The sequence below is a fragment of the Diceros bicornis genome, chromosome 34 (assembly GCF_020826845.1).
Source record: "Diceros bicornis minor isolate mBicDic1 chromosome 34, mDicBic1.mat.cur, whole genome shotgun sequence".
Taxonomy (NCBI): Eukaryota; Metazoa; Chordata; class Mammalia; order Perissodactyla; family Rhinocerotidae; genus Diceros; species Diceros bicornis.
Window position 1 is genome coordinate 36,860,280 of NC_080773.1, and position 102,298 is coordinate 36,962,577.

The 102,298-nt window shown below is 40.0% G+C and overlaps 2 protein-coding genes and 1 pseudogene across 7 annotated transcripts; all 3 read right to left on the bottom strand.

Moving 5' to 3' along the window:
* Nucleotides 1-8,941: 8,941 nt before the first annotated feature.
* On the bottom strand, nucleotides 8,942-91,396 carry LOC131397526 (zinc finger protein 211-like). Of its 6 annotated transcripts, none has more exons than XM_058530561.1 (5): nucleotides 91,358-91,396; nucleotides 21,457-21,495; nucleotides 20,641-20,767; nucleotides 11,896-12,018; nucleotides 8,942-10,907 (listed from the first exon to the last, which is right to left on the bottom strand). In XM_058530561.1, exons 1-5 carry the CDS (start codon nucleotides 91,388-91,390, stop codon nucleotides 9,439-9,441), a joined length of 1,791 nt encoding a protein of 596 aa, XP_058386544.1. In that variant the 5' UTR covers nucleotides 91,391-91,396; the 3' UTR covers nucleotides 8,942-9,438. The 6 variants fall into 6 exon arrangements, with proteins under 6 accessions (XP_058386544.1, XP_058386547.1, XP_058386548.1 ...); XM_058530564.1 differs by lacking the exon at nucleotides 91,358-91,396 and adding an exon at nucleotides 22,112-22,342; XM_058530566.1 differs by lacking the exon at nucleotides 8,942-10,907 and adding an exon at nucleotides 11,162-11,246.
* Nucleotides 30,671-77,760, bottom strand: LOC131397943 (vomeronasal type-1 receptor 1-like; annotated as a pseudogene).
* LOC131397530 (zinc finger protein 211-like) lies at nucleotides 79,300-91,380 on the bottom strand. The gene is given in 5 exon segments (XM_058530576.1): nucleotides 79,300-82,174; nucleotides 82,177-83,198; nucleotides 89,932-90,058; nucleotides 90,433-91,055; nucleotides 91,358-91,380. Coding segments are annotated over 2 exon segments (1,428 nt in total). The 5' UTR covers nucleotides 82,481-83,198; nucleotides 89,932-90,058; nucleotides 90,433-91,055; nucleotides 91,358-91,380; the 3' UTR covers nucleotides 79,300-81,050.
* Nucleotides 91,397-102,298: the final 10,902 nt, after the last annotated feature.

The window sequence follows — 102,298 nt, forward strand, 5'->3', positions numbered from 1 at the left end:
AGAAACAGGAACACTCATACACAGCTGATGGGAATGCGAACTGGTGCAGCCTCTACGGAAAATGGTATGGAGATTCCTCAAAAAATTAAAAATAGAAATACCCTATGATCTAGCTATCCCACTACTGGGAATCTATACAGCGAACCTGAAATCAACAATCCAAAGAGGCTTATGAACCCCTATGTTCATTGCAGCATTATTCACTATAGCCAAGAAGTGGAAGCAACTTAAATGTCCCTCAACTGATGATTGGATCAAGAAAATGTGGTATATATATACAATGGAACACTACTCAGCCATAAAAAATGACAAAATCGTCCCACTGGCAACAACATGGATGGGTCTGGAGGGTATTATGTTAAGTGAAATAAGCCAGAAAGAGAAAGACAAACACCACATGTTTTCTCTCATATGTGGAATATAAACCAACACATGGTCAGAAAGAACAGTATTGTGGTTACCAGGGGCAAAGGGGGTGGGGGGTGGGTGCAAGGGGTGAAGGGAGACATGTATATGGTGACTGACAAACAAAAATGTACAACCAAAATTTCACAATGTTGTAAACTATTAAGACATCAATAAAAAATTAATTAATTAATTAAAAAAAAAGAATACTCTACCCAGCAAGGTTATCATTCAGAATGGAAGGACAGATAAAGAGTTTCCCAGACAAGCAAAAATGAAAGGAGTTTATCATCAAGAAGCCAGTCCTATAAGAAATACCAAAGGGACTTATTTAAGGGGGAAAAAGAAGACCACAAATAGGAAAAATTATCTATTTTCATAATAAGAGGGTAACAGCTACAGACATACAAACAAGAGCTTAGATATGATATCAAAAACATAAAATGTGGGAGGAGGGGAGTAAGAGTAGAGCTTTTAGAAAGAGGTCAAACTAAAGAGACCATCAACTTAATATAGATTGCCATATACATAGGGCATTATAAATGAACCTCACAGTAATCACACACCAGAAACCTATAACAAATACACAAAACACTATGAGAAAGGAACCCAAACATAATACTAAAGAAAGCCACCAAACCACAAGGGAAGAGAGCAAGAGAAGAAGAAAGGAACAGAAAAAAACTACTAAAACACCCAGAAAAAAACTAGCAAAATGGCAAGAACTACATACTTATCAATAGCTACTTTATTTATTTTATTATTTGTTTTTCTTTTGCAAGGAAGATCAGCCCTGAGCTAACATCCAATGCCAATTCTTCTCTTTTTTGCTGAGGAAGATTGGCCCTGGGCTAACATCTGTGCCCATCTTCCTCTACTTTATATGTGACGCCTCCACAGCATGGCTTGACAAGTGGTGCATCGGTGTGCGCCCCGGATCCGAAACTGCGAACAGGCTGCTGAAGTGGAGTGCGTGCACTTAACTGCTGTGCCACTGGGCCGGCCCCATTAATAGCTATTTTAAATGTCAGTGGACTAAATGCTCCAATCAAAAGGCATAGGGTAGCTTATTGGATAAAAAAATAAAACCCATATATACGCTGCATACAAGAGACACACATCAGACCTAAAGACACTCACAAACTGAAAGTGAAGGTATGGAAAAAGATACTCCACATAAATGTCAATGAAAAGAAAGCTGAAGTAGCAATACTTATATCAGACAAAATAGACTTTAAAACAAAAAGGGTAACAAGAGATAAAGAAGAGTACTACATAATGATCAAGGGAACGATCCAACAAGAGAATATAACACCTGTAAATATCTATGCACTCATCATAGGAACACCTAAATATATAAAGCAATTATTAACAGACATAAGAGGAGAACTAGACAGTAACACAATAATAGTAGGGGACTTTAACACTCCACTTACACCAATTGATAGATCATCCAAACAGAAGATCAGAGAGGAAACACTGGCCATAAATGACACACTAGACCGGGTGGACTTAGTTGATATATACAGAACATTCTATCCATTCTATCCAAAATACTCATTCTTTTCAAATGCACATGGAACATTCTCCAGGATTGATCACATATTAGGCCACAAAACAAGTCTCAATAAATTTCAGGAGATTGAAATAATACCAAGCATCTCTTCTGACCACAATGGTATGAAACTAGAAGTCAACTACAGAAACAAAATCAGAAAAGCCACAAATATGTGGAGATTAAACAAAATGCTACTGAACAACAATTGGGTCAATGAAGAAACCAAAGAAGAAATCAAAAAAATACCTGGCAACAAATGAAAATGAAAATACAACATGCCAGAATTTATGGGATACAGCAAAAGCAGTTCTAAGAGGAAAGTTTATAGCAATACAGGCCTACCTCAAGAAACAAGAAAAATCTCAAATAATCTAATGGTGCACCTAAAGGAACTGGAAAAAGAAGAACAAAGCACAAAATCAGTAGAAGGAGTGAAATAATAAAAATCAGAGCAGAAATAGATGAAATAGAGACTTAAAAAACAATAGAAAAAATCAATGAAACAAAGAGCTGCTTCTTTGAAAAGATAAACAAAATTGACAAACATTTAGCTAAACTCACCAAGAAAAACATTAGAAGACTCAAGTAAATAAAATCAGAAATGAAAGAGGAGAAATTACAATTGACACCACAGAAATACAAAAGATTATAAGAGAATACTAAGAAAAGCTATATGCCAACAAATTGGATAATCTAGAAGAATTGGATGAATTCTTAGAATCATACAACCTTCCAAAACTGAATTAAGAAGAAATAGAGAATTTGAATAGACCAATCACCAAAGTAAGGAGATCAAAACAGTAATCAAAAATCTCCCAAAAAATAAAAGTCCAGGGCCAGATGGCTTCCCTGGTGAATTCTACCAAACAGTCAAAGAAAACTTAATGCCTATCCTTCTCAAATTATTCCAAAAAATTGAAGAGGAGGGGAAGCTTCCTAACTCATTCTACGAAGCCAACACTACCCTGATACCAAAACCAGACAAGGACACCACAGAAAAAGAAAACTACAGGCCAATATCACTGATGAACATTGATGCAAAAATCCTCAACAAAATAGTAGCACATCTAATACATCAATACATTAAAAAAATCATACGCCATGATCAAGTGGGATTTATTCCAGGGATGCAGGGATAGTTCAACATCTGCAAATCAATCAACATGATACACTACATTAACAAAATGAAGAATAAAAATCACATGATCATCTCAATAGATGCAGAGAAAGTATTTGACAAGATGCAGCATCCATTTATGATAAAAACTCTGAATAAAATGGGTATAGAAGGAAAGTACCTCAACATAATAAAGGCCATATATAACAAACCCACAGCTAATGTCATTCTCAATGGTGAAAAACTGAAAGCTATCCTTCTAAGAACAGGAACCAGACAAGGATGCCCACTATCACTACTCCTATTTAACATAGTATTGGAAGTCCTAGCCAGAGCAATCAGGCAAGAAAAAGAAGTAAAAGGATCCAAATTGGAAAGGAAGAAGTGAAACTGTCACTATTTGCAGATGACATGATTTTATATATAGAAAACCCTAAAGAATCCACTAAAAAACTTTTAGAAACAATGAATACGGCAAAGTTGCAGGATACAAAATCAACATAGAAAAATCAGTTGCATTTCTATACACTAACAATGAAGTAGCAGAAAATTAGGAATACGATCCCATTTACAATTGCAACAAAAAGAATAAAATACCTAGGAATAACTTAACCAAAGAGGTGAAAGATATGTACACTGAAAACTATAAAACACTGGCCAGCCCGGTGGCGCAAGCAGTTAAGTGCACGTGCTCCACTGCAGTGGCCCAGGGTTTGCCAGTTCAGATCCGGGGCATGCACTGACGCACCGCTTGTCAAGCCATGCTGTGGTGGTGTCCCATATAAAGTAGAGGAAGATGGGCATGGATGTTAGCCTGGGGTCAGTCTTCCTCAGCAAAAAGAGGAGGATTGGCAGATGTTAGCTCACGGCTGATCTTCCTCACAAAAAAACAACAACAACAACAACAAAAAACACTGTTGAAAGAAGACAGAAAGAAATGGAAAGATATTCCATGCTCTTTGATTGGAAGAATTAATATAGGTAAAATGTCCATACTTCCTAAAGCAATTTATAGATTCAGCACAATCCCTACCAAAGTCGCAACAACATTTTTCACTGAAATAGAACAAGAAATCCTAAAATATATATGGAACAACAGAAGACCCCAAATAGCCAAAGCAATCCTGATAAAGAAAGAACGAAGCTGGAGGCATCACACTCCCTGATTTCAAAATATACTACAAAGCTATAGTAACCAAAACAGCATGGTACTGACACAAAAACAGACACACAGATCAATGGAACAGAACAGAGAGCCCAAAAATAAACGCACACAGCTATGGACAGCTAATTTTCAACAAGGGAGCCAAGAACATACAATGGAGAAAGGAAAGTCTCTTCAATAAATGGTGCTCGGAAAACTGGACAGCCACATGCAAAAAAATGAATGTAGACCGTTATCTTACATCATACACAAAAATTAACTCAAAATGGATTAAAGATTTGAATGTAAGACCTGAAACCATGAAACTTCTAGAAGAAAACATATGCAGTACACTCTTCAACATCAGTGTTAGCAACATATTTTCAAGTATCATGTCTGACTGGGCAAGGGAAACAATAGAAAAAATAAACAAGTGGGACTACATCAAACTAAAAATCTGCACAGCAAAGGAAACCATCAACAAAACAAAAAGACAATCTAACAATTGGGAGAAGATATTTGCAAACCAAATATCTGATAAGGGGTTAATATCCAAAATATATAAAGAACTCATATGTCTCAACAAGAACAACAAAAAACACTAACAACCCAATTAAAAAATTGGCAAAAGATCTCAACAGACATTTCTCCAAAGAAGATATACAGATGGCCAACAGGCACATGAATAGATGGTCAACCTCACTAACGACTAGGGAAATGCAAATCAAAACTACAATGAGATATCACCTCACATCCATCAGAATGGCTATAATTAACAAGACAGGAAACAAGTGTTGGAGAGGATGTGGAGAGAAGGGAACACTTATACACTGCTGGTGGGAGTGCAAACTGGTGCAGCCACTATGGAAAACAGTATGGAGATTCCTCAAAAAACTAAGAATAGAACTACCATATTATCCAGCTATTCCACTGCTGGGTATTTATCCAAAGAGCATGAAAACATGAATGCATAAACATACATGCACCCTATGTTCATTGCAGCATTATTCACCATAGCCAAGACTTGGAAGCAACATAGGTGCCCATCATGGGACGAATGGATAAAGAAGATGTGGTATATATACACAATGGAATACTACTCAGCCATAAGAAACGATGAAATCCAGCCATTTGTGACAACATGGATGGACCTTGAGGGTATCATGCTAAGCAAAATAAGTCAGAGGGAGAAAGTCAAATAGCGTACGATCTCACTCATAAGTAGAAGATACAAACAACAATCACATAGAGACAGAGATTGGATTGGTGGTTACCAGAGGGGAATGAGGGAGGGAGGAGGGCAAAAGGGATGATTAGGCACATGTGTGTGGTGATGGATTGTAATTAGTCTTTGGGTGGTGAACATGAATCTACACAGAAATCAAAATACAATGATGTACACCTGAAATTTATATGTTATAAACCAATGTTACCACAATAAAACAAAATTTACATGGAAATTTTTGTTCAAATACATGAGAACAAATTTAACACCAATGCTTTCAGCCTCTGCTGGATGCCTACAGTTGCGTGATTTTAGCTGGTGAGACGTGATCTTCGACATCCAGCCCAGAATCTGTGGCAGGGAGACAATAAATAGGCAGCTATTTTCTTCTGCAAAACATTAGTGCTAATTGTACTTTTTGTTATTACAGAACATACCAAATACGGGCAACTGAAATATGGGCAACTGAAATATGATAGTTATTTCAGTAGATCCTAATTTATATGCACTGGAAAACCTCAGAAACTAGGGGCTAAGAATTGCTCCTCCATTAAATATGGGTGATAATACTGAAAATGTCTAGAGCATAACATTTTAAACTATAAATATGCTCCCTTTGAATGTTTTCAAATTTATTGAAATACTTCAATCACTTTTTTTGGGGAGTGAGGAAGATTGGCCCTGAGCTAACATCTGTTGTCAATCTTCCTCTTTTTGCTGAGGAACATTGGCCCTGAGCTAACACCTGTGCCCATCTTCCTCTATTTTTTTGTATGTGGGACGCTGCGACAGCATAGCTTGATGTGCAGTGCTCAAGTCTATTCCCAGGATCTGAACCCATGAACCCCAAGCCGCTAAAGCACAGCGTGCAAACTTAACCATTATGCCACTAGGCCAGCCCCTCCAATCACTTTATATCACTTTATAGGACCCCAAGCTATGAATGTTGGATTACTTACGGCTTTTCTGTCAAGAACAAAGATAGAAACTTTCAGAGAGTTCATAACGAAAACAGGCTTTGACTCCAAAATAAAATGTTGGCAAACTGCATCTCAACTGTTAATTTAATTCACATTCTTTCTGATCCTTTGTGAGAAAAATATCTTCAAAGTTTTTTTTTCCCAGAACTTCCGGTATTTCAAATATCTTCCCTGCTTTGTGTTTCTCTAACAATTTAAGTATTTAACTGAATTATTGCCAATTTACAGAATATCCCATGTCTTCAATGAAATTTTTGGCTTCAGGGGTATAAGCGTGTATCAAAACATCAAAACGTACATCTTAAATATGTGCAGTTTATATTGTAAGTCCGTTATACCTCAATTATACAAATATTCAAAACTTGTCACTTCCTAACCATTTTACTATGTTTTATTATCATCTCTATGTTCTTGAGGTTATTCACAGCTACTGGATCATTATCGTGCAAATAGAATGATGTGCCATTGGCAACTCTTCCCAACTCCATGTTCAGTGACATCATGTAACTGGCCATGTGAGAGTATTTACACCAGGGAAATTGGAAAAAACTACAGTAGAACCAAGATTTAATTAATTATATTATTGAAAGTCTAGATTTGAGAATATGTGAATCATGCAGATTAAACTTAAAAGTGTATGGTGTATATGGTTGTTACATTGCACATAACACACAAAAAATTGAGGAACAAAAACGAACTATTTATTCATTAATAAAAAGGGAAATAGCCACAATTTATATAAAAGAAAATAGACAAAAGATTTGAACAGATATTTTATGGAAGATATATAGATGGCAGATAAACTCATGGAAAAAATGCTCAATATCATGAATCCTTAGGGAAATGCAATTAAAACTACAGCTTGCTTAATAAAAGGGTAAATTCAAAGGACTGACCATACCAAGTATTACCAAGGATGTGGAAGAAGTGGCACTCACACACACCCTGGTGGGAATGCAAAGGTGCACAACCATTTTAGATCACAGTTCAGCAGTTTCTTAATAACTTCAACATTCAGCTATCCTAAGACTCAGGCATCGTACTTTCAGTTACTAACACAAGAGAAGTGAAACATACATACACACCGATAGAGTATCATACACAAATGTTCTAGCAGCTCTATTTTCAATAGCAAAAACTGGAAGTAACTCAAATGCCCATAAACAGATGAATGGATAAACAAATGTTATATCCATAAAAAAGATCCTACTCACAATAAAAAGTATTAACTACTCAAATAAGTATCATTGATGCATCTCAAAATAATTATGAACCATGAATGAAACCAGAAAAAAATAAACATTTTATGAATCGAATCATAAAATTCTAGAAAATACAAACTCATCTATTATAAATAAAGGTAAATCAGAGGTTGCCTAGAGGCCTGGGGATAAGAAGGACAGATTATATAATGGCATGAGGTAAATTAGGGGCGATGCACATGTTCACTATCATGATTAGGGTGAGGTTTCATGGGTTTATATATGTATATCAAAATGAAACAAATTGTATACTTCAAATAGGTGCAGTATATTGCATGTCAACTATACCTGAATAAAACTTTACGAAATCCTTCAAAAGAAAAATCTAGATCTCCTACTCTTTTCAGAAAATCAGGTTTAGCAATCCAATATTGACTCTTTCCTGATGACCTTGGAGGAGCAGCCTTGCCTCAGTGGCAGCAAATATTGATGAGCAATCAAGTCCGTTTCCACCTGAGTCAAAACGAATGCTGTCCAGCTCACAGAGCCACATCACTGGACTATAGGATCTCACTTCAATCTATGCTTGTTTTCCTGCCTGTGTAGCAATGGCCTTTCAGTGAACATCCCAGAAAGGCTAAGGGAATCCACAAAACCAACAGCTTTATTTTCTTTGACGACCTCAACTACAAAAGATACACATGCCTGGAGGTCCTGAGAATTTCTGTGCACACAGTTAACAGTCACAGTAACTGGAGTATTTTTTGATATAATTTTAGAAGGGACACGTTCCATCTACTGCAGTCTCCTCCACTCCAGTGTTACTGTACCAATTATGGTTCCCCCAAGACCCTGGAGTCTTACAGTGACAGTAGCCTAGTGAATTCTGGGTATCAGGACACACGGCTCCTTAGAGGACCTGGGGTAGAGATTCCCCAGAGAGATTCCCCTCAACTGAGCATTATGTGATAGCCACCAGAAACAAGAAAAACAATTCATGTTGTTCCCAGAAGCAGTGGAGGTTGTGACAATTTTGTGACTCCTCAGGGTGTTCTCTGACCCCACAAAACAACCTGACCCCCAGTCCACAAATTAGGACCACAAAGCCCTGCAGTCTTTCCTAGGAGATCTTGAGTAACAATGTAAATTAGGCCAAAAATGGAAAGAGAGGTATATTTTTCCATCATACTGTTGTCTCTGAGGCACACAAAGCATTGGACCACCACAAAAGGTGTTCACTCCTTAATGCTGGCAGAGCCCAATTGTTTTCAAAACACCTCACACAGTGAATAGAGCCCCAAGATCAAAGGTGGCATAAACAATAATGCCTTTATTACTGAAAAAACAAAGCAATACGAGGCAGGCAGTTCCCAGGTTCGTGACTTGGGGGCTGGGAAAACCCAAGATAAGTGTCATGTGAAACAGACATGTCCTTGAAAATGTAGTCCTTATTGAAAAGTCACCAGGAGAATTCAGGATATCTTCTAGCAATTGGGGAGGGGATAGAGGCCAGTTTCCCTGAGCACACTGGGTTGGTAACCGATGCACACTGTGTGGACCTGTCAGGTGGCAAAGGTGGAACGAATTCTGCCATAGAAACTGGCAGTGACATAAATCTGGCAAGAGCCCTGGGCAGGTTAGAAAGTGTAACAGCTCCTTAAAGATTCCCACGTGTCAGAAACTTAAGCAGAATCTCCCCACTGTCGTTTTTCAAATGTACTGGCTTTAACTAATGTAGATGGCTCCCTCATAAGTTCTGTCCTCTAGTGTAATTATGTTAAAAGGAAACTGCACATCCTCTGTACATCTAAAGCTTTTCTCCAGTGTGAAGTCTCTGGTGTAGAATGAGGTCAGATTTGCAGCTAAAGGATTCCCCACATTCACTGCACTCATAAGGCCTTTTTCCAATGTGAACTCTCCGGTGTTGAACGAGGCTGGAGCTTTGGCTAAAGGATTTTCCACATTCCCCACACTCATAAGGCCTTTCTCCAGTGTGAACTCTCAGGTGTTTAACAAGGTTAGATTTGCAGCTAAAAGATTTCCCACATTCACTGCACTCAATAGGTCTTTCTCCAGTGTGGACTCTCCAGTGGTTCTTGAGGTTAGAGCTATGGCTAAAGGATTTTCCACATTCCCCACACTCATAAGGCCTTTCTCCTGTGTGGACTTTCCGATGTGAACTGAAGCTGGAGCTTTGCTTAAAGGATTTCCCGCATTTACTGCACTCATAAGGCCTTTCTCCAGTGTGTAGTCTCCTGTGGTGAATGAGGCTGGAGCTTCGGCTAAAGGATTTTCCACATTCACTGCAATGATGAGGCCTTTCTCCAGTATGAACTCTCTGGTGGTATATGAGGCTGAAGTTTTGGCTAAAGGATTTCCCACATTCACTGCACTCATAAGGCCTTTCTCCAGTGTGAACTCTCTGATGCTGAATGAGGTTGGACCTTTGGCTAAAAGATTTTCCACATTCCCTGCACTCATAAGGCTTTTCTCCAGTGTGAACTTTCCTATGGCTATTGAGGCTGTAGCTTTGGCTAAAGGATTTCCCACATTCACCACACTCATAAGGCCTTTCTCCAGTGTGAACTCTCCGATGTATAATGAAGCTGGAGTAGTAAGTAAAAAATTTTCCACATTCATTGCATTCATAAGGCCTTTCTCCACTGTGAACTTTCTGGTGCTGAATGAGGTTACATCTTCGGGTGCAGGCTTTTCCACATTTGCTGCACTCATAAAGCCCTTCTCTGGTGAGGACTCTCTGGTCCTGATCAAGTGTGTCTGTGTAGCTGAAGGCTGTCTTGCATTCTCCCCAGTTGTGATGACTTTTTCCACTGTGACAGCCAGACTCATACTCATTATTGTTTGGCTTCTCCCCAGTGTGAGTGAGATGTTGATAGATAAACCCTATGCTGGCTAAAAAGTCCTTCCCAATCTCCTCACATGTAAGGGACTTCCCTGATACATGGACTGTGCAGCTCTTTATAAACGAAGCTCTGTCCACATAACTTCTGAAGGGTTTCTCTCTAATGTGCTGCCCCTGTTGAAGGTTGGCAGCAACACAGAATTGTTTCCCACATGTGTATGTTTTCTGCCCAAGATATGTTCTCTGGTACTCAGCCATGTGCAAAGTGTCTCTCAAGATCGGGCCACACATCTCAAAGGGCTGGGCCTCCTGGGATGATGAACCTGCCTTAAGAGTCCTGACCTGTGACACTCCTTGTACACAAATGCTCTGTTCAGAAGGTGCATGTCCATCTTCCACTCTATGCCAACAACCTGAAAGCAAAGAAGTGATGGTGAAGAACACGTTGATTTTACTGGGAGAGGGAAAAACCATCAGAAATGCACATGTGACAGGTTCAAGAACAAGTCCTTGGGATTGTTTTCAGTAAAACGGAGTTGGGGTCTGACTGAGGAAGCAGTTGTGCACTACTGGGTCCCTAAAGTCACAGAATCGGACAGGCCTACCAGGCACAGGACAGAAAGCAAAGGTGTGTAGCCCGGGGTGAAAGGCACATTCTAGAACTCACACTTCTGTCAATGGCTTTTAGCAGCACTACGTCTGCTAGTGACATGTGATGCTGTGCAGAAGTCTATGTCCAGGCCCAGGAAAATCTGACTGGAACAAAATAACAGCTGTTCAAGGATTATTAAAAGACATGGGCATATTTCAGGATGCAACAATGTTGGAGAGCACTGTGGAGGGCATAGTGTGAGAAGGGAGCGAGATACGCAGTCTGGAGAGTGGGGATTAGCGCTGAGCTGGAGTCAGAATAAAAATGACTAGTAGAAAGAACAAATTGGCACAGTGTCAAGAAAGGAGAAGGGAAGACAGAAGTGAGGTGTGGCCACTGGCAGTGGCACCAAAACACAAGTCAGGCAGGACAGGGGCCAGCCCCGTGGCTTAGTGGTTAAGTGTGCACGCTCCACTACTGGCAGCCCAGGTTCGGATCCCGGGCACGCACCGACGCACTGCTTCTCCAGCCATGCTAAGGCAGCGTCCCACATACAGCAACTAGAAAGATGTGCAACTATGACATACATCTATCTACTACGGCTTTGGGGAGAAAAAGGGAAAAAAAGGAGGAGGATTGGCAATAGATGTTAGCTCAGGGCCGGTCTTCCTCAGCAAAAAGAGGAGGATTGACATGGATGTTAGCTCAGGGCTGATATTCCTCACAAAAAAAAAAAAAAAGGCAGGACAAGTTCCTGGGATGATATGAATACAGCCCTGATGTCATGTTCTCCCCCTGTCGCCACTTACCTGGGTCAGGCCCCTTGTGAGCCCATCCCACTGACACTGGAGTCATGTCCATCCTGTGAAGCACAGAGGACTCTTCCTCTATGCCCAGCTGAGCCATTGCATGGGGCCTGGAGGATCCAAATCCTAAGGGAAAGACAGGACAGGTCAGTGGCCAGCACTGGACCAGAACAACTCAGCACACAACAGATCACAGCAAAGATATTTAAATAGTATATGAAGTACTTCCAAGCACAGCTACAGGAAAGATGGCAGATTATAAACACCAGGAATCTGTCTCTCCGCCTGGACAACAGTGCACTGGCAGAATCAATCTAATGTAATTATTTTACAACTCTTGAGTCTACTAAAGGCTGGCAACATGCTAAATTGATTTAATTTTGGTCAATTTCAGCTCCTACCATGGTACTGGTTATACATCCCCCAACTCACCCAATTCCCTAACTCTAAGCCCCAGGGCAGGCAGCCATGCACATGTTCCTGGAGCAGCTTGCAGGAGCCAGGGTGCACAATAAGGACCCTATCTTCTAAATATCAGGGACCTGTGCTGTGATTCAGAGGACTTAAAGGGCAAGCATCTATCCCCTCCACCTCCTCTCCCTTAATTTTTCTTTTATTCCACTTTTGGGAGCGATAAATTCAACAACTATGATAATCAAAATCAATCATTTATATGGTGGAATTTAGAAAGTCACCCTGCATGCCCAGGGAAAGTCGAGGGTCAGAATACCCGTCTAAAGATCTTACGTTTACAGCTCACATTAATCTCCAGCACAGAGACACCTTAGGACCATTAAAAAAACAAACAACAACAAAACCCAACAGCAAACCGTAAGAAGGGGAGAGGATTGGATTTCTTGAGTTACCACATCACAAGACACAAATGTCCAGTTTTCAACCAAAAATCACAGAACATAAAGAGCAACAGGAAAGTATGGCCCATTCTAAGGAAAAACCTAGATCAAGAGAAACTGTAGAGTGACATCAACATCATGGCAGAGTGAGTAGTTCCCTTTGTTTCTCCCCTCTAAGTTACAACTAAATGGACATTTATTAACCAACAGAGGATTCCCGACTGAGCACAATAGGATGCCTGAGAGATCCATGCAGCCATACATCTGAACGTGGGTGGACTGGATCCCTGGGAAGCAGTGGAATTGGGTGAGCGGACCCCTCTCCCTCCCCAGTAGCAGTGATCCAGGTCACAGGTCCTCACACAGTGGTCAGCGTGACTGTAAGAGGAGACTGGGGCAGCCCAGACTGCATGCTAATGCTTTCAGATTGGTGGCCCAGCCCATGGGAGTGGCCACTGTGCCATGGAAGCCCCACCCATGGGAATGCTCCTCACCAAGTGGTGGCAGCTCAGCCTGCACGAGAGACCCCACTCACCAAGTGCAGGAGCTCAGCTGAGCTGCTCACAAGTGCAGAGCTGGCCCCCACTCTAAAGAAAGCGCCTCTGCCCTCCTGGCAAGTACAGCAGCTCAGACACTCCCCTGCCAAGTGCAGTGGTCCCACCTGCATGAGAGCAACCCAGAGGGGAGCACAGAGGCCCCACCAACACGTGCGTGCATGACCTGCCAAACAGCTGTGGCCAGGGCACACAAACACAGAGCAGCCCTACTGGCACAACTTCCAGCAGACGAGGCGAGATCAGAAAACACAGCTCTTGCCCCCCACAGTGGTGGCAGGTGGAATCTGTGACGTGATACTACCACAAAAGCACCAGCAAAGGATCAGTTCATTAAACACCATGCAGAACTACAGAAACACTTCAGAGCAGAAGAAAAATGACATTTCCAGAAATCAATTCTGAACACACAGAAATTTAGAATCTAAATGAAAAAGAATTCAAAATAGTTGTCATAAAGTAACTCAAGGAGTTACAAGAAAACTCAGAAAGACAGTTCAATGAGCTCAGAAATAAAATTAATGAGCAGAAGGAATACTTCACCAAAGAGATTGAACCTCTAAAAAAAAACTAAACAGAAGAACAAAATTAATGATTAAAAATAATCTAGAAACCATAAAAAACAGAGCTGACATCATGGAGGACAAAATTAGTGATTTAGAGAATAGAAATACACAAATGCTTCAGATAGATGAGGAGAGAGAACTAAGATTTAAAAAAAATGAAAAAATTATTTGAGAAATATCTGACAAGTAGAAAAAGAAATAAAAACATTATGGGGATTCCAGAGGGAGAAGAGAGGGATAAAGGAGCAGAAAGCTTGTTCAAAGAAATAATGGCTGAGAACTCCCCAAACCTGGGGAAGAAACTGGACTTACCAGTACATGAAGCCAATACACCTAATGACATCAATGCAAAAAGATCTTCTCCATGGCATATACTATTAAAACTGGCAAAAATCAATGACAAAGAAAGAATATGAAGGGCCGCAAGGCAGAAGAAAACAACCTAAGAGAAACCCCTACCAGGCTTTCAGTGGATTTCTCAGCAGAAACCTTATAGGCTAGGAGAGAATGGAATGATATATTCAAAATACTGAAAGACATAAAATTTCAGCCAAAAGCCAAGAACACTCTATCCAGGGAAACTATCCTTCAGATACGATAGAAAACAAAAGCTTTCCCAGATAAACAAAAGCTGAGGGAGTTAAGCAACACTAGGCCTGCCTTACAAGACACGTTGGAAGGAGCCCTCCCACCTGAAACTAAAAAGCAAAGGTTTACAAAACCTTGAGCAAGCCAATAAACAGACAGACAGAATCAGAAAATTGAAGCTCCATATCAGAAGAGATTAGTAAACAATTATAACGTAAAAGATAATGGGAAGGAAAGCATCAAACATAACTATAAACACAACAATTTAATCACAAACTCACAACAGAAAGAAAAGGACAATTTATGACAACAAAAACTCAGAGGGGAAGAGGAAAGGGATGGAAAGTGCTTAGACTAATGGAAATAAGAGACTATCAGAAAATGGACTATCTCATCTTTGAGATCTTTCATACAAAAATCATGGTAACCACTAAACAAAAAAATCAGAGCACAGTCACAAATCATAAATAAAGAAAAAACTCAGAAAACCATTATAGAAAACCACAAAACTGAAATGGCAGTGAGAAATACAAGGGAAAAGAAATAATAGAAATACGGAAGAACGCAAAACTAGAGATAAAATGGCAGTATTAAGCCCTCATATATCAATAATCACTATAAATGTAAATGGATTGAATTCTCCAGTCAAAAGACAGAGTCGCTGGATGGATTAAAAAACAAGACCCAACAATATGCTGCCTCCAGGAAACACATCTCAGCTCTAAAGACAAACATAAGCTGACAGTGAAGGGATGGAAGACTATACTCCAAGCTAATGGCAAACAAAAGAAAACAGGTGTTGCCATACTTAGACAAAGTACATTTCAAGATAAAAAAGACAATGAGTGACAAAGAGGAGCAGTATATAATGATAAAAGGGACATTCCACCAAGAGGACATAACACTTATGAACATATATGCACGTAACACAGAACCACCAAAGTATATGAAGCAACTATTAACGTACCTAAAGAGAGAAACTGACAACAACACAATAATAGTAGGGGACCTCAACACCCCACTTACATCAATGGATAGATCAACCAGACAGAAAATCAACAAGGAAACAGAGACCTTAAATGAAATACCAGACCAGATGGACTTAATAGATATATATAGAACATTCCATCCAAAAATAGCAGAATACACATTCTTCTCAAGTGCACATGGTACATTCTCAAAGATAGACCATATGCTGGGAAATGAGGCAAGCCTCAATAAATTTAAGAAGACTGAAATCATATCAAGCATCTTTTCCAACCACAACACTATGAAACTAGAAATCAACTACAACAAAAAGGCTGGGAAAGTCACAAATATGTGGAGACTAAACAACATGCTACTGAGCAATCAGGGGATCAATGACGAAATCGAACGAGGAATCAAAAATACCTGGAGACAAATGAAAATGAAAACACAACATAGCAACTCTTATGGGATGCAGCAAAAGCGGTCCCAAGAGGAAAATTTATTGCAATACAGAACTACCTCAACAAACAAGAAAAATCTCAAGTAATCTTAAACTACACCTAACAGAACTAGAAAAAGAAGAACAAACAAAGCCCAAAGTCCGCAGATGGAGGAAAATAATAAAAATTAGAGCAGAAATAAATGAAATAGAGACTAAAAAAAACAATAGAAAGGATCAATGAAACTAAGAGCTGCTTGTTTGAGAAGATAAACAAAACTGACAAACCCTTAGACAGAAGCACTAAGGAAAAAAGAGAAGCCTCAAATAAATAAAACTAAAAATGAAAGAGGAGAAATTACAAGGGAAACCACAGAAATACAAAGGATTATAAGAGAATACTACGAAAAACTATATGCCAAAATGGATAACCAAGGAAAAAATGGACAAATTCTTAGACTCATGCAACCTCCCAAAACTAAATCAAGAAGAAATAAAGAATCTGAATAGACCAATCTTAAGTAAAGAGATTGAAACAGTAATCAAAAACCTCCCAAAATATAGAAGTTCAGGGCCAGATGGCTTCTCTGGAGAATTCTACCAAACATTCGAAAATTTAATACTTATCCTTCTCTAACTATTCCAAAAAATTGAAGAAGAGGGAATGCTTCCTAACTCATTCGATGAGGCCAACATCACCCTGATACCAAAACCTGACAAGGACAACACAAAGAAGGAAAACTACAGGCCAATATCGCTGATGAACACAGATGTAAAAATCCTCAACAAAATATTGGCAAATTGAATACAACAATACATTAAAAGGATCATACACCATGATCGAGTGGGATTTATACCAGGAACACAGAGAGGGTTCAACATCTGCAAATCAATCAATGTGATACACCACGTTTATACAACGAGGAATAAAAATCACATGATCATTTCAATAAATGCAGAGCAAGTAATTGACAAGATCAAACACCCGTTTATGATAAAAACTGTCAACAAAATGGGTATAGAGGTACCCCAACTTAATAAAGGCCATATATGACAAACCCACAGCCAACATTATACTTAATGGTGAAAAACTAAAAGCCATCCCTCAGAGAACAGGAACAAGACAAGGGTAGCTACTCTCACCACTCCTATTCAACGTAGTACTGGAGGTTTTGCTAGATCAATTAGGCATGAAAAAGAAAATAAAAGGTATGCAAACTGGAAAAGAAAAAATAAAACTCTTGCTGTTTGTGGATATCATGATCCTATATATAGAACACCCTAAAGAAGCCACCAGAAAGCTATTAGAAATAATCAACAACTACAGCAAAGTTGCAGAATACAAAATCAATCTACAAAAATCAGTTGCATTTCAATACACTAACAACGAACTAGCAGAAAGAGAAGTCAAGAATACAATCCCATTTACAACTGCAACAAAAAGAATAAAATATCTAGGTAGAAATTTAACCAAGGAGGTGAAAGAGCTATACACCGAAAACTGTAAGACATTACTGAAAGAAACTGAAGAAGACTCAAAGAAATGGAAAGATATTCCATGCTCATGGATTGGAAGAATAAACCTAGTTAAAATGTCCATATTACCTAAAGAAACCTACAGATTCACTGTAATCCCAATCAGAATCTCAATGATGTTCTTCACGGAAATAGAACAAAGAATTCTAAAATTCATATGGGGCAACTAAAGACCCTGAATAGCCAAAGCAACCCTGAGAAAAAAGAACCAAGCTAGAGGCATCATAACCCCTGACTTCGAAATATACTACAAAGCTATAGTAATCAAAACAGCATGGTACTGGCACAAAAACAGATCAATGGAACAGAATTGAAAACCCAGAAATAAAACCACATATTTCTGGACAGCTAATGTTTGACAAAGGAGCCAAGAACACACAATGGAGAAAGGAAAGTCTCTTCAATAAGTGGTATTGGGAAAACGACAGCCACATGCAAAAGAATGAAAGTTGACCATTATGTTACACCACACACAAAAATTAACTCAAAATGGATTAAAGACTTGAAAGTAACACCTAAAACTATAAAACTCCTAGAAGAAAAGATAGGCTGTACACTCTTTAACATCAGTCTCAGCAGCATCTTTTTGAATACCATGTCTACTCAGGCAAGGGAAACAAAAGAAAAAATAAACAAATGGCACTACATCAGACTAAAAAGCTTCTGCAAGGCAAAGGAAATCATGAACAAAATGAAAAGACAACCCAACAACTGGGAGAAAATATTTACAAATCACATATCTTACAAAGGGTTAATCTCCAAAATATATAAAGAACTCATATGACTCAACAACAAAAAGACAAACAACCTGATGAAAAAATGGGCAGAAGATATGAACAGACATTTTTCCAAAGAAAATATACAGATGGCCAACAGGTACACAAAAAGATGTTCAACATCACTATTAGGGAAATGTAAATGAAAATTACAAAGAGATATCACCTCACACCCTTCAGAATGTCTGTAATTAACAAGACGAGAAATAATAAGTGTTGGAGAGGATGTGGAGAAAAGGGAACCCTCATACACTGCTGTGGGAATGCAAACTGGTGCAGCTACTACGGAAAATAGTATGGAAATTTCTCAAAAAATTAAGAATAGAAATACCATACAACTCGGCTATCCCACTACTAGGCATTTATCCAAAGAATACGAAATCAACAATACAAAGAGACATATGCACCCCTATGTTCTTTGTAGCACTATACACAATAGCCAAGACATGGAAGCAACCCACATGCCCATTAAATAATGAATGTATAAAGACATGTGGTACATATATACAACACAATACTACTCAGCCATAAAAAAGATAAAATTGTCCCATTTGCAACAACATGGATGGACCTTGATGATATTATGTTAAGTGAAATAAGCCAGACAGAGAAAGACGAACACTGTATGATTTCACTCATATGTGGAAGATAAACAAATACATGGATAAAGAGAAATTAGTAGTTACCAGAGGGGAAAGGTTACCACCACCAGAGTGTGGGCAAAGGGGTTAAAGGGGCACATATGTATGGTGAGGGATAAAAACTAGACTACTGCTGGTGAGCACAATGTAGGCTATACAGAAACTGATATATAATAATGTACATCTCAAATTACACAGTGTTATAAACCAATATGACCTCAATAAAGTAAAATTAAAAAAAAAGAGAAACTGTCCTTGAGAAGGACCGATGGTACACTTATGAGACAAAGACTTTAAAAGCACTGTCTAAAAGACGTCGGAGAAGTATATGAAAATGTGGACAAAGTCAAGAAAACGTTGCGCTAACAAAATGAAAATGTCAAGAAAGAGATAAAAACATAAAAAAAGAACCAAAAAAGAAATTCTGGAGCTGAGAAGTATAGTAACTGAATGAAAAAATTCATTAGAGGGATTCAATAGCAGATTTGAGCAGGCAGAAAAAACAATCAGTGAACTTGAAGATATCAAATCTGAGGTAAAAACAAAAAATTCAACAAAACTGAACAGAGCATAAGGACCTATGGGATACCATCAGATGGACCAATACAAGCAAAGTGGTAGTTCAGAGAAGACAGATGAAAGAGCAGACAGGTTATTTGAAGAAATAATGGCTGAAAACTTGCCAAATGTGATGAAAGACACGAATATTAACATCTAAGAATCTAGGCGAAATACAAGCAGAATAAACTCAGAGACTCACAGTGGCTCACTATAATCAAAGTGTCAAAAGCCAAAAGCAAAGAGAAAATCTTGAAAGCAGCAAGACAGAAGTGACTCATCACATACAAGGGACCCCCAATAACATTATCAGCATATTTTTCATTAGAAACCATGGAGGCCAGAAGGCAGTGGGTTGACAAATTGAAAGTGCTGAAGAAAAAAAAAAATGTCAACTAAGAATCCTTTATCAAGCAAAACTATCCCTCAAAAATGGGGAAATTAAGGCATCACAGACAAACACTGAGGAAATTCTTTACTGCTAGACATGTCCTGCAAGAAATACTAAAGGGAGTCCTTCAGGTTAAAATGAAAGGACACTGGATAATAACCGAAAGCCATTTGAAAAAATAAAGATCTCTGATAAAGTTAAAAACATTCACAATTATAAAAGCTGGTTTTATCGTAACTTGATTCTATAATGCTACTTCTTATTTTCTACATTATTTAAGATATTAATACATGAAAAACAATTATTAGTCTAAGTTTTTGGACACACAACATATAAAGATGTAATTTTGTGACATTAATAACTGAAAGAGGTGGAGATGAAGCTGTATAGAAGCAGAGATTTAAAAAAATTATTATTGAAGCTAAGTTTGCATAAATTCAAATTATGTGTTACAATTTTAGGATGATTGTGATGGTTACACAACAATGAGAATGCACTAAATGCAACTTAGATACGATAAATTTCTTGTTAGGTATACTTTACCACAATTAGAAAAAAGGGAAAAGAACCTTGGAGGAGGATCTGGCAAGAACAGTCTTTGAAAGTAGTGACCACGTGGGATCCATTAGGCTGACCTCAAGACTACTGATCCCAAATCCTTCCCTGTGAGGCTTTGGGGAAGCAGAAATTGGGACGATAAGGGAAGAGAAGTAGGGATGCACTCAGCCAAGCCCTAGTAACCACAGCACCTACCCAGGGAACAGGGGAAGGAAGCAGTGCCCATGGTTCACAAGCAAGAAAAGACACAGCTGCCCCTGGGAAAAACAGAAAGGCAGAGCCTCAACCAGGGCACGGGGGTGGGTGTGAGGGCCTTACCCAACGAGGATGTAAGTGCAAAGTTCTCCAGCATCACATCGTGGTACAGCCGTCTCTGAGCCTCATCAAGGAGATCCCATTCCTCCCAGGAGAAATATAGGGCCACATCCTCAAAGGTCACACTTCCCTGCCAGGATAGAGACAACGAAACCATGAATGGCCTCACTCCTGCAGACCCACAATCTATCTCACCACACATCTACCCCATGTCCATCCTCCTCCCAAGATCCCCAAATCAGAGAAGATACCAGACCCTGATGCCATTGGTGTCTGATCTCTTCTCACACTCCCATTAATCACTGTGTTCACCCTGTTTTCCACTCTGCAACCAGGGGGAGCCTGTTAAGACCTAGATAAGATCACCTCCCTCCTCTGATCTAGAGCTCCCATGGTCTCCAGAATAGATGCCTAACTTCATAGGCAGTGGTTCCAAGCCTTACTCTCCCCCCCCCCCCCCCCCCCCCCCCCCCCCGTCCCATCCCCATCCCCATCCCTATCCCCATTCCCACAGTTTGCTCTCACCAGAAAGAAAAGGGACCTGCAATTCCCTGAACCAGCTCTGCCTCACTTCCAGCAGTTCCACTTACTGGTACCTGTTCTTGTGATAAGCTTCCACACCTCTTCCCATTGATGGCCCCAAACGGGAACCACAACACATAACCCCTGGCCTAGACTCAGGACCCTGAGCTTGGGGATCCTCCGGGGTCCTCAATCCCAAGGGCTGGGAGAGCAGCAGGTGAAGAGTCTCATGACACCACAAATCTGGAGAAAATATGGGCTGGGACTAGTGAAGGACTGGGACAACCTTCCACTTACCTGTGTAGGTTCCACAAGCACTTCTGCAGCCACGGAAACCTGTGGGAAGAGGCAGGTCTTAGAGGAATGTGACCATGGCCGTGCTCCACGGGCTCTGGCCTTCCCCCTACTCCTGCCAGGCCCCAGAGCCAGGTAACCTCGGGTGGACTGTCTAATCTCTGTGCTGCCCCTTGCCCGTTGTGTGTCCTTGGAATACAACTCAACTTTCCTCTGCCTCAATGTTTTCGTCGCCTTCTATAGTCTGATCTTCTGCTGAACTTTCTTTGCAGGATTTTTCAAAGCCTCACTCAGATCATGTTTCTTTTTTGCTCAAAATTCTCCACGGCTCCCGGGGCCCTGAGAAAGACAGTGCAACTCCTCAGCCCGCCATTGCAGGTGCCACTCTACCCAAACTGTGTTCCCTGAAACCAACGTGGACCCCAATTTTCTCCGATGTTCCCGGCTCAGTCACCCCTCCAGGCCTTTCCCCCGCCGGGCCCTCCCCTGGGACCCTCTCTCACACCCGTCACCCCGGCTCTCAGAAACAGGCCCCACGAGCGCCACCCCGTCCCGGACACCGGGGCCTGGGCTGCCGGCCCGTGAGCGGCGCCCGCACTCGGGGCTCTAGGGCTGGGCTGGGCTGAGGGCGGGGAGGGCGCGGAGCACGAGCACTGACCTGAGCCGGCTCCGTCCGCGCGGCCGCCGCCATGGGACTCTGGGGGCGGAGCGGGGCCGGGAGCGGCGGGAGAGGAGGGGACCCGGGCACGGCGGTCCCTCTCCCGGCCCTGGCGCGGGTCCCTCGGGCGGCGTCGCCGAGCCTCAGAGCCGCCCTGTGCAGCGGTGACAACACCTCCTCTTGTGGCTTCTCTGTCCGCGACCTCGCGCCCGACCTCGCGATCCGAGCCGGAGCTCCTCACCCGGGCCAACGGACCTGACAGCCGCTACGACGACCGCGACGAAAAACGCCGGAGTCCCGCCTCAAGGCTGTTCGCCCTCCCGGAAATGCCCCCTCTCTGGAATTTCATTGGGCGAGTGCTGCTGCCGCTCAACGCTTCGCTTTCTGGGTAATGTAGTTCCCGCGGCCTCAAAGGCCTAGAGGCCGCACAGAAAATCTCTTAAAGAAATGGCCTAGCAGCGCTGGTAGGCTGCTGGGAAATGACCTCACTCTACTTGCTGCGAGGGGAAGGGGTGGCAGGCCAAATTCTGGGGTTTCTCAAGTGTTCTTAAAAGTATTCAGTGCTACTAATCACTTAAGTATTTAGACATTATTTCAAACTCAATGAAGCTGACTCCAGTGGACATCCACTGATAGCTGGAAGTGAATAAACATTACCTTATTGCGCTTGAAATGCATGCAGCCTGAAGCGTTAAAGTCATTTTTGTGAGCTTCAGTAGGTTTGTGACTAGGGAACCAGGCAAAAACAGGGTTACTGAGGATCTGGTCAACAACTAACATGGTCTGTCAAATGTTTTTCAGACAAGAAGAAACTACATGTTCTGTTTTGTGAAGCTGCCCTCCCCTTTTGCAGATGTTGCTATCTTGCAGAGAAACTCACGCGTCTGCAAGACCCCTGCAAAATGTTCCAGCATCAAGTGTCCTAAAGTTACCTTAAACTTATTAGCATCTTAAATTCTTCTTTTCTGAAAAGGTCCATAAAGCCATGTTTACCTGCTATGCATGCACTCTAAATGAATACAGTTGTTACAGTTGTTACAAATAGACCAGTTATCCTCTGCTCTCTTGTGTATAAAGTCTCTACTGGCTCAGGGAGACACTGCTTTGGGAGCCATCCCTGATGTTCTCCATTGCCTGTGCAAGCAATAAACCTTTACTTCACCTACTTCTGCCTTGGTTGTGCTTTTTGGCTCTACACTCACCAAGAGACAAACCCATTGAGTTCGGTTACAGGTTTGGTCTGGGACGAGAAAAGACATCATTCAGGGCCATGATAGAGAAGATAGAGGAGATATTGGGCAGCTCTGAAGCCGGTGAGCAAGGTGGGATCTGGGCCTCGGGTCTCCACAGAAAATGTCTCTCCTGCCTGTATAGTCAGCGATTGAGCCCAACTCAGTGAGAAATACTGTCTTATCCATAAAACATAAAATTGTTTTATCTATATAACATAATTATAACTGCTTTATACATGCACAATCTTTTTCCTAATATACATAGAAAGTTTTTAATGTATAAAATATCAAATTAACTATTGTTTGCTAAGGAGCACTACACCATGTACATTTGCAAAACGGAAAGTGAAAAGTCCCTGATAATTCTACTCCTGGAGAAAGTCAATGTTTGCAGCATGGTATCTTTTTAGAATTCTGTCTGCACATGGATACATAAAGGTATGTTCCTGTTTTTTTTGTTTGTTAGTGCCCTCCAGTCAATTCCTGTGGTATATCAGCCAATGCTCCGCTGCTATTCATAGGGTTTTCACGGCCAATTTTTTGGAAGTGGGTGGCCAGGTCTTTCTTCATACCCTGTGTCAGTTTGGAAGTTCTGCTGAAACCTGTCCACTATGGGTGGCCCTGCTGGTATTTGAAATACCAGTGGCCTAGCTTTCAGCATCACACCAACAGGCAACCACCACAGTAGGACTTCCCACAGATTTGTGGTGCGGGTCCCTGACCAGGAAATGAACTCAGGCTGCAGTGATGGGAGTGCCAGATCTTAACCACTACGCCAGCACATGTGTGTTTGTGCATTCATATATATTCCTATGCTAGTTGTTTTTTAGTAAAAAGGATGTCATACTTTGTATACCAACCTGTAGTTTGCTTTGCAGGCTTAACAGTATATCTTGCACAACCTAAATCTGCTTCCTCATTTTACACCTGATACTTCCTTATCTTGACCAGTTGGACATCTAAAGCTGCCTCCTTCTTTTAAGGGCTGCATTGCATTCCACCATCTGTATACGCCATGGAGTACTTTGGCAGTTGCCAGCGCCCCTCGGTCCTAAAGTGCCACTCCAGAGTGTGGGACCCGCTCCTGCTGCTGTCATATCTCTGTGGGCCAAGAACCGGGTGGTGAAGGGACCGGCTGCGAGGGCCGCGACTGGCTGGCCTGCGGGTGCCCAGGGCGCCCATTGGCTGCTGTATATGGAGCTAGAAACGTGGCCTCGGCCCCGTTAGGAGGACTTACTGGTGCAGGAGGACTTGGAGATGCAGGGAAGACTTCGCTTGGGCTGGGAGGAGCTGGGGCTTGCTGCTGGCCACCTGGGGGTGCGCCCAGCTTCTGGGGCGGGAGCGAGGGCTGCAGAGGTGAAAAGGCAGGACTCAGCCTTTTGGCACAAATTCCGGATTTAGCGTCTGTAGCCAAGCCAAGACCTCATTAGAGTACCTTTTAGCTCCTAGACGCCTCAAGACCAGCGCCTGTGAAAGGATGTCTCTGCCAGGAATGTCAGTGATGTGCCCACGCCACCTTGAGGATACTACTGTAGGTCTCATTCTGTGAGGTGCTCTTGACAGGCTGATTTCCCACTAGCAGCTCATGGCACAGCACCTCACTGCTCCCTAGATCAACCCTCTCACCTTACATTCACTCCTAGATCATTTTCAGGGGCCCAGTTGTCCAGAGTCTCACACATTGTCTTTTTCCTACAGGAATGTAAAGGAGGGAGCCCCCAGCAAAGTTCCAGAGAGAGGGAGTGTTTCCTTCCACAGCTACCAGTGAGCTGAGACCTGAGAGACCAAAGAAGACCTGGCCAGTCTCTCCCTGGCACTTGGGGTGCTCTCTGGGCTGACACTGAGTTTGGGAATGCCATTTATTAATATGAGTCAAGGTTCCAGAGAAGGCAAATAAGTGGACCAGCAATCCCATATGTTGGAATTAATCACTAAATCACTTGGCTCATTAGCAAAGGTGTATGCAGAAGAATTTTCATAGCAGCTTTAAGTGCAAACTAGAGGTACCTCAAGAGGGGAGTACGTGAGCACATTAAGGTTTATTCATACAATAAAACAAACTATGGTGATTATTATAGTGAACTAGTTCTATATTATTTAATAATGGAAACTTCTTGGTAAAATATTCATTAAAAATAGATTAGAGGGGCAGGCCCCGTGGTGTATTGGTTAAGTTCAGCATGCTCTGCTTTGACGGCCTGGGTCCGTGAGTTCGGATCCCAGGCTTGGACCTACACCACTCGTCAGCCATGCTGTGGCAGTGACCCACATTCAAAATGGAGGAACATTGGCACATGTGTTAGCTCAGGGCTAATCTTCCTCAAGCAAAAAAAGAGGAATTGGCAACAGATTTTAGCTTAGGGCAAATCTTCCTCAGCAGAAGAAAAAAATAGACTAGAGAACAGCAGGTATAAGTGAAGCACATTCCTTAAAGCTGTGGTTACATATAAATATAAGTGTTTGAAAAGGTTCTATTCAATAACAACCCAGGCTTCCACCTGGGTGCTACCTATGGAATTAATTAAACTAAATTAGTTTAAACTAAAAAATAGACATTCCATTATGGACAGTGTTCACTATTACTGTACATGGATGTGTATCCATCATGGAAATTGTTTAATATTATGTATCCATGATGGGTACACATTTTTCTCAAGATAATATGTATCTTGGCTTTGTAAATAAATTCTTAATATGCTTAAAACCTTTGCAATTCTACTTTTGCTGTCAATCCTTGATGCAGTGTGCAGATGTGTGGTGAAATGGGTGAGGGGTCTCTGGGAAATGAGAGGCCATCCTTTCATTCTTGGTCTCTGCAAAGCAGGAAGGTCCAGGGAAGGCATCAGCAGGAATGTGACGCAAGGGGATGGGAGGATGAGCTCACAGAGAGTGGAAATAATGAGGGTAAAGCTCTAAAACAGGATTGTGTTTGGCATTTTTCAGAAGCATCAGTAAGCCGGTGATTCTGTGAGTCCAGAGAAAACTGACCCTGTGGTTTTTTGGCCCATGGAAAACACTGAAGGAAGCCATTTAAAGAAATAGTGACACAGGGTAGTAAACATCACACGGTCTAGCGTTGATTACTTTTTTTTTCAATTTATTTTAAGTTTTTTTATTTTTGCAGGGAAAGATTTCGGCTCTGAGCTAACCTCTGTTGCCAATCTTCCTCTTTTTTTTTTCCCCTCCCCAAAGCCCCAGTGCATGGTTGTATATCCTAGTTGTAAGTCATTCTAGTTCTTCTCTGTGAGCCACTGCCATAGCATGGCAACTGACAGACGAGTGGTGTGGTTCCACAACCAGGAAAAGAACTGGGGCTGCCAAAGCTGTGAAAGTGCCGAACTTTAACCACTAGGCCATCAGGGCTGGCTCTATCATTGATTTCTGAAGCAACATACATCTTGTGTAACACTCCCTTACACACCCGAGTCTGCCTGTCAGAATTCTGTCTCACTTCATTCCTGATTTAGCTCTTCATGTACCATCATTTTCCAGTGCCATGGTTTAGTCATGTTTCCTACTGTCTGGTGCATGCAAGTCATCTATATCTAGCTAATAATACAAATAAAAGAGGAAATATTCCCAAGAGGAGGAAAGAGTTCAAAAGGGAAGATCCATGCCTAGATAAAAATTATTATAAAATTTAAAAAACTTTAAAGACAAAGTTAGACAAACTTATGGTATGAAAAAATGGATCACCCATGAAGAATAATGAAATTGAGTTCAGACTTTTCAACAATATCAGAAGGCACAAGACTAGAAAGTAGTAAGGCTTTTAAATAATTGAAGAAACAATGACCTTTAAACCGAGATCTTTTTCTATGTAGCCAGCATGTTATTTTAGAAGGGAAGATTAGTACGAGTATTCAATGCTAAATGTCAGAAGAGTCTTTACCACACTCACAGCCAGCATCGAAGGCACTAACAGAGAAAGTATTTAAGTAAGAAGAGTAAGTTAAGGAGAACTCTTTACACATCACTTGACTTAAGTTTTACTTCCTTAATTTAATCTTTATTTTCCCACTTTAAACTAATAGTTTGCGGATAGTCAGTGCCAGAGTTTGAAAGTGTATCTTGGTCTGCTCTACTCCTGACATCTCTCTTAAGAATGTATTTTAAAAAACAAAAAGTGATTCTGAGAGTTTTAAAACCTCACACAATACAGAACTATGCTGCATGTTTTTTCAAGTTTGATTCTGACAGAAGGATAACAAAATAAAAAATCTTCAATTCCATGTAAGATAATGTATAGTTCTATGAAGTTTTCAGAGTGAAACAAACCACAGCCTATACAGTCCTACATGTTTTCCATTAAAATCTGAATTTACTTAGCTTAAAATAGAGTAGTATTATTGATTGATAGTTATCCAGGAAGGAATTGGATTTAAAAGTGACCAAAGGACTACAGTTTGGAACTATTTGTTCATGACTTTTGTTGGTTAATTGTAAAGTTTTGAAATCATATATGAAACATACAAAACCATTTCCTGGTTGAAACTCTTGGATAAACTGAGTCAATCAAATGAAAAGACACTTCTCAGAATGCAGCATAAACATGGGCACAAAAATGTTCATAAATTGTGTGAGCTTTGATAAATTGGGATAGATCCAGTATGTATTTCACAAATGCAGTTCCCAGACCAGGCAGTTCCCAGACCAGGCGTATTAGCATCCCCTGGGATTTGGTAGAAATGCAAATTCATGCATGCTAACCCTCACTTACTCAATCAGAATCTCTAGAGGTGGGGCCGGCAATCAGGGTTTAACAGGCTTTCCAGGTGCATTTGAAAATGACTGGAATAGATAAACCAACATTAATGTAAGAGTTCTGGATTAGGAAAATTGTTTAAGCTCATAATTTTGGTGCAATAAATTAAAAATTGTTCATTCCTGGGAAATGAAATGAAATCGAAGGTGTTGTATAAATAAACAACCAAAAAATTGTAAAATGTCTGATCTATTGTGAAAATTAATAAGTATATTAAAAGTCTTTTAGAAAACATGAGATGACTTCCATGAAAGGAGATAATATGAGATCATTGGAAAAAAACAACTTTTTGTGATAAATAATAGAGAAAAGGAAAATGTAATTTGAGTTATTTCAAAATTTTTGCCATGTATTGGCAATGATTGAGCAAAAAAAAATTTATATTTGAATGTTGTTTAACAAAATCTGAACCTCCAAAATGAAAATTACTTATCTTTTCAAACCAATTAATACCATTTAAAAAAACTAATTGAATGTTATGAAAAAGTAAATTTTTTATCAAATACATAATATATCTTTTTAAAACGGAGATATAATTGACATATAACATTATGTTAGTTTAAGGTGCACAACAGGTTGATTTGATACACTTATACATTGCAGTATGTTTACTGTTGTCATGTACATAGTTATCATTTCTTTTTTGTAGTGAGAACACTTAAGATCTATTCTCTTAGCAACTTTCAAGTATATAATACAGTATTGTTAACTAAAATCACAATGCTGTGCATTAGATCCCCAGAAGTTATTCATCTTCTGATTCCAAGTTTGTGTCCTTTGACCAAATCTCCCCAATCTCCCCAACCCCCTGCCCCTGGTGACCATCATTCTACTCTCTGTTTCTACGAGTGCAGCTTTTATAGATTCCACATATAAGTGAGATCATACAGTATTTGTCTTTCTGTGTCTGGCTCATTTCACTTAGCATAATGCCCTCAAGATCCATCCATGTCATTGCAAATGGGAGGATTTCCTTCTTTCTCATGGCTGAATAATATTCTACAGTATATATATATGTGTGTGTGTATATATATATATGTCTTGACATGAGTACAGCCATGTTTGGCTGCTCCATTGACCCACAGCCACCAGCACACAAAGAAATATAAAGCTTCTTTCTGTGTGGTGGGAACTGGCCCTTCTCCCACAGAGATAGTTGCAATTTGTAAGAATTTCAAGGTCCTTTGGGTGTCACGGCCTGGGGCAGACTGGCCATCTGTGCCGGGCTGGGATGATAACCAGGGAAAACAATGCATGTACACAACTGCTCGGCTGGGATGATAGCCAGGATGCTCAGTGCACATACACCACTAATAACCATTTATGCATGGGAACACCAATGTTCGTTTTTGCTCTCAAAAAACTCTGTAACTGCTTACTCTGGGAATTATTGATGCTATAAAAAACTGCTGGAGACTGAGGCCCAGTGAGAGTTCCGCCTGTGGAAGGCACGCCTTGCCCAGGACCTGTGATTCCCGCCCAGCTGTGTCAATTGAAAGGACTCTCCCGGCAGTGGGACGTGGATGTTGTGAGTAATTGATTTGTTGTGAATAATTGATTTGATGTGTTCTCTTTTTGGTCAACCTGGTGTTTCTCTTTCCAGTTGATTTGTGTCATTTCCCTTCAGTCGATGAGGATGTTTGCCTTTCCAGTCGATCTGATGTTTTCCCCTCTCATTATATGATCTATTTGAATCTGCTGCTATCTCAGTCGATGTGGATGTTTTCCCTTTCTAGTCGAGTTGATGTTTTCCCCTCTTAATATTTGACCTATTAGGATCTGTTTGCGGATTATTGCCTTTACTCTCCTCTATATAATAAAATATACCTTCAGTCCTTTTGTTTGGAGTGGAAAGTTTCTTTTACATCTCTGATCGAATCCCCCAAACCTCTCAAAACAATATACCATATCTTCTTTACCCATTCATTCTTTGAACATTTAATAAATAATTTATAGACCTGCTGAATTTGGGCATCTGGTTAGACCTCATAATGGGCCTGTCACTATTCTTAGGACAAGAGTTAGAATTCATGACTAGTCCTATAATACATTTCAGAACCAGCCATTACCTATATTTATTGCTTCCCCTCCCACCGTATACCTCCTCACTCTCTACATTCCAAACATGGTGGATTTCTTCAGATCACTGAAAACTGTGTGTGAATTCACATGCAGAGGTCTAACCAAGTGATTTTTTTCTCTATGTGAAACTTCTGGATTTGAATATTCTTTAAAAATTCATAATGTTTTTCAGGTAACTAGATGAAAAACAAATACATAGTGACACAACTCTTTTCTCCCAAATTTGATGTTTCTTTCCATCGTACTTACTCAATACTTTCCCAGGACTCCCCATTAGCTAATGAAGCATAATTAAAGTTCTATATAACTGTGTAAAATTTTTCATTTTTTGGTTACACTATTAGCTCTAGAAAGGCAGAGTTGTTCTTATTCATCATTATATCACAGATTCTAGCAGAATGTTTGTACTTGATAATCATCTAATTGTAAAAAATTAAAAATACAAATTAATAATTGATCCATATGCAGAAATCAGAAGAGTTATAGCTGTTGAACTAGATGAGGAAAAAAATTTTTTCTGGTGCAGAAGTCAAAGAAGAACTGAGAGACACGGGTGTCACTGCTGATGAGCACAAAGGGACTGAGGGTTGGGAAACATGAAGCTATTAGCGGAGAGGTGTCCACCAGCCAGTGGCCTGGATTCATGCTTAGAGTAACACAAAGAGTCAAAATGTAGAAGATACAGTAAGAGCAAGAAAAGAAGCTCACCAGGATCAGGATGGTGCATGTGGCTCTGGCCTCATGGGAAGGTCTGGCGGAAAGTCTGCTGTTGTGAATGTGTTGGACTTGCTGCTTGTGCCTGTGCAGGACAAACATCATGTACCCACCAGTCCATAGCATGAAGCCCACACACATAGCATCAATGGAAGATAATATAACTGCCTGTAAAAAGCTGATAAATCTGTCTGGCATGAGTGAGGAGCAGTAGCCATAATTTGTTTTCACACTTAGATTTTTGCTGTTTCTGGGGCCAATCACTCTCATAGGAATGCAGACATTTACCAAGAGTTGTAGGATCCAGAAAAGAAAACCACAGAAGCCAATGCATTTTGGGGATCTATTTCTGAACTCCATCCAAAAAGAGATTCTGGGGCAAAACTTAATGGCCTGGAAGCCATTCAGAAGGCAGATAGTGCTGAGAGAAACCCTCCTGGCCACTCTGTATAAATAGAAGACAAGCTTACACCCAACATCATCCAGGAAATATTTCAATCCAAACGCTGCCATTGTCTGTGGGATCCCTCTGGAGAAAAGAGCCAAGTTGTTGGCTAACACCAGTTGGTTGAGAATCTGATCTGTGGATCTCAACTTATATCCAGTGAGCAAAGTGAAGTTATAAAGACAAAGGAGGGAGGAGTTTCCCAGCTCCAATCTGAGTGAGGAAGATAATTCCCAATTCCAAGTTGGCATGCCCATCACTTTCATGGCTAGGAGATATTGATTTTCATTTGAGACATAAAGAAATGGTAGAAAGATAAAAACAAATGTGTTACCTTCTGCTCAGCTGCTATCTACTGCTATATGCAACACATATTTCCTCTCTTTCGGTAACACATTTTCTCCTTTTACATGGACTTGAAGAGTATGTGCTTATGAGTGCACTGGTTATTAATTAAAGACTTATGGTGGGATCAGTCTAAATGTTCATAGAAATGGGGTTCACAATGCACATAGTCTATTTCTCTTCAGCCAAAAATCTGAGCAAAGATTATCTCTACACATGTATGAAGTTACCTCCATAGTATATTCTTAAGGGAAAAAAGAGAGGTGGGGAAGAACGTATATAGTCAGTTACAATTATTCTTTTGATTGTGAAGGAATAGATATAAAAATAAATGTAAACACACACACACATATATTGTCTTCCCCAGGAAGACAATTCTTTTCAGGGTCATCTATAGATAATGTGGTCAAAGAGATAGAGTTTTTGATAAAAGAGGCTTGGTGCCTTTCCTATTGTAACTTCTATCCTACATTATCTTTACAGCCATCATGATAATAACTCCTTCCTGAAACAGATCTTTTGTTTTAAATTGTTTAGGCAGTTTGGGAGGGGAAACTCAAATATTCTTCCTGAGTTCTCTAAGTCCTTATTGTCTTCAGCTGGAAATAATCCGCATACCAGAGTGGTGCTTCCTGGGGTAGCTTGCCCTGAGCACCATCAACACTTTCCTTGAGCCACAGAGACCACAGTGCCGAGGTTACTGAACCCTGCAGCCCTTGAAGAACTGCCGTGCTTCGCAGGCAATGGCAGCCCATAACTTCCCCTGCTCACGGGGGTTCTGTGAAGACACAGGGAGGATTTCATTAAGTGCCTCCTGCTTTCCAGAGCAAGTAGATGAACTTACCCATCAATAAGGGTCTCTGGTTAAACATTTTTTGGTTGAAAAAGAATCTTTTTATCCTAGATAAGTAGGGGGGAGGTGAAAGGAGTGGTTTGAGGAATTTGGAGGGTTGAATGTCAGTAAGGCATTTAACAGTAAGGCATTAAAAAATATAATTAACTGACCAGCCACATTTATATTTTAATTTTTTTAAGTCCCTGATTATTCCTTTGCATAATCTATAGCAATATTTATTTTTATAAATGAATTGAATGCCTATAAATGGGAGAGCAAGTGAGACTTTCATTTCTCTAAATGGCCATACCATGTAAACAGCTCCTACTCATGAGAGAAAGGTGGAGACATATTAGTACAGATTTCCGTCAGCCCAACATACTCTCCCAGCAAACGAAATGCACATATCAGCACGTGACACTCAGACACCAGGTCTCTGCTCAGTGGCAGGGAGCTCACCTTCATTATCTTATTGCTCCTCACACACCCGTGGTGCGAAGTTGCTAAGAGTGAAGGTGTTTGGTTGAGGATGTGTATACAGGGAAAAGGCAGAGAAGACTAGGAAGAGGGTACAGCCTGGAGGAGAGGGCATGTTGAGTAGGGCCAGGGCTGGTAGATGAGGGTAGAGATAGGCTTCTGGTTCTCTCAGCAAACATCTTTCCAAAATATATATGTGTGTGCTCCAACCCCAGAAAGCAGATATTTTACAGAGAATAGGCATTTCTAGATTTCCTAAGATAAAATACTTCTAAGAATGTTGCGTATCTGAAAAGAATAGCTACTTACCCAGTTGACATTTGCTGTCGGGACCGTGGGAGCTGGGGCAGCATCCGACCCGTTCAGCAACTGAACCTGAGATAAAGGTTTGGGTTCCGTGATCTCACCTCCCTGCTGGGGAGTGATGATCATTTCACCTGTAAGTGCAGAGACAGTGTTTGCACAGGGACTGGAGATTATCTGTGAAAAACATTTGTGAATTGTGTATATTTCTGAACACTATTAAAATTTAATAATAAAGATTGCCAACAGATGTGGTCAAATAGCAGGGAAAGATGGGAATCATCATGGGTGGGAAATATGGGGAGAAAGGATCACAAGGCAGGTGCACAGCAGACCTTGAAATCTGTTTAAAGAGAGAAAGCAGTTGAGCAAACGACTCTGCTGGATTCTTTATCACTTTGAAGATTTTTCCTCAAAATATGACTTGTCAGCAATTTAATTATGATGAACTATGATGTGGTATTCTTCCCTTTATTCTAACTGGGATTTGTTGAGCTTTTATTTTCCAACAAATTTGGAAATGTTTCAGCCAATATGGATTAATTTTTTTGTACCACCTTGCTTCTAGTGTCATATATCTATGTGACCATTTAATATTTTCCTACAAGTCATTCATGCTGTTTTTTTAATACTTTTTTCTGTCTCCTTTCTGTGGTTCTTTTGTCATAATTTCCCTAGCTACATCTTCAAGTTCACTGACAATTTTTTATATATTATCTCATCTGCTGTTCATCCCACGCAGTATATTTTATGCTTAAGATATATATATATATATATTATAAATAGATATATTTACCTCTCTAGGGGCAGAGGACATGGCATCGCCTCTGAACTATCATTAACAATAAAGTGAACTTTAATTTCATCATGTTTCTAGTGTCAATTGCACATTTACTAGAAAAATTTTAGAAGGATATGATAAATAATACCAGTAGAATGCCATAAGCTAACAGACTATGGGAAATTATCTTAATAAATGCTCTGATTTTTCTTCACGAAAACAGTAGGAATTATAAAATAATCTGTGGCTATAGTAATTTGTTTGGATCCTTTTTCAAGAAAACCTAGTATAAAAATTATTTGTAGTAATTTGAAAATTTGAATCCTGCCTGAATATTTATCTGAATAATTTGAAGAATTATCTATTCTAGATATTTTATATAATGGAACCAAACAACATGTGACCTTTTGTGTCTTGCTTTTTTCACTTGGCATAATGGTTTCAAGGTTCCATGTTGTAGCATATATCAGTACTTCATTCACTTTTATGGCTAAATAATAATGTGTTGTATGTATATACCACATTTTATTTATCCATTCATTCTTTGATGGACATGTGGACTGTTTCTACCTTTTGGAAAACATATATTTGTTTGAGTATCTGTTTTCAGTTCTGTTTATTGTATACCTAAGAGTGGAATTAAGTCAACTAGATGTTCTCTACAGAAAACTCACTTTAAATATAAAGACTCAGATAGGTTAAAAGCAAAGAGATGGCAAATGATATAATGTGATAACATTAGTCAAAAGAAATCTGGAATAGCTATCTTGCTTTCAGACAAAACAGACTTCAGAACAAGTAAGATTATCAGGCATAATGGGGGCGGCATTACAAAATGATAAAAGAGTCAGTTTCCAAGAAGATATAAAAATCTTAAATGTGTATGTACCTAATAACAGAGCATCAAAATACATGAGGCAAAAATTGATAGAATTGAAAGAAGAAATAGACAAATTCACTATTATAGTTGGAAACTTCAACACTGCTTTTTTGGTAATTGACATAATAAGCAGGCAGAAAATCAGTAAGAATATAGAAGACCTGAACAGCACTATCAAGCAATTTGATTGAATTGACCTTTATAGAATACTACATCCAACAACAGCAGGACATTCTTCTCAACTTCACATGGAATAGTCACCAAATCAACCACATTCTGAGCCATAAAACAAACCTTAACAAATTTAAAAGATTTGAAATCATACAAAGTATAAAATAGAAATCAATAACAGAAACTGATAAATTCTCAAATATTTTTAAATTAAGCAATGCATTTTTATTGATGTTTTAATAGTTTATAACATTGTGAAATTTTGGGTTGTACATTATTGTTTGTCCATCACCTTATATATGTCTCCCTTCACCCCTTGTGCCCACCCCCTACCCCCATTGCCCCTGGTAACCACAATACAGTTTTCTCTGTCCATGTGTTGGTTTCTATTCCACATATGAGTGAGATCATACAGTGTTTGTCTTTCTCTTTCTGGCTTATTTCACTTAACATAATACCCTCCAGACCCATCCATGTTGTTGCCAATGGGACGATTTTGTCTTTTTTTATGGCTGAGTAGTGTTCCATTTTATATATATGCCACATCTTCTTGATCCAATCACCAGTCAAGGGACACTTAAGTTGCTTCCACTTCTTGGCTATGGTGAATAATGCTGCAATGAACATAGGGGTGCATAAGCCTCTTTGGATTGTTGATTTCAGGTTTGTTGTATAGATTCCCAGTAGTGGGATACCTGGATCATAGGGTATTTCTATTTTTAATTCTTGGAGGAATCTCCACACTGTTTTCCATAGAGGCTGCACCAGTTCGCATTCCCACCAGCAGTGTATGAGGGTTCCTGCTTCTCCACATCCTCTCCAACATTAGTTGTTTTTTGTCTTGGTGATTATAGCCATTCTAACGGGTGTGAGGTGATATCTTAGTGTTGTTTTGATTTGCATTTCCCTGATGGTTAGTGATCCTGAACATCTTTTCATGTGCCTATTGGCCATCTGTATATCGTCTTTGGAGAAGTGTCTGTTCATTTCCTCTGCCAATTTTTTGATTGGGTTGTTTTCCTGTTGTTCAGTTCTTTATATATTACACAACTCAGTTGTGTGAGTTCTTTATATATTATGGAGATTAACCCCTTGTCAGATATATGTTTTGCAAATATTTTCTTCCAGCTGGTGGGTTGTCTGTTCATCTTGATTCTGGTTTCATTTGTCTTGTAGAAGCTCTTTAATCTGATAAAGTCCCACATGCTTATTTTTTCTTTAGTTTCCCTAGTCTGGGTAGGCGTTTCATCTGAAAAGATTCCTTTATGACCAATGTCAAATAGTGTGTTGCCTATATTTTCTTCTATGAGTTTTATAGTTTCAGGTCTCACCTTCAGGTCTTTGATCCATTTTGAGTTAATTTTTGTGAATGGTGATAGCAGATGGTGCACTTTCATTCTTTTGCCTGTGGCTGTCCAGTTTTCCCAGCACCATTTATTGAAGAGACTTTCCTTTCTCCATTGTATGTTCTTAGCTCCTTTGTCGAAAATTAGCTGTCCATATATGTGTGGTTTTATTTCTGGGCTTTCAATTCTGTTCCATTGATCTGTGTGTCTGTTTTTGTACCAGTACCATGCTGTTTTGATTACTATTGGTCTGTAGTATGTTTTGAAGTCAGGGATTGTGATGCCTCCAGCTTTGTTCTTTTCTCTTAGGATTGCTTTAGCTATTCAGGGTCTTTTGTTGCCCCATATGAATTTTAGTATTCTTTTTTCTATTTCTGTGAAGAATGTCATTGGGATTCTGATTGGGATTGCACTGAATCGGTAGATTGCTTTATGTAATATAGACATTTTAACTATGTTTATTCTCCCAATCCATGTGCATGGGATGTCTTTCCATTTCTTTATGTCATCATCGATTTCTTTCAATAACGTCTTGTAGTTTTCATTGTATAGGTCTTTCACCTCCTTGGTAAGATTTATTCCTAGATATTTTATTCTTTTCGATGCAATTGTAAATGGTATTATCTTTTTGAGCTCTCTTTCTCTTAGTTCGTTATTAGCATACAGAAATGCAACTGATTTTTGTAGATTGATTTTGTACCCTGCAACTTTGCTGTAGTTGTTGATTATTTCTAATAGTTTTCCAACGGATTCTTTAGGGTTTTATTTTTGTGAGGAAGATCAGCCCTGAGCTAATATCCATGCTAATCCTCCTCATTTTTTTGCTGAAGAAGGCTAGCTCTGAGCTAACATCCATTGCCAATCCTCCACCTTTTTCCCCCCCAACCCCCAGCAGATAGTTGTATGTCATAGTTGCACATCCTTCTAGTTGCTGTATGTGGGATGTGGCCTCAGCATGGCCAGAGAAGTGGTGCATCGGTGCGCGCCGAGGATCCGAACCCAGGCTGCCAGTAGAGGAGCGCGCACGCTCAACTGCTAAGCCATAGGGCTGGCTCTAGGGTTTTCTTTTTTTTAATTTAATTTATTTCTTTCTTTTTCCCCAAAGCCCCAGTAGAGAGTTGTATGTCATAGCTGCACATCCTTCTAGTTGCTGCATGTGGGACACGGCCTCTGCATGGCCGGAGAAGCGGTGCGATGGTGGGAGCCCGGGATCCGAACCTGGGCCGCCAGCAGCGGAGCACGCGCACCCAACCGCCAAGCAATGGGGCTGGCCCTAGGGTCTTCTATATATAAAATCATGTCATCTGCAAATAGTGAGAGTTTCACTTCTTCATTGCCTATTTGGATTCCTTTTATTCCTTTTTCTTGCCTAATTGCTCTGGCCAAAACCTCCAGTACTATGTTGAATAGGAGTGGTGAGAGTGGGCAGCCTTTCCTCATTCCTGTTCTCAGAGGAATGGCTTTCAGTCTTTCCCCATGAGTAGGATGTTGGCTGTGGGTTTGTCATAAATAGCCTTTATTATGTTGAGGTACTTTCCTTCTATACCCATTTTCTTGAGAGTTTTTATCAGAAATGCATGTTGTATCTTGTCAAATGCTTTCTCTGTGTCTATTGAGATGACCATGTGGTTTTTATTCTTTGTTTTGTTGACGTAGTGTTTCACGTTGATTGATTTGCGGATGTTGAACCATCCCTGTGTCCCTGGTATAAATCCCACTTGATCATGGTGTATGATCTTTTTAATGTATTGCTGTATTCGGTTTGCCAATATTTTGTTGAGGATTTTTGCATCTATGTTCATCAGCGATATTGGCCTGTAATTATCCTTCTTTGTATTGTCTTTGTCTGGCTTTGGTATCAGGGTGATGTTGGCCTCGTAGAATGATTTACGAAGTGTTCCATCTTCCTCTATTTTTTGGAATAGTTTGAGAAGGATGGGTATTAAATCTTCTTTGAATGTTTGGTAAAATTCTCCACAGAAGCCATCTGGTCCCGGACTTTTATTTTTTGGGAGGTTTTTGATTACTGTTTCAATCTCTTTACTTGTGATTGGTCTATTCAGATTCTCCATTTCTTCTTGTTTCAGTTTTGGGAGGTTGTATGAGTCTAAGAATTTATCCATTTTTACTAGATTGTCCAATTTGTTGCCATATAATTTCTCATAGTATTCTCTTATAATCCTTTGTATTTCTGTGGTATCCATTGTAATTTCTCCTCTTTCATTTCTAATTTTATTTACTTAAGACTTTTCTCTTTTTTTCTGAGTAAGTCTGGCTAAGTGTTTGTCCATTTTGTTTATCTTCTCAAAGAACCAATTCATTGTTTCATTAATCCTTTCTACTTTGTTTTGTATCAATTTCATTTATTTCTGCTTTGATTTTTATTATTTCTCTCCTTCTGCTGACGTTGGGCTTTGTTTGTTCTTTTTTTTTTTGTAGTTCTGTTAAGTGTAATTTAAGGTTGCTTATTTGGGCCTTTTCTTGTTTGTTAAGGTGGGCTTGTATCACTATGAGTTTCCCTCTCAAGACTGCTTTTGCTGCATCCCATATGATTTGGTATGGCATATTTTCATTTTCATTTGTTTCCAGATAGTTTTTGATTTCTCCTTTAATTTCATCAATGATCCATTGGGTGTTCAGTAGCATGTTGTTTAATCTCCACATCTTTGTCACTTTCCCAGTTTTTTCTTTTCTTGGTTGACTTCCAGTTTCATAGCATTATGGTCTGAAAAGATGCTTGTTATGATTTCAATCTTCTTAAATTTATTGAGGCTTACTTTGTTTCCCAACATATGGTCTATCCTTGAGAATGTCCCATGTGCGCTTGAGAAGAACGTGTAGTCAGATGTTTTTGAATGGAGTGCTCTGTATATGTCTACTAGTCCCATCTCATCCAGTTTTTCATTTAAGTCCACTCTTCTTTATTGACTTGTCTGGATGATATATCCATTGATGTAAGTGGGGTATTAAGATCCCCTACTATTATTGTGTTGTTGTTAATGTCTCCTTTTAGGTTTATTAATAGTTGCTTCATGTACTTTGGTGCTCCTATGTTGGGTGCATATATATTTATAAGTGATAAGTCTTCTTGGTGGAGTGTCCCTTTTATCATTATGTATTTCTCTTCTTTGTCTCTCTTAACCTGTTTTATCTTGAAATCTACTTTGTCTGATATTAGTATGGCAACACCTGCTTTCTTTTTTTTGCCATTAGCTTGGAGTATTGTCTTCTATCCTTTCACTCTGAGCCTGTGCTTGTCTTTAGAGCTGAGATGTGTTTCCTGGAGGCAGCATATTATTGGGTCTTGCTTTTTAATCCATCCTGCCACTCTGTATCTTTTAATTGGAGAGTTCAATCAATTTACATTTAGGGTAATTATTGATATATGACGGCTTAATGTTGCTGTTTTGTCACTTATTTTCTGGTTCTTTTGCATTTCCTTTGTTTCTTATCCCATTTGTTTCAGACTACCAATTCAATTTGCTTGTTCTGTCTTATGACTCTTCTAGTTTTCTCTTTGTTTATCATATGTGATTCTGTTTTGATTATTTGTTTAGTGGTTACCTTGAGGTTTGTATCAAAAATCTTGTGTATGACATAGCCCATTATCTGATGGCCTCTTATTCCTTATACTAAGTCAAGTCAATCACTTTCCTCTTCCCCAAGTCATTCTTGTTATAACTTATTCTATCTTGTGTTGTGGGTGTGTGTTTACAGTGATGAGGTTATATTTATTTTTGGTGTTTTCCTTCCTTTGATCTTTGATTTTAGTATTTAAGTGGTTGCTAACCTATTCCAGTAAAGATCTACCATTTTTTGGATTTTGTCTACACATTTTTCTCCAAGCAACTCACTTTTATATAGCCCATGGATCAAAGAATAAGTATCAAGAGAAATTATAAAATATTTTGAACTAACTGATCAATGAAAGTGCAACTTAGGAAAGTTAATGAATACAGAGAAAGCAATGTATAGAGGGGAATTTATAGCATGAATGCATAACTGGAAGTTCTAAAATCAACAACCTAAGCTTCCACCTTAGTAAACTAGAGAGAGAAAATCAAATTAAGCCTAAATCAAGCAGTAGAATCTATAAAAATAGAGCCTAAATCAATGAACTTGAAAATAGGAAAACAATAGAGAAAAGCAACGAATCCAAAAGGTGCTTTTTTAAACAACAAATTATAGGGCACCGTTAATCTGACTTTTTGCTCTCAGTTTTCACTGTCCAGTGTTGTCTATTAATGAATATCTGAAAACCATTGTTGCATATATTTCATTGGGTTTTGTAGCAGTTTCTGGTTGGTAGGTAAATCTGATCCCCATTAGTCCATCATGGCTGGAAGAAAAACCCTTACCTAAGGACATTAGTAGGGCCTGGGCCTTGCTGGCTCAGCAAAAGCCCACAAGCCCATTGCAACCATGTGTCTCTCTGGCTCCCTTCTCAGCAAGATGCCCAGCTGCTGGGATTTGTAACAATCCAGGGCCTGGCCAGCCCGGATCTTACCTTATCTCACTTAAAGAACATTGCATCTTAAAGGGACATAGAGCCCCTCCACATAAGCTACCATTCCTGGGAACGCTGGTCATACCAAGGAAAGCCCCTCTTGGCAGGCATATAGCCTTTGTGTCCCCTGCCTATATAAGCAACTCCCTTCCCATCCCAGTTTGTGGGTGCACATTGCTGTCCAGCTGGCTGCCACTAGACGTTCCTGTAACTCCCAATAAACCCATATGTCTCATTCGCTATCTCTGGGTCTTTTCTTTGGTCTCTCTGTAACCTATCCCACACTGCTCACCCAACTGAGCATCTGGCCAGACAACCTTTAAGTTTAGTTTTTAAAAAAACTAGTAGAAAGTAAAATATAGGAACAGTTATAGTTATTATTTTTGAGAATTTTAGATACAGAAACACATAGATATGTTCATCAGTTTTTTGGTCACATGTACTTGGGTTCCTGCAATGGGCCCTGGCCTTCTATTTCCATGAGAGGAGATGTCTGTGGGACTAACAGGACATGTCCTCATGGAGGCTGACTCCCACTTTCAGACTATGCTTTGGATATCTAGGATGTCTGAAACATGTGACCTACTGAACCTGAAGAACATTCTTAGGGCCTTCACAGGCTTCTTCCCAGGGTACATCCTTTGAGGGCTGAAGGTGCAGGTATGGACATACCTGGTGTATCCCTCACTGTGGGAAGAGAAGCAGACAGGCTGAGGCTATGGTTTTTCATTAGTAGTCTTACTCTGACTCAGGAACTACCAGGGCCAGGACTGAAGAGAAATCTCCCATTCTTGAGGGCTTATACTTGTCAGCCCTGCAGGGGAAAGAGCAGGGAATGGCCGAGGTGAGATCCCTGTCCCCAAAAGCTCATATCCAGTGATTCATGTCCAACTTTCCTCTGCTCCCTCAACTCAGAGGTGCCATAGTTGATTTCATTTCGAGCATAGAACAAAACTGGTATGTCAAGAAATTGAGATGGAAATGAATAGTGTAGCTGGTGCTCGCCTTTCCTCACCAAACACAATTGACCCCTGTTAAAATGTTCATGTTTACAGCCTATCTCTTTCATGATGCATTTTACTGCTATTAATTAGCAAATTGTGTGAGCACCTTCACACAAAGGTTTATATTCAGCAGCAGCTCTAAAATTTTCATGTTCTCTCCGTTCTCCAGCTGAATGTTTGCAGGAAGCAAGTCTAAGTCTTAAGACTCAGGGACGGGCATTGGTGGATACACAAATATACCATAATACAATATGCTCACTTGGAATACAAGCTACAAGGGCAGATGGGAATGTAGTTAATGTGAGCAGACATAGGCCCATGAAGCAGGGCAGAATCCATTTAAGTGGAAAACTTGTAGATTCCAAGCAACTGCACACGGCGTTCCGGGATCCGCCGGTCCCGGCCGCCTCCGTCTCAGGCCAGGCTTCTACCTGCCGTGGGTGGGTGGACTCACCTTCTCCGCAGATATATTCGCATTCTAGTGACAAGCGGTCACAGTGCGCCTGTGCAGAGAACGCTACCACCTATGACTCCCAGAGAGCACCGGTCGCCGCTAGCCGACTTCAAGTCCCAGAATGTTTAGCTCTAACCTTTTCAATCCTGGGAATTAACCCTTAGACCCGTATAAGTATATGTACAAAGACTTATACACAAGGAAGTTCGCCAGAAACCCTTTGTATCCGTGAACTCTGGGTTTAATCACTGACATCCGGAGCTAAGTAGAGACTAGACGCTCCTTTTGCATATTTAGGATTTTTATAGTGTATGATGTCAAGTATGTTCTGACAGGCATGTGAAATTAATAAGAGAAACCTCAGCTAAATTGGAGTTGGGAAGGCCTGTAGGGGGAGCTCTCATGTCCTATCATATATTGTCAATTACTCCAAAGAGGGAGAGGGGGGCTTGCATCTCTCACAGGAAGATTTTTCTACTTTACTACCCGTTAGGAGAAAGGAAGATTTCTCTCCCTTGCCTGGCAACAGCCTAGCCAATGAGAAACTGGAGCAACCCAACCAATGAGAAACCTCTACACTTTGAACTCCCCATTTCCTCCAATGGACTCTTTGTTTATTACAGCCCTTCCCAACTCCCCCCTTTTCCTCTATAAAAGCAAGCCCTTTGGTGTGTTTCTCTGGATTTGCCTGTGGTCAGCCATAGCCTGCATATCTTGAGTTGCAATTCTTCTGGTTGTTCTTGAAAAGAATAAACTTGTTTTGCTGGTAAAACAACTGGTTGATTTACTTTTTAAGTTTTCAGGCATTTGGTGTGTCAGGGAAAACTGTAAAGCATCTATTTAACCTGCAAAATCCAAGCATATTGGCTATGCAGGGGTGGGAAGGGAAAGAGTTTTATAAACTTCTTTATCTTCCCTGCCGACAGCAACAAACTGTACCCAATGTCCAGGTATTAAAGTCAGACTAGTCACCACACTGAGTGTTGGAGAAGACAGGGATATTAAGGATCTTTTACAGGGGCCGGCCAGGTGGCACAAGCAGTTAAGTGCTCGCGGTCTGCTGCGGTGGCCCGGGGTTCGCCAGTTCAGATCCCAGGCGCGCACCAACGCACTGCTTGTAGAGCCACGCTGCGGCGGCGTCCCATATAAAGTAAAGGAAGATGAACATGGATGTTAGCTCAGGGCCAATCTTCCTCAAAAAAAAAGAGGAGGATTGGCATCAGATATTAGCGCAGTGCTCATCTTCCTTACCAAAAAAAAAGGATCTTTTACATTACTTTACTGATGGTGTAGTAGTAAAACCACTTTGAAAAAGTTTGTCCCTGCCTAAAAAGTTCTTTCCAAAAAGAAGCTCACCCTCACCTGTACAAGACGACATGTACAAGAATGTTCACAATAGCAAAACACCTGGATACAGGCCAAGAGAGAGAATAGATAAATGGGCGTCTCCACACACCAGAGAACTATCCCCAGCCACATAGTTCTCCCTTCTATGGATGCATGGAGGGAATAAGAGAAGGTTCACAATTTAAACTGCAGAATCCCCCCTTTCCATGATTTGGCCCAATTCTATATGGCAACCTGTATGATCTCAGTGGGATTGAGCCCCAATTTTCCAGGTGGAAGCCAGCTCACTAATGCATCCCACATAACGTACCGACATTCACGCTTATACCACAGCTCTGCACAGTGCTCTTGTTTTTCTCCACACTGCCCTTTCAAACCAGTTCTGGAAATAGCCACCCCAACCCCAACCATCTTTGGAAGAAATTAATGGAAAACACTTGGCTTTTCTGTTATCTATTTGCCAATAAAATTGTATTCTGCAAATTTCAGTCACCAATCTTATTCAAGACCAGTTTAGATACTAATATGTCCAGTGAATTATTAAAAAATCATACCATTTCATTATAAAGGTCCTCCTCCATAGGCTCAGGCCTGCTTCTGAGTTTTTTAATTATAATTATTCAAGTGGTCTAGCATGGTGGTAGATGAGGCAGAAAGTTTATATTCAACAGACTTGAGATGTGATTAGCCAAATTCCAAAAAGTGAGGGAGGAAGACTCCTGGATATTTTTTCAAGAGATTCAATATAAAGATGAAACCTTGAATCTCAGTTTTCTCTAGAAGGATTTGGATGACTGAGGATGGGATCGTAGGAGAGTCAATGGATCAGAGATCCAGATGTGGTAAAATAACTGAGAAAGATGGGGCATGAGGCCAAGGATCTGGAAAGATAAGAATTTATGCAATAAATATGGTTTTACTTTCTCTGGAAATAAAATGCACTTCAAGGAGTTATGTAGATAAATTACAAGCCACTTCCATAAAATACTGATTCAGGGTTTTCTCCCAAAAAAAATAAAATTATGGTAACATTCTGAAAGTAAAAAGATGATTATAGTTGGGTAAATGAAGATAAATAATGCTTACTCTGAAGGAAAAATAGAAATAGAAGAAAAACATAATTTAAAATCATTCTTAAGTTTGCATTTAAGTGACCAAGGCAAAAAAATTTCACATTTAGTTAATAAAAGTTGATCATTACAATACAGAATGAATTATCTTGGAGAACTGTTAGCTGTTAATTATTTTATTTATTTATTTATTTTATTAATTTTTTTTTTGTGTGTGTGAGGAAGATCAGCCCTGAGCTAACATCCATGCTAATCCTCCTCTTTTTGCTGAGGAAGGCTGGCTCTGAGCTAACATCTATTGCCAATCCTCCTCCTTTGTTTTTTCCCCCAAAGCCCCAGTAGATAGTTGTAGTCATAGTTGTACATCCTTCTAGTTGCTGTATGTGGGATGTGGCCTCAGCATGACCAGAGAAGCAGTGCGTTGGTGCACGCCCGGGATCCAAACCCGGGCCGCCAGTAGCGGAGTGCGCGCACTTAACTGCTAAGCCATGGGGCCGGCCCAGCTGTTAATTATTTTAAACTAAAATGAAAAGTTGGGAAATCTAATTTTATTAAATAAATTATGCACTTTAATTGGATAGTCACTAAATTATTTATAATAGTCAGAGCCTATCATTTTGTTCACCTGATTTGGCTTCATTATGGGCCTGCCCTCACAGTTAGGAAAAAGTTTACTGTCCTTGCAAATCTTAAGAGAATTCGGGTAATGCAAATAAGATGTCCTTAGAAAAGAGTCTGTAAACATGAGCATATACATGTTTACAGAATATGTGAGAATTTTTGTTAAAATAGAATGGATAAACTTAAGTAAATTATTATGCTCAAAATTTTGGTGCAATAAATACAAGTTGTACATTATGAGGCTGTGGAATCCAATTCCAGGGCTATGTCAATGAACTATAAAACACTAGCAGAAAATAACTGAGTATTTCATGAAAACTATATCCTATTAAAAAGCCACCAGAAAACATGAGTAACCTCAAATAACTTGAACAGGTGTTCTCAACTTGAGGCAATCTTGCCTTCCCAGGGGCCATTCAGCAACACCCAGAGATAATTTTCATTGCCACAATTGAGTGGTAATGCTCCTGGTATCCAGTGGGTAGAGGCCAGAGATGCTGCTCAACATTCTGTAAGGCACAGGAGAGCTTCCCTAAACAAAGAATGATGCAGCCACAAATGTCTACAGTGTCTGGAGGGAATGGTTCTTCTGTGGTGTCCTGACAACCTTGTACAGATCCACATAGTCCACGTAGGAAAGACTCAATTGCAGTCTGATTTAAGTATTGGTGGAAAACCTTGTGATCCTTCCAGGAACATAGAAAGATAAGCATTCTTGGAAGGAGCTGCCACAGGCCATTTCTCATCCACGTCTCTGTCTTTTGGATGCCATGGGGCAGTTTCTCCTCTGCCTCCTTGGTTGCCTTCCCTTATTTTACAGCTTCATACAGGAAAACCACTTAGTTGTAGTCTAGAATAGACTCCTCAATGACAGGTCACTCCATTGCTCATTTGTTCATAAGAACACCATCATCTGGCCTCTTTTATTAGGTGTCATCTGCTGGTACAAGGGTCATGGGGAGGTGACACCTTGCTGGCCTTTCTTATGCTGTCTGCATAAGGAATAAACTCTCTAAATCCATTTGCCTTGTTGTCTCCCTACCAGCAGAATATGTGGTTGAGTGGAAAACCAATCTAGCATGCTGCTTATAGACCACTTGGCAATGCTGAGGTTAAGAAACCCTGGACTAGAACATAAGGGATTACTGAAAAGAAACAGCTTCTACTGTGGATTTAAAAATGAAGCATAAATAAATAAATAAATAATAAAAAAATAAAATAAATAAAAATGAAGCATAATGGGAAAATGGAATTTAAGTTCATCAATGTTTTCTCTTCAGTGGTAGAGGACGAGCAATAAATATATTAAAGTTAACGAAAATTGATCATTACAAAATGAAAATACATCATCTTTAAATTGTAACTAATATGAAAATATTTGACACACAAGCAAAATGTTTAGAAAATATGAGTTTATAAAAAACAATATAATTCATTCCAAATGACTCTGTAAATCACTTACAAGAAGCAGAGCTGATGATGTCACCCTCCTGATTGAACCCAGTCACCGGCCTGTCATTATTCTTAGGATGCAGTTTCTAGTTCTTCATCTCCACTACAGTGTCTGACAGAAGCACCTTCCTCATTCTCCTCCTCTCCTCTCACTGTCAGTACCCCTAAAATATTGGATTTCTAAAGTTCTTTGGGGGCTCTACATGCCTTCCCATCAAGGAGTCAATTCAGGTAATTTTCCATCTGCCTAAAACAGCTAGACTCCACTAGGGTTAAAAACCATTATATATTTTTTCATGTAACAAGATGAAAAAAAGAAAAACAAATACACAATGGAACTTAATTCTTTCTCCCCAATTGACATTTCTCTGCTTTCCGTTATCACAAATATGTCCAGATTCCATAGCACAGCACAATGAGACAGGTTAAATTTGTCTACTGGTGTGGAGGGATCATTGATGGTTCCACTCTGAGCTATAGAAGGGCAGGGACATAATGCTCTTATTTATCACAGAATAACAAAATGCTAGCCTGATTTCAGACACCTAAGTTTCACTGGAAATTTTTGAAAAATGATGGATAACTGATCCAATTGCAGAGTTAGAAGACATATAGATGTTTAACCAGATTGTGAAAATGGTTTTCCTTGCCCAGCAGGCACACGCATCACTGGTGATGAGCACAAAGTGGCTGAATACTTGGAAACATGCAGACACCAGAACAGAAGTGTGCACCAGTCACTGATTTGGGTGACTGGTATGCGTGACTCTGGTCTCATGGGAAGTTCTGGAGGAAAGGCTGTTGCTGTGAATGTGTTGGACTCACTGCTTGTGCCTGCGTGGGACAAGGACCTTGGAGCCACCAGCCAAGATCATGAGTTCCAAACATATTACATCAATAGAGAAGATTTTGCTTGCATGTAGTGACACTAAAATTCTGTCTGGAATGGGTGATACACAGTATCCATAAATTTTCTGTACACTCATGTTTTTGCTCTTCCTTGGGCCAGTAACATTGATAGCAATAAAGGTATTTAACACAAGATGCGGGATCCAACAGAGGAAACAAAAGAATACAACACGCTTTGGGGATCTCATTCTGAGCTCCATCCACCTAGAGATACTGGAGCAAAGCTTAATGGCCTGGGAAACACCAAGGAGGCAGGTAGCGCTGAGGAAAATCCTCTGGAGACTCGGTGAAAATAGAAGACACATTTACATTCAGCATCGCTCAGGAAATATTTCCATCCAAAAGCTACCATTGTCTGCAGGATCCCTTTACAGAAAAGAACCAAGTTGTTAGCTAAGACAAGCTGGTTAAGGATCAAGTCAGTAGTTCTCAACATGTTCCCAGCAAGGAAAGTAAAGATATGAAGACAAAGAACAGAAAAATTTCCAAAGATCCTGGCTCCAATCTGAGTGAGGAAAATAAGACCCAAACTTATATTAGTAGAAACCATTTCATCAATTTAGAGTGTGTTATGGGCTGAAAAATTCGTGTGTTGAAGTCCTAACCTTCAATACCTCAGAATGTGTCTATTTGGAGATAAGGTGTTTAAAGAAGTAACTAAGTGAGAAGTCAAGATGGCGGCGTAAGCAGTCTCTGAACACACCTCCTCCCACAGACACAGACAATTTACAACTACTCGTGGAAAAATTACCCCTGAGACAGAACTGAAAACTGGATAAGAGGAACTCCTGCAACAAAGGACAATCCTAGTTGAGGTGGAAGAGGCACAAACTCCCTTCTGGAGAGATAAAACACCGCCTTCACAAGCCACCAGCTTCACGGCCGCCTGGGAGCAGCCCAAAGGTATGCAGCCCTCCCTGGAGGAAGGACCCTGAGCTGGGGAGTGCCCCTGCTGTAGGCATTTTGTGGACCCAGCACAATCGAGATGAGTGGCATAATATCTGACTTTGCCTGCTACTAAAACATTGGGGAGTACCCCCAGAAAACCTGGTACACAAAGAAATTAAAACCAGCTCTTAAAGGGCCTGCTCGCAAACACATGTGTTTCAGAAAGCATCCTAAAATCACCAGAAAGAAATGTGCACAGGGCTTTGGTGAAAAGAGACTCACCTGGTAGGCCCTGAGTGCATCTCGGTGAGAGGTGAGAACTCGTCAGGGACTGGGACATTGGTGGTGGCCATTGTTGTGGCCTGGTGTGGGTGTGCTGACACCATTGGAGTTCTCCCTGGGGCCTGCTAGCCCAGGTCTGCCCCACCAACTAGAGCACCGACTTAATCCAGCTCGGCCAGGGTGGGCAGCGCACTCTAGAAACTGGCTCCACCAAACAACAAGCCCTCAGGCAACTTGTGGGCCTGCATAGATTGGAGACTGGATTTTCTGCAGCCTGGCAACTGAGCCAACTTCAGTGGGGCAGGGCATGCACAAGGAGCGGGTGGAGAGTGTAGGGCAGTGGTGGAGTGTGTGGGGCTCCCGCCATGGAGAGACTGGGTCCACTTCGGGAGGTCAGGGCGCACCACGGGGCAGGACTGTGTTGACTGTGTGTGTAGACCTGTGGGCAGCAGGGCTTGTCAGCTGCAGAAGACTTGTGCTTCTCAAAGACCCACATAGGGGGTTTGCCCCACCTTCCAAAGTCTGAAACAATTGGGTGCTCCTGTGCCTGAGGCCAGCCCCACCCAGCTGCAATCCTCAGAGAGCTGACAAGAGACCTAAAGGCTGGAGGCTTATAGCAATTGTAAGCCCCTGAGCCTAATAACCTGCCACACTGGGGGCCTACTCACTTAAAAGAAATACTGCAACACAAATGTGGTATTAGAACTTGCAGCCAACAGTGCTGGGGCTCCCCACACCTGATAAAGAGACTGAAGGGCTCACAACAACTACAAGCAGCTGAGCATTACAACAGCTGGCCAGGAGCATAACTCGGCCTCCCTGGGTGCCTACAGGGAGAGCAAACAGGCCACAACAGAAGGACACACGTAGCCAACATAGGGGTCACCCCTGGAACATTGAGAACTGAGGGAAGCACACTTCAGGCCTCCTAAGGCATCACTTGTATAAGGTCACCTATCCAAGAGCAGGAGACATAGCTGACCTACCCAATACATAGACAGAAGCACAGGGAAAGAGGCAAAATGAGGAGGCAAAAGAATACATTCCAAGTAAGGGAACAGGACAAAACCCCAGAAAAGGAACTAAGTGAAACAGAAATGAGCAACCTACCTGACAGAGAGTTCAAACTAAGAGTGTTAAGGATGCTCACTGATGTGTGGAGAAGAAGAGATGAACTCAGTGAGAATGTCAACAAAGAAATGGAACACATAAAAAAGAACCAATCAGAAATGAAGAATACGATGCTGGAAATGAAAAATTCGCTAGAGGGACTCAAAAGCAGAGTAAAGGATACAGAAGAACGGATCTGTGAGCTGGACGAAAGACTAGAAGAAATTATCCAAGCAGAACAGGTAAAAGAGAAAAGAATTAAAAAGAGTGAGGACAGTCTAAGGGACCTCTGGGACAACATCAAGCACACTAACATCCATGTTATAGGTGTCCCGGAAGGAGAAGAGCGAGACAAAGGGGCAGAGACTCTATTTCAAGAAATAATAGATGAAAAATTCCCTAACCTGAAGAAGGAGGCAGACATCCAGGTACAGGAAGCACAGAGAGCCCCAAACAAGATAAACCCAAAGAGGCCCACACCAAGACACACCACAATCAAAATGTCTAGAATTAAAGATAAAGAGAGAATCCTAAAAGCCGCCAGAGAAAGACAAGTTACATACAAAGGAAACCCCATAAGGCTATCAGTTCACTTCTCAGCAGAAACCTTACAGGCTAGAAGAGAGTGGCACGATATATTTAAAGTGCTAAAAGGAAAAAACTTACAGCCAAGAATACTCTACCCAGCAAGATTATCATTCAAAATGGAAGGAGAGATCAAAAATTTCCCAGACAAGCAAAAATTACAGGAATTTGTCACCAAGAAACCAGTGCTACAAGAAATGTTAAAGGGACTGATTTAAGGGGAAAAGACAAGACCACAAATAGGAAAAATTATCTATTGCCATGATAAGGGGGCAATGGATACAAATGCACAAAAAAGAGGTTAGATATGATATCAAAAACATAAAAGGAGGGAGGAGGGGAGTTAAAGAGTAGAGCTTTCAGACAGAGGTCAAACTAAAGAGACCATCAATTCTGTATAAAAGGAGAAAGGAACAATGAAGGACTACTAAAACACTGAGAAAAAAGTTAAAAAATGGCAGTAAGTACATACTTATCAATAGCTACTTTAAACGTCAATGGACTAAATGCCCCAATTAAAAGACATAGGGTGGCTGATTGGATAAAACAACAAGACCCATATATATGCTGCATACAAGAGACACACTTCAGACCTAAAGACACTCACAAACTGAAAGAGAAGGGATGGAAAAAGATACTCCATGCAAATGGCAATGAAAAGAAAGCTGGGGTAGCAGTACTCATATCAGACAAAATAGACTTTAAAACAAAAACTGTAAAAAGAGACAAAGAAGGGCATTACCTAATGATCAAGGGAACAATCCAACAAGAGCATATAACACTTGTAAATATCTACACACCCAATGTAGGTGCACCTAAATATATAAAGCAATTATTAACAGACATAAAAAGAGAAATAGACAGTAACACAAATAATAGTAGGGGACTTTAACACTCCACTTACACCAATGGATAGATCATCCAAACAGAAGATCAATAAGGAAACGTTGCCTTTAAATGACATACTAGAACACATGGACCTAGTAGATAGATACAGAGCATTCCATCCAAAAACCGAAGAATACACATTCTTTTCAAATGCACATGGAACATTCTCCAGGACTGATCACATATTAGGCCACAAAACAAGTCTCCATAAATTTAAGAAGATTGAAATAATACCAAGCATCATTTCTGACCACAACGGTATGAAACTGGAAATCAACTATAGGAAGAAAATCAGAAAAGCCACAAATACGTGGAGATTAAACAAAATGCTACTGAACAACGACTGGGTCAATGAAGAAATCAAAGAAGAAATAAAAAATACCTGGAGACAAATGAAAATGAAAATATGACATTCCAGAATTTATGGGATACAGCAAAAGCGGTTCTAAGAGGGAAGTTTATAGCAATACAGGCCTATCTCAACAAACAAGAAAAATCTCAAATAAACAATCTAACAATGCACCTAAAGGAACTGGGAAAAGAAGAACAAAGCCCAAAATCAGTAGAAGGGAAATAATAAAAATCAGAGCAGAAATAAATGAAATAGAGACTAAAAAAGAAAAAAATAGAAAAAATTAATAAAACCAAGAGCTGGTTCTTTGAAAAGATCAACAAAATTGACAAACCTTTAGCTATAGTCACCAAGAAAAAAAGAGAGAAGTCACAAATCAGTAAAATCAGAAATGAAAGAGGAGAAATTACAACAGACACCTCAGAAATACAAAAGATTATAAGAGAATACTATGAAAAGCTATATGCCAACAAATTCGACAATCTGGAAGAAATGGATAAATTCTTAGAATCATACAAACTTCCAAAACTGGATCAAGAAGTAGAGAATTTGAATAGACCAATCACCAGTAAGGAGATCGAAACAGTAATCACAAACCTCCCCAAAAATAAAAGTCCAGGACCAGATGGCTTCCCTGGTGAATTCTACCAAACATTCAAAGAAGACTTAATGCCTATCCTTCTCAAACTCTTCCAAAAATTGAGGAGAAGGGGAAGCTCCCTAACTCATTCTACAAAGCCGACATTACTCTGATACCAAAACCAGACAAGGACAACACAAAAAAAGAAAATTACAGGCCAATATCACTGATGAACATCGATGCAAAAATCCTCAACAAAATACTAGCAAATCGCATACAACAATACGTCAAAAAGATTATACACCATGATCAAGTGGGATTTATTCCAGGGACACAGTGATGGTTCAACATTCACAAGTCAATCAATGTAATACACCACATTAATAAAATGAAGAATAAAAATCACATGATTATCTCAATAGACGCAGAGAAAGCATTTGACAAGACACAGCATCCATTTATGCTAAAAACTCTGAGTAAAATGGGGATAGAAGGAAAGTACCTCAATATAATAAAGGCCACATATGACAAACCCACAGTAAATATCATCCTCAATGGTGAAAAACTGAAAGCTAACCCTCTAAGAACAGGAACCAGACAAGGATGCCCACTGTCACCACTCCTATTTAACATAGTACTGGAAGTCCTAGCCAGAGCAATCAGGCAAGAAAAAGAAATAAAAGGGATCCAAATGGGAAAGGAAGAAGTGAAACTGTCACTATTTGCAGATGACATGATTTTATATACAGAAAACCTTAAAGAATCCACCAGAAAACTTTTAGAAGTAATAAACGAATATGGTAAAGTTGCAGGATACAAAATCAACATACAAAAATCAGTTGCATTTCTATACACTAACAACAAAGTAGCAGAAAGAGAAATTAAGAATACAATCCCATTTACAATGGCAACAAAAAGAATAAAATACCTAGGAATAAACTTAACCAAAGAGGTGAAAGATCTGTACACCGAAAACTATAAAACATTGCTGAAAGAAACTGAAGACACAAAGAAATGGAAAGATATTCCATGCTCTTGGATTGGAAGAATTAACATAGTTAAGATGTCCATACTTCCTAAAGCAATCTATAGATTCAATGCAATTTCTATCAAAGTTCCAACAATATTTTTCACAGAAATAGAACAAAGAATCCTAAAATTTACATGGAACAACAAAAGACCCCAAATAGCTAAAGGAATCCTGAGAAAAAAGAACAAAGCTGGAGATATCACACTCCCAGATTTCAAAATATACTACAAAGCTATAGTAACCAAAACAGCATGGTACTGGTACAAAAACAGACACACAGATCAATGGAATAGAATCGAAAGCCCAGAAAAAAACCCACACATCTATGGACAGCTAATCTTTGACAAAGGAGCCAAGAACATACAATGGAGAAAAGAAAGTCTCTTCAACAAATGGTGTTGGGAAAACTGGATAGCCACATGCAAAAAAGTGAAAGTAGACCCTTACCTTACACCATACACAAAAATTAACTCAAAATGGATTAAAGACTTGAATGTAAGACCTGAAACTATGAAACTTCTGGAAGAAAACACAGGCAGTATGCTCTTCGACATCGGTCTTAGCAACATATTTTCAAGCACCATGTCTGACCAGGAAAGAGAAACAATAGGAAAAACAAACAAATGGGACTACATCAAACTAAAAAGCTTCTGCACAGCAAAGGAAACCATCAACAAAACGAAAAGACAACCTAACAATTGGGAGAAGATATTTGCAAACCATACATCTGATAAGGGCTTAATCTCCAAAATATATAAAGAACTCATGCATCTCAACAACAAAAAAAACTAACAACCCAATTTAAAAATGGGCAAAAGACCTGAACAGACATTTCTCCAAAGCAGATACACAGATGGCCAACAGACACATGAAAAGATGTTCAAAATCATTAACTATCAGGGAAATGCAAATCAAAACTACAATGAGCTATCACCTCACGCCCATCAGAATGGGTATAATTAACAAGACAGGAAACAACATGTGTTGGAGAGGATGTGGAGAGAAGGGAACTCTCATACACTGCTGGTGGGAGTGCAAACTGGTGCAGCCACTATGGAAAACAGTATGGAGAGTCCTCAAAAAATCAAGGATAGAACTACCATATGATCCAGCTATTCCACTGCTGGGTACTTATCCAAAGAACTTGAAAACACCAATGCATAAAGATACATGCACCCCTGTGTTCATTGCAGCGTTATTCACAATAGCCAAGACTTGGAAGCAACCTAAGTGCCCATCAAGGGACAAATGGATAAAGAAAATGTGGTATATATACACAATGGAATACTACTCAGCCATAAGAAACAATGAAATCCAGCCATTTGTGACAACATGGATGGACACTGAGGGTATTATGCAAAGTGAAATAAGTCAGAGGGAGAAGGTCAAATACCATATGATTTCCTTCATGAAGTAGTAGATAATAACAACAATAAACAAACACACAGAGACAGAGATTGGATTGGCGGTTACCAGAGGGGAAGGGGGGAGGGAGGAGGGCAAAAGGGATAATTCGGCACATGTGTGTGGTGATGGGTTGTAATTAGTATTTGGGTGGTGAACATGATGTAATCTATGCAAAAATAGAAGTATAATGATGTACACCTGAAATTCATACAATGTTATAAACCAATGTTACTGCAATAAACAAAAAATTAAAAAAAAAATAAATAATAAATAAAAAATAAAGAGGTAACTAAGTTAAAATGAGTTCATTAAGGTAGGCTCTAATCCAGTATGACTGGTGTCCTTAAAAGAAGACTAGATTAAGACACAAGCAGACACAGAGGGAAGACCATGGAGAAGGCTATCTGCAAGACAATGAGAGAGACCTCAGAAGAAACCAACCCTGCTGACGTCTTGATCATGGACTTCTAGCTTCCAGAATGGTGAGAAAATGAATTTTTGTTGTTTAAGCTACCCGGTCTGTGATATTTGTTATGGCAGCTCCAGAAAACTACTACAGAATAAATGTGAGAAGTTGATCTTATTTGAATCAGAGGATTCTAGGGACTGAAAAAGAAAATTAGATCACCATCATTACACTCAGAAAATTTCTTTGCCCACATAAGACGTTATTTCAACTCAATATGAACATTAAGAGCAGATGTATCTGTAACAACAAAGATTGGAGCCAATACAATGTCAATCAATGGGAGATTGACTGAATTAATCATGGTACATCCTCATGATGAGACACTCGGCAGCTGTGTTTGTGATGGAGTTCTCTCTGCCACCACAAGTCCAGGACATACTGTTCCGTAAAGATAAAAGTGGCAGAATATCACATAGTGTTAGCTTTATTTTCCTGAGAATGAGAGAAACATTAATATATGTTTTAAAATATGAGTTTATATATATGTTTTTGAGTTTTTCTGTTTATATATATGTTTTTCTATGTTTCTATACATGTATGTGTACATGTATGTATGAATTGAAATAGCACATTAAAAAAACATTTCTAAAAATAGGAACCTGTGATGAGAGAGGGAACAAGATGAGGAGAGACCATGTAAAAGTAGACTGCTCTGAATGTATTTTATTATTTTTTTAATAATTTTATTTATTTATTTTTTTCCCCTAAAGCCCCAGTAGATAGTTGTATGTCATAGCTGCACATCCTTCTAGTTGCTGTATGTGGGATGCGGCCTCAGCATGGCCAGAGAAGCTGCGCGTCAGTGTGCATCGCCAGTGGGATCCGAACTCGGGCAGCCAGCCGCGGAGCTCGCGCACTCAACCACTAAGCCACGGGGCCAGCCCTTACTATTTTTTCAGAATTACGTAAATATTTTGGCTAAATATAAATATACAAAATATATTTTATAAAATAATGTCTTTAGAATACAAGAGCTACTGTGAAGGATTCTTAATGGCAAAGTGTGGGACATTCCATCATCAAATAATATGTACAATAATTTAAAACACCTATATATATTACCAAATTATATCATTGTAAAATAAGGATATTAAAGGGAAAGAATCCAGACACTTTCTGTTGCTATGTTAGTGTTCCTCAGGTAACTTTCTGTTTTGTAGAAGTTTTTCACTTAATACAGGAGAAGGGGGGACTGAGTTGGAACATACTTGTATGGAGGGTGTAGGCAATATTCATGGATGGCTGTCAGACCCCTCAACTGACAAGTGATGGTGAGTGTCCTATGGATGGATCAGGCTGACAATACATGCACTTACTGATCACATTCATTTTTTCATCATGAAAAGAGAAACAAAGAGAGGGCAAGCCTGGTGGCATAGTGGTTGTGTTTGCGCGCTCCACTTCAGCGGCCCAGGGTTCGCAGGTTCAGATCCTGGGTGCAGACCTGTGCACTGCTTATCAAGCCATGCTGTGGCAGGCATCCCACATATAAAGTAGAGGAAGATGGGCACGGATGTTAGCCTAGGGCAAATCTTCCTCAGCAAAAAGAGGAGCATTGACAACAGATGTTAGCTCAGGACTAATCTCCCTTACCAAAAAAAAAAAAAGAGAGAGAGAGAAAAACAAGGAGAAATTTGTCATTCAATATGATGCTAACATATGTAGACATGGCCACATATGAAAAATTGTATCCAAATATAAAATATGAATCAGATTCCACCCATACATTTACAGGAGTATAGGCCATAGAGGATTTTTGTTAAAAGAGGCCACGGTGACATAGTCAGCCAAATGACAAAATGGACTATTCTACAAGATACATGATATGTTTTATAAAACCAAATATTCGGGACTGGCCTGGTGCCGCAAGCGCTTAAGTGTGCACACTCCACTGTGGCAGTCCAGGGTTCGCCGGTTCGGATCCTGGGTGTGCACTGACGCAGTGCTTGGTGGGCCATGCTGTGGTGGCGTCCCATATAAAGTGGAGAAAGATGGGCATGATGTTAGCCCAGGGCTAGTCTTCCTCAGCAAAAAAAGAGGAGGATTGGTGGATGTTAGCACAGGGCTGATCTCCTCACAGACACACAAAATAAATAAATACAAATAAATAAATAAAACCAAATATTTTACAATAAAAGAGGGAAGGCGTCTGTAGAGTATAATAAAATCAATAAATATAGAAATGTGATGCAAAGGGAGAAAAATTATTTGGATGCTAATTTTAAAAAACTAAGGGGCTGGCCCAGTGGCATAATGGTTAAGCTCAGCATGCTTCACCTCAGTGGCCAGGGGTTCACAGGTTCGGATCCTGAGTACAGACCTACACCACACATCAAGCCATGCTGTGGTGGCAACCTACATACAAAATGGAGGAAGATTGGCACAGATGTTAGCTAAGGGCCAATCTTCCTCAAGCAAAAAGAAGAGGATTCACAACAGATGTTGTTACTGACTAGGCACCTTGAGAAACTCAAAGGTGGGTTTGGAAGCAATTAACTGTTTTTCCAAGCTGTTTCTTTTTCTTTTGTATGTTAAGGAGATGTAACCACCAACCATCCTGAAAGTGACCAAGCAAGAAACTCAAGGGAGATTAACTACCAATCATCCTGAAATTGACCAAGCCTCACAAGAGCTATGCCCCTGAGCTTGGCCTTCTTTTTAATGCAAAGATCTCTCCAGGAGGAGTTTAGGCCTCATTATGTGGAAGCATGTTCTCCAACTGAGCCTGTGCAAGTGAATACCCGCCTCTCCCTTTGAACATTCATTCACCAACTGAAATAAAAGTTCCTGTTTCCCTTTGTTCCAGGACTCCATGACTTTGGAAATGGTTCCTCATGTCCTCCTATTTGCTGCAAATACACTTTACTTTGTGAGACAACTTCCACTGGTGTAGAGTCTTATTTAACTCACCAGGAGGCAAGCCCACTTGATTCAGTAACAATGTTAGCTCAATCTTCCTCATCAAAACCAAAAGCAACCCAACAAAAAGTAATAGTTAGTAAAATCTGAGAAATTTAATGATATTAAGGAATTATTGTCTGCATTTACCTTTGAAAATTATCCTGTAAAGTTAAGTAAAAGTGTCTTTATCTTTTGGAGATATTCACCGAAATATTTAGTGATGCAGTGATGTGGCTTCTGGAATTTGCTTTAACAAGAGAAGTTGATAGAAGCCCAAATGGGGAGGATTATACACAAAATAAGTTTTGCTATGGGTTGTTCTACTGAAGCTGTGTGACGAGCTAACCACACAGCTGTGTGATGGTTCATTATATTATCCTTTTCAATTTTGTAGATGTTCAGTAAATTCCATAACAACATTAAAAAGGTTTTTACTTCCATAATTACCAAATGTTGACAGTTTGTTGTCTCATATAATTTTATCCTTTTATTCTTTAAAGCACCATTATATAATGTTTAAATTTTTCAAACTGTTAATATACTTGAAACATTGTATGGCTACTACTTTTTGAATTGCTTACTAGGTATTTGTCACAATTCACATTTTAAAAACATATACTCCCATATGATTTTAGCTTTTAGTGTTTACGATTATACAAACATGTAAATATATGTATTTGTCTAAATGGCATGCAGCTAAATTTTAGCTCTAGTTTTCAAAGAAGTGTCCATATATTTTTAAATCATTTCACTCATACAATGAATTCCTAATATTTTGCATAACTATATATTTAACCAGTTTCCTATCTCCCTCTCAGTCTCTCCCCTCCTCCTTTCTCTCTCCCTCTACCGATGCCCTGAACACACACGCATAATCAATAACTTTGCACCATTCTTTCTAGACTACATAAAAAATATCATTGATTTTAATATCTGATTCTTCAATAAATCCAAGTTACATGTGAAGTTTTTTTAAAAATCTGGTAATACTATGCCTCCCATTAAATATAATTTTATTTATTTTGCTTCCTTTTCATCAGTAGAGGGTATTTGGAAATGTAAACATTTCATTCTAAGTTACATTGCATAATCTCACTTATATTAAGATGATTGAGTTATTTATTATATTGAGGCTTCCCATGAAGGACCACAGTTTCTCTCTGCATTTATTTAGATAGGCTTTTAAGTTCTTCATTTTATTTTACTATTTCTTCCACATTTTAAAAATTTTATTGTTTATTTACATAATCAGCCCCAGCCTTCATATGACATTTTCCTTCATAATCTCAAATATAGTATTTATAGAAACAAAATCTGTAGTGTTGATTTTTTTAATTTGCATTTGTGTATATTCTAAACTTTTATTAACATTAATAAATATTAATCTCATTGTAGAGTATTTAGCATTTATGCAACTACATTACCTCAGAATATTAACACTGTGATTTCATGAATGCCCATAAATACATCCACGGTTATATTGTCTTTTTGATAACTATGCCAGAACTTTATTTGCTAAGATGGTGGTACCCAACATTGTGATTTTCTGTGGTTTCTGAACAATTTTAAAGTACAACTAAGATTTAACAAAAACAAAAAAAGGAAAGAAAATTAAAAAAAACTAAAAGTCTGTAATTTTTTAAGGAAATAAATGTTGCAAATTAGATAGTATACCCTAAATATACTTTATTCATTACTGAAATCAGAGAGTGAGAGGCCAGATGTTTCTCCTAAACTATAGACATCTGCTGCTTGCCTACACGTGGTTTTAACTATAATTTTTGTAATTATAAGTATGGGGGATATTTAAGACAACAATCTGGGTCTGATGACCATAAGTGAAACAATGGTCAGAGGTTGATAAGAACAGCTGCTTCAGTGGGTCTTACCTTCTCCAGATTACACCTCTGCCTGCCTGGTGGACTGCACTCCTTTGACTTAGGTCTTCTGATAATGAATGCATTTAAATTGTTTATCCTGTCTTAGGAAAATAATGAGAAAGATAGTAATAAGACTTCATTGTAATACTTTCTGAAAATGTCATGCTAAGCATTACAAAATATGACATTTTGTTAATTTAGAGAATAAAAGAATATAGTTGTAGAAGAGAACAAACTGTCAACATTTGGTAATTATTCATATCAGAACCTTTTAAAAAGTTATTATGGAATTTACCAAGCATCTGCAACATTGAAAAAGATAATATAATGAATCACGTGAACCTAGCACATAGCTTCAATAGCACCACCCATAGCAAAACGTATTTCATGGAGTGATGTCAGCGTCATGGCAGAGTGAGCTTTCCTGTAAACTCGCCCTGGATAAGATACAACAAAAACGACATTCACATACCAACACAGGACATTCACACAACACAAAAAAATGTCTGAGAGACCTACGCAGCTGCACATCTGAGAATGGACATGTTGGAGCCCCCGGAAGAAGTAGGAAGAGGTAGGGAGAAATGCTCACCCTCCCCATCCGATCGGCAACTCCAGGTCTGTGCAGCTCCCAGAGAGGGGAGAGGGGTGGCCCTCTGTGGGAAAACCATTGCTCACCAAGTTCTCTCACAGCCTGTGGGAAAATCCCACATGGAGGAGTCTGAACTCTTTCAGGGGTGTCGTCAACATCTGAGCACCCCAGAAGAGCACATAGTGAGGGAAGAGCGAGAAGCTCCCCGGGATAGAGCAGGTGAAAGACAAAGTGCCCCCCAGCTCGCCTGGCACTTCAGCTCAGCCAGTCAGCCAGAGCGCTTGCAGATCACAGTGAGCTAAGAATACACAGCCCTCGACCCGCACCCAGTGGTGGCAGGTGGAAACTGCAACCAGATATTGCTAGGATGAGGAAAAACAAGTCAACTTCAGCAGGCATGATGCAAAAATATATTAAACCTCTAGACCTGAAGGAAAATGACAAGCACCGAGAAATCAACCCTAAAGGCACAGAAATTTATAACCTAAATGACAGAGAATTCAAAATAGCTATCATAAAAAAGCTCAACAAATTACAAGAAAACACAGATAAACAATTCAATGAGATAAGGAATTTCTTCACAAAAGAGATTGAAACCACAAAGAAAAACCAATCAGTATTGTTGGAGATGAAAAACACAATGGAGGAGATAAAGGAACATCTGGAAACTTTAAAGAACAGAGCTGACAATATGGAGGAAAGAATTAGCATTATTGAGGATAGGAATGCAGATATGCTCCAGAGGGAGGAGGAGAGAGAACTAAGACTAAAAGGAAATGAAGAAAGTCTCCAAGAACTATCCGACTCAATTAGGAAATGTAGCGTAAGGATTATAGGAATTCCTGAGGGATAAGAGATGGAAGAAGGAACAGAGAGCTTATTCAAGGAAATAATAGCTGAGAACTTCCCAAATCTGGGGAAGGAGCTGGAAATATCACTAAAAGAAGGTAATAGATCGCCTAAATATATCAACATGAAAAGGCCCTCTCCAAGCCATATAGTGGTAAAACTGGCAAAAGTCAATGACAAAGAAACAATATCGAGGGCAGCTAGACAAAAATAAAAACTAATGTACAAAGGAATTCCCATCAGGATCTCAGCCGATTTCTCAACAGAAACTTTACAGGCTAGGAGAGACTGGAATGATATATTCAAAATCCTGAAAGATAAAAACTTTCAGCCAAGAATATTCTATCCAGCGAAAATATCCTTCAAATATGATGGAGAAATAATAACTTTACCAGATAAACAAAAACTAAGGGAGTTCATGGCCACAAGACCCCATCCCGACTACAAGAAATGCTCAAGAAGGCCCTCATGCCTGAAAAAAAAAAAAAAGAGAAAGGGGATACAAAGGTTTAAGCAAGGAGAAAAATAGGTAGACAAAATCAGAAGAATAGTAGCTCCCTATAAGAATATGTTGGCAAACACTTAAATACTAAAATCAAAGATTAAAGGAACAAAAACACCAAAAATAAACAACCCTATCACTTTAAACACACATTCACAAGACAAGACAGAATAAGTTGTAACAATAATAACTTAGAAGGGGGAGAGGAAAGGGATTGAATCAACTTTTAGTCTAAGGAAATAAGAGGTCATCAGAAAATGGACTATCTCATCCACAAGACTTTTTCTACAAACCTCAAGGTAACCACTAAGTAAATAATCAGAATAAAATCACATATGATGAATAAAGAGAAAACTAAAAGAGTTATCATACAGAACTATCAATTGAATTTGTAGTCCAAAACACACAGGACAAGAAACAAAGGAAATGCAAAAGAAGCAGAAAATAAGTGATACAATAGCAACACTAAGCACTCGTATATCAATAATCACTCTAAATGTAAATGGATTGAACTCTCCAATCAAAAGACACAGAGTGGCGAGATGAATTAAAAAGCAAGACCCAACAATATGCTGCCTCCAGGAAACACATCTCAGCTCTAAGGACAAACACAGGCTCAGAGTGAAAGGATGGAAGACAATACTCCAAGCTAATGGCAAATAAAAGAAAGCAGGTGTTGCCATACTTATATCAGACAAAGTAGACTTCAAGATAAAACAGGTAGGGGGCCAGCCTGGTGCTGTAGTGGTTAAGTGCATGCACTGCACTGCGGCAGCCCAAGGGTTCGCAAGTTCAGAACTCCGGGCGCACACTGAAGCACTGCTTGTCAAGCCATGCTGTGGCAGGGTCCCGTATAAAGTAGAGGAAGATGGGCACGGATGTTAGCGCAGGGCCAATCTTCCTCGGCAAAAAGAGGAGGATTGGAATTGGATGTTAGTTCAGGGCTGATCTTCCTCACACACACAAAAAAGATAAAACAGGTAATGAAAGACAAAGAGGGGCAATATATAATGATAAAAGGGACACTCTACCAAGAAGACATATCAATTATAAATATATATGCACCCAACATAGGAGCACCAAAGTACATAAAGCAACAATTAACAAACCTAAAAGGAGATATTAACAACATTACAATAATAGTAGGGTATCTTAATACCCCACTTACATCAATGGATAGATCATCCAGACAGAAAGTCAATAAGGAAACAGTGGACTTAAATGAAAAACTGGACGAGATGGACTTAATAAACATATACAGAGCACTCCATCCAAAAACAGCTGACTACATTCTTCTCAAGTGTGCACGGAAAATTCTCAAGGTTAGACCATATGCTGGAAAACAAGGCAAGCCTCTATAAATTTAAGAAGATTGAAATCATAACAAGTATCTTTTCTGACCGTGAAGCTACGAAACTAGAAATCAACTACAAGAAAATAACTGGGAAAGTGACAAAGATGTGGAGATTAAACAAGATGCTACAGAACAACCAAGGGATCATTGATGAAATTAAAGGAGAAATCAAAAAATACCTGGAAACAAATGAAAATGAAAACATGCCATATCAACTCATATGGGATGCAGCAAAAGCAGTCCTGAGAGGGAAACTCATAGCAATACAGGCCCACCTTAACAAACAAGAAAGAGCCAACATAAGCCACCTCAAACTATGCCTAAAGAACCAGAAAAAGAGAACAAATAAAGCCCAAAGTCAGCAGAAGGAGAGAAATAATAAAAATTAGAGCAGAAATAAATGAAATTGAAACCAAAAATAAAACAGTAGAAAGGATCAATGAAACAAAGAGTTGGTTCTTTGGGAAGATAAGCAAAATTGACAAACCCTTAGCCAGATTCACCAAGAAAAACAGGGAGAAAACTCAAATAAATGAAATTAGAAATGAAAGAGGAGAAATTACAATGGATACCATGTAAATAAAAAGGCTTATAAGAGAATACTATGAAAAACTATATGCCAACAAATTGGACAATCTAGAAGAAATGGAGAAATTCTTAGACTCATGCAACCTCCCAAAACTGAACCAAGAAGAAATGGAGAATCTGAATAGACCAATGAAAAGTAAGAGATTGAAACAGTAATCAAAAACCCACCAAAAAAAGAAAAGTCCAGGACCAGATGGCTTCTCTGCAGAATTTTACCAAACATTCAAAGAAGATTTAATACCTATTCTTCTCAAACTATTCCAAAAAATAGAGGAAGATGGAACACTTCCTAACACATTCTACGAGGCCAACATCACCCTGATACCAAAGTCAGACAAGGACAATACAAAGAAGGAAAACTACAGACCAATATCACTGATGAACATAGATGCAAAAATACTCAACAAAATACTGGCAAACCAAATACAGTAATACGTTGAAAAGATCATACACCATGATCAAGTGGGATTTATACCAGGGACACAGGGATGGTTCCACATCTGAAAATGAATCAACATGATTCACCACATTAACAAAACGAGGAGTAAAAATGACATGATCATCTCAATAGATGCAGAGACAGCATTTGACAAGATCCAACATCTATCTATGATAAAAACTCCCAACAAAATGGGTATAGAAGGAAAGGAGCTCAACATAATAAAGGCCATATATTACAAACCCACAGCCAACATCATACTCAATGGGGAAAGTCTGAAAGCCATTCCTCTGAGAACAGGAACAAGACAAGGGTGCCCACTCTCGCCACTCTTTTTTTTTTTTTTTTTCTCGCCACTCTTATTCAACATAGTACTGGAGGTTTTGGCCACAGCAATTAGGCAAGAAAAAGGAATAAAAGGAATCCAAACAGGCAATGAAGAAGTGAAACTCTATTTGCAGACAACATGATTTTATATATAGAAAACCCTAAAGAATCCACTGGAAAACTATTAGAAATGATCAACATCTGCATCAAAGTTTCAGGGTACAAAATCAACTTACAAAATCAGTTGCATTTCTATACTCTAACAAGGAACTAACAGAAACAGAACTCAAGAATACAATCCCATTTACGAGTACAACAAAAAGAATAAAATATCTAGGAATAAATTTAACCTAGGAGGTGAAAGACTTATACAATGAAAAGTATAGGACATTATTGAAAGAAACCAAAAAAGACATAAAGAAAAGGAAAGATATCCCATGGACATGGATTGGAAGAATAAACACAGTTGAAATGTCTATGTTACCCAAAGCAATCTACAGATTCAATGCAATCCCAATCAGAATCCCGATGACATTCTTCACGGAAATAGAACAAAGAATACTAAAATTCATATAGGGTAACAAAAGACCCCAAATAGCTAAAGTAATCATGAGAAAAAAGAACAAAGCTTGGAGACATCACAATCCCTGACTTTAAAATATACTACAAAGCTATAATAATTAAAACAGCATGGTTCGGGCAGAAAAACAGACACACAGATCAATGGAACAGAATTGAAAGCCCAGCAATGAAACCAAACATCTATGGACAGCTAATCTTCAACAAAAGAGCTAAAAACATACAATGGAGAAAGGAAAGTCTCTTCAATAAATGGTGCTGGGAAAACTGGACAGCCACATGCAAAAGAATGAAAGTAGATCATCTGCTTTCACCATTCACAAAAATTAACTCAAAATGGATCAAAGACCTGAAGGTGAGACCTGAAACTATAAAACTCATAGAAGAAAATATAGGCAATATGCTATTTGACACTGGTCATAAAGGAATCTTTTCGGATGCCATGTCTACTCAGTCTAGGGAAACTAAAGAAAAAATAAACAAGTGGGACTTCATCAGATTAAAAAGCTTCTATAAGGCAAATGAAACCAGGATCAAAATGAATAGACAACCCACCAGCTGGCAGAAAATATTTGCAAATCATATATCCAACAAGGGGTTAATCTCCATACTATATAAAGAACTCACAAAACTGAATGACAAAAAAACAAACAACCAGATCAAAAAATGGGTAGAGGAAATGAACAGACACTTATCCAAAGAAGATATACAGATGGCCAATAGGCATATGAAAAGATGTTCAACATCACTAATCATCAGGTAAATGAAAATCAAAACTACACTAAGATATCAACTTACACCCATTAGAATGGCTATAATCACCAAGACAAAAGACAAGAAATGTTGGAGAGGTTGTGGAGAAACGGGAACCCTCAGTCACTGCTGGTGGGAATACAAACTGGTGCATCCTCTATGGAAAACAGTATGGAGATTCCTCAAAAAATTAAAAATAGAAATACCCTATGACCTAGCTATCCCACTATTGGGAATCTATCCAACGAACCTGAAATCAACAATCCAAAGAGGCTTATGCACCCCTATGTTCATTGCAGTATTACTCACTATAACCAAGATGTGGAAGCAACCCAAATGTCCCTTGACTGAAGATTGGGTAAAGAAGACTTAGTATATATACGTATATATACACAATGGAATACTACTCAGCCATAAACAAAGACAAAATTGTCCCATTTGCAACAACATGGATGGACCTGGAGGGTATTATGTTAAGTGAAATAAGCCACAGAGAGAAAGAGAAACACATCACGATTTCACTTATATGTGGAATATAAACCAACACACGGACAGAGAGAAATGTATGGTGGTTACCAGGGGCAAGGGGGTTGGGACGTGGGCACAAGAGGTGAAGGGAGACATTTATATAGTGACTGACAAACAATAATGTACAACCAAAATTTCACAATGTTATAAACTATTAAGACATCAATAAAAAAGTATTTCATGTATAATCTTACCCAAATTCCCTGAAATTCAACAGAAGCTCAACAACTTGTCCTGTTAAAATAAATCCCCCACACCAATCACTGCATCCCTAAATGCTTCAGTGAGTATCTTTGAAAGACAAAGATATTTTCACTTAGCTTTATGGTATATTTATCAATGGTAAATGTAAACAATCATTCCTTAATATCATAAAATTTCTAATAATTTACTAAATATTTAGAGAAGTTTGTGTCAGCATAACTTAGGTTTATAATTTATATAAGACTAAACACATACAAAGTAAAGATAGGTAGGTAGGTTGATGGACAGATGGATATATGGATGGATGGATAGATGGATGGATAGATACATACATACATACATACATACATACATAGACGATTACAGACACAGGAATAGATCAGTCTATTCCTGATAGGAATAGGGCAGCTGAGATCCTTGGAGGTTAGACAGAGTGTCAGATTAGTATAAGAACGAGACTATCAAGGCCTTTTAAAAGCTTAAACACTGGGTACCTTCCAGGGTAACATGTATTTTGTGACTATTAACAATTCTGATTACTCCTTTATTCCATAACTCCCCAAAAGAGGGATATATGATCTTTTCATTGGTCTAAATGAGAGAAGTAGTTGACAGTTTTCCACTGATGATAGAAATTTATAAACATATTATTAAAAACTCCATTTAACCCAACATGTCCCCAGCCCAAAACAAAATAAAAGTACAACACTATGCACATACACACATCACTATCACACAGCCCAGGTGTCTACTCAGCATGGGAGCTCACCTTCTCTATTTTAAAATTCACTGATGCTTGTGTCCTGAAGTCTTTAGAGGGTAGGCTGTGAGGGTGAGTGTGTTTAGTAAGGGGCAAGTGAGAGGATTTTAGAGAGAGTATAACTGAGAGGAGAGAGAGGAGATGACAGGCAGATCTCTGAAAGAGGAGGAACAGGGTGATGACGTGCCTGTGGTTCACTCAGCAAATTTCTTTCCTGTTTGTATGTGCTTATGTCTATCTGTCTGTCTATCTATCTGTCTGTCTATCTATCTATCATCTATGTACATCTATCCATCTATTAAACATTTACATAAACAGGAAGCCTGAGGATCTTGGCATTGCTGGAGTTATGGATCACTCCACCCTCTGAAGTCCTGCAGTGATTCCCAGGCAATAATGACTCATAATTTCCCCTGATCACAGAGGTCAGCGGAAACACAGGGAAGATAAGTCAAGTGCCTCTGCTCTCAGAGAATGGGGGTTATCTATAATCCATCTAAGGTTTTTGTGCTCTAACCTCAGAAAGCCGGTTTTTGAAAAGAATAGTTAATCCTAGATTTCCTGATCAATGCTTTCTAAGAACCTGAAATTTACCTGAAAATAAAACCTACTTACCAAATTTGGATTTGCTTCCAGGACAGGGACTGCAGTGGCAGCATGTGTGCAAGTGTGCAAAGTGGACAAATAACGCTGAGATAAAGGTTTGGATCCATGATCTCATCTCCTTGTGGGGGAGTGATTATCATTTGACCTGTAATTGCAGTGACAGTATCTGCATGGGGACTGGAGATAAACTCTGGAAAACATTTGTGAATTGTGCAAATCGGTGAAAGCAAATTACTAAAAATGATTAATAAAGCTATCCAACAGGGGTGGCAGAAACAGATGTGGGAGAACCTACTTTTCATATAAACAAATAATCCCAGTGGAATGTGAGAAGAGGACCCTGAGATCTAATAACGGAGAGAAAGGAGCCGATCCAATGTCTATCTGGGATTCTTAGTCAGTTTGAAGGCTTTGTTTCCAAAATATGACTCCTTCCCCTTCCTGAGAACACTAGGGTAGTGATATTGAAGGAAAAGACAGTGAATGAGTAGAGTTAGAAAATGTATGAAGAGTTGGGCAAACGAACAGGAAATCTGTGTTGTCACGTTTGCATTCATATTTATTGAGTACTTTGTTTGTATCAGGCATCTTTCTAAGCACATGGAAATAGTGCATAAAACATAAAAGAACTTTGTCCTCATGAACTTACACTGTAGTTGATGAAAAAAGACAATAAGCAGTGCATCTAAGTTGCATAGTATAATAGAAGATGATGGTCCCATGGAAATAAGAAAATAAGATCAGTGTAAAAGTGATGCATAGTTCAGAGGTTTCTGATGGGTTGAAGGTGAATTGGGTTCCATGTTTGGACTCACAGTTCAGACAACATTTGAGGCAACATTTTAGGTGGTGCAGGAGAGCAGCTTTATGTCTTCATTTCTAATTATTATGTATTCATTATCTTGCCTTATTGCAAGTAGTGGGACCTCCAACATAATACTGAATAAGAGTGCAGGGAGTAGCTATCCTCCTTTTGTTTTAATTTCAGAGGTGTATTAAAATTTTTTATACAACAAAAATTTATTGAGGTGAAATTCACATCACATAAAATTGACCATTTTAGAGTGAAAAATTTAATGGCATTTAGTAATTTCACACTTGTTCCAAAATATTTCCACCATTCTAAAGTAAAATTCCGTACCCATCAAGCAGTTTTTCTCCCCATTTCCCCTCCCCTCAGGCCCTGGCAGCCACCAATCTGCCTCCTGTCTCTGTAGGTTCATCTACTCTAAGCCATCAGATTAAAAAAAAAATTTTACTGAAGTATAACTGACAAAAAAATTGTATATATACTTTTTTGAATACCTTAAGTTGTGAACATTATATCCCTTGAGCAGTGAATACGCTAGTGTGCATTTTCTAAATAAATGGACAATATCTTACATAACCTGACTACAATAATCAAAATCAGGATATTTAATAATGATACAATAAAAGTATGAAATTCGCATGCCATTTTCAATTGTCCTTTTAATGTACTCCATGGCTAATTTTCCCAGTCCAGAACCAAATCCAATATCAAGAATTGCATTTGTTTTTCATTTGTCTTTAGCTTCCACTGATTTGAAACAGTTTCTCACTCTGAGTACCATTTTATTACTACTTTTAAAAAATATACACCGTTTTGTGAAATTTCCTTCAGTTGATGAGGAGTGCGGTTTCCTCATGATTATTAAGTTTATGCATTTTGGTGGCAAGGATACCACAGAAATGTTGCTTTGTCCTTCTCAGTGCCTCTTATCAGAGGGCACATGTCTTTCTCAATGTTGGTGATAATAACTTTTTTCACTTCACTACAGTGATTTCATCTGGTCTTTTTTCATAAAAGTTACTATTTTTTCCTTTATAATTATACATTATTAGAAGGGAGAGTCTTTGAAGGTATGTAAAAATCATGTTCCTCATCACTCTTTCCCTAAATTCACGATTTTCTTTCTTTTTCTTGTGAGGAGATCAGGCCTGTGCTAACACCTGCCAATACTCCTCTTTTTTTTTTTTTTTGATGAGGAAGACTGGCCCTGGGCTAACATCTGTGCCCACCTTCCTCCACTTTATATGGGACACCGCCACAGCATGGCTTGCCAAGCAGTGTGTCGGTGCATGCCCGGGATCCGAACTGGTGAACCCCGGGCCACTGCAGCAGAGCTCGCACACTTAACCGCTTGCACCACCCTGCCGGCCCCCCTAAATTCATGATTTTCTAACTCCATCAAACTGCACACATTTTACTTGGCTTTCTACAGCAAGGTATACATATTCCTTCTCCCTGCTTTATTTATTAATTAATTCATTTACGTCTCTGTGGACCAATCATTTATGGCTAAACAGATTTAATGAAGTATAATTTACACACAATAAAATTCACCATTTTAAGTGTACATTTTGATGAGTAGCAACAAATGTGTAGTGTCATAGTGTACCCACCATGACAATCATGATTGGAAAGATTTCCATCAGCCCATAAATTTCCTGTGCCTTTTGCAGTCCATCCCTTCCTCCCAGCTTCAGCCCCAGCAACATTGAAATGCATCGACAGTATACTTGGGCCATTTCAAGCTTTTCTTACAAATTTAATCATACCACATAGTCATCTGTCTCTGCTTTCATTTAGCAGAATGCTTTTAATAACCAACTATGTTTTTGTTTGTATCAGTAGTTTATTCTTTTATATTAATCAATCATATTCCATTTTATGGATATACCACAAATTATTACTCATTCACATGTAGATGAGCAGTTGAGATTTCCTCCTCTAAGGAGTTTGGCCTTTATGAAAAAAGCTGTTGTTGCTGTGAATATTTGTGTAGAGGTATTTCTGTGACTAATGTTTTAATTTTTTCTTAAAGATATACTTACAAGCAAGATTGTTGCATCATATGATTTGTATTTTATTTTTTATTGTGTATATATTTGTATATATTTCTACATGTTTATCAGTATTAGAAACTACAAGAATGTTTCAATTTCTTTTTTATTCAAAATGTTCTTGTAGTAATACCTGTCGGGTTTTTTTGAGGAAGATTGGCCCTGAGCTAACATCTGTTGCCAATCTTCCTCTTTTTTTTTTCTTTTTTTCTCCCAAAACCCCAGTACATAGTTGTATATCCTAGTTGTAGGTCCTTCTAGTTCTTCTATGTGGGGCTCCACCTCAGCATGGCTTGATGAGTGGTGAGTAGGTCCATGCCCAGGATCTGAACTGGTGAACCCTGGGCCATCAAGCAGAACACATGAACTTATACTGCTACACCACCGGGCTGGTCCCTCAATTTCTTGAATGAGAAATTTTTATTGCCATTGGCTGCACTAAAGAACTAGAATTGGCAATGGCACAGGAGTCTGTGAAGAAGTGTAATTGAGGTAGTTGTTGGCCAGGGCATCCTCCAATGCTAAGATGACTGCCTGGAGTTAGGACATTTGTGCTGACACTTAGGTCTTAGCCTTTGACAAGGATGTTCTGTTCAGAGGAAGAAAGGCAGCAGAAAGGTGTAAGGTGATATCTCATTGTAGTTTTGATTTGCATTTCCCTAATAGTTAGTGAGGTTGAACAGCTTTTCATGTGTCTGTTGGCCATCTGTATATCTTCTTTGGAAAAATGTCTGTTCATATCCTCTGCCCATTTTTTGATCAGGTTGTTTGTTTGTTTGTTGTTGAGACGTATGAGTTCTTTATATATTTTGGAGATTAACCCTTTGTCAGATATATGATTTGTGAATATTTTCTCCCACTTGGTATGTTGTCTTTTCATTTTGTTCATGATTTCCTTTGCCTTGCAGAAACTTTTTAGTCTGATGTATTCCCATTTGTTTTTTCTTTTGTTTCCCTTGCCTGAGTAGACATGGTATTCAAAAAGATGTTGCTGAGACTGATGTCCAAGAGTGTACTGCCTTTGTTTTCTTCTAGGAGTTTTATGGTTTTAGGTATTACCTTCAAGTATTTAATCCATTTTGAGTTAATTTTTGAGTATGGTATAAGATAATAGTTGACTTTCATTCTCTTACATGTGGCTGTCCAGTTTTCCCAACACCATGTATTGAAGTGATTTTCCTTTCTCCATTGTATGTTTTTGGATCCTTTGTCAAAGATTAGCTGTCTATAAGTGTGTGGTTTTATTTCTGGGCTTTCAGTTCTGTTCTACTGATCTGTGTGTCTATTCTTGTGCCAGTACCATGCTGTTTTGATTACTAGAGCTTTGCAGTGTATTTTGAAGTCAGAGATTGTGATGCCTCCAGTTTGGTTCTTTTTTCTCAGGATTGCTTTGGCTATTCGGGATCTTTTGTTGTTCCATATAAGTTTCAGGATTCTTTGTTCTATTTCCATGAAGAATGTCATTGGGATTCTGACTGGGATTGCATTGAATCTGTAGGTTGTTTTAGGTAACATGGATATTTTAACTATGTTTATTCTTCCAACCCATGTGAATGAAATATCTTTCCATTTCTTTATGTCTTTTTTGATTTCTTTCAATAATGTCTTACAGTTTCCTGTGCATAGGTCTTTCACCTCCTTGGTTAAATTTATTCCTAGATATTTTATTCTTTTTGTTGTGATTGTAAATATGATTGTATTCTTGACTTCTCTTTCTGCTAGCTCATTATTGGAGTACAGAAATGCAACTGGTTTTTGTAAGTTGATTTTGTACCCTGCAACTTTGCCGTAGTTGTTGATCATTCCTAATAGCTTTCTGGTGGATTCTTTAGGGTTGTCTATATATAGAATCATGTCATCTGCAAACAGCAAGAGATTTACTTCTTCCTTTCTAATTTGGATAACTTTTATTTTCTTTTTCTTGCCTAATTGCTCTGGCCAAATTCTCCAGTACTATGTTGAATAGGAGTGATGAGAGAGGGCACGTTTGTCTTACTCCTGTTGTCAGAGAGATGGCTTTCAGTTTTTTACCATGAAGTAGGATGTGGGCTGTGGGTTTGTCATGTATGGCCTTTATTATGTTAAGGTAGTTTCCTTCTATATCTACTTTATTGAGAGGTATTTTTTATCATAAATGGATGTTGGATCTTGTCAAATGCTGTCTCTGCATCTATTGAGATGATCATGTGATTTTTTGTGTGTGTGTGTGAGGAAGATCAGCCCCCAGCTAACATCCAATGCCAATCCTCCTCTTTTTTTCGCTGAGGAAGACTGGCCCTATGCTAATATCCATGCCCATTTTCCTCTACATTTTTTTTATATGAGAAGCCGCCACAGTATGGCTTGACAAGCAGTGCATCGGTGTGCACCTGGGGTCCAAACCTGTGGACCCTGGGCTGCCAAAGCAGAGCACACCCACTTAACCAATGCACCACCGGGCCAGCCCCAATCATGTGATTTTTATTCCTCGTTTTGTTAACGTGGTGTATCACATTGATTGATTTGCAGATGTTGAACCATCCCTGTGTCCCTGGAATAAATCCCACTTGATCCTGGTGTATGAGCCTTTTAATGTATTGTTGTATTTGATTTGCGAATATATTTTTTTGTGTATGAGGAAGATCAGCCCTGAGCTAACTTCCGATGCCAATCCTCCTTTTTCTTTTTTTTTTTTTTTGCTGAGGAAGATTGGGCCTGAGCTAACATCCTTGCCCATCTTCCTCTACTTTATGTGAGACACCACCACTGCATGGCTTGACAAGTGGTGCATCAGTGCACACCCAGGATCCAAATATGCCAACCCCAGGGCCACCACAGCTGAGTACACACACTTAGCCACTTGTGCCACTGGGCTGGCCCCTGATTTGCCAATATTTTGTTGAGGATTTTTGCATCTATGTTCATCAGAGATATTGGCCTGTAGTTTTTCTTCTTTGTGTTGTCCTTGTCCAGTTTTGGTATCAGAGTGAGGTTGGCCTCATTGAATGAGTTAGGAAGCATTCCATCTTATTCAATTTTTTTGGAATAATTAGAGAAGGATAGGTATTAAATCTTTTGAATGTTTGGTAGGATTCTCCAGAGAAGCCATCTGGTCCTGAATTTTTATTTTTTGGGAGGTTTTTGATTACTGTTTCAATCTCTTTACTTGTGATTGGTCTATTCAGATTCTGTTTCTCTTTGATTCAGTTTTGGGAGGTTGCATGAGTCTAAGAATTTATCCATTTCTTCTAGGTTATCCAATTTGTGGGCGTATAGTTTTTCATAGTATTCTCTTATAATCCTTTGTATTTCTATGGTACCTATTGTAATTTCCCCTCTTGCATTTCTCATTTTATTTACTTGAGGCTTCTCTCTTTTTTCCTTAGTGAGTCTGTCTAAGGGTTTGTCAATTTTATCTTCTCAAACAAAGATAAAAATAAATTTTATCTTCTCAACATCTTACTTTCATTGATACTTTCTATTGATTTTTTGGTCTCAATTTCATTTATTTTGTGCTAATTTTTATTATTTCCCTTCTTCTTGCTGACATTGGGCTTTGTTTGTTCTTCTTTTTCTAGTTCTGTTAGGTGTAGTTTAAGATTACTTATTTGAGAGTTTTCTTGTTTGTTGAGGTAGGCCTGTATTGCTATAAATTTCCCTCTTAGGACTGCTTTTGCTGCATCCCATAAGAGTTGGTATGTTGTGTTTTCATTTTCATTTGTCTCCAGATATTCTTTCATTTCTCCTTTAATTTCTTCAATGTTCCAGTGGTTGTTCAGGAGCATGTTGTTTACTCTTCACATGTTTGTCACTTTCCCAGATTTTTTATTGTAGTTGATTTCTAGTTTCACAGCATTATGGTCAGAAAAGACACTTGGTATGATTTCAATCTTCTTAAATTTATTCAGGCTTGCCTTGTTATCAAAACAAATGGTCTATCTTTGAGAATGTTCCATGTGCACATGAGAAGATTGTGTATTTTGCTGATTTTGGATGGAGTGTTCTATATATATCTATTAAGTCCATCTGGTCTAGTATTTCATTTAAGTCCACTGTTTCCTTGTTGATTTTCTGTCTGGATTATCTGTCCATTGATGAAAGTGGGGTGTTAAGGTCCCCTACTATTATTGTGTTGCTGTTAACGTCTCCTTTTAGGTCATTTAGTAGTTGCTTTATGTCCTTTGGTGCTCCTGTGTTAGGTGCATATATATGTGTTATATCCTCTTGGTGGAGTGTCCCTTTTATCATTGTATACAGCTCCTCTTTGTCTCTCATTGTCTTTTTTATCTTGAAGTCTACTTTGTCTGATCTAAGTAGGCAACACCTGCTTTCTTTTGTTTGCAATTAGCTTTGAGCATTGTCTTTCACCCCTTCATTCTGAGCCTGTGTTTGTCTTTAGAGCGTAGATGTGTTTCCCAGAGGCAGCATATTTTTGGGTGTTGCTTTTTAATCCATCCTGCCACTCTGTGTCTTTTGATTGGGCAATTCAATCCATTTATATTTAGAGTGATTTTTGACATATGAGTATTTAATGCTGCCATTTTGTCACTTGTTTTCCGGTTGTTCTGTATTTCCCTTTTTTCTCACCCCACGTATTTCTGACTGCCATTTCAGTTTGGTGGCTCTCTATGAAGGTTTTCTCTCTATTTATCATTTGTGTCTCTGTTCTGATTTTTTGTTTAGTGGTTACTGTGAGGTTTGTATAAAAGATCTCATAGATGAGATAGTCAATTTTCTGATAGCCTCTTAGTCCCTTAGTCTAAGCAGGTTCCATCCCTTATCTCTTCCCCTTCTAAGTTGCTGTTGTCAACTTACTCCATTCTGTGTTGTGAGTTATAATTAAGTGTTGGCTAATCTGTTGTCATAGGGAGTTAACAATTTTCTGATTTTGTCTGCCTATTTGTCTCCTCGCTCAAGGCTTTGTAAAACCTTTCTTCTTTTTTTTCAGGTATGAGGGCCTTCTTGATCATATCTTATGGGGGGTTCTTGTGGCAATGGACTCCCTGAGCTTTTATCTTGGAAACTTTTTATTTCTCCATCATATCTGAAGGGTGCTTTCACTGGATATAGTATTCTTGGATGAAAGTTTTTGTCTTTCAGAATTTTGAATATATCATTCCACTCTTTCCTAGACCGTAATGTGCCTGCTGAGAAATCCATTGAAAGCCTGATAGGGGTTCCTTTGTAGGTTATTTCCTTCTACCTTGCTGCCCTTTATATTTTTTGTCATTGACTTTTGCTAGTTTTACTAATATATGCCTTGGAGAAGGTCTTTTTCCATTGATGTAATTAGGAGTTCTATTGGTTTCATTTACATGTAATTCCAGCTTCTTCTCCAGGTTTGGGAAGTTCTCAGCTATTATTTATTCGAACAAGCTCTCTGCTCCTTTCTCCCTCTGGAATACCTATAAGTCTTACGTTGCATTTCCTTATTGAGTCAGAAATTTCTCAGAGAATTTATTTCTTTTTCATCTTAGCACTCTCTCTTCCTCCATCTAAAGCATTTCTATATTCCCTCCTCTAGATTGCTAATTCTATCCTCCATAATATCAGCTCTGTTATTTAAGGACTTCAGATTTTTCTTTATCTCATCCACTGTTTTTCATCTCCAACATTTCTGATTGGTTTTTCTTTATAGTTTCAACCTCTTCTGTCCAGAATTCTCTGTTCATTAGTTTTGTCCCTGATTTCATTGAACTGTCTTTCTGAGTTCTCTTGTAACTCGTTGAGTTTTTTTCTGATAGTTGTTTTGAATTCTCTGTCATTTAGATTGTAGATTTCTGTGCCTTCAGGATTAATTTCTGGGTGTTTGTCTTTTTTCTTCTGGTCTGGAGTATTAATATTTCTTCGTACTATTTGATGGAGTGGATTTGTGCTGTTGCATAGTGATAGTATCTGGTCACAAGTTCCACCTGACGCCACTGGAGGGGCAGCTGTGTATTCTGAGCCCACCATGATCCCTGTCAGCTGTGCCTGTCCAAGCCTGGGCCACTCCTTGGGACTGCAGTGGCCCTGTGGGCTCTCCCACTGAATGGGAAAGCAATCACGTGTGGGCTCAGGGCTGCCACTGATGCTCCCACAGTCCCACCAAGACGCACTCCCCACTTTGGGGACACAGTGGTACTGTGGGCATTCATGGCAAGAGGGAGCTTCTTCACCTAGGCGCACAGGATCTGCCACCATCTGCTCCGAGGTTGCACCAGCTGTTGTGCTTGGTGGTGGGGCCTCCCCACTACGTCTGAGCAAGAGCCACTACCTGGGATCATGATGGGACTGTGGGCTCTCTCATCAGATGAAAGAGCAATCACATGGGCTCAGGGCTGCTGCTGCCTGCTCCCACAGTCCCGCTCAGCCACGCTTCCCCCTTTAGGGCTGCAGTGGTACTATGGGTGTTCGAGCAACCAGGAGCTCATTCACCCAGGTGTGCAGATCCACCATGTTCTCCTAGGTCTTACCAGCTGTTGTGCTTGGTGGGTGAGGCCTCCTCACTGGGTCTGAGCCAGATCCACTCCCTGGTACCACGGTGGCACTGTAGGCTCTCCCACTGGCCCAGAGAGCAATCACGTGGGGCCTCAGGGCTGCTGCCACCTGTGCCCAGTCCTGCCATGTCATGCTGCCCCCTTCAAGCTCACAGTGGTACTACGGGCATTCACGGCTGCCAGGAACTCATTCCCCTGGGCATGGAGATCTGCCACCACTTGCTCCTAGGTCACACCAGCCATTGTGCTTAGTGGGTTGGGCCTCCCCATTGGGTACAAGCCTGAGACACTCCCCATGGACTGCACAGCAACGTGCCCTCTCCCACCGTATGAGGAAGCAATCACACAGGGGCTCAGGGCTGCCATCACTTGCTCCTGCAGTCGCACTGAGGTGCGCTACCAGCAGGGCAGCAGTGGTGCTGAGAGCTCCAGCTGGGAGAGCAGTTGCACGTGTATACTGGGCTGCCTGGGGGCCAGAGAGTGCTCAGCTATCTCTACCACCTCCCCGGGGATAGTCCATCCATCTAGATGTATAGCTCAGTGACTCAGGCATCCTAATGTGCTGTGTGGGTATCCTCTGCTGATCAATGAATGTCTATTTAGTTGTAGTTCAAAGGGGGACAGACAAAGGGAACAGCTGACTCCACCATGTTGTTGACATCACTCCTGAATTATTGTCAATTTTATGGAGTATCTTTTATGTTTTCAATGAAATTACTGATTTCAGGTGTGTATGTATTAAAACATCAAAATGTACATCTTATAATGTTTGGTTTATATCTTAAGTCAATTATACCTCCATTAAATAAGTATTCAAAACTTGCCATTCCTAATCTTTTTACTCAGTTTCATTATCATCTATGTTCTCAACGTTATTTGCAGCTACAGGATCAGTATGATGGAAATAAAATGGTGTGCCTCTGGCAACTCTGCCCAACTCCATGGTCAGTGGCATCATGTTTGGAGTTTGAAATTGGCCATGGTGGGAATATTTACGCCAGGGAAATTGGCAAATACTATGAACCAGGATTTAATTAATTATATTATTGAAAGTCTAGCCTTGAGAATGTGAATAATGCAGATTAAACTTAAAAGTATATGATGTACAAGGTCACTACATTGTGCCTAGCACAAAAAAAAAAAAAAAAACCACTGAGAAACAAAAACGACTTGTTTGTTAAAAGGGAAATAGCCATAATTCACATAATATAGGCAAAACATGTGAACAGATATTTTATCATAGAAGATGTACAGATGGCAAATACATGAAAAAAATGCTCAAATCATGAATCCCTAGGGAAATGCAATTAAAACTACTGCTTGCTTATTAAAAAGATAAATTCAAACAATTGACCATACCAAGTATTGCCAAGGGTGTAGAAGAAACAGAACTCTCACACACTCCGGTGGGTATGAAAAAGTAAATAACCAGTTTAGATCACAGTTCAGCAGTTTCTTAATTAAAACACTCATCCTATGACTCAGGCATTGTACTGAATGTTGACTTCACAAGAGAAGTGAAACATGCATATGTACATATAGAGTATCACACACAAATGTTCCAGCAGCTCTATTTTCAATAGCCAACACTAGAAATAACCCAAATGTCTGAAAACAGATGAATGGATAAACAAATATTATCTCCATAGAAAAGATACTACTCAACAATAAAAAGAATTAACTACTCAAATAAGCATCATTGAAGAATCTCAAAATAATTATGAACCATGAGTGAAACCAGAAAAAGATACTTTATGAATCAAATCACATAAAATTCTTGAAAATACAAACTAATCTATTACAAATGAAGGTAAATCAATGGTTGCCTAGAGGTCTGCAGAGGGGAAAGGTTATAAAATGGCATGAGATTACACTAGGGGTGATGGCCATATTCATTATCATGATTAGGAGGTTTCATAGGCTTATTTATGTATATCAAAATTAAACAAATTGTACACTTCAAATAGACGCAGTATGTTGCATGTCAACTATATCTGAATAAAACTTTACAAAATAGTTCAATAGAAAAATCTAGATCTCCTACTCTCTTCAGAAAATAAGGTTTGATAATTCTATATTGACTCTCTTTCCTGATGATCTTCAAGGAGCAGCCTTGCCTTAGTGGTGGCAAATATTGATAAAGAACAAAGTCCATTTCCACCTGACTCAACAGGAATGCTGTCCAGGTCACAGAACCACACTGCTGGACTAAGGGATCTCATTTCAATCTATGCTTGTTTTCCTGCCTGTGTGGCAATGGACTTTTGGTGAACATCCCAGAAAGGCTAAGGGAATTCACAAAATCAATAGCGTTTTCTTTGACAATGACCTCAACTACAAAAGATATATATGCCTGGAGGTCCCAAGAATTTCTGCGCAGTGATACTTCAGTCAGTCACTGGACTCTTTATTGATACATTAGAAGGGACATTCCATCTGTATAGCTGCAGTCTCCTCCACTCCAGTGTTACTGTACCAAATTAGGCTTCCCCCAGTGCCCTGTAGTCTCATAGTGACACTAACCTAGTGAATTCTGGGTATCAGGACACATGGCTCCCTTGTAGGACCTCAGGTAGAGATTCCCCTCAATATTGCTGATTGTTTACAACATCTACTGTGAACAAGAAAAACAATTCATGTTGTTCCCAGAAGCAGTGGAGGTTGTCACAACTTCCTGACTCCCCAGGGTGTTCTCTGAGCCCAGAAATCCTGACACCCAGTCCACAAATTAGGACCACAAAGCCCTGCAGTCTTTCCTAGGAGATCTTGAGCAATAATGTAAATGAGGCCAAAAACTGGAAAGAGTGGTATATTCTTCCATCATACTGTTGTCTCTGAGGCACACAAAGCATTGGACCCCCACAAAAGCTGTTCACTCCTTAATGCTGACAGAGCCCAACTGTTTTCAAAACATCTCACACAGTGAATAGAACGCCAAGATCAAAGGTGGCATAAACAATAATGCTTTTGTTACTGCAAAAACCAAAGAAATACAAGGCAGGCAGTTCCCAGGTTGTTGCCTTGGGTGCTAGGAAATCCAAGATAAGTGTCACATGAAACAGACATGTCCTTGAAAATGTAGTCATTATTGACAAGTCACCAGCAGAACTCAGAATATCCTCCAGCAAGTGAGGAGGAAATAGAGGCCAGTTTCCCTGAGCATACTGGGGTGGTAACCAATGCACACCTGACAAGGTGTGGTCAGGTGTGGACCTGTCAGGTGGCAGAGGTGGACCACCACCAGGTGTGGACCTGTCAGGTGGCAGAGGTGGAATGAATTCTGCCATAGTAACTGGCAGTGACATAAATCCGGCAAGGGGCCTGGGCAGGTTGGAAAGTTGAACACAGCTCCTTAAAGATTCCCATGTCTGGAACTTAAGGAGAATCTCCCTACTGACAATTTTTGAATGGATTCTCTTTAATTCAGGAAGATGACTCCCTCACAAGTTCCTCCATCTTAATTACATTAAAAGGAAACTGAATACCTTCTGTACATCTAAGGCTTTCTCTAGCGTGAAGTCTCTGGTATCGAATGAGGTCAGATTTGCAGCTAAAGGATTTCCCACATTCACTGCACTCATAAGGCATTTTTCCAGTGTGAACTCTCTGGTGTGGAATGAGGGTGGAGCTATGGCTAAAGGATTTTCCACACTCTCCACACTCATAAGGCCTTTCTCCAGTGTGAACTCTCCGGTGTTTAACAAGGTTAGATTCGCAACTAAAAGATTTCCCACATTCACTGCACTCAATAGGTCTTTCTCCAGTGTGAACTCTCCAATGGTCCTTGAGGTTAGAGCTATGACTGAAAGATATTCCACATTCCCCACATTCATAAGGCCTTTCTCCTGTATGGAGTTTCCGATGTGAACCGAAGCTAGAGCTTTGCTTAAAGAATTTCCCACATTCGCTACACTCATAAGGCCTTTCTCCAGTGTGAACTTTCTGATGCTGAATGAGGTTGGACTTTTAGCTAAAAAATTTCCCACATTCCTTGCACTCATAAGGCTTTTCTCCAGTATGAACTTTCCTATGGCTACTGAGGCTGTAGCTTTGGCTAAAGGACTTCCCACATTCACCACATGCATAAGGCCTTTCTCCAGTTTGAACTCTCTGATGTATAATTAAGCTGGAGTAGTAAGTAAAGCATTTACCACATTCATTGCATTCATAAGGCCTTTCTTCACTGTGAACTTCCTGGTGCTGAGTGAGGTTACGTCTTCTGGTGCAGGCTTTCCCACATTTGTTGAGCTCATAAAGCCCAAAGAGTCTAGCAAGGACTCTCTGGTCCTGAACAAGTGTGTCTGTGCAGCTGAAGGTTTTCTTGCATTCTCCCCAGTTGTGATGACTTTTTCCACAGTGAAAGACAGACTCACACGTGTTACTATTGTTTGGCTTCTCCTTGGTGTAAGTGAGCTGTTGATAGATAAATCCCATGCTGGCTAAAAAGTCTTTCCCAATCTCCTCACATGTAACGGATTTCCCTGATGCATGGACTGTGTAGCCCTTTATAAACGATGCTCTGCCCACGTTACTTCTGTCGGGTTTCTAATGTGCTGCCCCTGTTGAAGGCTGGCAGTAACAAAGAACTGTTTCCCACATGTGCATGTTTTCTGCCCAAGATACGTGCCCTGGTGCACAGCTAAACGCAAAATGTCTAAGATTGGGGCACACATCTCAAAGGTGTGGGCTTTCTGGGAAGACCAATCTGCCTTAAGAGTCCTGATCTGTGACACTGCTTGTACAGAAATGCTCTGTTCAGAAGGTGCTTCATCTTTCATTCCATGCCAACAACTTGAAAGCAAAGAAGTGACGGTGAAGGACATATTGACTTTATTGGGAGGGGGTAGAACCATCACAAATGCACACGTGACAGGTTCAAGGACCAGAGCGCATGACTGTTTTCAGTAAAATGGAGTTCAGGTCTGTTTGGGGAAGCAGCTGTTATGCACTACTGGGTCCCTAAGGTCACAGAACTGGACAGGCCTACCCAGCACAGGACACAAGACAAGGGTGTGGCCCAGGGTGAAAGGCACGTTCTACAACTCATTTTTCTGTCAACAGTTTTTAGCAGCTTTATGTGTGCTCGTAACATGTGATGCTGTGCAGAAGTCTACATCCAGGCCCAGGAAAATCTGACTGGAACAAAGTAACTAGTGTTCAAAGACATATGCACACTTCAGGACACAACAATGTTGGAAAGCACTGTGGAGGCAGCAGTGTGAGGAGCGAGATAAGCAGTCCAGAGAATGGGGATTAGCCCTGAGCTGGAATCAGAATAAAAATGACTAGCAGAAATGACTAGTTGCAACAGTGTCAAGAATGGAAAAGAGAAGGTAAAAGTGAGGTATAGCCACTGGCAGTGGCACTGAATACAAGTCAAGTAGGACAGGTTCCTGGGATGTTGTGAATACAATCCTGACGTCATGTCCTCTCCCAATCACCATTCACCTGGGTCACGCCCCTTGTGAGCACATCTTGTTGAGACTGGAATCACGGCCATCCTGTGAAGCATAGAGGACTCTTCCCCTTGCCCCAGCTAACCAACCGCATGGTGCCTGGAAGATCCAAATCCTAAGGGAAAGACAGGACAAGTCAGTAGCCAATACTGGACCAGAACAACTCAGCCCACAACAGATCACGGGAAAGATATTTAAATACCACAAAAAGTACCTCCAGGCACAGCTAGAAAAAAGATAGTGAGTAGTAAACACCAGGAATCTGTCTCTCCACTTGGACCACAGTGCACTGGCAGAATTAATCTGATATATTTTACAACTCTTGAGTCTACTGAAAGCTTGCAACACACTCTGAGCATGATATCAGTTATCCATCTCCCAACTCCCCCAGTTCGCTAACTCTGAGCCCCAAGGCAGGCAGCCATGCCCATGTTCCTGGAGCAGCTTCCAGGAGCTAGGGTGGGCAATAGGACCCTGTTGTCTAAATATCAGGGATCTGTGCTCTGATTTCACAGAGGATTTAAAGGGCAGGCATCTATTCCCTCCACCTGCTCTCCCTTCAGTTTTCTATTATTCCCCTTTCAGGAGGCAGAAATTCAAGAACTACGACATTCAAAATCAATCATATACATGGGGGAATTTAGAAGACCACCGTGCATGCCCACTGAAAGGCACAGGCTCAGAAAACACCTGAGAAGATCTTAACTTTTCACCTCACACTAATCTCCAGCACAGAGACACCCTACAACCATTAAAAAAACAAATAACAACAAAACCCCTGGCAAACCCTGGGGCAAGGAGGATCGGATTTCTTGAGTTGCCACATCATAAGACAGAAATGTCCAATTTTCAATCAAAAATCACAAGACACACAGAGCAAAGGGAAAATATGGCCCATTCTAAAGAGAAACTCAAATCAAGAGAAACTGTCGCTGAGAACCACCAGGTGGTGCACCTAAGACTTTAAAAACATTGTCTAAAAGATGCTCAAAGAACTAGAAAAAAATGTGGACAAAGTCAAGAAAATGTTTCACAAACAAAATGAAAATATCAAGAAAGATAGAAAAAATAAAAACGAATTGAAAAGAAATTTTGGAGCTGAAAAGTATAGTAACTGAATGAAAAAAATCACGTGAGAGATTCAAAAGCAGAATTCAGCAGGCAAAATAAACAATCAGTGAACTTAAAGATATCAAATCTGAGGAATAGAAAAAAAAATATTGAACACAAGTGAACAGAGCATAAAGACCTATGGAATACCGTAAGATGAACCAACATACACAATGTGTTAGTCCAGAAGGAGGAGAGAGAGACAAAAGGACAGAGAGCTTATTTGAAGAAATAATGGCTGAAAACTTGCCAAACGTGATGAAAAAAGGATTAACACCTAAGAATCTCAGCAAACTTCAAGCAGGATAAACTCAGACACTCACATTGTGGCACATTATAATCAAAGTGTTAAAAGCCAAAAGCAAAGAGAAAATCTTGACTGCAACAAGACAGAAGTGACTCATCACGTAATAACATTATCAGCAAATTTCTCATTAGAAACCCTGAAGGCCAGCAGGCAGTGGGTTGACATATTCAAAGTGTTGAAAGAAAAAAGAAAACCTGTCAACTAAGAATCCCTTATGAAGCAAAACTGTCCTTCAAAAACGAGATGGAAATTAAGACACCACAGATAAACAAACATTGAGGAAATTCTTTACTACTAAATATGTTCTGCAAGAAAAACTAAAGGGAGTCCTTCAGATTGAAATGAAAGGATGGTATATGTTAACCCAAAAGCATTTAAAAAATTACAAGATATCTGATAAAGTTAAATACATTCACAACTATAAAAGCCAGTTTTATTGTAACTTAAGTTTATACCTCCACGTTTTGTTTTCTACGTTATTTAAGAGAGTAATACATAAAAAACAATTATTAGTCTAAGTTTTTGGACACACAACATTAAAGATGTAATTTTGTGACATTAAAAACTGAAAGAGGTGGGGATACAGCTGTATAGAAGGAGAGGTTTTTAAAAAACATTATTGAAGCTAAAGTGGTATAAATTCAAATTATGTGTTACAACTTCAGAATGTTAGATGTAATCCCCATAGTAACTACAAAAAAAATAGCTACAGAAAGTACACAAGGGAAATAACAAAACAATTAAAACATTTCACTACAAAAAACGAACTGAACAAACAAGACAATAATACAAGAAATAAGGGACAAAAAAAGCTATAAGACATACCGAAAACAAATAGCAAAATGACAGAAGTCCCTCCTCATCAGCAATTACTCTAAATGTAAACGGATTAAACTCTCCAAGCAAAAGACAAAGACTGGCAGAATGGATAAAAGAACATGATCCAACCATATGCTGTCTACAAGACACACTTTAGACCCAAAGACACAAATAAATTGAAAGTAAAAGTTTAGGAAAACATATTCCATGCAAATAGTAACCCAGAGAGCAGCAGTGGCTATATTCATATCAGACAATAGACACTTTACAGCAAAAAGTTTACAAGAGACAAATACGGATGTTATATATTAATAAAAGGTTCCATATACAAGAAAATATAACAAGTATAAACATTTATGCACCCAGTAAGAGACCAGCAAACATATGAACAAAAATTGACAGAACAAAGGGAGAAACAGGTAGTGCTACATTCATAGTTGGAGGCATCAATAACCCACTTTCAAATATAGATAGAATAAACATAGAGTAGTAAGGAAACAGAGGACCTGAACACCACACTAAACGAGCTAGATCCAAGAAGCACATACAGAATGCTTTATTCAACAACAACAGAATATACATTCTTCTGAAGTGCACATAGGACATTTTCCAGGATAAACCATAGGCCACAAATAAGCCTCAATAGATTTAAAAAAGTAGATATCATACAAAACACCTTTTCTGACCACAATGGGATGAAGCTAAAAATCAAAAACTGAAGGAAAACTGGAAAATTCACAAATCTGTGGAAATTAAACAACACGCTCTTAAACAATCAATGGGTCAAAGAATAACAAGACAAATTAGAAAATACTTAGAGATAAACGAAAATGAAACACAATATACCAACAATTGTGTGACGCAGCAAAACTAGTACTAAGGGGGAAATTTATAACTATAAACAATTACATTGAAAAAGGAGAAAAGGGGCCGGCCCCGTGGCTTAGCGGTTAAGTGCGCGCGCTCTGCTGCTGGCGGCCCGGGTTCACATCCTGGGCGTGCACTGACACACTGCTTCTCCGGCCACGCTGAGGCCGCGTCCCACATACAGCAACTAGATGGATGTGCAACTGTGACATACAACTATCTACTAGGGCTTTGGGGGGAAAAAATAAATAAAAAAAATCTTTGAAAAAAGAAAAAGGAGAAAAGTATCAAATCAACAGCCTAACTTTACAATATAAGGAACTACAAAAAGAACAAACTAAATCCAAAGCTAGCAGAAAAAAAGAAATATACAAGATTAGAGCCAAGATAAATAAAACAGAGAAGAGAAAAACAATAGAGAAAAACCAACAAAACGGAAAGTTGGTTCCTCAAAAAGGCTATCAAAATTGACAAACCTTTACCTTAAATTGACTAAAAAAAAAAAAAAATTAGAAGATTCAAAATACCAAAATGAAAGTGGGCACATTACTATCAACTCCTTTGAAACAAGAGATTTTAAGAAAGTACTAGTTATGGAGACTGAATCACTAATCAAAAACTTGACAAAGAAAAGCCTTGGACCTGATGGCCTCACTAGTGAATTCTATCAACCATTTAACGAGAACTAATACCTTTCCTTTTCAAACTCTTGCAAGAACATGAACAGAAAACACTTCTAAACTCAGTCTATGGGCCGGCCCTGTGGTGTAGATCCTGGGCATGCACTGACAAATCGCAAGACCAATATACTTGATGATCATTGAAGCAAAAATCATCAACAACGGGCCTGCCCAGTGGTGCAAGCGGTTAAGTGCGCATGCTCCACTTCTGCAGCCCGGGGTTGGCAGGTTCGGATCTCATGTGCACACTGACACACCACTTGTGAAGCCATGCTGTGGCGGCGTCCCATATAAAGTAGATGAACATCGGCATGCATGTCAGCTCAGGGCCAATCTTCCTCAGCAAAAAAAAGAGGAGGACTGGCATCGATGTTAGCTCAGGGTTGATCTTCCTCATTAAAAAAAAAAAAAATCAACAAAATACTAGCAAACTGAATGCACCAGCATATTAAAAGGATTATACCCCACAACCAACTGGGATTTATTCCTAGAATGCAAGGATGGTTCAACATACAATCAATCAATGTAATATATCACATTAACAGATTAAGGAAAAAATCATATCATCATCTCAATAGATGCACAAAAAACATCCGACAAAATTTAACACCTTTTCATGATGAAAATACTCAACAATCTAGAAATACAAGGAAACTACCTTAACACAGAGAAGCAAAAGATTAAAAATTCACAGCTAATTTTAACATTCAATGGTAAAAGACAAAGTTTTTCCTCCAAGCTCAGGAACAAGAAAAGGATGCCAGCTTTCACCACTACCATTCAACATTGTACTGGAAGTTCTAGACAGAATAATTAGGCAAGAAAAAGAAATGGAAGGCATCCAAAAGGGAAAAGAAGAAGTAAAATGATTTCTGCTCATGAATACATTACACACAGATTTCACCAAAAAAACTGTTAGGATAAATGAACTCAGAAAAGTAACAGGATACAAACAGAACACAAAACAATCAGTTGTATTTCCGTACACTAATAATGAACAAACGGAAAAGGAAACTAAGAAAAACAATTCCATTTATAATAGTATCAAAAGAGTAAAATACTTAGAAATTAACTTAACCAAGAAAGTAAAAGACATGGACACTAAAAACTTCAAAACGGTGCTAAAAGGTAATAAAGACATTAATAAATAGAAAGACACCTATATTCACGGACTGGAATACTTAATATTGTTAAGATGTTAATACTACCCAAAACCATCTACAGATTCAATGTAATCCTATCAAAAGCCCAATGACGTTTTTCGAAATAGAAATATTCAATTGAATAGAAAAATTCATCCTAAAACTCATATGGAATCTCTAAGGACAATGAACAGCCAAAATAATCTTGAAAAAGACCAAAGTTGGAGGAGTCACATTTCTTAATTTCAAATTTTAGTGCAAAGCCACAGTAATCAAAACAGCGTGATACTGGCATCAAGACAGATATGTAGACCAACGGAATAGAAAAGAGAGTCCATATATATATATGGTCAACTGAGTTTCAACAAAGAGGTCAGACTTTTAAAGACACAATGCTGGGAAAACTGGATATTCACATGCATAAGAATGAAGAGACTCTTACTTCACACTATATGCAAAAATTAACTCAAAATGGATCACAGATCTAAACTTAAGAGCTAAAACTATAAAATTCTTAAAAGGAAACATAGATGAAAAGCTTCATGACATTGCATTCAGCAATGATTCCTTGGACATGACATCAAAGGCACAAGCAACAAAAGAAAAATAGACAAAATGGACTTCATCAAAATGAACAACTTTGTATATCAAAAGACACTATGAACATAGTAAAAAAGCAACCCACAGAATGGGAGAAAATATTTGCAAAGCACATATCTGAGAAGCGATTAATATCCAGAATATAGAGAGAACTCCTAAAACTCAACCACAAAAACCAAACAAGTTGATTCAAAAATGGGCAAAAGACTAGAATAGACATTTCTCCAAAGAAGATATACAAATGGCCGATAAGTGCATGAAAAGATGCTCAACACCACTAATCATTAAGGAAAGGCAAATCAAAACCAAAATGAGAAACAACTTCAGGCTCATCAAGATGGCTATTATCAAAAAAAAAAGCAGACAACAAGTGTTGGCAAGGACCGAGAAATTGGAACCTTTGTGCACTGCTGGTGGGATTATAAAATGGCACAGATGGTATGGAAAACAGCATGGTGGTTCCTCAAAAAATTAAAAATACAATTATCATACGATGCAGCAATCCAGTTCTGGGTATTATAGCCAAAAGAATTGAAGCAGGGACACTAAAAGATATTCGTACACCCATGTTCCTAGCAGTATTATTCACAAGAGCTAAAAGATGGAAGCAACCCAACTGTCCATCGATGGATGAATGGACAAATAAAATGTGGTACACACATACATTAGAACATTATTAGGTCCTAAAAAAAAGAAAATTCTGACACAGGCTAGATGAACCTTGAAGATATTATGCTAAGTGAAATAAGCAAAACAGAAAAGGACAACTACTGTATTATACCCATATGAGATACTTATGGTAATCAAATTCATTGACACAGAAAGTTAGAATGGCGGCTGCCAGTGGCTAGGGGGAGGAACTGTTTAATGTATAGTTTCAGTTTCCAAGATGAAAAAGTTCTGTAGATGCATGACTGTGATGGTTGCACAACACTGAGAATGTAGTAATGCCACTTAGATATGATAAATTTCTTGTTAGGTATACTTTACCACAATTAGAAAAAAGGGAAAAGAACCTTGGAGGAGGATCTGGCAAGAAACAGTCTGTGAAAGTAGTGACCATGTGCGATCCATTAGGCTGAACTCAAGACTACTGATCCCAAATCCTTCCCTGTGAGGCTTTGGGGAATTAGGCGTTGGGGTGATAAGGGAAAAGAAGTAGGGATGCACTCAGCCAAGCCCTAGTAACCACAGCACCTACCCAGGGAACTGGGGAAGGAAGCAGTGCCCACGGTTCACAAGCAAGAAAGACACAGCTGCCCCTGGGGAAAACAGAAAGGCAGAGCGTCGACCAGGGCACGGGGGTGGGTGTGAGGGCCTTACCCAACGAGGATGTAAGTGCAAGGTTCTCCAGCATCACATCGTGCTACAGACGTCTCTGAGCCTCATTAAGGAGATCCCATTCCTCCCAGGAGAAATATAGGGCCACATCCTCAAGGGTCACACTTCCCTGCCAAGATAGAGACAACGAAACCATGAATGGCCTCACTCCTGCAGACCCACAATCTATCTCACCACACATCTACCCCATGTCCATTCTCCTCCCAAGATCCCCAAATCAGAGAAGATACCAGACCCTGATGCCATTGGTGTCTGATCTCTCCTCACACTCCCATTAATCACTGTGTTCACCCTGTTTTCCACTCTGCAACCAGGTGGAGCCTGTTAAGACCTAGATAAGATCACCTCCCTCCTCTGATCTAGAGCTCCCATGGTCTCCAGAATAGATGCCTAACTTCATAGGCAGTGGTTCCAAGCCTTACTTCTGCCCCCCGTCCCATCCCCATCCCCATCCCTATCCCCATTCCCACAGTTTGCTCTCACCAGAAAGAAAAGGGACCTGCAATTCCCTGAACCAGCTCCGCCTCACCTCCAGCAGTTCCACTTACTGGTACCTGTTCTTGTGATAAGCTTCCACACCTCTTCCCATTGATGGCCCCAAAGGGGAACCACAACACATAACCCCTGGCCTAGACTCAGGACCCTGAGCTTGGGGATCCTCTGGGGTCCTCAATCCCAAGGGCTGGGAGAGCAGCAGGTGAAGAGTCTCATGACACCACAAATCTGGAGAAAATATGGGATAGGACTAGTGAAGGACTGGGACAACCTTCCACTTACCTGTCCACAAGCACTTCTGCAGCCACGGAAACCTGTGGGAAGAGGCAGGTCTTAGAGGGATGTGACCATGGCCGTGCTCCACGGGCTCTGGCCTTCCCCCTACTCTTGCCAGGCCCCAGAGCCAGGTAACCTCGGGTGGACTGTCTAATCTCTGTGCTGCCCCTTGCCCGTTGTGTGTCCTTGGAATACAACTCAACTTTCCTCTGCCTCAATGTTTTCCTCACCCACTATAGTCTGATCTTCTGCTAAACTATCTTTGCCGGATTTTTCAAAGCCTCACTCAGATCATGTTTCTTTTTTGCTCAAAATTCTCCACGGCTCCCGGGGCCCTGAGGAGGAGGACTCAGCCCGCCACTGCAGGTGTGACTCTACCCAAACTGTGTTCCCTGAAACCAACATGGACCCCAGTTTTCTCCGATGTTCCCGGCTCAGTCACCCCTCCAGGCCTTTCCCCCACCGGGCCCTCCCCTGGGACACTCTCCCACACTCGTCACCCGGCTGTCAGAAACAGGCCCCCTCCCCGTCCCGGACACCGGGGCCTGGGCTGCCGGCCCATGAGCGGCGCCCGCACTCGGGACTCTAGGGCCGGGCTGGGCTGAGGGCGGGGAGGGCGTGGAGCACGAGCACTGACCTGAGCCGGCTCCCTCCGCGCGGCCGCCGCCATCGGACTCTGGGGGCGGAGCGGGGCCGGGAGCGGCGGGAAAGGAGGGGACCCGGGCACGGCGGTCCTGTCCCGGCCCTGGCGCGGGTTCCGCGGGCGACGTCACCGAGCCTCAGAGCTGCCCCCTGCAGCGGGGACGGCGCCTCCCCTGAAGCCTCCTCGGTCCCGTCACCTCAGCGCCCCGACACAGCAGGGCTCCAGAACGTGACGTAAACACCCCCAGAGAGCGCGCAAAAGGACCGCGTCAACAACAACGCCGGAAGTCCCGCCCGACCTCTGTGCTCAAACGGAAATGCCTTTTTTGTGAACCTTCATTGGCTCAGCGACGCCATCTTTCGTGGCAGAGCATTCAAGGTAATGTAGTGCCGACGATCCAAGGCCGCAATAAGGGGGTTCGGCACCTAACTCCAGGAGAAAAGGTCAAGATCCACCGCTTCCAGCGTTCAGAAACGGCGTTTCCCTCTCCAAGGGCGTAGGAGGGTTCACCCCCTTCTTAAAGGGCCCTATGCGATTTCTGGAGACTGCTTTCTGCAACTGATCATGGAAGCCATGAATTAGAGTGACGAATCTTTCCTAAGATGCCATGGGAAGCAAAGCAAATTTGCCCAAAGCTCACGTGCCATTTTTTACCCTAATGCTGCTGTAACCTCAGGACATCCAGGACCAGTTCAACTGACTCCATCTTATCAACAGAGTAATTAAGAAATTGTCTTTCAGAACATTTGCGAAGTCATGTAGCCAGAGCATGCACAGAAGAAAGCTTGACCTGAAATGACTGCAGAACCCAAGATTCTCCTCCCCATGGAACTGAAGGACTGGGATGTGACTGGAATTTAAAAGTCAGGCTCTTATCAGAAGCAAGGGATCTGTCATTCAGGAAGATCTGGTGTTAGAATTCCTTCCCCATGTTACCATAAGTGTTTAGAACCTCAACAAAAATGTTTAGAACCTCATCATAAATGTTTAGAACCTTACCATAAATACTTGAGGCCCACCAATCAAAACTTGTCCCGCCAGTGCTTCCATGTGCCAGCCTGTTCTCCATAACCTCTTAAATTTTGCCCCAAATCCTGAATCAAGGAGACTGATGTGAGGGCACACACCCCCTGTCTGCCTGCAGATTGATCTCACAGAATAAAGCTTGTTTCTTTTCCCAAAGGCTGATGCTGTAATTAACTGGCTTTTTCATGCCCATTGAACAAGAGAACCCCAATTTTGTGCAGTAATACTGTTCCCTCAGAGGCACAGAAGGTTTGGGACTATACAAAAATTGCAATGTTTGCAGAGCCCAAATATGTTTATAACCCACCCCACACAGTGAACAAAACCCCCAAGAAAGAGAGGACTTAAACAATAGGGCCTTTCTTATTCTACAACCAAATCAATCTGTGGCAGGTAGTTCTTGGCTTGGTGACTTGGGAACTGGAAAAACTCTTCATAAATATCATGTGACATCAACATGTCCCTGAAAAGGTAGTCCCTCTTGCAAGGTGCCAGTAGAGTTCGTTAGGTATCCTCTAGGACAAACCTGAGGGAGGTCCATGGCACAACTAGTCAGAGAGAAGGGACTGTAGACCCCCTAAGACCTCAAGCTACACCTAATTTGTTCCAATACCTGAGAGAACAGAGGTCAGCTTCCCTGCGCACATTGGAGTGGTGACTGCTGCACACTGTGTGGACCTGCCAAGTGGTAGGGGTGAAATGTCTTCGACAACAGAAACTGGTAGTGACATAAATCTGGGAAGGGCCCTGGGCAGGGTAGAAAGTGCAACACAGCCACACATGCTTCCCACATAAATTAAACTTACGGGAAATCTACCCAGAATGTTTGGATGTATGAGATTCAAATCAGACTGATGGTTAGTCATGGCAGCTTTGCTCCATTTTTTTTATTGTGCAATTTTTGTTGTACATTATTCTTTGTCAGTCACCATATAAGTGCATCCCTCCACCCCTTGTGCCCACCCCCCAGCCCCCTAGCCCCTGATAACCACCAAACACTTCTATCTGTCCGTGTGTTGGTTTATCTTCCACATATGAGTGAAATCATGCACTGTTTGTCTTTCTCTTTCTGGCTTATTTCGCTTAACAATACCTCCAGGTCCATCAATGTTGTTGCAAATGGGATTATTTTGTCTTTTTTTATGGCTGAGTAGTATCCCATGGTATATATATACCACATCTTCTTTATCCAATCATCAGTTGAGGGGCACATGGGTTGTTTCCATGTCTTGGCCATAGTGAATAATGCTGCAATGAACATAGCCTCTTTGGATTGTTGATTTCAGGTTCTTTGGGTAGATACCCAGTAGTGGGATAGATGGATCATAAGGTATTTCTATTTTTAATTTTTTGAGGGATCTCCATACTGTTTTCCATAGAGGCAGCACCAGTTTGGATTCCCACCAGCAGTGGATTAGGGTTCTCATTTCTCCACAGCCTCTCCAGTATTTGTTATTTTTCATCCTGGTGATTATAGCCATTCTAATGGGTGTAAGATGATATCTTAGTGTGGTTTTTATTTGCATTGCCCTGATGATTATTGATGTTGAGTATCTTTTCATGTGCCTATTGGCCATCTGTATATCTTCTTTGGAGAAGTATCCATTTCCTCTGCCCATTTTTTGATTGGGTTGTTTTTTTGTTCAGTTGTGTGAGTTCCTTATATATTATGGAGATTAATCTCTTGTCAGATATATGGTTTACAAATATTTTTTCCCGGCTGGGGGGTTCCCTATTCATTTTGATCCTGGTTTCATTTGCCTTGTAGAAGCTCTTTAATCTGAAGTCTCACTTGTTTATTTTTTCTTTTGTTTCCCTTCTCTGAGTAGACATGGAATTCAAAAAGATCCTTTTATGGCTGATGATGAGTAGTGTACTACCTATATTTTCCTCCAGGAGGTTTATAGTTTCAGGTCTCACCTTCAGGTCTTTGATCCATTTTGAGTTAATTTTTGTGTATGGTGAAAGAAGACGGTCTACTTTCATTCTTTTGCAAGTGGCTGTCCAGTTTTCCCAGCACCATTTATTGAAGAGACTTTCCTTTCTCCACTGTATGTCTTCAGCTCTTTTGTCAAAGATTAGCTGCCCATAGATGTGAGGTTTTATTTCTGCGCTTTCAATTCTGTTCCATTGATCTGTGTGTCTGTTTTTGTACCAGTACCATGCTGTTGTGATTACTATTGCTTTGTAGTATGTTTTGAAGTCAGGGATTGTGATGCCTCAAGCTTTGTTCTTCTTTCTCAGGATTGCTTTAGCTATTTGGGGTCTTTTGTTGCCCCATATGAATGTTGGTATTCTGTGTTCTATTTCTGTGAAGAACGTCCTTGGGATTCTGATTGGGATTGCATTGAATCTGTAGATTGCTTTAGGTAGTATGGACGTTTTAACTATGTTTATTCTTCCAATCCAAGGGCATGGAATATTTTTCCATTTCTCTATGTCAACATTGATTTCACTCAGTAATGTCTTATAGTTTTCATTGTATAGGTTTTTCACTTCCTTGGTTGAATTTACTCCTAGATATTTTATTCTTTTTGTTGCAATCGTAAATGGGATTGTCTTCTTGAGTTCTCTTTCTTTTAGTTCGTTGTTGGTATATAGAAATGCAACTGATTTCTGTAAGTTGATTTTATACCCTGCAACTTGGCTGTAGTTGTTGATTATTTCTAATAGTTTTCCAGTGGATTCTTTAGCATTTTCTATATATAAGATCACGTCATCTGCAAACAGCAAGAGTTTCACTTCTTCATTGCCTATTTGGATTCCTTTTATTCCTTTTTCTTGCCTAATTGCTCTGGCCAGAACCTCCAGTACTATGTTGAATAAGACTGGCGAGAGTGGGCACCCTTGTCTTGTTCCTGTTGTCATAGGGACGGCTTTCAGTTTTTCCACATTGAGTATGATGTTGGCTGTGGGTTTGTCATATATGGCCGTTTATTATGTTAAGGTACTTTCCTTCTATAACCATTTTGTTGAGATTTTTTATCATAAATCAATGTTGGATCTTGTCAAATGCCTTCTCTGCGTCTACTGACATGATCATGTGGTTTTTATTCCTCATTTTGTTAATGTGGTGTATCTCATTGATTGATTTGCGGATGTAGAACCATCCCTGTGTCCCTAGTATAAATCACTTTTGATCATGGCATATGATCTTTTTAACATATTGCTGTATTCGAATTGCCAATATTTTGTTGCGGATTTTTCCATCTATGTTCATCAGGGATATTGGTCTGTAGTTTTCCTTCTTAGTATTGTTTTTGTCTGGCTTTAGTATCAGGGTGATGTTGGCCTCGTAGAATGTGTTAGGAAGCATTCCATCTTCCTCCGCTCTTTGAAATAGTTTGAGAAGGATAGTATTAAGTCTTTGTTGAATGTTTGGTAAAATTCTCCAGAGAAGCCATCTGGTCCTGGACTATTCTTTTTTGGGAGGTTTTTGATTACTGTTTCGATCTCTTTACTTTTGATTGGTCTATTCAGGTTCTCTATTTCTTCTTGATTCAGTTTTGGGAGGTTGTATGAGTCTAAGAATTTCTCCATTTCTTCTAGATTGTCCAATTGGTTAGCATATAGTTTTTCATAGTATTCTCTTATAATCTTTTGTATTTCTGTGGTATCTGTTGGAATTTCTCCTCTTTAATTTCTAATTTTATTTATTTGAGCCTTCTCTCTTTTTTTCTTGGTGAGTCTGGCTAAGGGTTTGGCAATTTTGTTTATCTTCTCAAAGAACCAGCTCTTTGTTTCATTGATCTTTTCTACTGTTTTTTAATTTCAATTTCATTTATTTCTACTCTGAGTTTTATTACTTCCCTCCTTCTGCTGACTTTAGGCTTCACTTTTTCTTCTTTTTATAATTCTGTTAGGCATAGTTTGAGGTTGCTTATTTGGGCTTTTTCTTGTTTGTTAAGGTGGGCTGTATTGCTATGAGTTTCCCTCTCAGGACTGCTTTTGCTGCATCCCATGTGAGTTGGTATGGTGTATTTTCATTTTCATTTGTCTCCAGATATGATGTGATTCCTCCTTTAATTTCATCAATGATCCATTGGGTGTTTAGTAGCATTTTGTTGAGTCAACACAGTTTTGTCACTTTCCCAATTTTTTTCTTGTAGTTGATTTCTAGCTTCATGGCATTATGGTTGGAAAAGATGCTTGTTATGATTTGAATCTTCTTGAATTTATATAAGCATGCCTTGTTTCCCAACATATGGTCTATTCTTGAGAATGTTCCATGCGTGCTTGAGAAGAACGTGTAATCTGCTGTGTTTGGAGGGAGTGCTCTCTATATATGTATTAAGTCCATCCCATCAAGTATTTTGTTTAAGTCCACTATTTCCTTATTGATTTTCTGACTGGATGATCTGTCCATTGATGAGAGTGTGGTGTTAATATCCCCTACTATTATTGTGTTGTTAATATCTCCTTTTAGGTTTGTTAATAGTTGCTTTATGTACCTTGGTGCTCCTGTATTGGGTGCATATATGTTTAAAAGTGATACGTCTTCTTGGTGAAGTGTCCCTTTTATCATTATATATTGCCCCTCTTTGTGTCTCATTACCTGTTTTATCTTGAAGTCAACATTGTCTGATATGAGTATGGTAATACCTGCTTTCTTTTGTTTGCCATTAGCTTGGAGTATTGTCTTCCATCCTTTCACTCTGAGCCTGTGTTTGTCTTTAGAGCTGAGATACGTTTCCTGGAGGCAGCATATTGTTGGTTCTTGTTTTTTAATCCATCCCACCACTCTGTGTCTTTTGATTGGAGAGTTCAGTCCATTTACATTTAGGGTAATTATTAATATATGGGGGCTTGTTTTTGTTATTTTATTGCTCTTTTTCCGGTCCTTTTACATTTATTTCTCATCCCCTGTGCTTCGGACTACCAATTCAGTTTGGTAGTTCTGTATGGGGGTTCTCTTGGTTTTCTCTTTCTTTATCATGTGTGATTCTGTTCTGATTATTTGGTTGGTGGTTACCATGAGGTTTGTATAAAAAATCTCGAGGATGTGATAGTCCATTTTTTGATGGCCTCTTATTCCCTTAGACTAAGTTGATTCGATCCCTTTCCTCTTCCCCTTCTAAGTTACTGTTGTCACATCTTATTCCTTCTTGTGTTGTGAGTTCGTGTTTAACATGATGAGGTTATATTTATGCTTGGTGCTTACCTTCCCTTGATCTTTCATTTTATAATTAACTGTTTGCTAATCTATTTAGACAGAGGACTGCAATTTTTCTGGTTTTGTCGAACTATTTTCCTCCTCTTTCAAAACTTTGAATCCCCTTTCTCTTTTTTTCCTCAGGGATGAGGACCTTCTTGATCACTTCTTGTAGTGGGGGTCTTGTGGCAATGAACTCCTTTAGCTTTTGTTTATCTGAGATAGTTATTATTTCTCCATCATATCTGAAGGATATTTTTGCTGGATAGAGTATTCTTGGCTGAAAGTTTTTGTCCTTCAGAAATTTGTATATATTGTTCCTCTCTCTCCTAGCCTGTAAAGTTTCTGTGGAGAAATTGGCTGAGAGCCTGATAGGAAATCCTTTGTATGTTATTTATTTATTTATTTTTTTGTCTAGCTGCCCTTAATATTTTTTCTTTGTCATTGACTTTTGCCAGCTTTAGTAGTATATGCTTTGGAGAGGCTCTTTTCGTGTTGATCTATTTAGGAGATCTATTTATTTCATTCACTGGTATTTCCAGCTCCTTCCCCAGGTTTGGGAAGTTCTCAGATATTATTTCTTTGAACAAGTTCTCTGCTCCTTTTTCCCTCACTTCTCCCTCTGGAACACCTATAATCCTTATGTTGGATTTCCTAATTGAGTGGGATATTTCTCAGAGAGTTTCTTCATTTATTTTTAGTCTTAGTTCTTTCCTCCTCCATCTGGAGCATTTCTGCATTGCTGTCCTCAATATTGCTAATTCTTTCCTCCATATTGTCAGCTCTGATGCTTAAGGCTTCCAGATTTGTCTTTATCTCCTCTAGTGTGTTTTTCATCTCTAAGATTTCTTTTTTTGTGTGTGTGTGTGAGGAAGATCAGCCCTGAGCTAACATTCATGCCAATCCTTCTCTTTTTGCTGAGGAAGACTGGCCCTGGACTAATATCTGTGCCCATCTTCCTCCACTTTATATGGGACACCGCCACAGCATGGCCCAACAAGCAGTGCATCGGTGCACACTCAGGATTCGAACCCGGGCTGCCAGCAGCAGAACATGCACACTTAACCGCTACGCCACCAGGCCGGACCCTCATCTCTAAGATTTCTGATAGGGTTTTTTTTATAGTTTCAATCTCTTTTGTGAAGAAACTCCTGATTTCATTGAATTGTCTGTCTGTATTTTCTTGTATTTCATTAAGCTTTTTTATGATGGCTATTTTGAATTCTCTGTCATTAAGGTTATACATTTCTATGCTTTCTGGGTTGACGTCTGGGTGCTTGTCATTTTCCTTTTGGTATGGAGATTTAATATATTTTTGCATAGTGCCTGTGGATTTTGGCTTACTTTTCCTCATAGTGAAAATATATGGTCACAGTTTCCTCTTGCTGCTGCTGGGTGGGGGTCAAGAGCTGTGTATTCTGGCCTGCCTCAATTCGCAGGCACTCTCATCGGCCCTTGGCTGATTTGAGGCACGGCTGAGTGGAGGTTGTTGGAGGTGAAGCATGGGAACAACTGGAGCTGGGGCATGAGAACAGCTGGGACTGGAGCGCAGCAAGGCCAAAGCAGATGGGGCTCGGGTGTGGGTGGGTTGAAGCAGCTGCAGCTGAAGTGCAGCTGAGCTGAAGAAGCAGGAGCTGGAGTGCTGCTGGGCCAAAAAAGGAGGAGCTGGAGCACCACTGGGCTAAAGAAGCTGGAGCTGGAGTATGGTGGGTCAAAGTTGCTGGCACCAAGTCAGCTGAAGCCTGAGCACAGGCCAAGCTGAAGCAGCTGGAACTTGGGGTTGTGGTCAAGCTGAAGGAGCTGGGGGCAGGGCACAGTCGAGCCAAAGGTGCTGCGGCCATGGCACCGTGGAGCCAAGGCAGCTGGGGCCATGGCTTAGTCCAGCCAGAGCAGCTGGCACTGTGGCACAGTGGGGCCTGAGCTGCCGCTGCCTCTGGTGCAGAGGCGAAAGGTCACCCTGCTGCTGGTTGGGCCCGGGCAGCAGGGGGCCCCTGCCTGTGGGGGCGGGGTACAGCCATGCTGCCCCTGCTGGTGGGGCCCAGGTGCCTGGGGGCAGCTGCCTCTGTGGATGGGGCTGAGCTGAAGCACTACTGTGCTGAAGCACCAGTCGAGTGGGCCAGGTGGGAAAGGGGTGCTTACTTTCACCTTCTGGATCTCAGAGGTGTCTCACCTCACTGTTGCTCTCTGCTCTTCTGATGGGCTAGCTTTTTGAAAGTACCCTCACAACAGTTCCACTCCTTCCATAGAGGGATCCCCACAGGTGATCTCGTGAGGGGTCTTGGAGACCACCATTTTTAATGCAGTGAGCCGCCCCTTCCCCCGCTCTGAGAGCCACGTGGTCTCAGTCTCTGTTTCGCAGTACTTGGGGAGGGAAGGGAGCTCCACTTATCTCCTTCCACTTACTCTGGGGATTCCAGCACCTCAGTCCTCAGGTGTACAGCTGCCTGGGTGGCTCAGACATCCCCTGTTTTGTGTGAATAGCTTCTGTTGGAATACGAATGTCCTTTTTGTTGTGTCTTAGAGGGAGAGAGTTCAATGGGGGGATCTCACTCCACCATGATGCTGATGTTCAGCGGCTTTGCTTCATTTTTGTTATGAACAATGAAATTGCACATTTCTGGGCCAGCCCCGTGGCTTAGTGGTTAAGTGCGCGCGCTCCGCTGCTGGCGGCCCGGGTTCGGATCCCAGGCGTGCATGGATGCACCGCTTCTCCAGCCATGCTGAGGCCGCGTCCCACATACAGCAACTAGAAGGATGTGCAGATATGACATACAACTATCTACTGGGGCTTTGGGGGGAAATAAATAAATAAATAAAATCTTAAAAAAAAAAAAAGAAATTGCACATTTCTTGCACAACTAAGGTCTTTCTCCAGTGTGAAGTCTCCAATGAAATTGAAGCTGGAGCTATAGCTAAAAGATTTCCCATTGTGGAAAATAATCAAAGAAATCTTACCTAAATTGGAGCCAGGAAGGCCTGTAGGGGGAGCTCTCACACACTATCACCCATGGTCAATTACACTAGATTGGAAGAGACACACTCTTGCATCTTTGAAAGGAAGCAAAACTACTTTACTACTGAAAGATTTCTCTCCCCACCCAGCAACAGCCCAGCCAATGAGAAATGCTGCAGCTCAGTGAAGCCCTTGCTGCCCTGAAATGTTACTTTCTTCCAATGGACTATCCTTTAGAACAGCCAATCCCTACTCCCAATTTTTCTCTATAAAATGAACTCACCTCTTTTGTTTTCCAAATTTGCCTGTGGTTCACCATAGCATGCACACCCTGAATTGCAATTCTTTTGGCTATTTGCGAATAAACTCATTTTGAGGGTAAAATAACAGGCGAATTTGCTTTTCACATTATAAGAAATTGCACATTCCCTGCATAACTAAGGTCTGTCTCCAGTTTGAAGTCTCCAAAGATAATTGAGGGTGGAGGTATAGCTAAAAGATTTCCCACATTCACTACACTCATAAGGCCTTTCTCCAGTGTGGACACCCTGGTCCTGAACAGGAGTCTGTTTGCAGCTCAACGCTTTCTTGCATTCCCTCCAGTTCTGATGACATTTTCTGTCAACCTCATATTCGGTGATTTTGTTTGGCCTCTCCCTAGTATGAGTCATCTGCTTATGGAGATATCCCAAGGTGGCCAGGATGTCCTTCCCAGCCTCCACACAGGTAAAGGGCTTCCTGGACACATGGAATTTGAAGCTCTTCACAAATGAGATCCTGTACATGTAGCTTCTGAAGTGTTTCACTAATGTGCTGCTCCTGGTGACATTGAAGGTTTCACTGAAGTAAAATTGCTTGGTACATGCTTCTCTCTTGTAAACAGTTTCTACCCACGACATTTTGCATGGTGCTCAGCCAAGTGCAAGATGGGGACACACATCTCACAGGGGTAGACCTTTGGATAAAGGGACCTGCCTTGGGACTCCTGACCTGTGTCACTCCTTCTACAGAAACACTCTGTTCAGAAAGCATCTGTTTGTTCCCTGCTCTGGGCCAACAACCTGAAAGCGAAGAAATTACAGTGAACTACATGTTAATGTTGTTGGAAGGAATAAGTCTACACTGACTCATTGAATTACATCCAACTGAATTACTCCATTGAATTGCATCCAGGAATGAGTCTATGGGGTGTTTTTCAAGAAGTGGGAGTGGGAGTCTGGTTGTGTATTACTGGGCCTATAACGTCACAGAATGTTAGAAGCCTCACCAGGGGAAGGGCACAAGGACAGGGTGTGGCACAGAGAGACAAGACAGGTCTACAACTCCTTCCTCCACCAAAGGCTTTCACAGGAACTTGTGTGCTGGTGACATGTAAGGCTGTCCAGAGACGTGTCAAACGCAGAAAAATTCAATTGCAACAAAGTAGCAGGAGTTCAAGGCCAATTTAAGGATATGTTCTCACCTCACGGCACAACATATGAGGGCCAATGGTGGAGAGTCCTGCAGAAGGAGTGGTGAGAGAAACGGATCAGATATGGAGTCCATAGTGGTGGAGATTATCCCTGGGCTGGAAGTCACAGAGGAAATGATGAGTAGGAGATTTGACAAGTCATCAAAGTGTCAATATGGGGAACAAAAGGTAGAAATGTGGTGTGGCCACTGGCAGTGTCGCCAAACTAGTTGAACAGGACAGGCTCCTGGTATGATCTGAACACAGGCCTGACATCACACCCTCCCCAGCTGCCACTCTTCAAGGCTGGGCCCCCCTGAGCCCACCCTGCCATGGCTGGAGTCGTGTCCATCC

Coding starts and splice junctions, on each gene's coding strand:
- LOC131397526 (XM_058530561.1), bottom strand. CDS start 91,390: ATGGCGGCGGCCGCGCGGAGGGAGCCGGCTCAG. Junction 21,496..91,357: donor CGCGGAGGGAGCCGGCTCAG/GTCAGTGCTCGT, acceptor CTCTTCCCACAG/GTTTCCGTGGCTGCAGAAGT. Junction 20,768..21,456: donor TGCTTGTGGAACCTACACAG/GTAAGTGGAAGG, acceptor CTATCCTGGCAG/GGAAGTGTGACCTTTGAGGA.